This window comes from Rhinoderma darwinii, chromosome 2 (assembly GCF_050947455.1).
Source record: "Rhinoderma darwinii isolate aRhiDar2 chromosome 2, aRhiDar2.hap1, whole genome shotgun sequence".
NCBI classification, from domain to species: Eukaryota; Metazoa; Chordata; class Amphibia; order Anura; family Rhinodermatidae; genus Rhinoderma; species Rhinoderma darwinii.
In genome coordinates this window covers 275,987,003-276,131,181 of record NC_134688.1, presented here as the reverse complement: position 1 = coordinate 276,131,181, position 144,179 = coordinate 275,987,003, and the positions used below count along the sequence as shown (strand labels likewise).

Genomic DNA, 144,179 nt, shown 5'->3' with positions numbered 1-144,179 from the left:
CTGTAAAATAAAGTTTTTATTAATAAATAAAAAAAATAAAATAATTTAAAGTTTAAAAAACCCTCCTTTTCCCATTTTCCCTCAAGCACAATGTAAAAAAATAAAAAGCTAACATAACTGGTATCGACGCGTCCATAAATATATCCTTATTTAGTCCACACGGTAAACGCCGTAAAAAATTAAAAACATTAGAATTGCTGTTTTTTGGTCACTTCATGTCCCACACAAAATAAAATACAAAGTGATCAAAAAGTCTCATGTACCCGAAAATGGTACCATTTAACTACATATAAACAAACACATAAACCCTCATACCGCTAAATTGACAGAAAAATAAAAAAATTACGGATCTCACAATATGGCGACAAAACTCAAATTTTATTTTTTACTTTTTTTTTCATTTTAAATTTCATATCGCTGTAATCAAATTGACCTGCAAAATAAAGTTAAGATGCAGTTTTTACCGCACGGTGAACGCTGTAAAAACAAAACTACCCAAAATATTGAGGAATCACAGTTTTTCTCCTATTCCACCCCACATATATATTTTTTCACATTTCCCACTACATTATATGGTACAAAAAATGGTGCTATAAAAATCTACAACTCGTCCAGCAAAAAACACGCCCTCATACCGCAATATTGATCGAAAAATAAAAAAGTTATGGCTTTTCGAAGGTGGGGAGAAAAAACAAAAGTGAAAATCCGAAAAATGGCTGCGGAGGGAAGGGGTTAAAGCAGGTGATTCTGTTTTATCCTGGGTGGGAGCGTGTCAATAAATGATTCCCATAAGGAAAATAATTTTTTAACTCTCGCTTCATTGTGCAGCCTAGCCTCCACCCAGTCCATCCTGAAAACACGAGAAAGCTTTTCCAAAAATAATTTCAGGGGTGGGGCCTGAGACGAAAGCCATTCCTGTAGGATGGTCTTACGGGCTGAGTTAGAAACGATAAAAAGCAATTTTTTCACGTTTGAAACACACGGAGGCTCCTCCTGAGTCCAAAATATCAAAAATTGCCTAAGTAGGGGAGAGCGGTACAAAATTAACTAAGTGTTGTAATGCAAAGGCTTCAACTCTCCTCCAAAATTGGTGGATAATGGGACAGCTCCAAACACAATGATAGAGGTCAGCGTTCAATTCAAAACATTTTGGGCAAGCTGATGCGGGAATTCTGCCCATTAACAAGTTTCTAATTGGGGATATGTGGGCCTTATGGACAATTTTCATATCCATATCCCAGTAGGATGCTGTGTATAAACTTTCCATAATATCTTTGATGGATAGTGTGGGGAAATGTTGTAACCAGGAATGTGCACCTGTTGTGGGGGTAATGTAATCAATAGGAGATCTCAGGAAATTATAATAGAACAATATTATTCTCTTGGCATTTTTAGTTTTGAGAATTAGGTTAACCACTAGGTCTTGGGAGGGATCAGGAGAGATCTGGTGTATGATTTTTCTAACGTAACTAGAAGCCTGCAAGAATGGGAATAGCGCCTGTGACGAGAAATGGAATTTGTCTAGAAATTCCCTAAGCTTTAGTGGACGGGAGTCATCCATCAGAAATGGATCGGAGATGCATTCCAGCAGGATGTCCGTGTTGAAAATAAGTATTACCTACAAATGGTAATAATAGTGAAGCATGGGGAGTCAAGTCGGCTCTTAGGCGCACAAACTGCCATGTCTTGATAGCTGAGGAGAGGGTTAAGGCGCACATCGTCTGTCAGGCTATCAATAGGGGCATGCAAAATGTATAATAAAGACTGGGGTTTGGCAAATTGCGTCTCCACGAGAGGTTCGGAGTAATGCGAGTTGTGTGTCCAATCTGCCACAATTCTCAGATTAGCCGCCAGGTTATAATCGCGAATGTTTGGAAAGTTAATGCCTCCATTAAATTTTGTTTGCTGGAGCACTCTCATGGCTATCCTTGGTCAACCATTGTTTCAAATAAATTTTCTGTAGAGGGCCATGATTACCTTTTCATCTTTAGGTTTTAAATATATGGGGAGGGATTGCATCAAGTACAGGAGTTTTAGGAAGGCCACAGATTTTATTAGATTGGCTCTGCCTGAGAAGGAGAGAATGGAGGATTGCCAAATGTGTAATAGTTGTCTTAGATGTTCTATATGCGCGTTTGTTATCGGCGTACAATTTTTGCAGGTTTTCTCTAAGGGCTTATTCAGACGAACGGGATATACGTCCGTGCAACGCACGTGATTTTCACGCGCGTCGCACGGACCTATATTAGTCTATGGGGCCGTGCAGACAGTTGCGTGATTTTTACGCAGAGTGAGTCCGCTGCGAAAAACTCACGACATGTCCTTTCTTTGTGGGTATTTCGCGCATTGTCCCTAAATAGGTGATATGAGATCTCGACTATTTGAGTGGCAGTCTCGCAGCCATGCACATGACCGTAAAAACGCCCATAATTACGGCCCGTAATTATGGGCTCATAGACTTCTATTGGCCACAGGTATTTTCCTGTTTGCTTACGGGAAGGTGCCCGGGCCGTTGAAAAATATAGAACATGTCCTATTTCAGGCCGTAATTACGGCACGGGCAGGCCCATAGAAGTCTTCGGGGCTCCCGTAATTACGTAGTAATGTTAGGGTTTGTGTATGAGGCTGCACATAGTGATATATCTATATCGCTAGTGCAGTGTAAATGAATGGAGAGGAGTGCATGATGCCGATTGGTCAGCGTCATGCACTCCTCCGTACAACGCCCACTTGGTCGAAAGTAAAAGTACGCCCACTTGGGCATTAAGAAAGCTCATTAGCATAAACCAAAATCGCTCCAAACGTTGTGAAAAAAGATCGGTTTTTTAAATAAAAAGCATTACTGTCACCTACATTACAGCGCCGATCTCTTTATGTAGGAGATAGGGCACTTATAATGTGGTGACAGAGCCTCTTTAAGGGATCTAGTAGCGAGGGTCAGTCCTTTCCGCCTTTTGCAAGCTAAGCTGCGTTCTGTGTGTGCAGAAGTGCTGATTCTCAGGGCCCAGGTAATTTAAAATGGTGGGTAATGGATCGTATGTTTATTTATTTATTTTTTTGAACCACACAACCGTCCCTGCTGCACCCTAATGCCTTGCTGTAATTGTTTAATGACTTTTTTTCTCTGAACTTCCCATGCCGTCCATCGCAATGTGCTTTGCTGGCAGTGTTGGCCCTGCCTGGTTGGCAATAAGGCAGCAACAGAGCCAGCAAGGCACATAGCGATGGGCGGTATAGAAAAAAACCTGTCATTAACCTGGCAGTAATTACACCACCTTCAGCTCCCCTGATGTGCCTTGTGGGCAAGGAGGTGACCTTTCACCTGCCATAAACCTCCTCCCTGATGGGTCTGACCTTCAGTATTAATGAGACGCCTCACTTGTCCTGAATGTACCTTGCTTGCTGCCTTTGATGGAGCAGCACTTCCCCCCAGCATACACCTTGCTTATCCCTGCTTACCTTTTCTTTTTCCCCAGGTCAAAATTGCTATCTAAGGCCCTGTTCACACAAACTTCTTTTGCAAGCAGAAAAATTTTCCTCAAAATTTGCAGATTTTCACCTGCCTGCACTTTCGTGCCATGGCTTTTGCGGCGCTTTTCGGGGCAAAAAAACTGTGAAAAAAATGCTTTCTCTGCCTCTCAATAGGAGGTCAGAGATGGATCTGCAGCAAGAAAGACCATGACGCTTTTTTTTTTTTAACACGAGCGGGTAAAAGCCTCTCCAGGAAACAACTTTTTGGTACTGATTCCGACGCGTTTTCCATGTCCAAATCAGTGCCACAAAACTGTGAACTGGGCCTAAGGGTATGTGCACACAGTGTTTTTTGCAACCCATAAAAAAAAATCTGCTTCAAGATTACTTATGTTTATTTGAGGCAGAAATACAAAAGTTTTTTTTAAATAGTATTTAAAAAAAAGTAATTAAAACTAGTAGCGTTTACTGGAGGTATTACTTTTGGTCATCAGATCGCCCACCATTGATGGAGACTTTCCCTGCTCACTAACTGCCCCACTCAGGAGCTGCCAAGACTTAGGCCGGATTCACACGAGCATGTGCGTTTTGCGCACGCAAAAAACGCGGCGTTTTGCGTGCGCAAAAGGCACTTATCAGCTCCGTGTGTCAGCCCCGTATGATGCGCGGCTGCGTGATTTTCGCGCAGCCGCCATCATTATGACACTCCGTTTGGATGTTTGTAAACAGAAAAGCACGTGGTGCTTTTCTGTTTTCATTCATAGTTTTACAGCTGTTGCGCGAATCACGCGCGTCCCACGGAAGTGCTTCTGTGTGGTGCGCGTGATTTTCACGCACCCATTGACTTCAATGGGTGCGTGATGTGCGAAATACACACAAAGAACGGACATGTCGTGAGTTTTTCGCAGAGGACACACGCTGCGTAAAAATCACGCAACTGTCTGCACTGCCCCATAGACTAATATAGGTCCGTGCGACACGCGTGAAAATCACGCGCGTTACACGGACGTAAATCCCGTTCATCTGAATAAGCCCTTAGTGGGAACATTGCTGACGGGTCCCCCTATGAAGTCTCAGGGGGACAGTATTTAGTCTATTTAGGCCAGATTCATAAGAGCGTGTGCGTTTTGTGCGCGCAAAAGTTCCGTGTGGCATGAGTATTTGGTGCGTGGCTGCGTGATTTCCACGCATATGGCAGCGTGATGACACACTGTTTTTATGTTTACAAACATAAAAGCAGGAGGTGATTTTCTTTTATCATTCATTTATTTTACTACTGTAGCGCGAATCACGTGCGGCACGCGGAAGTGCTTCCGTGTGCCGTGCGTGTCTTTCACGCACCCATTGACTTCAATGGATGCGTGATGCGCGAAAAACGGGCAAGTATAGGACATGTCGTGAGTTTTACGCAGCGCACATATGCTGTGTTAAAATCACGGACTGTCTGAACGGCCCCATTCACTAACATAGGTCCGTGCGACGTGTGTGTGATTTTCACGGACGTAATACATATTCGTGTGAATAAGGCCTTACAGTGAAGGATGTGCATACATCAGTTGTACATAATTAGAGAAAATAGGCCAATTGCTAATCACTTTTAAACAATTTCCACATCAAATCTGCATGTGAATATACCCTAAGGCCCCCTCTGCAGATTACAGTACCAGCCACGTGGATGAGATATGAACAAATCTAATCCACATTTTGTGGCATATTTTCTACACGGAAATCAGAGCATGCTGTGGATTTTCAATAAAAAAATCGACAACAAATCCGCCATGACTGGACCAATCGAAAGCTATGTCCACATCTGCACTAGGTATTCTGTTTTTCGGTTCCATCATAGGAGCAGAGAAATGGAAATTATTGCTGTGACGGATCCGTCACATGACGGACACCAACGCGCCGAACGTACCCCATTGACTTTAATGTGGCTGTCAGGTTTTCCTTATGGTGCATGTAATCAGGCCAGGAGATAAGTTTATGCTGCATATGCAATTGTATCCACCTCCCAGTTGTAAGTGTAGTGGGTCTGTACAAGTTTTAAACCTTTGAATGTAAACAGCAGAAATCCTTAAATAAAATATTAAATTGTTAATACTTTAGTTCAGAAGTTACGTATTCAATACTTCAATACATTTGCCATATGTCTTAGCTAAAAAAAAAATATTTATAGTTGCAAACATCTCTTGCCAATAGATTATTTTACAGTATCAAAACTAGTGCAAAGCAAAAGTGGAGTAGATTCCCATACCAACCAATTAGGTTGCTGCTTTCATTTACCCAAGGATTTTTGAAAAATAAGAGCTAGAATCTGATTGGTTGCTATGGGCAACTCCCTTTGCACCAGTTTTAATAAATTGAACCTAGTCTCTTTGATAATACCCATGCACTATTGCTTATAGTATCCATTAGGTCATCCTTACCACCTCAACAGAAATCTAAGGGTATGTTCACACGGCGGGGGTCCGTAACGGCTGAAATTACGGGGATGTTTCAGCCTGAAAACATCCCCGTAATTTCAGCCGTACCGGCATGTGCAGGCGCTTGAACGCCGCGTCAATTACGGGCGTAATTAGCGCTGCTATTCATTGGAGTCAATGAATAGCGGCTCCAATTACGGCCAAAGAAGTGACAGGTCACTTCTTCTACGCGGGCGTCTATTTACGCGCCGTCATTTGACAGCGGCGCGTAAATATACGCCTCGTGTGAACAGACAAACGTCTGCCCATTGCTTTCAATGGGCAGATGTTTGTCAGCGCTATTGAGGCGCTATTTTCGGGCGTAATTCGGGGCAAAAACGCCCGATTTACGTCCGTAAATAGGCCGTGTGAACATACCCTAAAGGGTATGTTCACACGTAGTCAACAAAAACGTCTGAAAATCCAGAGCTGTTTTCAAGGGAAAACAGACCCTGCTTTTCAGACGTTTTTTTACCAACTCGCATTATTCGCGGCGTTTTCACGCCGTTTTCGCGGCGTTTTTTACGTCCGTTTTTGGAGCTGTTTTCATTGGAGTCTATGAGAAAACAGCTCCAAAAACGTCCAAAGAAGTGTCCTGCACTTCTTTTGACGAGGCTGTATTTTTACGCGTCGTCTTTTGACAGCTGTCAAACGACGATGCGTAAATAACAGGTCGTCTGCACAGTACGTCGGCAAACCCATTCAAATGAATGGGCAGATGTTTGCCGACGTATTGAAGCCGTATTTTCAGACGTAAAACGAGGCATAATACGCCTCGTATACGTCTGAAATTTGGCCGTGTGAACATACCCAAACATTATCGTTCATTCTGGCCCACATATTATCAAAATATTTTTCTGAGATACTAGATAAGTATAATTGGTCTAAAAAAACCTGAATATGTCTTATTAAATATCTGGCATATGAACAAAAAACACCATTGCTTCTGATTTGTATTAAATGCAGTATTTTTATCAGCTTTTAAAAAGTTAATAACCAGTAATTTGCAGGAAATTGTAAAAAAAATTATTCTGGTTCAGTGAGGGTATGTTCACACGGCCAAATTTCAGACGTATACGAGGCGTATTATGCCTCGTTTTACGTCTGAAAATACGGCTCCAATACGTCGGCAAACATCTGCCCATTCATTTAAATGGGTTTGCCGACGTACTGTGCAGACGACCTGTTATTTACGCGTCGTCGTTTGACAGCTGTCAAACGACGACTCGTAAAAATACAGCCTCGTCAAAAGAAGTGCAGGACACTTCTTTCAGACGTTTTTGGAGCTGTTTTCTCATAGACTCCAATGAAAACAGCTCCAAAAACGGACGTAAAAAACGCCGCGAAAACGGCGCGAAAAACGCCGCGAAAAATGCGAGTTGGTAAAAAACCGTCTGAAAAGCAGGGTCTGTTTTCCCTTGAAAACAGCTCTGGATTTTCAGACGTTTTGGTTGACTACGTGTGAACATACCCTGACTGTTTGATATCACAGTCCACATTAACATAGAAAATTTGCCAAAATGACAACGCACTCATTGCTGTGACTCACTGGTTGTTGTTCATTTTGTCTAATAGGTTTTACATGTTTACAATGGCAAGTAAATGTTTAGGCAGGAACATTTCCTAATTCATCTACAAATGAGTAAGAGAATCCTCAAATTGTCAAATTGTTTAAGAAATTGTTTAGTCATAGATTGGTGCATGCAAACTAGACTATACCTATATTAATACTTCTATATTAACCATTTAAAACAAATATACTGAAAATGCATCCTACAGGATAGAATACATTGAAATTGCCTGGGTGCTTGTTAATGATTCTATACGTGAAAAATATATTTTCCTTTTAGGGGTTGTCCACTTTGGACAATCCCTTGTTGTGTTACCCAATAGCATGCTCACTTTACGTTTGTGATGTACGTTTAGTGTATATGAGGGAAATCTCCTGGAGTACACGCTAAATGTGTCCACCTTAGCCCGAGGAAGGCCAAAACAGTTTCCTTTTGGCCTCCATCTGGTTGGTAAATGTCCTCTGTGGTATACATTTTTTTTAATAGGACCATAAGTGTCACTGTATGGCATCCATTGGAGGCCTCCGTTTAACGTATATGTCTGTAGCTGTTCCCGTCTAAAACGTTAAATGGAGGCAGAGAGGTGGTCAGAAAAACCATCTAAGTTCGGTACACCGATAAGCGGCAGCAGTTTGTAGTGGAAGGCAGAGATGTGGTAAGGAAATGATCCAAGTTCGGTATACAAATTGGCAGTAATAGTTTGTAGAGTAGGGCAGCAATGAACTAGACTAAAGGCAAAAAGCTCAATAGTCTGGCAAAGACAAAATGCAGGTGCCAGGCATATATAGGAACCGAAAATGATGAGATTAATTAGGCAATCAGGGCAAGGAATCTCAAGAGGCACTAACCAAGAGAACCTAAACAATAGATTCATCAGTGTTTGGCTTTTTCAGTAGTTCAATTAGAAGTTTAGTTTCTGGGTTTGAATCTTGACTCTGAGTAGAGTTAAGGGGGTTTTACACTGGACGATTATCGGGCAGAGGAGCGAACGGAGTAACGACCGCTCGTCCCCATCCATAGCTCCGTGTGTCAGGGGTAAACGAGCGCCGATCAACGATGTAAAAGGGTCTTTACAAGAGAGACTATTGTGGTATGCCCTCAGGCATCATGGCAGCATCTCTAATCACTGGTTGTCACAAAGGGTCTGTGGACCCACTGGGCCGTACCGCCTTGGCGGTAAGGCAGCTGGCCAACAGGGCTCAGGTCTGAGTCTATAGGATATAGGGTACCTGTGGCAGCACAGACAGTAGCTTGGCAGGAACTAGGCAGCAGGTGGATGTCAGGCGTGGGGAGGCAGACAAGCATGGTATCAAGCACAGCACGACAATAGCAAGCACGGCACTAGATCGGAATACAGGTCCAGGAACAGGAAACACTGGGAGCAGGAAACAATAGGGGACCATTTGCATAGACAGACTAAGGAAAACACAACAACGCTCAGGCATAGAACTAGGGGGCTGGACCCCTCTTATAGTCCAGAGTACTCACGGGTCAAAATTCGTCCATGAGGTCCGCTGCCCCTTTAAGAGCGGGCACGAGCGTGCGCGCGCACCCTACGGGATCCAGCAGAGGTGAGTGGACGCGAGCGCTGGCGTCTCCTGAGGAGGAGGATGGGGCCAGCGTTTGCCGACTCGTGGCTGAGGCTGTCAGGGGGAGGATGGAGCTGACAGCCCGCAGCCGCGGACATTACAGTATCCCCCCTCCTATGCCCCCTCTTTTTGGGGCCAGAGCGAGAGAAAAACTTCTTCAGAAGATTAGGGGCATTGAAGTTCTCCTCTGGCTCCCAGGACCTCTCTTCGGGACCGAATCCCCTCCAATCCACCAAATAAAAAGTCTTTCCCCTCACTCTCTTGGTGTCCAAGATCTCCTTGAACTCAAAGATGTCCGAGGCGCCGCTGGAGGCAACCGCAGGGCCGGGAGTCTTGAAATAGCAGTTTAGGATCACCGGCTTCAGGAGGGAGACATGAAAGGAGTTGGGAATCCTGAGGATAGGAGGCAGCCGAAGTTTGTAGGCGACAGGGTTTGTCTGTTGCAGGACCTCGAACGGTCCGAGGAACCTGGAGGCAAATTTACATGATGGCACCCTGAGTCTGATATTCCTAGACGACAGCCAGACCTTAGTGCCAGGAAGAAACCGAGGAGACTCTCTTCTCCTTGTGTCAGCCTTCCGTTTCATGCGGTCCACTGCTATTAGGATGGAGGATCGAGTCTGCTGCCAGATCTGCTAAAAGTCTCTAAACGTGGAGTCAGCTGCAGGTACCTCGGAAGTATCAGGCACTGGAACAAGAATTTGTGGATGCTGGCCGTAGACCATGCAGAAATGTGTATTCCTAGTAGACTCACTGGTGTGATTGTTGTAGGAGAACTCCGCCCATGGGAGCAGCTGCACCCAGTCATCATGCTGTTTGGAGATGAAGTGGCGTAGGTAGTTCTCCAAAATCTGGTTGATTCTCTCGACCTGACCATTAGACTGAGGATGGTAGGCAGAAGAAAAGTCCAACTTCACGCCAAGAAGTCCGCAGAGGGCTCTCCAGAACCTCGAGGTAAACTGAACCCCCCGATCGGACACAATATGTTGTGGCAAGCCGTGCAGGCGGAAGATGTGTTGAATAAATAATTTGGCCAACTGAGGAGCAGAAGGAAGACCGGTCAGAGGAACGAAGTGGGCCATCTTCAAAAATCGGTCCACCACCAGCCAGACAGCACTGCATCCAGCAGAGAGAGGCAGGTCCGTGATAAAGTCCATCGCTATATGCTGCCAAGGAGCATTGGGCACAGGCAGGAAGTGGCAAAGAAACACGTGGGTCAATACTGCCAAGAGGTGTAGACTGAGCATCCACATTGCCAGGAGGTGTAGTAGGAGCAACGGCAGCTTGTGCCTCCTGCCGACGTGCAAGAATGTTCAACGCCTGGAGGAGTTGGTCCTGTCGGGACCGGAGGTCCAGCATATCCGCTCGCATCTCTTGTGTCATCGTCATCGTTTTTAACCGGCCAGGGGGGTCCATGGCCTGAGCGTACTGTCACGAAGGATTTGTGGACCCACTGGGCCGTACCGCCTTGGCGGTAAGGTAGCTGGCCAACAGGGCGCAGGTCTGAGTCTTTAGGATATAGGGTACCTGTGGCAGCACGGACAGTAGCTTGGCAGGAACTAGGCAGCAGGTGGACGTCAGGCGTGGGGAGGCAGACAAGCGTGGTATCCAGCACAGCACGACAATAGCAAGCACGGCACTAGATCGGAATACAGGTACAGGAACAGGAACAGGAAACACTGGGAGCAGGAAACACTAGGGGACCATTTGCATAGACAGACTAAGGAAAACACAACAACGCTTAGGCATAGTACTAGGGGGCTGGACCCCTCTTATAGTCCAGGGTACTCACGGGTCAAAGTTGGTCCATGAGGTCCCGTGTGTGCGCTGCCCTTTTAAGAGCGGGCACGAGCGTGCGCGCGCACCCCACCGGATACGGCAGAGGTGAGTGGACGCGAGCGCTGGCGTCTCCTGAGGAGGAGGCTGGGGCCAGCACTTGCCGACTCGTGGCTGCGGCTGTCAGAGGAGGTTGGAGCTGCCACGGACATTACACTGGTGCAAGTGTATTGTTAAAACTGCTTCAAGTTATACTATTATAGATAACTACTGATGTCAATCTTTATGCCCTGTTCACACTGAGTTTTTTTTGCAGGCAGAAAAATCTGGCTCAAAATGCCTCAAAAACCGCGTGTGACTAAAAGCCCCTGCGAGAAAAAAATGCCTCTGCCTCCCATTGAAACCAATGACAGGCGGTTTCAGATGTTTTTCGCCGCTGATTCCGATGTGGTTTCCGCATGAAAATCAGCGTAATAAAACTCTGTTTGAACTGGACTTTAAATTGGTTTCAAGGTGGAGCATTATGTTCAAGTACTTGAACACCTTTCTAGTTTTTGTTTAATCAACCAAATTTAAATCTGTGCTGGTTCATTTTTTAATACCACTTTATAGCGGTCAGAACTTCATCTTTAACTTTCTGGCTATCTATTGTCCCCTCTAGAGGGAGCATAGGAGCTTATTGCAAGTTTTCCTCATGTATTTTAACCCCTTAAGGATGCAGCCTAGTTTTTGCCCTAAGGCTCAGAGCCCATTTTTCAAATCTGACATAGTTCACTTTATGTGGTAATAACTTTGGAAGGCCTATACCTATCTAAGTGATTCTGAGATTGTTTTCTCGTGGGACATTGGGCTGTATGGTAGTGGTAAAATTTGGTCAATATAGTGTTTATTTGTGAAAAACAGCAATTTTTAGCGAAAATTTGGAAAAAAAAATCATTTTTCTGAATTTAAATGCATCTGCTTTTAAGACAGAGGGTTATACCAAACAAAATAGTTACTAGTTCACATTTCCCATATGTCTACTATGTGTTGGCATTATTTTTTGAACATTCTTTATTTTTTCTAGGACGTTACAAGGCTTAGAACATAAGCAGCAATTTCTTATATTTTGAATATAATTTCAAAAGCCTCTTTTTTTTAAAATTTCAAAAGCCTCTCCCAGCTTAGTTCTGAAGTGGCTTTGAGAGGCCTGTATATTATAAACCCCCATCAAATGCCCCATTTTAGAAACTAGACCCCTCAAAGTATTCAAAGCAGCATTTAAAAAGTTTATTAACCCTTTAGGTGTGTCACAGGAATTTACATCAAAGTAGAGGTGAAATTTACAAAATAATTTTTTTTGTCAGAAAATCCTTTTTATTCCATTTTTTTTTTACAGAAAAACGCAACTCAATACTTATTGCCCAGATTTTTCAGTTTTGAGAAATATCCCACATGTGGCCCTAGTGTGGTAATGGACTGAAGCACCGGCCTCCGAAGCAAAGAGCACCTAGAAGATTTTGAGGCCTCCTTTTTATTAGGTACCATGTCCGGTTTGAAGAGGTCTTGTGGTGCCAAAACAGTGGTAACCCCGAAAAAGTGACCATATTTGGAAAACTAAACCCCTCAAGGAATTTTTCTAGAGGTATAGTGGGCATTTAGAAAATCACATTTTTGCGATAAAAGGTACAAATTTTTAATTTTGACAAGGAATAAAGGAGAAAAAGCACCCCAACATTTGTAAACCAATTTCTCCCGATTACGGCAATACCCCATATGTGGTCATAAACTGCTGGTTGGACAAACGGCAGGGCTGAGAAAGGCAGGAGCGCTATTTGACATGTAGATTTTACTGGATTGGTTTCTGGGCTCCATGTCACATTTGCAGAGCTTCTGAGGTACCAGGACAGGGGAAACCCCTTAAAAGTGACCCCATTTTGGAAACTAGACTCCTTGAGAAATTCATTGTAGCTTTCATGGGGTGCATGCGACTTTTTGATTAGTTTTCATTCTATTTTTAAGAGGCGTGGTGACTAAAAAACAACAATTCTACTATTTGTTTTTTATTCACCGTGCGCTATAAATGACATATTCACTTTATTCTGCGGGGCGATACGATTACGGCAATACCATATGTTTATAGTTTTTTTTTATGTTTTATGGCGTTTGCACAATAAAATACTTTTTATAAAAAGTAATTTTCTTTTTGTGTTGCCTTATTCTAAGGGTATGTGCACACACACTAATTACGTCCGTAATTGACGGACGTATTTCGGCCGCAAGTCCCGGACCGAACACAGTGCATGGAGCCGGGCTCCTAGCATCATACTTATGTACGATGCTAGGAGTCCCTGCCTCACTGCAGGACAACTGTCCCGTACTGTAATCATGTTTTCAGTACGGGACAGCAGTTCCACGGAGTAGCAGGGATTCCTAGCATCGTACATAAGTATGATGCTAGGAGCCCGGCTCCCTGCACTGTGGTCGGTCCGGTACTTGCGGTCGAAATACGTCCGTCAATTACGGACGTAATTAGTGTGTGTGCACATACCCTAAGAGCTATAACTTTTTTTATTTTTCCACCAAGAAAGCTGTGTGACAGATTTATTTTTTGCGTAATGAACTGTAGTTTCGATCAGAACCATTTTTAGGTACATGCGACTTTTTGATCTCTTTTTATTCAATTTTTTGAGAGGTGAAGTGACCAATCAATTGTGATTCTGGTATGGTTTATTATTATTTTCTTATGTTGTTCACCTCGCGGGATAGGTAACTAAATACTTTTGTAGTTCAGATCGTTACGGACGCGGCGATACCAACTATGTATAGTTTATTTATTTATTTTTATTAATAATAAAGGACTGATCAGGGAAAAAGGGGGATTTTGACATTTTATTACTTTTAAAACTTTAATTTTTTTATTTTTACACAACTTTTTTTAACTTTTTTACTTTGTCCCATTAGGGAACTTGAGGGGAGGAGGCCCTGATCGCAATTCTAATACACTGCACTACATGCGTAGTGCAGCGTGTTAGAGCTGTCAGCTACTCGCTGTCAGCAAGCATGGTGCTTCCGTAGATGGCATAGCCAGAGGCCATTATTAGGCTTCCGGTTGCCATAGTAACCATCGCAGCCCACTATCATGTAGCGGGCCGTTGATAGTGGTTTAACCCCTAAGAAGCCGTGATCGCTATTGAATGCGCCTTCTAAGAGGTTAATCAGCGGGGACACCGCGTTCCTCCCGTGACATACTATTCCGTCATGGAGCGTGAACGATGTGGTTACCATGACGGAATAGTACATCATGGAGCTTTTGTAAATTCTACACTTTTGCCTGATTCCATTCCTGTCACTGAAGTAAGCATCTTGCTTGGAAGCATCTTGCACAAATATGTATTGCTATATTATCTAAGGCAGTGTTTCCCAAACTGTGGGTTGCGACTCCCTGTCGGGTCGTGTAAAACCATCCGGGTTCCAGGTAATCTCATCTCCACGCTGCTCTATTTTTCGGGACGTAAATTGACCAGTGATTCTGCTTGCTAATTCTATCCCTGTAGTTCTACAGAAATACACAGCAAAACCGGCATGAAAACAGAGTGATTTACGCAGCAAAGCGTAAAAAACGCACTGAAAATCGCATCAAAAAACGCACTTCCGGGTACGTTTTTTCCTGCAAATTTCTTGCAGTTTTACTGTGGATTTTCAATAGCAATATACGCAACGTGTGCATATAGCCTTAAAGAAACAGATGATTCTTCAAAATACAAAATGGATACTCCATGCAAGATGGAGTAACATAGCCATACTTACAAAATGAAATCACATAAACACATTTTACTCACTTTCACAGTGCAGCTATAGGGTTATTATCCTGTGTAGGGGCAGCTTTAACTGCATTATATTGTGTGAGGGTCATTGTACTGTGTAAGGGGCCCACTGGTTTGGGGCCGACTCAGATGTGTTTCACCTTCCCCTCTGCTAAACGCCTAGCTACGCCTCTGATGGCCACTGATGGACGGGTCAGGTCACATGACCCACCAACAGCGGCCATAGTCGGGCTTGAGCAACACACAGCAACAGGATACCTTGCGCTCGCCCCCTCCATAGTTGTTTTCGATGTTGCAGGGACTTATTGTTTGAATGGAGTGAAGTACCGGCATCTACACTGTGTTCCAAATTATTATGCACATTGGATTTAAGTGTCATAAACATTTAATTATTATTTTTCAATTAAACTCATGGATTGTATTGTGTCTTAGGGCTCTTTGGATCATTGTAATCAATCTCAGACACCTGTGATAAATAGTTTGCCAGGTGTGCCCAGTCAAAGGAAAACTACTTAAGAAGGACGTTCCACATTATTAAGCAGGCCACAGGTTTCACGCAATATGGGAAAGAAAAAGGATCCTATGTTAACATGTAACTTGGCCTGTTAAGTTTTTTTTTATTGAAAGAGCTTTTGATTTCTGTAAGGCTGGATTCACACGAGCGTGGCGTTTGGGGCGTGCGCAAAAACCACGTGACAGCTCCATGTGTCATCAGTGTATGATGCACGGCTGCGCGATTTTCGCGCAGCCACCATCATAGAGATGAGGCTAGTCGACGTCAGTAAATAGTCACTGTCCAGGGTGCTGAAAGAGTTAACTGATCGGCAGTAACTCTTTCAGCACCCTCGACAGTGAATTCCGATCACAATATCGAGCAACCTGTTAAAAAAAAAAAACGTTCGTACTTACCGAGAACTTCCCTCCCGGCCGTTGCCTTGGTGACGCGTCCTTGGTGACGCGCCTCTCTTGACATCTGGCCCCACCTCCCTGGATGACGCGGCAGTCCATGTGACCGCTGCAGCCTGTGCTTGGCCTGTGATTGGCTGGAGCTGTCACTTGGACTGAATTGTCATCCCGGGAGGTCAGACTGGAGGAAGAAGCAGGGAGTTATCGGTAAGTCAGAACTTCTTTTTTTTTTTACACGTTCATGTATATTGTGATCGGAAGTCACTGTCCAGGGTGCTGAAACAGTTTAACTTTTTCAGCACCCTGGACAGTGACTATCTCCTGACGTCGCGCACCGGAAATTTTTTTGCCGGGTTCGGTCAAAACGAGTTCGGCCGAACCCAGTGAAGTTCGGTTCGGTTGTCCGGGTTCGCTCATCTCAAAGACACTCCGTTTGGATGTTTGTAAACAGAAAAGCACGTGGTGCTTTTCTGTTTACATTCAGAGTTTGACAGCTCTTGCGCGAATCACGCAGTTCGCACGGAAGTGCTTCCGTGCGGCATGCGTGGTTTTCACGCACCCATTGACTTCAATTGGTGCGTGATGCGCGAAAAACGCCGAAAGAACGGACATGTCGTGACTTTTTTTCAGCGTACTCACGCTGAGGAAAATTCACGGACATGTCAGCACGGCCCCATAGACACATATAGGTCCGTGCAACGCGCGTGCAAATCATGCGCGTTGCACAGACGTTTTTCCCGTTCATCTGAATAAAGCCTAAATATGATGCTGCAAATTCAACAAATTACCATTTTAGTTCTCTTTACAACCTTTAACACCTTCCCGACATTTGCCGTATGGGTACGCCATGGAAAGCATTGACTTCCCGCATTTTGCCGTACCCATACGCCAAATGTTTGGCACCGGCTCAGAAGCTGAGCCGGTGCTATCATCGTCGAAACTCAGCTGTATCTTACAGCTGACATCCGACTGTAACGGCGGGGTCGAAATTAGCTTCAATCCCCGCCATTAACCCCTTAAGTGCAGCGCTCAAACGCGAGTGCTGCACTTAAGGTGTTTGCAGCTCATCAGGACCCCAGCAATGAAATTGCCGGGGTTCCAGTGGCTGCGATGGCAACCGGAAGCCTAATACTGGCCTCCCGGTCTGCCTAGCACGGAAACCGGTCAAGATCCGCCCGGCGGCGGAGCCTGATCGGCTTCCGTAGCCGCCGGCAAGATGGCGCCGGGTCAGGAGCTGATCCGGCGTCATCAGAGGTGGAAGTCAGCTGTATGTTACAGCTGACATCCACATGTAACGGCAGGAACCGGAGCTAGCTCCGATCCCTGCCATTAACCCCTTCAATGCAGCAATCGAAAGCGATTGCTGCATCTTAGCGGTTACTAGCAGATCGCCAGCCCTGACAGGCAATCGGGACTGGCGACGGCTGCTATGGCAACAGGAGACACAATGGTCTCCTGCTCTGCCATTACGGAAGCCGATTAGGCCCCGCCGGGAGGCGAAGCCTAATCGGCTTGCTGTCAGTGAATAACTGACAAATCTAATACATTGCACTACGTAGGTAGTGCAATGTATTAGAAAAAAAAAATCTGACAGCTGGACCTTCAAGTCCCCTAGTGGGACTTGAGAAAAAGTGTAAAAAAAGTATAAAAAAAGTGTAAAAAAAAAAGGGAAAAAAATAAAAGTTTGAAAACAATAAAAGTTGCAAGTAATAAAATAAGAGTAAAAGGGGGATTGCGTTATATCAAGTCCTTTTATTATTGAAAAAAAATAATAAACCATACGTATTTGGTATCGCCACGACTGTAACGACCTGAGGTATCAAAATTTTATATTATTTATTGCACGCGGTGAACCGCATAAAAAATACGTAAAAAAACTATACCAGAGTTTCTGTTTTTTGGTCACTTTGACCTATAAATATTGGAATAAAAAATGATCAAAAAGTCGCACGTATCCAAAAATGGTACCTATAAAAACTATAGCTCGTCTCGCAAAAAACAAGCCCTCATACAGCTGCGTCGACAAAAACATTTAAAAGTTATGGTTCTCACAACTTGGCGACAGGAAAAATACATTATTTTTACAAAAGTCCTATAAAATAGGTATCGCCGGAATCGTACTGACCCGCAGAATAAAGTTAACATGTAATTTATAACGCTTGGTGAACGGTGTATAAAAAAATTTAATAAAACTATGCCAGAATTGCGGTTTTTTGTTTAACTGGCCTCCGAAAAAATAGGCTAAAAGGTGATCAAAAAGTCGCATGTACCCCAAAATGGTACCAATAATAACTACAGCTCGTCCCGCAAAAAAAAGCCCTCATACAACTATGTCTATGAAAAAATAAAATTTGTTATGGCTCCAATAAGTCAGGAAATAAAAAATATGCAGTTGTTTGAAAAGGCGATTTATCAAGGACCTAAAATTAGGGAACCAGGAAAGGGAGGGCCCAAACATGTCCGCTGGAAGCGAGGGTGCCCGTATTATACCAGGACAACACTTTCCCAGCAAAATTCCCCAAACTGCAAAGGTGCGAAGTGTGGACCAAAAGGGGGATAAGAAAGGACGCCATATATCAGTGAGACACCGGCCTGTGCAGAAAGGATTGCTTCACAGGGTAACACACATCTATGGATCATTTTATTGTTTTTTTTGCCCCATTATTATACCACCTGACTATGCCCTTGATGTACTCTGCCCAGCTTACATGTACCCCCACATTATAAACGGAAACACCAGCAATACTCAAACAAAACTACTACCAAGCAATATCTGCTCTCCAAAAGTCAAATGGCGCTCCCTCCGCTCTGAACCCTACAGCGTGCCCAAACAGCAGTTTCCTTCAACATATATGGCATCGCCATACCCGGGAGAACCCTTTTAACAATTTTTGGGGTGTGTGTCTCCAGTGGCATAAGCTGGGCATTACATATTTGCCACTGAAATGGCATATCTAGGGAAAAATATACATTTTTAATTTGCACCATCCGCAGCGCATTCATTTATGGAAAAGACCTGTGGAGTGAAATGCTCACTACACCCCTTAATAAATGCATTGAGGGGTGCAGTTTACAAATGGGGTCACTTCTCAAGGGTTTCTTTTTATTATTTCACATCAGAGCCTCTGCAATTGTGAACCAATACTTTGTAAATCGCCAAATTAGGCCTTAATTTTGCATGCAGTGGCGTAACTACTGCCGTAGCAGCCGTAGCAACTGCTACGGGGCCCGCGGCATGAGGGGGCCTGTGTCGCCCGCCGGCACGGGCCCCCACCATGGCCGCAGGCTCCGCTAGCAGCCGCTATGGCTGCTACAGCGGGACGCCACTGAACACTACGGCAGAGCAGGGAGGTATCTCCCTGCTCTGCCACTAAACAAAAGACATGTATCCCCTATCCACAGGACAGGGGATACATGTATGATCGCTGGCAGCGATAGGGAGAACGGGGGACTGAAAGTCCCCTGAAGTTCTCCATCACATTCTGTGTCGGCAGCTCCGTAAAAATGAATGGAGCGCCGGTCGCGCTTGTGCGCATGTGTGACCAGCGCTCCTTTCATTTTTATTGAGCTGCCGACACAGACGCCGGAAGTCCGAGGTTAGTCATGGAGAACTTCAGGGGAGGGGGCGCTGTATGGGGTTCCCTGCAGGGGGGGGGGGCTGTATGGCATTCCCTACAAGGGGGGGCTGTATGGCGTTCCCTACAGGGGGGGCTGTATGGCGTTCTCTACAGGGGGGGCTGTATGGCGTTCTCTACAGTGGGGGCTGTATGGCGTTAGCGCCATACAGCCCCCTCTGTAGATAACGCCATACAGTCCCCCTGTAGATAACGCCATACAGCCCCCCTGTAGATAACACCATACAACCCCCCTGTAGATAACGCCATACAGCCCCCCCCCTGTAGATAACGCCATACAGTCCCCCTGTAGATAACGCCATACAGCCCCCCCCTGTAGATAACGCCATACAGTGCTCCTGTAGATAACGCCATACAACCCCCTGTAGATAACACCACACAGCCCCTACTGTAGATAACGCCACACAGTCCCCCTGTAGATAACGCCACACAGTCCCCCCTGTAGAAAACGCCACACAGTCCCCCCTGTAGATAACGCCACACAGCCCCCCCTGTAGATAACGCCACACAGTCCCCCCTGTGGAAAACGCCACACAGTCCCCCCTGTAGATAACGCCACACAGCCCCCCTGTAGATAACGCCACACAGTCCCCCTCTGTAGATAACGCCATACAGCCCTCCCTGTAGATAACGCCACACAGCCCCCCCTGTAGATAACGCCACACAGTCCCCCTCTGTAGATAACGCCACACAGCCCCCCCTGTAGATAACGCCACACAGTCCCCCTCTGTAGATAACGCCACACAGCCCCCCCTGTAGATAACGCCACACAGCCGCCCCAGTAGATAACGCCACACAGTCCCCCTCTGTAGATAACACCATACAGTCCTCCGTGTAGATAACACCACACAGCCCCCCTGTAGATAACGCCACACAGTCCCCCTCTGTAGATAACGCCACACAGCCCCCCCTGTAGATAACGCCACACAGTCCCCCTCTGTAGATAACGCCATACAGTCTACAGGGGGGGGGCTGTATGGCGTTATCTACAGGGGCGCTGTATGGCGTTATCTACAGGGGGGCTGTAAAAAAGGCACTATCTACAAGGGGGGGGGTTGTGTGACACCCTGGGGAGGGGGGGCCCCAGTCAAAAGTTTGCTATGGGGCCCAGTCATTCCTAGTTACGCCCCTGTTTGCATGGTACTCTTTCACTCCTGAGCCTGGTCGAATGTCCAGGCAAAAGATTAGGGTCACATGTAGGGTGTTTCTAAAACTGGGAAACACCGCATAATAATAAGAGGGCTGTCTTGTTATGGTGGCACAAGCCGTTCACCACATATTGGCATATCTATTGAAAAAATCCCATTTTCACTCTGCAACATGGAGTGCACACTAATTTCTACAAAATACCTGCTGGGTTAACATGCTCACTACACCACTAGGTAAATGCATTGAGGGGTGTAGTTTCCAAAATGGGGTCACTTCTGGGGGGTTTCCACTGTTTTGGTCCCACAGGCGCCCAGAAACCAATCCAGCAAAATCTGCACTCCAAATGGCGTTCCTTCCCTTTTGAGCCCTGCCGTGTGCCCAAATAGCAGTTTCTGACCACATATGGGGTATTGCCTTACTCGGGAGAAATTGCTTTACAAATCTTGGGTTCTTTTTTTTCCTTTATTTGTTGAGAAAATGAAAAATTTTGCGCTAAAGCTACGTTTTATTGAAGAAAAAGGATTGTTTTTATTTTCACTGCCCAATTCTAAAAAATTCTATGAAACATCTATGGGGTCTAAATGCTTACTACACCCCTATATGAATTCCTCAAGGGTTGTAGTTTCCTAAATGGAATCAATTTTTGGGAATTTTCATTGTTTTGTCCCCTTAGGGGCTTTGCAAATGTGACATGGCCTCCGCAAACCATTCCTGCTAATGTGATCTCCAAAAGCCAAATAGCGCTCTTTCACTTCTAAGCCCCGCCGTGTGTCCAACCAGCAGTTTATGACCACATGTGAGGTATTGTTTTACTCAGTAGAAATTGTTTTACAAATTTTGCAGTGCTTTTTCTCCTTCAGTCCTTGTGGAAATGAGAAAAAATTAGCTAAACCTACATTTTCTTTGAAAAAATGTAGATTTTTATTTTCCAGGCCTAATTCCAATAATTTCTGCAAAAAACCTGTGGGGTCAAAACGCTCACTATACCCCTAGATAATTTCTGCAATGGGTGTAGTTTCCAGAATGAGGTCACTTGTGGGGGGTTTCCACTGTTTTGTCCCCTCAGGGGCTTTGTAAATGTGACATGGCCTCCGCAAACCATTCCTGCTAAATGTGAACTCCAAAAACCAAATGGTTCTCCATCCATTCTAAGCCCTTCCGTGTGTCCAAACAGCCGTTTATTACCACATGTGGGGTATTGTTTTACTCGGGAGAAATTGCTTTACAAATTTGGTGGTGCTTTTTCTCCTTTAGTCCTTGTGGAAATGAGAAAAAAAAATGCTATACCTACATTTTCTTTGAAAAAATTTAGATATTAATTTTCACGGCATACTTCCAATAATTTCTGTAAAAAACCTGTGCTGTCAAAATGCTCACTATACTCCTAGATAATTTCCTCAATGGATGTAGTTTCCAAAATGGGGTCACTTGTGGGGGGTTTCCACTGTTTTGTCCCCTCAGGGGCTTTGTAAATGTGACATGGCCTCCGCAAACCATTCCTGCTAAATGTGAACTCCAAAAACCAAATGGTGCTCCATGCCTTCTAAGCCCTGCCGTGTGTCCAAACAGCCGTTTATTACCACATGTGGGGTATTGTTTAAAAAACAAAAAGAAAAAAGAAAAGAAAAATATTCCAGAAATATGACTAGGCACTCTTGGGTTAATAGAAAATTATCAAAAGTATTTTATTTTGAACTCCAGATATAATCGGAAGTATAAATATACATATACACAAATTTTAAAAGAAAATCTCCTGGCCAGGAAAACCATACAATTAGAACTTCTGTACATAGATCAAGTTCCCTAGGATAAATAACATTCACAATGTATATATATTATTCCAAAAGAATTTCAGTAAAACCGCTGGGTTGTATTCACACTTGCGGTTTTTGGCAATATATATTTTTTATCCTTGGAATGGCCAGAGTTCCCATTACATGTGGTTGGAAATAATTTTTTTGAAAAGAATCTTGTTATAAAGTATGGTACTCGTCACAAGAGGATGACCCTCGTATATTGGGGAACCAGATTTTGCAGCAGGTTTTTTTCCCCTCCATTTCAATAAAGAGATCCTTGATTTTTGTAAGGATCTATAGTGGTAAGCAGTCTATTCATAGACCCATAGGTCAATATATAGCCTTCCAGATTTTATATTCGGCAAGCCCAATTTTTATTCCTTTATATAGGTTTTACCTCCAAACATTCAGCAAGCCCCAGGGAACCATGCGGGGAGGCAGCCAGCCAGGCAGGTGGAGTAGAGGGCCTTCAACAGGTAAGTACTGACATGTATGGCCATATATTTCCTTTAAAGCCTCCAAAACTTCCACCGTCACCTCAAATAGAGCTTTTCTTTCCAGTGTGCCTAGGCATTCCACATCGTACGCCGGAAAGTGCAAAATCCAAAAGGACAAGGGCGCATGCCGGCAACCAGGTAAGTTCCGAAAATGTATGATATCCTCTTTCCATGGAATCTGGAAGGCTATATATTGACCTATGGGTCTATGAATAGACTGCTTACCACTATAGATCCTTACAAAAATCAAGGATCTCTTTATTGAAATGGAGGGGAAAAAAACCTGCTGCAAAATCTGGTTCCCCAATATACGAGGGTCATCCTCTTGTGACGAGTACCATACTTTATAACAAGATTCTTTTCAAAAAAATTATTTCCAACCACATGTAATGGGAACTCTGGCCATTCCAAGGATAAAAAATATATATTGCCAAAAACCGCAAGTGTGAATACAACCCAGCGGTTTTACTGAAATTCTTTTGGAATAATATATATACATTGTGAATGTTATTATCCTAGGGAACTTGATCTATGTACAGAAGTTCTAATTGTATGGTTTTCCTGTCCAGGAGATTTTCTTTTAAAATTTGTGTATATGTATATTTATACTTCCGATTATATCTGGAGTTCAAAATAAAATACTTTTGATAATTTTCTATTAACCCAAGAGTGCTTAGTCATATTTCTGGAATATTTTTTCTTTTTGTTTTTCATAATTTCCTATCAGAAATGGCACCGTGCTATATTATCATTGCATTTTTGGGTTTTCATATTGGGTATGGTTTAGTTATAACCACATCTTTTTCTATATGTGGTATTGTTTTACTCAGGAGAAATTGCTTTACTAATTTGGTGGTGCTTTTTCTCCTTTAGTCCTTGTGGAAATGAGAAAAAAAAATGCTAAACCTACATTTTCTTTGAAATAATGTAGATATTAATTTTCACGGCCTACTTCCAATAATTTCTGTAAAAAACCTGTGCAGTCAAAATGCTCACTATACCCCTAGATAAGTTCCTTGAGGTTTGTAGTTTCCCAAATGGGGTCACTTTTGGGGGATTTCCACAGTTTTGGCACTGCAAGAGCCCTTCAAACCCGACATGGTGCCTAAAATATATTGTAATAAAAATAAGAACCCAAAATCCACTAGGTGCTCCTTTGCTTCTGAGGCCGGTGCTTCAGTCCAGTAGTACGCTACGGCCACATATGGGATATTTCCTAAAACTGCAGAACCTGGGCAATAAATATTGAGTTGCGTTTCTCTGGTAAAACTTTCTGTGTTATAAAGAAAATTGGATTAAAAAATGTATTTCTGCCAAAAAATATGAAATTTGTAAATTTCACCTCTACTTTGCTTTAATTCCTGTGAAAAGTGTAAAGGGTTAAGAAATTTTCTAAATGCTGTTTTGAATACTTTGAGGGGTGAAGTTTTTTAAATGGGGTAACTTTTTGGGGGTTTCTAATATATAAGGCCCTCAAAGCCACTTCACAACTGAACTGGCCCCTGTAAAAATAGCCTTTTGATATTTTCTTGAAAATGCGAGAAATTGCTGCTAAAGTTCAAAGCCTTGTAACGTCCTAGAAAAATTAAAGGATGTTCAAAAAACGATGCCAATCTAAAGTAAACATATGCGGGATGTTAATTAGCAACAATTTTGTGTGTTATAACTGCCTGTCTTACAAGCAGATACATTTAAATTGAGAAAAATGCTAATTTTTGAAATTTTTTGCAAAATTTTGGTGTTTTTCACAATTAAATACTGAACATATCGAGCAAATTTTGCCAGTAACATAAAGTCCAATGTGTCACGAGTAAACAGTCTCAGAATCGCTTGGATAGGTAAAAGCATTCCAACGTTATTACCACATAAAGTGAAAGATGTCCGATTTGAAAAATGAGGCTCTGTCAGGAAGGTCAAAAATGGCTAAAGAGGGAAGGGGTTAAAAATGTAAATCACGAGAAGGGAATCAATTGTAGACATGCCACACCTTGCTTACACAAGAGGAAAGAAATGTGTTGAGTTTAACCTCTACATCCAAATATTGGGTGAAAATAGTTGACTATTTATTATTACCTTTTAATTAGGGTTTGTTCTAGAGATGTCCTGACCCCAAGTGCTCTGTACAAACCTAATAACATAAATCCATTGTATCCATATGTCACCTCTCTACTAGCCAGTCTACCTTATCCTCTGAGAGAATATATTCTTATTACTATCTTATAATAAATTATGTATGCTATAGGACCAGTAAATATAGAAACATCCTGGAGAGAACAAAAATAGAAGGGAACAGTAAATTGTTTTCTTGCCAACTCTTCTCCACACAACTAAGCAAGTCTGATATATCCTGAGGAAAAATGCTCATGTATGCCCCTCCCCCATCAGAGATTGGAATAAGGGATGGGTACGTGTGGCACATGCAGAGTGCTGTGACTAGTGTTTTTGACTGTTATTTGTGACTTCTTGTGCTGTTGTATGTCTGTGTGGAGGAAGCACTCTATTACTGATCACTTTGGCTGGGACAGTGCAATGCATATTGTTGAGATAGATGCCATATCAGCAAAAATGCTGCCCAATGCAGTAGGGGAAGGGCTTCATCTAAGGGCATGTATGGCGTAATGTAAAGTGCTTGGAGGGAAGAATACCACAATAGTACAGCATGTGGTAGAGAACGCCACACTTTTTTGTGCCTTCCGTTGGCACCGTATGGGCACCGTTTTGCGGATCCGTACAACACAGATCCGTAATGCATGGGCCCTTAGGCAAAGTTATCACCTTGTGTAATGATAGGGGTAGGGAAACGGACAAGTGAGCCCTAATCTACCCGCCACTCTGTCCCTGCCTACTTGCAACGACCCGCCCTAGGCGACGGGGTACAACTGGGCGGCGGTCCCTACGCTCAGTAAGTGCAAGAGACAAACAGACAAGGGTACACAAAGCTAAGGGAAATGGGGCAGTTGCCCACGGCAACACCGTGAGATACAAGAGAGGTGAACGAGCCGAGGCAAACCAGGAGTGTACGAGGTACCAAACGCAGAGCAGGAGAGTAGTCAGTAAGCCAGGGTCAGTATGGAGCAGGATCAAATAGTTAGAAGCTGTAGCTGGGCCAGGAAACCGCACGAGAAGAATCACAAGCAAAGGAGGAACAGGTAAGGCAGGTATAAATAGACCGAGGGCGGGAGCTAGCTGAGTCTGGCCAGGCTGCGATAGGCTCTCCCACTCCTAAGCCTGCCAGCCTGAGTGGTGAAAGCTGGAGTCAGTCTCAGAGACATAGACTCAGGTGCCGACTGATTACCTATGGGCGTTAACCCCGAAGCTGTGCCTGGCAGATCCTTTACACCTTGCCTCATTGACAGTGTACTCCTGATCAGGTATGTTTTAGCATTATTTCTAGCATAAATACCACAATTTTAAAGAAAAGGATATTAAGTGCCTTGTGAAAGTATATGGTGTTTTTCCTGTTTGTCTGTTATGGACATATATGGACAGTGATCTCAGGAGCAGAACTGGAGTCCCAGTCAGAGTGTTAGAAGCGGCTCTGCTACGGGACTCCTGCTCTGAGGAAGCCCCTGACATCACTGTCCATATATAGAAAGTGAGGAGCAGTGATAGAGTCCCTGGCAGAGCGCTAGTAGTACTCTGCTGGAACTCCGGCTCCGGGGTTGCCCATGCCATTACTGTCCATATATGACAGGAGCAGAGCTGGAGTTCCAGGCAAAGCGCTAGTAGGGCTCTGCCAGGGAATCCGGTTTTGGGGTTGCCCCTTACATCACATATATGGACAGTGATGTCAAAAGCAGAGCTGGAGTCACAGGAAGAGTGCTACTAGTGCTCTACCCGGGACTCCGGCTCTGGAGTTGTCCCAACATCACTGTCCATATATGGACAGTGATGTCAGGGGCTTTCCCAGAGTTCCGGAGCAGAGCATATACTACTGCTCTGCTCTGGGGTTGCTCTTGACATCACATTCCGTCACGGTCTATGGACAGTGACGTCGGAGGCTCCTCCAGCAGAGGAATCCACGGTCTAAGCGTCTGCAACACTCTGGCTGGGTATTCCACTCCTAATGGGAGCCCCAATGGAGCTGTCTACGGGGGGGGGGGGGTGGCATTATCTACAGAGGGCACTGTGACATTATCTACAGAGGCACTGTGGCACTATCTAAAACGGGGCTGCCCAATCTTCATATTCTTGCGTCTGCCAAACGCTGCCAACTGACAAGCCAGACTGCATTTAGCGACACGTAAACTGGAAAACTGGATTGTTAAAATAGGCACATGGAGTAAACTCGCAAATTTCTGTTAAGTTTAAACCAAGCAGTATTATTATAGTAATGTAACTAATTGATTAACAATAATTTTGGATTGTATCAAATTTGAAAGTAATGCGGTCCATCAACTTCACATTTTTTCTATGTGCGGTCCATTTACCTGGCCGAGTTTGAGACCCCTGGACTAGACCATTTCAAAGTTTCCCCTTAAACCACTCCAGTTTCACTTTAGCAGTATGTTTAGGATCTTTGTCCTGCTCGAAGGGGAACCCCTGTCCCAGTCTCAAATCTCAGACAGGTTTTCCTCAAGAATTGTCCTGTATTTATTGCCATCCATCTTTTCCTCCCTGCTGATAATAAATGTCCCCACAACATGATGCTGCCACCACCATAATTCACTGTGGGAATGGTGTTCTTGGGGTGATGGGAAGTGTTAGGTTTGGGCCACAAATAGCGCTTCCCATGATGCCCGAAAATCCCAATTTTAGACTTATCTGACCAGAGAACCTTCTTTCAAGTGTTTGGGGAGTCTGTCACATGGTGTTTGGAAAAATCAAGTGGCAGATTCATGTTTAACTTTAAAGAGGCTCTGACACCCGATTATAAGTGCCCTATCTCCTACATAATCTGCTCGGCGCTGTAATGTAGATAACAACAGTGGTTTTTATTTTGAAAAACGATCATTTTTGAGCAAGTTATGAGCAATTTTAGATTTATGCTAATTCGTTTCTTAATGACCAACTGGGCGTGTTTTTACCAACTGGGCGTTGTACAGAGAAGTGTATGACGCTGACCAATCAGTGTCATATACTTCTCATTGTTCCAGCCCATTGTTACAGTGTGATTGTGCAGCGAAAGAAGCTGGGCTGGAACAATGAGAAGTCTATGACACTGATTGGGCAACGTCATACACTTCTCTGTACAACGCCCAGTTGGTAAAATGTAAAAACACGCCCAGTTGGTCATTAAGAAACGAATTAGCATAAATCTAAAATTGCTCATAGCTTGCTAAAAAATTATCGTTTTTCAAAATAAAAACCACTGCTGTTATCTACAGTACAGCGCCGATCAGATTATGTAGGAGATAGGTCACTTATAATCTGGTGACAGAGCCTCTTTAAGCAATGGATTTTTTCAGGCCACTCATTCAAAAAGTCCCTGTCTTTGGAGTTTACTTTATAGAGAGGTCCTATGGACAGATACTTCCATCTCCACAATGGATCTTCGGAGCGCCTTCAGTGTAGTCGTTAATGCACTCCTTGCCCGATCTGTGAGTTTTAGGTGGGTGTCTTTTCTTGTCAGATTTGTAATTATGCCCTGTGGCAAGCTATAGGGGTAGGGATAGTAGCAGTTGCGACCAGGCCCGCGACCCCCCGTACCACATCTGCGTGAAGTGACTCACGTGAAGATGCTGCACAAGCAGCAGCTCCACACCAGAGAGAGAGCCTGTCAACCATTCAGGTTCTTCTAAAGAGCCGGTCCCTGGAAGCCGGTGAGTACTCTTCCCCCCCGTCATCCTCCTTCACATGTCTCTCCTGATCTCTCTTGTAGAGTATGTTAATGTTTTTATACAGTTTCCGCGCATTCTTTTGGCCGCAATTTTCATAATCGTGCCAAAAATTGTGCAGTTTTCCTAGGATTATAAAAATCGAGGCAAAATAGCACTATTTGTGGCGTGATTATGAGAATTATGGCAAAGAACGTTACAAAACGGAAAATTTGGTGAAAATCATGGCAAAAAACACAATTTGAGTGCACTGTGTGAATATACCCTCATATCACAAGTAGCAAGAAAACCCACGTATGATGAGCGTTGCAGGATGATCCAGTACTCTTAAGAGTTATTGAAATAATACTATGCGTTATGGCCAGGGCCATAACGACACCCACCTGCTTAAATTAACTGTACCCGTCCGTGGTGCGCGGCGGCAGATTGCAGAGGAGCAGCGCGGAGGCCCCGCCTCTCACATCCATAACAACTTAGCGTTGGGGCGCAGATGACGTATTCATGTCACGCTGATTACTGTCTGCTGGGGCCCTGTATCTAAGCCTACCTTGTCGCTTAGATACATGGTCTAACAGGCAGTATCACACATTGGCCCTGTATCTAAGCCTAAGCCTACCACATGTTTTACTAATAGGGTTTTTTGTGTGTGTTTTGTTACAGGTTCGGTTGCTAGACTACGTCGGATTCGAGGACTACTTCGATGATGACTTTTTTTATTTTCAATAAAATGGTTAATGAGGGTTGTGTGTTTTGTTTCTATTTCAATAAAACATTTTTTCTCTGTCCTTGTATTTTCTTTTCAACTTTTATTACTACCGCTTTAGTAATGGCCACTGGCTGATTGACAGTGTCCATTACTGAGGCAGGGCTTAGTGTTAGCCGGTGCAGAGGCTAACACTAACCCCCCATTATTACCCCGGTACCCACCACCACCAGGGGTGCCGGGAAGAGCCGGGTACAATCCAGTACACGACCATCTGTAGCGACAGTCGGGCACTGGTGCGGCCGCAGGCTGGTATTATTAGGCTGGGAAAGGCAAGAAACAGTGGACCTTCCCACTATGGTAATGCCAGGCTGCTGCTGTGTTATATCTGGCTGGTTATGAAAAATGTGAGGGACCCCACGTAATTATTTTTTTTTAAATGGAAAAAACTACCCCCCATTTTTTATAACCAGCCAGATGCAACACAGCAGCAGCACCCTGACATTACCAGGGTGGGAAGGTCCACTGTTTCTTGCCTTTCCAAGCCTAATAATACCAGCCTGCGGCCGCCCCAGTGCCTGATCGTCACTGCAGATGGTCGTGTACTGGATTGTACCCGGCTATTCCCGTCACCCCTGGTGGTGGTGGGTACCGGGGTAATAATGGGGGTTAGTGTTAGCCTCTGCACTGGCTAACATTAAGGCTGGGTTCACACGACCTATTTTCAGGCGTAAACGAGGCGTTTTATGCCTCGAATTACGCCTGAAAACACGGCTCAAATACGTCGGTAAACATCTGCCCATTCATTTCAATGGGTTTGCCGACGTACTGTGCCGACGACCTGTAATTTTACGCGTCGCTGTCAAAAGACGGCACGTAAAATAACAGCGTCGTCAAAGAAGTGCAGGACACTTCTTGGGACGTAATTTGAGTCGTTTTTCATTGACTTCAATGAAGAACAGCTCCAAATTACTGCCGTAATGGACGCCTCGCAAAACGCGAGTACGAGCAATTACGTCTGAAATGCAGGAGCTGTTTTCTCCTGAAAACAGCTCCGTAATTTCAGCCGTAATTGTCGATATCGTGTGCACATACCCTAAGCCCTGCCTTAGTAATGGATGTTGTCAATCAGCCAGCAGCCATTACTAATGTGGTAGTAATAAAGTTTAAAAAAAATACAAGGACATAGAAAAAATATTTTATTGAAATAAAAAAAAAACACATCCCCCTTAACCATTTTATTGAGAATAAAAAAAAGCCGTCATCAAAGTAGTCCTCGAATCCGAAGTAGTCCAACAAGGTGTTTCATTTAAAGTTAAAGGGAATGTGTTGCGAGTTTTTTTTTTTTTTTTTTTTAATTGAACAGTTAGTGTAAAAATGATGAAACATTGTCCTAATTTTTTACTTTTTTTCACTAGTCAGGAAATATTATAAATTAGATTCTAATTTATAACACTTCCCAGTGCTGGTCACTAGATGGAGCAATTCCCAAAATTGCAGCATTGCATGTGGTAAAGCAACCACATTGCTTTATGCTGCAAAATTTGGGAAAACTCACTCGCTCTAGTGAGCTCTCAGAATCCCCCCCTCCTTTATCCTGGTAGTGCCGGGAGAAACGAGGGGATTGAACGGTCAAACCTCCTACACTGTGTGTCGCCATTTTTTTAGCTAACACACAGTGTAGTAGGTTAACATACACTAGTAAACACACAGTAAAACACGAACACACATAGAAATAACTTACCTGCTCCAGTCGCCGCCGCTCCCTCCGGTCCGTCCGCTCCGTCTGCTACCGCCGCTCCAAGTGCACAAGTCTGGAAGCCGCAACCGGAAGTAGTAATCTTACTGTCCGGCCGCGACTTCCGGGCTACAGGAAAATGGCGCCGGACGGCGCACAGTTCATCTTGGACTGTGTGGGAGCGGCGCATGTGCCGTTCCCACACAGACGGCGTACAGCATAGTGAATGGAACGGGCCCCGTTCACATTCACTTTGGGACTGTAGCTGCCGTATACCATGTCTGTATGTGTCGTTAATCGACACATACAGAAATGGAAAAAAAAATGGCAGCCCCCATAGGGAAGAAAAAGTTCAAAAATAAAAAAAAGTAAAACACAAACACACAAATAAATATAAAAGTTTTTAATAAAACACTAAAATCAAACTGATGTAAAAAATTTTTTTTTCGTGACACTGTTCCTTTAAAGGGGTTAGCCATCTTTTCAAACTTGAGGGCCAAGCCTTAATTATAGGTCTATTTTCAATCTCTGGTCTCCCGGAAATGTTTACATGCCAGGAGCCAGCTGATCTGGGGGAGTCCCGACAGTTGTACCACCAGAGATTGAAAATGGATGGCTTATCCTAAGGATAGGCCATCAATTTTGAAAGGGCGGATAACCCCTTAAAATCTTAGCGGGATTTTTGTCAATGATATGTTGTATTTTGGTAGTCCTATGCTATAGGGTTTTGTCAGTGGTATAAATTCATATTCACTGTCTAGTTTGTGCCTTTAAACCGCGGACGCTCGAGTTTCACCGCAAAGGGGCCCACTAAGGCTCTGTCGCCCAAGGGCCCCCTTAAACCTGGAGCCGGCCCTGGTTATGGCACCGGACTGTAACGCGTACGGTTTATCAATAAAGTAATCCATTAAATAAATCCAAGGACTACTGGCTTCATCCTGCAGCGCTTATCATATCTTGGTTTTCTTGCTCGTTGCCATATTATGCCATGGACGTACAAATATTACGGATCAGGCCAACAGGTGCAGCAGCAGCAGACGCCATCTATTGTACTCTTTACGGTAATGTGCACAATCATAAAAGGTGAGCATTTTGGGCATAGACACCACTGCTATCCACAGTGGAATATTTATAAGGATCTCAGTTGCGACCGGGCCCTGAAGACAGGGGGGCCCTTGGCCCCCTGCACCACGTCTGTTAACAGATACTGTAGTAACTGTGGCCTATGTAGTTTCCAATTGGTGAAACTACCCATGCCCCTATTACTACGTTAACTCCTCAGCATACTAACCCTCTTATGTTGTACCCACGGCGCACATAACTTCCTGGCGCTGTGCGGCGTCAGGAGCCAGTGCTGCGCCTGGAGCTGAAGAGGACCCGACTCGGGATCGAGGACTGTAAGTAAACGCTGCTGTCTACTGAAGACCTGTATCTAAGCCTCTCATCTGGGATACTGTTTGCTGAGGCCCTATTTCTAAGCCTATCATGTGTGATACTGTCTGTTAAGACGCTGTATCTAAGCCCCTCGAGTGATACTTTCTCATGAGCTGTTGTCATACGCCGGGTTCCCATGTTGCATAATCGCTGCAGAATTTCCACAATGTAATTCCTGCAAAGGAATTCTGTGCGGAACTTCCCCAGCATTTACAGTAGCAGCAAAGGGAATGGGATTTAGCAAATCTCAGCCACAAACTGCGGAAAAAAAACTGCAGAAAAGTGTGGAAAGTGCTATGCGACTTTCAATTCCACAACATGACAATTTATGCTGCGTATTTTGTGCGGAGATGCTAGAATTTTTGGGCCCATAGACTTGAATGGGGAGCATCTTCCATCTGGTGTTCTTCTAAGGGCTCGTCCACACGCTGCGGAATTGCCGCGTTTGTTTCGGCCAGCATTTCGGACGGAAAAAACGCAGCAAAATACGGTAGCGGCATAGTGGATGAGATTTAACAAATCTCATCCACCTGCTGTGTAAAAACTCTGAGCAGGAATTGACCTGCGGTGCGTATTTTTCGGACCGCAGCATGTCGATTCCTGCTTCGGAAAGTGTGCAGAATTGCTGCGTTTTTCAGAGATGTCTCCATCTCCTATCATTGTGAAAAACGCAGCAAAGTACCGCAGGAAATTGTGTGCTTTTGCCGTAGTAGAATTTCTGCGTTTTTAAACGGAATTGCTGCAGACATTTTCTGCAGCAATTCAGTTGTGTGTGAACAAGCCCTAGGTGTGGAAAAGTAACATTTCAATATTAGTCTTTAGTTATCAGCATATAACATGCTCTCTTTTGTGGCACCTTGAGGCCATTTAGTTGTACCCGCATTTGACAAATGCCCTAATTGCAATATGCCCGTTTTTATTTACTTAAAGGGAGACTGGGCAAAATTGATACATTTTGGGACATTTATTAAAGGGTAACTAAACTTTCAGAAGACGTCTGATAGGTCATATGACATGTCAGAAGCTTTGATCAGCGGGGGTCGGAGGACTGAGACCCCCACCAATCGCTAAAACTAAGCGTCAGCAGTGCTCGGTGATCGCTGAGCCGCTTGGATTCTGATCAGATTTTCTCGGAAAGTTGAGCAGTTGGTGTACAGGCTCAATAGAAACTGCTCGGCTTTCCGAGAAAGGCCAGTCAGAAACAAAGCGTTGGCGCCTCTTGCTAGACACTTTTCTCTTCCTTACACCACCTACTGGCTGGGGTACCTTACACCAAAATCTTGCACCAAAAGAACCGTGCACACCATTAGTAAATCTTTTTTCTAGACGCTGTCGAGTGAGGTGTGAGCGTCTTTTGGCGCAATATGACCGAGAATTTAGGTACAACACCATAAGTTGTTAAAATGTGTGCTAATAACCCCTAAAAAAACAACTGTTATAGCATTTATTTTATTGTAAATTAGGGTTATTATGTGAATGGGATCTTTAAAACTCTCATTCATAGTTATATAATCGCTGCGGTAACATTTCATCTCTTCAGACAGTATTTCGTTGTTCAGACTGGCGCGGACTTCGCCTCTGACAGGATGACCAGAAGCTCCCGCGTAATGTACTGCCTGCGATGATGAAACCCGGCGCATGACGTCAGCCTCCCGCTCTGAGCACATTCTCCAGCAGCCATCGCCTGCATCCTCTGCCCTGGGCTGGGTGTCTGAGGCCGCCTCAATGAGTCACCATCTGCGCTTCCCAATCCTAAAAGAATGCAACTTTCCTTAGATAGTCTCAACACGCTGCAGGGCGCAACCACATCACCCAAAAGGGGGGTCTACAACCTTACTTATTGATTTGTGCTATAGCCCAGCGATGAACCAGACTTAGTTACAGCAATGACCAGACTGTAAGAAGTTACAAGCTCGGCAGAAGACCTTTCTCCATGTGCGTGATAAAAACAGCGTGTTCTAGGGAGAGGAAGTGAGGCCACCCCTGCGCCGCACATGGTACAGTCCTATGTTAGAGGTTGCACAGTGTCTGTTACAATAGCATTTCCATCAGCTGCTCCACTAGATTTGTGCTTAGTGATTTTCTCATCTCAAGTTTCTGTTAGCACCAGGATCCACCGGGTGGAAAATCCCCATAGAGAAGCAGGGAGACTAGATCTCCCGTCAGCCTGTGATCCCATTCACAACAAATAGATCTCCACACAGCAGAGCCTGGCTTTCTGTTTGAGCAGGGAGGGGGCTGGACAATATTCTTCTTCCCTCCCTGGTGATGAAGGGGTTGTTTTTTCTCCCAAGTGTTAAACGGATCCTGTTGCCCTTAGGAATGAGACTGCACCAAAGAAGCAGAAGTAGACCCTGATATTTCCCACAACTGCAGAGGACCCCCCATCCCCCTGACTGGCACAACAATAAGAATACCAAGTACTGGATCTGCTCACTGTACCCACTAAGGACATGGACAAGAAAAGCGAGGAGCCCTCACAAGGGGGATGCACACAAGGTATGATGGACCTTCTGCATGTGTGTCTATGTGTAGCATGTTATTCCTGACCATAGGTTTAGGCATGGTTATTAGTATGTGTGATAGGCTGGCATTAGGGCACCCATCACTTGGCATATGCTCCACAGTCAGTGTGGGTGAGGTCAGGACTAGTGTACACTTCATGACGCTGCAGATTCCAGGACTGGGCACTAGATAGGTGCCTGTGCCACACAATGCTGCAGACCGTCATCATGGAGGAGCACAACACAATGGACTGATTCAGGAGGAGGGGGCACAGGCCCTCTCCCCCTCCCTCCTGGAGGCCAACAGGCTGTTTCTTTGAAAGATATATAGCATGCCAAGCCCTCCGCTGGCTATTTCCGTGCCCCTCAGTAAACTTCATGCTGCTCTTGCCTTGTGTTTGTTTTTTAGCAACATAAGTAGCAGAGTTTGTAAACAAGGCATTTTCTGTTCATAATATGTTTCTATTGCACAATAGACGATCGAGGGTTTTATTCTGCAGGGAAAGGGTGAATGTTCTAACCTTTACATCAACATGGAGACAATAGGAAGATTCTGAAAAGTTTCCTTCTCCAGCCCTCCAGGGAGTTCTATTTTTACTACTTTTCATGGAGTTAAAATCCAACTGTAACTTTTTCAAGTGATTTGTGATTGTATTTGTATTAGGTCATTTCTAGGTACCACTGCAAATTAAGAGTTGCCCCATTATAACAAGCCCCTTTCTTCTTCCGGAGAGCTAATTGTCAGGGTCTAGAGGCTGGAACCCCCGGTGATCACTTCCGCTGAGGGAAGCTGACAGGGTTTATTCATTGACTCCATGGGTGACCATAGAATTTATGTTTGCAAAGAGGCCTCTAAAGCAAAATCTACTCTTTGTAGCAGCTCTCCACACCTCTAATATAAGGGGATCCTAGTATCCCCACCCCCCATCTATGACATCCATGTACCCTATTAAGTTGTGTTGCTGGGACAACCTAATGCCAATTCCTTCCCTTCCCCAAAATCTAATAAACATTTGGGACAGTGATCGGGAGATCTCAGGGTTTATTCCGTCTTTCTTCCAGTTCACGGCAACCAAAGGGCTTTCACAGATCAGTGTCATGATCTGCCTCATCATCTGTATAAAGATATACTCCTCCTGCTAGATATCATCAGAACTTACAAAATGGGTATTTCTTTGTATAGAAGAGAGTTCTGGCCATGACATGGCTGTGTGCGGGTGCTGAAGATGTCATGTTTGGGAAGATAATGGTCATATATGGCCACACCCATAAATAGATCTTACCACGGCTGTTCTTTTGGTTGGATGATGACTACATACACCATGAGATATGATTGTTGTAGTCTCTAGGACACAGGTAGCCAATACAAATCTAGAAGTCTGCTGCAGGTGCAGTCTATGGAAGTTCTCCTTCATAGGCCACTAGAAAGTCAAATTGGTTATTGAAAAAAAGTAGAATTGGCTCCTTAAATTGGCAATATTTTGTCCATCTCTGTTGACCTGACTGACGTAGGCAGGGCTTTCCAGACAGCGCTATCTATAATTGCTGTTCTTGTATCATGTGTGGACACGTTTTAGAGCAGATAAAGGAGGAATTCACTGAACTGGTCAGAGATCTCGTCAATGGTGTCTGAATTTGTGGTTCAACCTTTGTTTTGTCTGCTTCATAGATGTGGACCAAAGAAAACACTGCTCTAATAAACAATGTAGGACATAAAACTATACTTACAAGCTCTCTAACGTATAGACCTGAGCTGCCTGTTGCATTGTGAACAACCACATAACTACACCCTGTAAGTGACCTGTGATTATTAGGGGCCATGGTCAGTAGGGCAGTGCATGGAGAGGAAGCCTTTCAGCTACATTCATATGTGTCTTGTACCTAATAATAGCCATAAACCAGTATAGATGGAGCCCACTTTTTGTGATGGAGAATACAGCATTGACCTGGATTGGATTTTATTCAGTCTTCACTGAATAGAAACTTTAGCTTCTGGCTTCCTTGTGGTTTTCTCTGCTGTTACCTTGTATGTCTTCGTGGAGGCTTGTTTATGTCTGTTGCCCTTGGATACTATGTATGGTATGCAATGGGACACAACATTAAGAGCGAACACTGTAAAGCTATGTCTTATCCACAGCTAGAATAAAAATCAGTGTCTGTGACTAATAATATGAGCACATATATGACTGGGAAAAAAACACCATATATACATTTAGCATGTACAGTGCTGTGAAAAAAGTATTTTCCCCTCACCCGATTTCTTCTATTTTTGCTAATTTGTTAGATTATCCAACTAATTTTAATATAAGGTAACCACAACATAAGTAAACACAAAAAAGCAGCTTTTAAATGATCCTCCCCTTTATTGAGGATGAAGATTTATTCAAAACCTGTATCAACTGTGTGAAAAAGTAATTGTCCCTCTAAACTTAATAACTGGTTGTGCCACCCTTGGAAGTAACAACTGCCATTAAACGTTTGCAATCATTAAATATCGCTGTGCAGAATTGTGGACCACTCTTCTTGGCAGAATTTTTTTAATTCTGCTACGTTTGAGGGTTTTCGAGCATGAACTGCCCGATGAAGATCTTGCCACAGCATCTCAATGAGATTCATAAAAGGACTTTGATTTGGCCGCTCCAAGACATACATTTTGTTTATTTTGTGCCATTTAGAGGTGACTTTCTTGTGTGCTTTGGATCATTGTCCAGCGGTATAACCCAACTGCTCTTGAGCTTTAGGTCACAAACCGATAGGCTGATGTTCTCCCTCAGGGACAGAGAGCAGAATTTATGGTTTCCTCAATCATGACAAATTGTCCAGGTCCTGCAAAATCGAAGCCACCCCAGACTATCACACTACCACCACCATGTTTGACTGTTGGTATGATGTTCTTATGGTGAAATGTGGTATTCGCTCTATACCAGATTTATCAAGATGCATGTCTTCCAAAAACCTTCATCTTTGACTCATCAGTCCACAGAATATTATCCCAAAAGTCTTGATGGGGCTATCTAGGTGTTTTTTGGCAAATGTGAGACAAGCCTTTGTGTTCAGTGGTTTGCACCTTGCAACGTTCCCATGTATTCCATGTTTTCCCAGTGTCTTTCTTATTGCAGAATCGTGTACATTGACCTTAACTGAGGGCTACAGTTTTTTTTATGTTAATCTGGGTTCTTCTGTGACCTCCTGGATGAGTCTTCGATATTCTCTTGGTAAAACTTTGTTAGGCAGGCCACTCCTGGGTAGGATCACCACTGTTCCAAGTCCCAGAGCCTAAGCAGTGGTTTTGTATCCCTTACCAAACTGGTAGATTTAAATGACTTTGTCTGGCATCTGTATTTAAATCTATTTAGAACGTAGCATGTGCTGCTTTTTTTTATACCTTCTAGCCAGCTTCACATTGCCAGACAAATAATAAATAAAGGGTGTATTCGGTGCGGTTTTTGCCGCGCGTCCGAAAACCGCACTGAGGAAACGCATTCTTTTTTTGGTGCGGTTTTTGTCTCTGTCAAAACCGCAATACACCCGTGAATACACCCTTAGGAATGTTTTGATAACACAGATCTGGCAGTAATTATGCCTGGTTATGGCTAGTAAATTTGAACCAAATTGTGAATTTGGGTGACTGGTTGATTTAGCAGCTAAAGGGGCAGATCGTTTTTCACGTAGGTCTGAACAACATTTTCCCTTCAATAAATTTAAATCATTATCTTTGAAAACTGCTTTTTGTGTTTTAGGGTGTATTCACACGGCATGTGTTTTTACCACCTTTTGGAAAATCGCATGCTCAGCACAAAACGTGGCAAAACGGCACCATGTGAATACACCCTTAGGGTCAGTTCACTTGGAGTTTTTTTGGTACTGATTTTGACGCGGAAACCGCATGGGAATCGGCACCAAAAGACGTCCGAAATCGCCCCCCATAGATTTCAATGGTAGGCAGAGGTGTTTTTTTTTTCTGGTCAACTTTTGGCTGCTTGCGGGAAAAAAAAACTCTGTGTGAACAGGGCCTACCTTGGGTTATCTTTATCTAATATTTAAAGTAGTTTGATCTGAAACATTTAAGTGGCACAAACATGAAGAAATTGGAAATTATTTTTCATAGCAATGTCAGGATATAAAGCTTTCCTAATGACAAAATCCTTTCAAGTAACATAATTCTTTGTAATAACTCTGGAAATTGACTTTATTACGCTTTATCCTTTCTTCCGGGTACCGATGCAGAAGCAAATGTTTTGCTTAGACACTCTGGCACATTCACTTTACATGGCACTGAAAATGCTGTTACCTCTTTGCTGAGTAATGAAAGTGGGAACTTTTATTCACATTACATAATCATTGAAATTTTGCCATATTCTCAAAAATGGATGGTTACTATTCTAGTCATTAACACTTACTGCCTGTGGCATTTATTGTTGACGTTTTAGGTCTCCTGCACACGTCACGGAAATGCAGTGAAAGTTCTAACCGGAATTTACGTGCGCCAATTCCACAACGTATTACATTGCGGCTACTCGATCTACAGCATGTCCATTTATCCTGTGTGAACGCTGCAGAATTTCCGCACAGCAATTCCGCAGCATTTTTTTCCCATGTGCAGGAGGCCTAAAGTGTTATTTTTTCAGCCTCTTTAGTAAGATGTGCAGATTGCATATTGGCAGTTCGGGCATAAATGCATAGCAGACTTTTGTGCCTATTGAATGAAGTATTCTGAAGCTGCAGGCTTAGTTTTTGTCTCCAGAGTGTACTGCATTAGCAAGGAAGCTGAACAGCACCTTAGTGACTTGTGGAAAACAATGATGTCACACCTTTTTATTGCTTCTTGCAGGAAACAGTCAGATTTGTAGGATCAGCTGTCTACTGAGGTTATATGAGATATGATAGGCCTACTCTTTTTGGTGTTTTCTTGACAAGATATTTTTTTTATTTGCTTAAATGCAAGAGTTTTGGTTTTTTTTTCCATTTACTTCTAGGGGTTTTCCACTTTCTGACGGTCATCAGTATATCAATGGTGCAGGTCTGACACCCGGACCCCCATTTGTGTATATGAAACATTTTTTATATCTAGAAACAGTTGGTATTCTAGAGAGGTTGTCCTACATATTTTCAGGGTATGTGCACACGAGAAATGGCTTTTACGTCTGAAAAGACAGACTGTTTTCAGGAGAAAACAGCTGCGTCGTTTCAGACGTAAAAGCTCCTCCTCGTATTATGCGAGGCGTCTTTGACGCTCGTAAATCTTGAGCTGCTCTTCATTGACTTCAATGAAGAACGGCTCAAATTACGTTGCAAAGAAGTGTCCTGCACTTCTTTGCCGAGGCAGTCATTTTACGCATTGTCGTTTGACAGCTGTCAAACGACGACGCGTAAATGACAGGTCGTCTGCACAGTACGTCGGCAAACCCATTCAAATGAATGGGCAGATGTTTGCCGACGTATTGTAGCCCTATTTTCAGACGTAAAACGAGGCATAATACGCCTCGTTTACGTCTGAAAATAGGTCGTGTGAACCCAGCCTCACCTGTATTGGCTCATGCCTTTCTTTTTTTTTGCCCATTTCATGTTAAACAGGGAGGAACTAACGTTTGTTTTTTCCCTTGCTTGGTCCACGTCACGCTACCGTGGTGGAACTTCAACTTCAATGTTTTTCAACTCTACCAATTATGTAACTAATATATGAAGTTAAAGGGGATCACAGGAATATATGGTTTGTATGTATGTGTGTATATGTATCTATGCACTTATCCCGTACATATGGGACACATATAAGTTCATTGTAGGCTCTGAGAGTCATCCAAGCCACTGCATTTGCTGGTTTGACTTTTTCAGTGACCCAATAATAAAATCTTTAGTCATCAATAGACGACTATCCAAAAGTAAAGAGCAAGTAGCATTTTCTAGGCACATTGGTGACAGGGCGCCTGGGATTTGCTCTGCCCACTTCTTGCAACCATGGTCTCCTAAAGGTGGTTTTACACGAGCAGATATCACTCACGTTTAGCCAACTTGAATGAACGCCGATTGACAATACTGCACATCGATCGGTGCTAATTAGTTCTTTTCGCAAGGATCAATGATTGGTTATGTATGGGGACAAGGGATTGCTACTACGATCATTCGTCGCCGTTTATTTGCATTATGTTCGGCAGCATAACTCCCTGTTTACACCGGAAGATGTGCTGCCGACTAGCGACTTTTTTATTGGCTGCATAAAAGATGCGATCAGCCGTTGAATGAGCGTTGGGGACGAGTGTTTGTATGAACACTCGTTTACTCAATCATTGGCCCGTGTAAAAGGTTTGTCCGGGCATGGGGCGGTTTTTCATACTGATGACCTATCCACAGTGAGGTCCCGCACTGATCAGCTGTTCCGGCTGCCTCCGGGCACCGGTGCCAGAAGCAGATGGCTTCTGTCACATTATAGCGGGCGTACTGCAGCTCTGCTCCTATTCAAGTGCATAGGAGCAGACTTGCAGAACTGCATGTACAGGCGCTATATAGTGTTCAGAGCTATCTGCTTCCGACAACGGCCACTGCAGATAAACGGTGTTGGGTCCGGGTGTCGGACCCCCACCAATTATATACTGATGACCTAACCTGTGGAGAGGTCATCAGTATGAAAAATTGCCCTGTGCCTGGACAACCCCTTTAATCTTGTCGTACACAATAGATAGCACTTGCGAATCCTGACGACATTCTAATATGTATGGTGGCAGACAAGCGATCCTCCAACATCTGCTGTCTTGGGCATGAATATTTTAACAAAGGTGTCTAGAACTGCTTATCTACTTCTCCTTATGATAGTAAACATGAATGCTTAGCTAAGAGTGCATGTTAAGTGTAGGGCAACATGAGGCGGCCGTCGGGTGGTCAAGAGCGGATGCAATGTTTTACAGCAAATTGGCAGTTTTTTTTAAAATAAACTGCTAAATAGCAATTTTTAACTGCAAAACCGCACGACCATTAACAATCAAACTGTGTTTTTCTTTGTTTTTTTTTTCTTCAAAATTGTGCAGCCATTAACAATCAGTTGGAAAACCTTGCCGGTTTGCAATAAAACTGCATGCCAGCACTGTTTATTGCCACGCCGCATCCACTCGGTGCTCCATGTGGCCGCTACTCCTATAGGGGAGACTGAAATCATAGCTGGTAGTCAAATGATGGTGCAGCTGACGGCATTCAAAGTGTGTTGTCCGCACTAGACTAGCGCTGATCAGATACATTTTAACATAGTATGTAAATGATTTAGTACTCTGTTAATTCAGATCATAAACACCAAAATTAGAGGAAATATAGCCCTGAACGCGTCATCTACCATGGAAGAGCTGTTACAGACAAAATAAACTTCCATATTTCAGTTTCATGTAGATGAGTCCTTCACCATTATGTACAGTATATGCTGAGTGTGCATAAAGGAAGTCATGGGGCAGGGAGAAGTTGGTGGTGTGATTTAGGAAAGCAGTCTGATGTGATTTTGTGCTACAATTATCAAAATTTCTTGAAAAAATGTCACTGGTTGCAAAATCGCCTCTAAACCAAAAAATGTTTTAAATGTAACATATCAAAATATTTTCTTACGCTTTAAATATATATTAGAGTATTGAGTATTAGAACTAAAATAACATTCTATTCTAATTTAGGAAATGTTGTAATAATGACACTCAAAGGTTATGTAACCTTTTTAAAAATGTTTTTTTTATTAAAAGGGTTAAGTTGGGACCGAAAAGTATTAGCACTGTACTCGCTGCAGTATGGGGGTACACTCGCTAATATACATACCTGTCACGCTGAATATGATTTAATATATTTTTCTTGCCGCTGGCGAGAGACCGGAAGTCTAGTTTGCACAGTCTTCCTTGATGACGAAACGACTCTTCGTTATGTAACCAGCCCCGCTGTACTCTATGTAATTGATGTAGCTTTAGAACAGCGATTACATAAAGTACTCCTGAGCCGGTCATATGATGAAGAGTCGTGACGTCAACATACTGCAGTGAGTACACTACTAATACTTTTTGGTCCCCACAACCCCTTTAAATTTATGTATTTCAAATATATTTTTCTTAAAAAATTTGGCTTTTATAGATGCAGCTTCTATGCATCCACTTTACTGCTTGGCTTACAGTGGCTACTGTGTGTTTGTGACCGCTTATCAAACCCGAAAACCGATGACATCTAAGTTGATCAACTTAAATGCGATCAGTATTCGGGTTTGATTCCTTAAGCTATTTTCACGCTGGCTTTCGATTATAAAGAAAGCTATGACACTGTACTGGATCCGCCATACGATGGATTCAGTGGCGCTTAACACACCCTATTGATCTGTTGATATTTGTCATTTTGACAGCAAGAAGAGTGCTGCTTACTTAGCTATTCTTGCCGTAATTACAGTACTGACATATTCCCCAACCCACGTGTGAACATGGTATACGATATATCTGCTTGGATATTATTTGGACTGAGAGGAACTATGTTGTTTGCGGGACCCAAAGATTCTGTCCTCCAACGTATAGGTGGTGGGGATGGATGTCACCTTCCTATACCAAGTTGGGACAAGAGAAAACTATTAACCTTGGCATCAGCCTCTATCTCCCACACTGATAGAATATAAATTCCTAATTTTCTTGTGAGTTTTATTCTGTAGTAACATAATTCTTTATTTTCTTATTCTATCTGTTGCCTGAGAGGAAGCAGCCTGAAACCAGCCTGTGAAGCATGAAGAGGCAAAGTATTGTATAGCAGATAGAACACCCTGTGACCACTTCAGTACATGTAGCTTTATGTACATAAATGGTGCTCACCCAGACAGGAATTTAAGTGGTTTCTATCAAATCTGAAGTAACACAGTTTAAGAAAAGACCTAAGCATACCTATAGCAGAAGTATATAATCCTTATTAAACTATAATGCTTCTGCTTTGACATTTCTCAGTGGAAAGCTGAAGATGGGCTACCATAAGCTTCTATCCTTTGTTTTATTGACAACACAGCAGTTTGCCATAGTTTACTGTATAATGACAGTACAATCAACAGTTCTTCATCTTCCTCCCCCCAGAGCTGTCCTAAGGATGAATGCTCTGCTGCTCACGGCTACCACTGCTGAATGTTTTATTATCAGACAGCTAGGCCTACTGTGCCAGAACACGCAATGTGCTGTAGATCTGCTGGCACAAACTGCTAGAAGTAGATCACTTACCAGCCTACACTGGCAATGGAACCCGGCCCTTGTATGGAAAGAGATCAGTTTATGTCTAGGAAAGATCAAATTCTAGGTTTGATCAGTGTAGTATTATTTCCTGTTGTGACAGGTTTACTTTATTACATGTTTTTCGTGTGTTTATTAAGGATATATTGACAGAGATCAGCTGTGAGATTTTCAGCAATGCCGGGAGAAGGTGACGCTATGCCAACAAAGAGTTCGATTAGGAATTGTATATTTGAAGTAGGGTTGTCCGGATACTAGAATTTGGATTTCAATACCGATACTTAGAGTAGTATTCCGATACTTGATACCAAAACGATACTTTGCCAACAATAAAAAACACACAAAAATGTGCTACCGCTTTCTGATGTGAGGCACATGGCGTTATCAATTTTGAACCTCCATGTGCGTGAGGCACATGGATTAATTGTCTTTATCCCCATTATGTACCTCATACCTTAACCCAATGTTGCCCGTTTTGACTGTGAGCGAGGTACTTTGGGTAATGTGTGAGGTACATACAGGTACTAAATACATAACACCATGTGCCTCACATTAATAATAAATGACTTAATCGTTTCCCTCACCTAATGGCAACATTGGGGTTAATATGGGTCACATTACCCCATTGTTCCTCAATTCTGGCTAAAAAAAAATACTAGTGCTTTTACTCTGCTCTAACTAATACCTGCCTATCTGTCACTACACAGCAGCGCGGTCCTGATTTCCACACTAGTGGCGCGAGCGACACAGGCACGTCATCCGGAACCTACTGCCTGTGCTGCTCGCAGAATTCCCCTCCCTCACCGTTCCACCCTCCTAATGTGACGCGGTTGGTGCTAATGACGAGCGCCCCGGCCATTGAAGGAAGAGAACATCGCGGCGTTGTACAGTGCGCGCACGCCATGTTCTCATTTATTTTAATACTAAGCTTGAGCGGCCGTACAGTATAATATCAAAATACATAAATTGACGGTATTGAACCGCACAGCATCGAAATGGTATCAAAATTTTGATGCATCGTGCATCTCTAATTTGAAGTGCTCCTCAGCATGTTTCAGGACTGGCCTGTTTTGTTCCTAAGGGACATGGCAGATGACCTTTAGAAAAATTAAGTTATCTTATGCAATTGGGTGGTACAAATCATTGCCAGCCTTAGGATAGATGGCGCCCCGTGCGAAATGATCTTTCGTCACCTCACCCCCATCATTTAAAAAATAATAATTTTGTCCTCTAATTGTGCCCACAGTATTATGCCACCTGTAGTACCCCTACAAAGTATAATGTCTGCTTAGTGACCCCCACACAGTATAGTGTTCCCCTGTAGATTTTGCCATACAGCCACCTTGTAGACAGTGCCATAATCCCACACCTCCTCCTTGTAGATTGTGCCATACAGTCCCCCACCTCCATCTTGTAGACATTGCCCCCAAACAAAAAACAAAATTGTACTCCACTCTCCCTCAAAATTCCTTCAGGGACTGACAGCGTTGCAAACGGCGCCACAGCCCGTCGCTCACAGTAAAATGCCCATTGGCACACCACTCACAGATTCCCCCTGGTAGGGAGCCCCACACAACCCCCTTGGAGATATTAACCCCCCTTCCTTTAGATAGCGCCACTGTAGCTCCCTGAACGAGCGGAATCCCTGTGTGGCCAAGGATTCCGCTTCTGGAGCGCTTCTTGATGTCTCTGTCCATATATGGATAGTGACATCAGGGGAATCTCCTGAAGCGGAATCCCCGTCCACAGCATTGCCGACGCTGTGACCGGGGATTTCACTCCAGGAGAAGCTCCTGTCGTCTGTGTCCATTTATGGATAATGACATCATTGGCTTCTCCTGGAGTTGAATCCCCGGTTACAGCGTCTGCAATGCTGTGGACGGGCATTCCGCTGCAGGAGTTTCCCCTGATGTCACTGTCCATATATGGACAGAGACATCAAGGAGCTCTCCAGGAGCGGAATCCCTGGCCACACAGGGATTCCGCTCCTTCAGGGAGCTACAGTGGCGCTAGTAGATAGCAGAGCAGGGAGATACCTCCTTGCTCTGCTATAGTGCCATCGCTACCGCTGTAGCAGCCGCAGCCACCGCCCTCATGCCCGTTGTCCGTGCTAGCGACAGCCACGAAGTGTGTGTGGCACGGTGTACGGCGAGTGGGCTGTGTGTGGCACGTGTACGGCGAGTGGGCTGTGTGTGGCACGGTCTACGGCGAGTGGGCTGTGTGTGGCACGGTCTACGGCGAGTGGGCTGTGTGTGGCACGGTCTACGGCGAGTGGGCTGTGTGTGGCACGGTCTACGGCGAGGGGGCTGTGTGTGGCACGGTCTACGGCGAGTGGGCTATGTGTGGCACGGTCTACGGCGAGGGGGCTGTGTGTGGCACGGTCTTACGCGAGGGGGATGTTTGTGGGGGTCTAACATTTATATGGGGGCACAAACTGCCACCGTGAGTTCCCCCCACAAAGGGGCCCACTAAGTCTGTCGCCCAAGGGCCCACATAAACCTGGAGCCGGCCCTGCTCTGCATTCCCTACTTGAGGGCTTCAGTTGGTTGTTGAGGAATAAGTGGATTTCATGTGGAAGGGACACGATCTGTTTAGTATTCGATTGTAAAAAGAACCTCACTTGCAGATATTTATGGAAATCTTCCTTGGGAAGAAGGTGTTTTTGCTGGAATTTCCTGTAGCTATGTATTAAGTGAGATTTTTGTAGAAGTATGAAATTTTGGTTATGCCTTTCTAACCATAATGAGAGATTAAGTTTAGGATCCAATCTGCCATCATCTTCAAGGGGCTTTAATTTTTTATAGGTTTAAAGTTATTTTGACTATCCAATGATTTTTCTCTGCTGGAAATTTTGGTGAATTGGGTTGTGGAAGCCCCATTTACATGCATGGGATGTGGATTGTCATCCGATTTAAAGCAGATCCGTGTGAAATTCAACAGGTATGCATGGGGATTTATACTGGCAGGCAGCCTATTAGGCCTTGCCTTAGACAGGGCCTAATAGACTAACGTCCATGGCAGACCTGGGGGCCTTTGTTAGGCCCCTGGCTGCCATGGAAACCCATTGGCAGACCGCAATCTTGTCACTGGAGCACCAATGGACTTGCGAAGCAAGCCTTCTCTCTCTGTAGAACCGCTAGGGTGCTGTGATCGCTATTGACCGCAGCATCGGAGGGTAAACTTGCGGGATGCCAGTTACCAATCCTGGTCATTGTAAGTTACAGCTCAAATGACATGGTATAAATGATATGTTAACTTTATCTTGCTGGCCGTTACAATTACAGCGATACCAAATTTTATGAAATTCTTTTTTTTGCTACTTTTACAATAAATTTATTTTTTAAACCATTAAGCAAGCAGCAATATAAGCGCCGATCCCCTTATCGCTTCTACAAAGACACGTGAGAGTAGTCAGGGAGGGCCGAAACGTCAATATATGTTGTTTATATGCTTTATTGGAAATTTTGATTTTCTAATCGCCTATAGAAACCCATTTTGTGGAATTAATAAAAATCCTACATGCATTAACTTGAGTGCTGAGTTATACTTTTGGATGTACTATATGCACACAATGTTAGTTACCTGGATGTTGTAACTTCCTGGACGCTGGATTTGTTTATATGTTTATCTTTACGTGACTTTCATACTATATGGGTTATTTATTAGTGCTAAACATTGTCTGCAAATTTTTTTCCCAGCTATTTCATTATGTGCCTGAGTTCTGTAACGAAAAGCGGAGTATACACCCCAGCTGTTACTACATGGGTTTATCCATCATCAGTCAGTTTGGGGCTATGTGGATGCTGCCCTGACTCAGAGCTTGCACAGGTGCGGTAGCCTCACAGGCATATTCCAGCATCGACGCACAATGAAATAATGTGTGCTGTGTGAGTGTAATAGATTAACCATTATGTCCCTGGAATAGCCTGCTATTCGTTTGGATCATAATAATACTACACAAAGGTTTATAATTTTGTTGATTCTAGTATTAAAATACATTGTTCTTAAGGCAGTGGTGGGTAACAAGTCTGATATTGAGTTACAGGTCACAATAAGCTATATAGAGTGTCCTACTAGAACCAGGCCAAATTCATCCCTATAGGGTACCCACAAACGTAGTGAATTTCACCCATTCTACATTGAAAAGGATGAAATCTGCTGTGAACATCAGAAAGACGGAGCATGCTGTAGTGTTGAAAATCCGCAGTTTGCTCTGATATCTGTGCGGTAAATGTTCCGTAGCATGTGGAATAGATGTTCAAATCTCATCCACATGGCTGGCACACTAATCTGCTGCAGATTTCCTCTAAAAAATATCCCCATTTCTGTCCTGTGTGGATCCGACCTTAGGCCGAATTCAGACGAACGTGGGGAAAAGTTTTTCACATCCGAGTTGCCTCTGTGGGGGGTCCCTTTTTCATGGCTCCCCATGGACTTGAGTCTATTGAGGGTTCCGTGAAAACGGAACACAATAGGACGTTCTATTTTTAAATGGACCCTTCACACGGTCCATTGAAACAACGGGTGTGTAAACCGCCCCATTGAAATAGATGCGTCCGTGCGACGGACGTTGTTTTAACGGGTGTCACACAGACGTATGTCACGGTCGTCCGAATTCGGCCTTAGTGTGTGAGAGTAAAGCTCTAGTTACATTTTCTACAATGCGGAGGAGTTCTGCTTCTAGCAATGTGAATTAGTCATTTAGATATCAGTTCTACAGCATGTGATCTCACAAGGATAATGTTAACGTGTCTCACAAAACTTTTTATTTTAAGATTGAGACAGTGGGAGAAAGTTACCAATCGTGTCACGGAATGCATTTGTTTAGTTGGTGAAAGTGGAGTAAATGGTGCCAATTTAATAAAATGGTTCAAGAAGCATGATAACATTGGGACAACTCGCTGTACATGTTGAACACCTTTTTTTCATTTATGTTTTTTCCTTATACCACCTTATGGCTGGTGTACATGTACACCAATATTTTTCTCCAACAAATGGCGCACATCTTTCATAATAACCCCCCCCCCCCCCCCCGTTTCTGGTTCTGTATGCTATCCGTATCTCTCTGAATAGTTATTCACAGTAAAATTCATACATTCATGGTCAGCTGAAAGTAGTTCTTTTTTCTAATTATTTTGAGGGAAAGAAGGTTCTTCATTGTTCTCTTATTTCTTGCTTTTTGTTGTTTTAAAGGGGTTCATCATAATCTCTGTAATGTTGCATTATACCATAGTATAGTAAAAGAAAACTCTGCGTTTTTAAGTAAAGAATACTTCTTCAATCTTGAGCAGTACTGTGTTGCTCTCGTGGTTTACAGTGCTCAGCAGTAATGGCTCTATTCTCACATCCTGTTATGCCCCAGTCATGTTTTGGGAGGTCACTGCCTAGAGACATCATATAATATTAATAATCTTTATTTATATAGCGCTAACATATTCCGCAGCACTTTACAATTCAGGAGGTACATTGTACAGACAATATCAGACATTACATACTGACAAAACTAATTTACAATTCAAGTAAGAGGAGTGAGGACCCTGCTCGCAAGAGCTTACAATCTTTGAGGAAATAAGGGAGAGAGAAAATGTGAATAATGCTTGTTAAGTACAATGATCCAGCCATCTTTTATACACATATGGTAGTAAACATAAAGCTGCATGAGCCGGTCACCAGCCAGTGTCTATGTATGACCAATATGAAGTGCATTAGGGTACAAGGAGTGTGGGGGATACTGCTGAATGAAGGGGTCGAGTTCTGAGGACTAATGTAAAAGGGGAACCAGGGAAAGTAGTCAGATTAGGGAATGTTATAGGCCGGTCTAAAAAGATTTGTTTTCAGGGCACATTTAAAACTCTGGATGTTGAAAATTAATCTGATTGTCTCTGGTAGCAAAAATCTTGGAGACGGGAGTGGAAGGTTCGGATTATGGTAGATTTTAATCTAAGGTCGTTGGCACAACATAGAGCACGGGTCAGGTGGTAGACAGAGATGAGGGAGGAAATGTAAGGGGGTGCAGAACCGTGGAGAGCTTTGTGGGGGAGAGTAATAAGTTTGTAATTAAAGAGGCTCTGTCACCAGATTTTGCAACCCCTATCTGCTATTGCAGCAGATCGGCGCTGCAATGTAGATTACAGTAACGTTTTTATTTTTAAAAAACGAGCATTTTTGGCCAAGTTATGACCATTTTTGTATTTATGCAAATGAGGCTTGCAAAAGTACAACTGGGCGTGTTGAAAAGTAAAAGTACAACTGGGCGTGTATTATGTGCGTACATCGGGGCGTGTTTACTACTTTTACTAGCTGGGCGTTGTGACGAGAAGTATCATCCACTTCTCTTCAGAACGCCCAGCTTCTGGCAGTGCAGATCTGTGACGTCACTCACAGGTCCTGCATCGTGTCGGCCACATCGGCACCAGAGGCTACAGTTGATTCTGCAGCAGCATCAGCGTTTGCAGGTAAGTAGCTACATCGATTTACCTGCAAACGACGATGCTGCTGCAGAATCATCTGTAGCCTCTGGTGCCGATGTGTCCTCGTTCGTCTGACACGATGCAGGACCTGGGGAAGTGACGTCACAGCGTGATCTCTCGAGAACACGGCTGTGTCTGCACTGCCAGAAGCTGGGCGTTCTGAAGAGAAGTGGATGATACTTCTCATCAGAACGCCCAGCTAGTAAAAGTCGTAAAAACGCCCCGATGTACGCACATAATACACGCCCACTTGGACTTTTACTTTTCAACACGCCCAGTTGTACTTTTGCAAGCCTCATTTGCATAACTACAAAAATGGTCATAACTTGGCCAAAAATGCTCGTTTTTTTAAAATAAAAACGTTACTGTAATCTACATTGCAGCGCCTATCTGCTGCAATAGCAGATAGGGGTTGCAAAATCTGGTCACAGAGCCTCTTTAATTTTGAAGTGTATGGGCAACCAGTGTAGTGACTGGCAGAGGGTAGAAGCGTTGGTGTAGCAGTTGGTCAGAAAAATGAGCCTGGCTGCTGCATTGAGGATAGATTGGAGAGGGGAGAGTTTAGTGACTGGAAGACCGATTAGTAATGAGTTACAGTAGTCAAGACGAGAGTGAATCCGAGCGACAATGAGAGTTTTGGCTGTTTCCACAGTAAGAAATGGGCAGATTCTGGAGATGTTTTTGAGGTGAAAGTGATTAGATGTGTGAAGTAAAGAAAAGATCGGAGTAAAAAATAACCCAGAGACAGCGGGCAGGCTGCCTGGGAGTTATGGTAGTGCCACACACTGAGATGGAGCCATATAAAACATAATTTACTCACATCTGTTGATGGCTATGTGTATGATATGTTTTACATAAATGTCCCCCTTGAATATCTGACAAAAACATTGTTCACATATAGCAGATCTGCCCAACCACTCTTAGGCGCCAGCAGAGGCAACTCTACATGCCTCTATGTGCAATGGTAGTAAATGGTAGTGTGATGTCATACCATCATCTGGTAACAAGTTAACAGATGTTATCACACTAGCAGCTATTACTGGTATATAAAGGTTCCAATTACAGCAATCCCAAATTTTATAGTATTTTTTTTTTCGCTACTTTTTTTTAAAAGGATAGGCCATTAATTTATTATGACTGGACAACCCCTTTAAGTGAGTGTTGATTGACATGCTGTATTGTCGAACATTGCTCATTTAATGGACAGAATATCTGCCCGTGTAAAAGGAGCTTTACTCTTGCATTTTATGAAGATTTTTCAGCAAGAAAAGATGTGGCTGTTATTCTTCTTGTCCTGTTTTTAGCAGGCTGCCGGAAAGAATATGCCTATCGCCCTGCTCAGGAATCTGACAATATAGCCATCCCAAAAATAGCATATTGTAAGACACAAAACTGTGTAATTAGTTTCGTAAGTCAATGTAATCATGTTAACGGCAAAGAAATGACTTGCTCATTTTAATGCAAATTGCATTTCTTAGGGGCCTGTGACTGATGGAGCTTTTGTTCTTACTAGAGACGCAATAACTGAGGGGCAGAATAGGAGAAAAATGAGACTGTGTGAACTATCCCTGAATACCGTGACATCAGATGGGAGGAAACAGGAACTCTCCCCCTCCCAAATCTTAGCTCATTTTATTTACAATTAAACCACTAAGGGATCGTAATGTGAGTCCTGAGGGAAAAGAAAAAAGTTGTCCAACCTGCCCAGTATTCTTTTGGATGGGGGGGGGGGAGATGGGTGGGATTAGTCGTGTGGGATCAGGACAACTCCATGCATATGGATAGTTGGATGGTCCCATCGTAATCTTTCTTCTGTGTAAGCCACCCATAGGTGTCAGACAGCAGCTATTTCCCCTCGCCACATCGAAAACACATTTAAATGTGTATGAGGGAGTTTGGAAGAGTAGTTTTGGCATGATGGCTATTGTATAGGTAAATTTACAGGTTGTGGAATTTTTGCTGATTTGCAGTGCGGAATACATTTTTAAAACCAAGGCAGAAATGGCTACTTCGCAAGAGCGATTTAAAGTTATTTGGTATAATGTTCTGTGGAAATTATTGGACAAAACAGGTCACAGTGTCTGGTGTGAAGCATATGCAACATTGGTAGGATTTGGGGGTTCTGTACTGCCTCAGGACCTGGGCTACTTCGCAAATTTAATGATTCTTCCAGAATGTCAATAATGCTATCTACTTAAAAAATAAATACTGCAGTTGAAGTTTGTCCTATGACTACAAATTGATGAACGTGCTGCTTGGTTGTTTAGTTAGTAGTTGAAGTATTTCCTATGTTGACTCAGAAGCTCATGATTGTACTGCCTGGTTGTCATTTGTCATGTTTAGAAAGCGTTCAATGCAATAATATGGGCAGTGTCAGACTGAAGTACCTTGGACCCAACATAGGAAATGATTCTAAGTTCGGGTTCCCACGTAGCGTAAACGCTGCGACATTTCTGCAACGGAATTCTGTGCGGAATTACAGTATTTACAGTAGCAGCAACGTGGATGAGATTTAGAAAATGTAAACGTTAACAAATTGACATGTAGTGCAGCATGTCCATTTATGCTGCGTTTTTGTTTATTTTCTATAGCGGGTTTTTCCCATTGAATTCAATGGGGATTCAAAACCTGCAACAGTATGTCAAGTGTTGCGACTTTTGCAGCGTAATCGCAGCGGAAAACAAACCCCATACTTGCCCAGAACGACTTCCTGGGATGATGTTTCATCTAATGTGACCGCTGTAGCGTCACATGGCCTGCAACATAATTGTAGGAGGACAGAGTGGACATAAAAGGAGGATGTATGTAAGTATGAGCCCTTTTTTACGCAGGGGAAACTCCATCCAAAAAAAACACACTGGAAGGTGCTGCGGGTTCCAGGTCGGATACGCTGCGTGATTGTTACGCAGCATATCCTACCTGTGGGAACCCGGCCTAAGGATGCAGTCACAAACTGCAGTTGTTGCAGAAATTTTCTGCGGCTGAAAATCCGTTCCAATCGTCTGTATGGGTTTATTTATGCACGTTCCGTTTAGAAAATTTATTTAACAAAATGGATTTCTGGTCTTCTGGTGTGAGCCACTGCATTCCTGAATAGGGGATGTCTGGAAAAGGGCAAATACTTTTTCGCAATGCTGCACTTGCTGTTAAAATTTTTCCCCCAAAAACTGCTGCTAAGAATGAGAATTGTTTGTTTACATGTCTCTTGTAGGTGCAACACTATTAGCCCAAATGGCACAAAACACAATGTGCCCTTTGGCTAATAGACCCTAACAAGGACTACAGCGGACTAATAGTTATGCCAAGACCACTTTCACATGACTGTATTTTGACCAATGTTTTTACTCTAGAATTTGCAAGCCAAAATCAGGAGTGGAACCTACATGAACTAAAAATGTAATGGACAAATTTGCACTGCCCTGTGAAAGTGGCCTATGCTCCTGGTCCGCTGTATTAGAAGAGTGCTCTCCCCACCCTCTCTGGTGTGAGAGGCAGGGGAGCGCTCCTCTCATTAAATGGGTGTTCCCAGAACCGACAATTATCACCAATCCACATGATAGATAATTGTCTGATATACTGCTGGACCTGTACCAATCGCGAGAACACGGGTCCAGAACCCCTGTTCCACCTCACTGCTTGACCGCAGTGAGGAGGGCATTGAATGGAGTGATGGTCAAGCATGCCGCTCTATTTAAAGTTTATAGGAATAATGGAAACCTCAGGGAACAACGCTTTAATGTTTCCGTCTGTCCCATAGACTTAGAATACAGCAATGGGCGCATGCTTGACTGCCACTTCACTCAAGCTCCTCCTCATTGCAAGTGGTGCAGTCAGGAGGATCTGGGGGTACAGGTCCCCGGTTCTTGTGATCGGTAGGGCTCCCAGCAGTGGGGCCCCAAAGGGATCAGACAACTATGATCTCTTCTGTTGATAGGTGATTTGTGTAGATTCTGGGATAACCCCTTTAGTACAGCAGCCATATAATTCAGTCTGCCGTATTGTTTGTTGGGATCAATTAGCCATATGACACAATATTTTTTATGCTTTTTGGCCTAATAATTCAGTAGACCTGCATGGTGTGATAACCGATCTGCTTTAATACAGAAAGCAATATGATTCCTTTATTTTTATTAAAAGAGAACAGTTTGCAGCATATGGATGCAATACGTTTGGCTACTTAGTTTAAACTTTAGTTCTAAGATCAACTAAAAATGAATCTGTAGTAGTACAATATGAAATCCGTATTTATAATGTAAATCACTAGTGTCCAGCAGATTATATTTCACGGTGACCACCACTCTGATATTTTACAACTTACATTCCAGTTGCAGAATCTTTTCTTGATTGCCAAAATATTTCTGGGGAAAAAAAAGAAACCGAATCAGAGTGAAATGATAATTAAGAACATGGCCTGGAAAGGGAGGGCATCTTTATTGAGATATATATATATAATGTATATGTATGTAAAGGTTATACTGCAATCTAGTTCAGAATTTGTTATATAATGTATCCTGGTGTAGCATGTTTCAGTGGAGACTGTAGAGATGTGGGTGGATATTTTGGGAAAGCTATGATCAGCTCCTGTTTTGCTCTTTCCGGAAACCCTGCTTTGTCCTGTAATGTCCTAGCCTTCGTTCAGTTTACTCTGTTGCCTGGTTCATTTCCCACAATGTATCACTTTTCCGCCTCAATGCCTGAGATCCTGCCTCTCCTGTAATCCCCCTGACACCAGTGCTGGTACAGACAATGATGTTGTTGTTGGAAGGTCAATAAGCAATTTTCAGACACTATTAAATGATTTTGATTGCCAGGAGCATCTACACAACCTTGTTAAAAATTGCTGCTCAACTGTCTTGATGGCCATATGGTTCTGTGACGTTCAGTCCATCATGTGTTCTCCTTGTTTAGTAGACATGCAAATGGACTTCTACGTATTGAAGCTAACCCAATGAAAAAATATTCTAGAAATAAACAATACACCGTCACAGGACTATGTAGACGTTGTGATGCTGTAATGCAGTGTGGACAACGTGCTTATTGATTTTTGGTTGTCCTTTCATATGCAGCTTATTCCCATTCACTTATGTTACACTATATTAAATGTCTTGCCCAATAGGAGTGGAATAAGGCCAGCGCTACATTGTTTCTTCTGTTGCCCGATGCAGCTTGACCACAGCAGCTTTGTGTCTACTTTGGTCAGCACACATTGGGCAGATTTACTAAGCCAAATGTGCCAGATTTAATATGTGTTTTTTTTTAGACACTTTTTGCCCCTTATTAGTAAGTTGTTTTTTGTTTTTTTTAGTGTCTACAATAGGGTGTGTGGCGACCGTATAGTTTTTCTAATGGGCCAGATTTATTAATGGTGTGCTCCACAATTTGGATGCAAAATATTCAGTAAAGTAAACCAGCCATGATGTGGCATGTAGAAGTCATAACATTTCTACAAAGATGAGCCAAATCTATCACACAGTACGCGCCACTGGTATAAATTTGGCGTATCTTCTGCCTGTCTGGTCTATTTTTATGCTTTCTGAATTTCAGATAGTAATAATAAATCTGCCCTATTGTGTAAATTAAATGGGTTATCCAGGAATTTTCACAATCGGCAGCAGGGAAGGGGGTGGCATAACATGGATAAACTAGCAGATACTCACTCACTACCTGAAGTGCCACCCGCTGCAGCGCTGAGGTCATGTTCGCGGCTGCTCCAATCCCTGAAGCTCATGCAGTTGTCAGGTGCCGTCCATCGCTTACATGGCGCTATAGCCATTTGCTGGCCTCATCGGTCACGTGCCGTTCATGGTCGCATCATGCGTCCCGGATAAGCCCTTCAGTGTGAACTATGGTGGAACTACTATACCACCGACACCTAACTTCAGATGCATGTTGAAATGGAGCTGTCATTCTCAGATCCCCAAGAGTAAGCAAACTAGATCTCCTGCCAGCACGCTCTGATGATTATCAAATACGTTTTTTCTGAAAAGTCATTATGCTCTACTCATTATTTCATCAATAATTTCTGAGGGGATCAGGAAAAGAGGTGAGACATGGTCATTCCTTTTTCCTTTTTATGATCCACTAAACATGCACATTTGCAATATGCTGCAATGAAGACTTTTTTTTTTTTTTTAGATAAGGTGTTAGATTTAAACATTTCCCAAGGGTTAAAACAATAACCGAAAACACAACATTGTAACTAAGGGTTAGCTCTTCCCTTTTTTTTTTTTTTTTCCTATTGGAAAACATGACCGTGTAGAATTTATATTCAGAACGTGTTTCACTTAACCTCTTCCGAAACCCTGAGAACATCTACACATTAGTATTATACCCAGTCTAGTTTAGATGTTGGAATAGGAGAGTATGTAAAGAGCTGTGGGAATAATCGGTTCTTTAAACTGGTTGTCATGACACAAGAGGAGAAGACGGCATGATCTCAGCCATGAGAAATTCTGAGTTGGTAGAGACAGTCTGTGTCAAGAGAGGGCTTAATGTGCTTTTAGGAAGGCTGTGTTTCTCATGTATTGGTAGAAAATGTTTCACAGCAAACCCTTTCTAAAATGGTAAAAAAAAGGTGTAATTTATAAAATGTGTGACCTGCCGGGCTGGATTTTAATAAGGCCAAAGGCCTCCATCACCCTCCTCCAGGATTATTCATAGCAGGGTCTCCCCACCAGTCATTGATGCCTGGCATGGAAGCCCAGATTCTGAGCATTATAGCTATGTTATTCAGCTATTGTATGGCAGTATTTGGACACTTTATTGTATTGTTGTTCATTGTAAGTTATTGAAACATTATTTTTGTGTTTTTTTTTTTTTTTTTTATACGGTTGGTAATTTTTTGAATATGTTGTAGCTCTATATTTTTCATCTTTTATCTGTAGCCTAGTTTTCACAGCTAGTCTCCCTTCTTCTTTCCTCCACAATTGGAAGGCCCCCCTCCCACATTATTTTGCCATGGGGCAGTGGATGAAGAATAAATCTCCACTGCTGGTATGGGAGAGGGAGAATAAACGCACACAGCATAAATTAAACATCCTGTAACTAATGCATATTTTATTCTGTGTTTTAATATTGTTATTTTCATGCAGATAGAAAGGCTTATCAAACTAAGTATTTTGCTTCTACGATTTGTAATGTGTATATATTATAGATTGTCATATATCTGCAGGAACCATGTGGCCGCTTGCGAGTCTCTTCATTACGGCTCCTAACTACCAATCAAACACTAAAGAAATGTCAAGGGTTCAGTAAGACTTTCTGCGTTCCTGATTCTGACCAGGAAAGTCTCTGACATTTAGGCTTGAGGCACACGATGCGTATTACGTGCAGATTTTCATGTGGCAAATCCGCAGCACAATACAGTACTAGCAAAGTAAATGAGATTTCAAGAAATCACATCTACGCGGTGCAGATTTTTTCTGCGCGTAAATCGCCTGCGGTACGTATTTTAAAATTCCCAGCATGTCAATATATGCTGCGTTTCCGCTTGCGCATTGACTAGTTTTAAAGAAAAATGCACCAAAATATGCATCATAAAACCACACCTATTTCCGCATCAAAATGTAAAACCACACCTAAAAACGCATCAAATAACGTACCATTAGGTGCGGTTTTAGCTGTGAAATTACGTGCGTACAAATGCAGATTTTCCGCATCAAATTACGCAACGTGTGCACATAGCTGTTATTCTCTGATAACAGAAAGGGCGAGAAAGCTACATTTAAATGGCTGCTGAATGGTTTCTCATGTTTGTTAGGGTATGTTAACACACAGTATATTCGTGTGAACATAAACTGAAAAATGTACTCCATTCACCCTCAAAAGGGTTGTTTCTGCAGCATGTGCATGCATTTCTGCAACAAATCGGCCATATGTGCAAACTGCTGATTTTTGCAAGGGAAGCTGCTGTTGGCTAAACATGCGTTATTAGAAATTCAGCAATACATGGTGACCACTTCAATGATAGGCCCTCTGTGTAATACATGGGGGCCCGAGACCGCCAGAGCAAGGGTCTCCACTCTGGCTTATAGTGAGCGGCCCTAGTGTGGGCACAGTCTGCTGTGAGCACTAGTATTTGGAACCATTCAGGCATGTCATTTGCTCCACTAGTTAAGCACTCAATTTGAGAACAAAAGATCGCCATAAAGTTATAAGTAAGATTGGGTTTAGAGGTGTTATTACCAGGGTAATAATGGTCGGGAGGGGGTGGTAAATCTGTCTGCGTTTTTCAACGGAATTGCTGCAGAAATTTTGTGTGTGTAGACAAGCCCTTATTGTGGTTCCCAAAAGGCAGTTAGCGGTCCACCCCCTTTATATAAGTGTGTGTATATGTGTGTATATATATATATATATATATATATAGCAAACAAGAAGGCAGCAGCACTCACACGGAATCAATCGATCAGGTGCCCAGCAAAACATCCCGATCCTCGGATGTGTATTGATATACAAAGAAAGTAGATTTGCAGCACTCCAATGTGAAAAAAGTGGTGGTTTATTCAATCCAAGAACAACAGCACAACTGCTGTTGTTCTTGTATTGAATAAACCACCACTTTTTTCACATTGGAGTGCTGCAAATCTTCTTTCTTTATATATATATATATATTATATGCACTAGTCATATATGTTTTTATATGTAAGATGCTTATGCCCTTTAAAAATGCTTCTAGAATGGATAGTAAAAATGAAAGGTGTTGGATGAACATGACAGATCTGTCTAAGGCTATCTTCGTATCTTATCTTTTTTTTTTCCTCTGAATGGATTTAAAATTGAAACCGATGCCATTCAAATGTACCATCATATATATTTATTTATTTATTTTTCTAAACATTATAGTCGTAAGGGCATTGAATGAATGAAGATAAAAAATTAAAAAAACAGTTGACAAAGACATCATCCAGCGCATATTCTAATGTAAAAAGCAAAGTAGCCAAGCATGTTGCTCCAATTTGCATTATTATTTAGAAATGCATACAGAAATGTGTAAAAAATTAAAAATCTGCACGAGAACATTCCTTTAGGCCAGAATCACACAAGTGTAATACGGACGCATTTCTGCAAGTAAGGCCCGCCCAAACTGACAGCATTATATGGATCTATAACGCTGTCTGTGGGGCTGGGACTGAACGTGCCCGTATTACACTCGTGTGGATCTGGTCTTATTGGCATGAATCATATAGGTAAACGACACCAGTCAAAAGGTAAGACAACCAGTAATAAATTTTAGCTGAACCGTTCTAAGCAAACCGTGAAAACGCCCCCACCCCCGTCCCTCCGCTCCAGTTTTCAGAATTTTTAGCAGCCTCTAGTTTTAACATTTTACATATTTTGTTATTAATCGATAAACTATATCAAACAGACACATACACACCAGGGCCAATTTAGGAAGTTTTTGAATGCACCAACACTTATCCAATATTATAGGCTATATAATATAAATCAAAAAAGTGGTAGGCACTTTGTATGCTACATAGTCTATAACACACCAGATTACATGTATCATATACGTCCTGGGCTAGTCACAGATAGAGGTGCTTTTTCTTTCATGAATCATTATTTCCTTTGCTGTATCCTAAACATTGCAGAACAATGTGTAGGAATCTGTGCATTCCTCTGGTATTTTGGGGAGGGACAGGAAATGGAATGACTACTACTCATGAGTCATGCGCAGGTAAGAAGATGGACATAAAAGATGACCGCATACAAGGTAAACTAAAAATCCCCCTAAAGGCAGTGTGTCATACTCGGTACACCTTCAGATCTTTCCTAGGAATGAAGTGTGTAAAAGTGAAATTTAATATATAGTCGCCTCATCCTAAAATGTGAACTGCTATGGACTACCAACGGTAGGGTGCACAAAGTTTTATTCACTTATTTAGGGTAGTACATCATGTTACGTACTTGGATAGATACTGAAATAAATATCTATGATTGAAAGAATATATTAAAGGAGAAAAAATTTAAAGTTCCACTGCCACCACATTATACAGGCTGATATGGTCATAAGACGCCACTGTCCTGCTGAATTCGCCTATTATTCGCACTATTAGAGTCCATTTCCGGATTTATTGCATTTTGTGAATTAAACGCACAGGATATTGGAAATAATTGATCTACTTCTAAAAAGGATGAACCCTTCAAATTTCATTTGAGGTCTTCTCGCTTATTTACTAAATATTTCTTCATAAAGCGAGATCTCTACTTACAATTTCCAAAATTACTTTGTGATCCGCGGCATTCAGTGACCTAGTTAAAGAGGCTCTGTCACCAGATTTTGCAGCCCCTATCTGCTATTGCAGCAGATAGGCGCTGCAATGTAGATTACAGTAACGTTTTTATTTTTAAAAAACGAGCATTTTTGGCCAAGTTATGACCATTTTCGTATTTATGCAAATGAGGCTTGCAAAAGTACAACTGGGCGTGTTGAAAAGTAAAAGTACAACTGGGCGTGTATTATGTGCGTACATCGGGGCGTGTTTACTACTTTTACTAGCTGGGCTTTCTGATGAGAAGTATCATCCACTTCTCTTCACAACGCCCAGCTTCTGGCAGTGCAGCACTGTGACGTCACTCACAGGTCCTGCATCGTGTCGGCACCAGAGGCTACACTTGATTCTGCAGCAGCATCAGCATTTGCAGGTAAGTAGCTACATCGACTTACCTGCAAACGCCGATGCTGCTGCAGAATCATCTGTAGCCTCTGGTGCCGACACGATGCAGGACCTGTGAGTGACGTCACAGTGCTGCACTGCCAGAAGCTGGGCGTTGTGAAGAGAAGTGGATGACACTTCTATACACAACGCCCAGCTAGTAAAAGTAGTAAACACGCCCCGATGTACGCACACAATACACGCCCAGTTGTACTTTTACTTTTCAACACGCCCAGTTGTACTTTTGCAAGCCTCATTTGCATAAATACGAAAATGGTCATAACTTGGCCAAAAATGCTAGTTTTTTAAAAATAAAAACGTTACTGTAATCTACATTGCAGCGCCTATCTGCTGCAATAGCAGATAGGGGCTGCAAAATCTGGTGACAGAGCCTCTTTAAATAATAACTTCTGGCATTTAGTTAAAAGCTATCTTTATGGTGTAGTTAACCACCGGCTTGTTTTCAGGATGGGTCCGGGTTCACACAAATCGCACATGATTTGCGTTTTAGTTTTTAAGCGGCACCAAGATTTGGCATCAGATATTTGTGACATAGTGGTGCTGCTCTCAACCGCACTACTGTTACCCATGTGTGAACCAGAACTGAAATTGGTCCCATTGTCCTTTACCTGAACTAACTCCTTGAATAGCGGCAGCTGGAGTCCATATGATGGTATGCCCTCTATAGCCGTATCTTGTTGGAGGAGGCACGGTCTCCAAGTTCAGTTCTATTATATTCTAGCACAATGCGTATTAGAAAGTTTGAGCACTACATGTGCCCTCGTCGCTTACATGAGCCATACTGCGTTTCAAATGTGGTTTTGGACATTTTTATTATGTTCTATAAACTTTAACCGGATGAAATATTCTGCAGTGCAATAGAGCATAATAATATACAAAAAAGATCATTGTATTTCTTCATGAATAGCACTGCCACGAAGAACTGATCGGAGTCAATGAATTGACTATATAGTCATTATTGGGTTCTTTACCCTTTCTATGTGATGACTGATTTATTAAGTGCACGTAAATAAAGGCATCATTGATAGTACGTTATAGAATATACTGGAGGTCACTGGTGCTTGGGCGGGTTGACCGCATGATTGCCCACAGGGGGGACGGTGGATAACTATCCAGCAGTGCAGCTTTATGCGACAACAATCTGAAAATAAGCAACTTACACTCTTGTTCGCTTGTTGCTTTATTCTTTGCTTCCGACATGTTTTGTATACTGCATATCATTTAACAAACTAGAACAGACCCTTTTTATTGAGAAAGTCCCCCTGTGAGCTTTTTACAATAACTTCATGTCATTAAACTTTATATTTGGGGAATGTATTAAGAAATGACATAAAAAGTGTTTATACAAGGACTGTACAGAAACGTGCTTGGCGATCTCTTGCACAGTAAAATGGCTGCTACTTGGGTAAGTGCTTTGTGACTGCATTCTTAAAGCATTCGCTAAGGTCCGTCTATAAAGCAGGGAGTGTGGGCAAAGAGATGTGACATGGTTGTCCTCATGGTCACATGATGAATGAAAATTCCAGGGGTGGTCTCTGTGTATTAATCTTCCTGCCGCTGTTCATCATTCTCTTACACAGAATCCCCCAGCTCTGCTTCTGTCTCTGTATGAGGAGAGAAGGCTTCTAGTGATGGCCCCAAAGGGGTCGAGACAATGAGTTTCCCTAAATGTGAAGCGTTCATGCTGTACCACAAATCTCCTTGTTTTGTTCTGTTTTTTTTTTGTTTTTTTTTTACTCCCTTAAATTCTTTTTGCTAAAATACTGTTGTTGTATTGTTTTCAGCTTTGCTGTGAAGCCACAGCTTCTCAAAATGTGTTTTCTATATGGTCAACATAGAAGAATATATAAATCTCCATACACCATAAAAAAGACTATCTAAATGTAAAATATAATTTGCTGCAATAAGAAAGCTGAAGTTGCGATTCTAAAATAAGAGTCAACCGAACACTGATATAAAAGCCTTATATTAGGTCTTTAGTGTCAATCCCTAAAATTGAAACACCGGTACGGATCATTCCGATTTCACACGTTCTTAGTACAGTGTTTAGCTATTCGAGGTCTTTTTCTTTGTGAAGCAGATCTACTATTTTTTTGAGTACAGTGAAGGACCTGTATAGATACCATCACGTGTACAATATCGAAACTACTTAAAATTTGTCCACACAAACGCAGAATCCCACCGAAAAAAGTGGCCTCAGGCGCTCCACTTAGCTAACTAATTTTCACAGACTCCAATAGACATCAGTATGACGTTAAAGGCTATATACATCTATGAACTTAAAGTGATCGGTAGCAGCTTGATCCTGCGTGTCAGAGACACGCAGGACCCGCTGACACTGTACCCATCAGACCCACTAACCTAACGGATACAGGTTTTGGCGCTAGATACGGATCCTCTGTAAACCGGTTACAAAGCAGCTTTATCTCAAAAAGTAAAAATTATTTTTAATAAAAAGGATTTAGAAAGTTGCTATCTACCCAAAATTCACAAGTCACTAACAGATCCCCCGGGACGTCCCATCATTTCTGGAATAGACTCACTCACTAGCAATCTCTCTCATTTCGTAGATCTTCACCTCCAACCACTTGTTCACACTTGTTCACACTTTACCATCCCACCTTAAGGACTCCACACAATTAATTAGAGACTTAAACAATCTCAAACTTGACCCTTCAACGGCCCCAGTCTGTTTTCTTACTGCAGACGTAACCACTCTTTATAGTAACATCCCTCATGATAAAGGTATTAAAGTAGCCCACACATTTTTATCCCAAATTAATAACATTTCCAAACCGCAGGTTGATTTTTTAGCCAATTGCATCGATTTTATTCTTAATCATAACATCTTTAGCTTTGATAGCAACTTCTACCACCAAATTAAGGGATGTGCGATGGGTAGTCGTTTTGCACCTTCTTACGCAAATCTCTATATGGGGTCTTTCGAAAATACATATATTTATGGCGAACACCCCTACAAAGACAATATACTACTCTATAAAAGATACATCGATGATCTGTTTCTAGTATGGAAGGGCACTGAGGAGGAAGCTGTACGTTTCATCAATACTCTCAATAAAAATAATTATGACCTAGCATTTACTTATACCTTTTCTCCCACTTCCATAGACTACCTTGACCTGACCATTAGTTATGACATTGTCAGCAAAGAATTCATAACAAAGACACATTTTAAACTAGTCGATGTCAATAGCTATATTGACTTCAGAAGCGCCCATCATCGTCCCTGGTTGAAAAACGTACCTTTTGGGCAATTCCGTAGGATAAGAAAAAACTGTAGTACTAACAACGACTTTGTCAAAGAATGCGGGGTCCTTGAAAAAAGGTTCAAAGATAAAGGTTTCCCTAAAAACCTCATAAAAGGTGCACGATTAAAAGCTTCTAAGCTAACACATATATCTTGCCTCAATCCCTCAGTTAAGATTCCTAAATTGAGTGCGACTAATCCCCATCTCAATTTCATCACCACCTTCAACAGGGGCAACAAAACAATCAGGAACATACTTTCCAAACATTGGCACATTCTCAGGACTGATCCGTATTTAAGAAACGCACTACGATGTAAACCAAATATTACTTTCCGACGGTCCCTATCCCTTAAAAACATTTTGGCCCCCAGCAGAATTAATAAACATCCTATTACCAACACAGACTTTCTTTCTAGTATAAAAGGGTCCTTCAGATGCGGACACTCACGTTGCCTTTGCTGTAAGTCCATTAGCCACAGAAAATTGGATTACACATCCACAGTCACCAATGAAACTTTCAGTATACAGTCTCTGCTGAATTGTGGCAGCTCTTTTGTCATCTATTTATTAGAGTGTCCATGTCCTTTGCAATACATTGGTAGAACCACTCAGTGTCTGAGAACCAGAATCAATAACCATCGTTTCAATATAAATAACGGATATCTCAAGCACAGTGTCTCTAGACATTTTTTCCGTACACATAACTGCGAATTCAATAAAATTAATATTACTCCAATAGAACACATCAGCAGTGACGTCCCAAACAGATTTAGCAAATTGAAACAGAGAGAAAACTATTGGATTTTTAAATTGAACACCCTTCACCCTTTGGGTCTGAATGATATTACAGAATCATCCTTAGATTAATTAAATCTTCTATCCTTCAGATCTTCCCAACATGACATGTTCTACTACATTAACTTATGTTCCAATTTTCCATACGGAGTCAAACATACCCTCCTGTTGTGGACACACGACCACTGCTTTTAAATACCCACAAGTAATAGATCTGCCCATTAATCTTAGTCCCTGCTACACATTGATATCTGGTAATCATCTTTCACTCACCCACCGTCTGATGCTCACACTCTGTCCCGGTCTGTCAGCCTCCGCCGGTCCTTCCTGAGTCTCCCTTCCTCCTCTCGCGCTTTGAGTTCCATCTTGCGTTCCACTTGGTTTTGGAGCGCTTCGGCTTCCGTTACCCTTCTGGTCTCCGTGGCGACATGTAAACTAAACATAACATACAATACCACTTCCTAACAATACATACAAACCCTTAGTCAAACAATGTTTACCCACCCCATTTTTCCCATGACACCTTATGCATTTTCCCTGTTAATAAAAATATGAATAAAACGATGACATTTATTTACACAATTTAGTTTTTAACTTGCTACGATCCTTTCGTTGAGTACACAGCCTCTTTTATTTGTTATTATCTTTATTTTTATCATCCATGTATTTATATTTATATTATGATTCGTCTGTTGATTGTATATACACATTTTTTGAACTTTGACCTGATGTTGTGTTTTCGCGGTTTTTCTGAGCAATTATCCAGTCTGAACTGGCGCTATATAAACCTGCCTCTTTCCTTCTGTAAACCTATGCCTGATGAAAGCGCCGGTTCGGTGCTGAAACGCGTTGCAATTAAAACAGTTTTTTACAAAACTATTACCCGATCTCAGGATTTCCATTTGTCCACTACAAACCAGCAGCGCCGTATAGATCCTTGTTTTTATCTGCAAATTTCGTACCCAAGCGGTCTCCTTTGGCGACCGGCCCGGATCTGGCAGCAGCTACCTCGTGGACCCCAGTGCTCAACTCTTCTAACCTACACGGTGAGCATTTATATTTCTTCACCACCTTACACCACCTTCTTGATCCATACCAAGTGGCGCCGTGGCTTTTTCTCTCCCCGTTCTGTTATAGTTCGGATTGTATCTGCCCTGCAAAGCTGATACTCCGACATCAGGAGCACCGCATCTATCACTACCGGAGTTTTTCGGTTTGCGACCGGTGACAAGTGTCTCCTGCACTGGCAGCCTAACCTTGGATCTACTATCTTGTAACTACCTCCCTAATCATAACGACAACCAAGGAACAGACTTGATCCATCACCCCTCCGTCGTCTGGTGACATTGTGTTCCCGTCTACAACCATCCTCCACGATGTTGGATTTCACTAACGAAAGGAACTTATTGCGGGAACGTCTCATCCTCGAATCCATTGGGACTGATACTTTACAAGGACATTCTCACATAGTGAGTAATATCTCATCCATTGAGGAGACCCTAAAAATGACAGACCTATACCTTTCTCTAGAGGACCTCCTTAAAAAAGAGGCTTTACAGAACATTGATTGTCAGTTTTTGCTGTTATATATCGCTGCCAACATCACCCCCAGAGGGTTAAGGCTATCCATCACTAACCCTTACCCTGCTGACACTTCTTTTAGCAACGATTGGAAGTCTCATATAGATGCATGCCATTTAGGCTTTCTTGAAAGATTGCTCACTAAACGTACATCACTTAGCAATGCTTTACTGTCAGATATCTCTATCATCAAAGAACAATTATTGCACTTCAGTGATCATTGTGATTTCCTCAAATTAGAAGAATCCACTAGCAGAAGACTCATTTCTTATGAAAAAGACCTTATTTTGAGAAAAGTTAAGAAATATAAAAGGGACCAACTCGACTATGCAATTGACCCTATTGGTGATTGGAAAACGAACACCTTTCCTTCCCTAGACCCCAAAAATACCATCATATCTGAACATGACACTGCCTCAAACAGAAACATGCCGATCAAACCCAATCCAATTACCACACGGGATAGGGTCTTGAATTACAGTAGATCCTTCAGGAACAGTACCAAATCTAGGAAATTGGACACTATGTTGATCCCTAACCACTCTCCCAGTATTAACACCGCAACTCTGGTTAACACTGCAAACGTGTGCCCTAATACAGCCACAAAACCCACCACAACTCAGTTCCCACAACCTCACATACCTTCTCGGTTTAGTCAATACAGCCCCAGAATACCGATGAATGCTTTTAAATCCTCTGATTTAGCAATCCATCTATCCCGGTTACCCCTTGTATCCGAACCAATGGAGGTACCCCCAATTATTGACCTTTCCCACACTTCACTGGTCAATGAGTCTATAGACGAGGAGGATGGTAACCATTTTCCATCCCTTCTTGAGCTTTCGATCCATGACACACCATATTTCTCTAATCCAACCTCCCCTGCTGACCATTTCTTCAATCATAACACCACCCAGGGGCTCATTAATCCTAATACTGATTTAGCCACGTCAGTTCTGGATATTACATATGCAGCGACGTCTTTTTTAGGCCTTCCGTCCCAGCTAGTCAGACCCCCTTTAACCCCCACTGTTGTGAGCAAGGACGTATTAATTCCATACATTATGAGCCCCAAAGCTCAAACCATCACCAATTTCTTTCCCACAATTCAAACAATTTCCACCAAAAGGAAACTAGGTATAGACCCAGAGGACGAAGAGGAGGTAAAAAACGCCACAAAACATCATTCATCTCTCAGCAAAAAGAGGAACCTGATCCAGCATCAATAAAAATATTCAATTTGTCATTATACTCTTTAAACACATATGAACTCAGCCTCTTGAATAAAGGTCTTTCATTCTGTCCCACATCCTCAACTAACAATTTTGAGCTTTTCATGGACCTCAACAGGTTCACTAGGAAGCTCACTCTCACCAGACATTTTGCCATGACCGAATCCATGACCAACACCGACACAGAACCATCTGGTAACCCTGCTGTACCGAGGGCCATCCCAGTAGAAGTTCATCCAAAATCTAATTTCTATCCAACCCACCACCAAGGTCCCATGATTGAAACTTTTTCGTCCCTAGTCAGCAATGAGTTCAGAACTCTCAATTTACCATCTACTTACTCTGACAATTTAACTTTACATGAAAGGAAGGCCATGAAAAGTCTCCAAAAAAATAATGACATCGTAATCCGCCCTGCTGACAAGGGAGGGGGAATAGTCATCCTAGACAGAGAAAACTACCTAAAAGAAACTACTAGGATTTTGAGTGACACCACTTTTTACAAAAAATTGACCACAAACCCGCTACCTGTGTACACACTCAAATATCAAAACCTAATTGAAACAGCGGCCTCATCGGGCTTGATTAATAAAAAAGAAAAAAGGTTCCTCTCTGTCACTTTTCCGAATATGCCGTTCATTTACTATCTACCCAAAATTCACAAGTCACTAACAGATCCCCCGGGACGTCCCATCATTTCTGGAATAGACTCACTCACTAGCAATCTCTCTCATTTCGTAGATCTTCACCTCCAACCACTTGTTCACACTTGTTCACACTTTACCATCCCACCTTAAGGACTCCACACAATTAATTAGAGACTTAAACAATCTCAAACTTGACCCTTCAACGGCCCCAGTCTGTTTTCTTACTGCAGACGTAACCACTCTTTATAGTAACATCCCTCATGATAAAGGTATTAAAGTAGCCCACACATTTTTATCCCAAATTAATAACATTTCCAAACCGCAGGTTGATTTTTTAGCCAATTGCATCGATTTTATTCTTAATCATAACATCTTTAGCTTTGATAGCAACTTCTACCACCAAATTAAGGGATGTGCGATGGGTAGTCGTTTTGCACCTTCTTACGCAAATCTCTATATGGGGTCTTTCGAAAATACATATATTTATGGCGAACACCCCTACAAAGACAATATACTACTCTATAAAAGATACATCGATGATCTGTTTCTAGTATGGAAGGGCACTGAGGAGGAAGCTGTACGTTTCATCAATACTCTCAATAAAAATAATTATGACCTAGCATTTACTTATACCTTTTCTCCCACTTCCATAGACTACCTTGACCTGACCATTAGTTATGACATTGTCAGCAAAGAATTCATAACAAAGACACATTTTAAACTAGTCGATGTCAATAGCTATATTGACTTCAGAAGCGCCCATCATCGTCCCTGGTTGAAAAACGTACCTTTTGGGCAATTCCGTAGGATAAGAAAAAACTGTAGTACTAACAACGACTTTGTCAAAGAATGCGGGGTCCTTGAAAAAAGGTTCAAAGATAAAGGTTTCCCTAAAAACCTCATAAAAGGTGCACGATTAAAAGCTTCTAAGCTAACACATATATCTTGCCTCAATCCCTCAGTTAAGATTCCTAAATTGAGTGCGACTAATCCCCATCTCAATTTCATCACCACCTTCAACAGGGGCAACAAAACAATCAGGAACATACTTTCCAAACATTGGCACATTCTCAGGACTGATCCGTATTTAAGAAACGCACTACGATGTAAACCAAATATTACTTTCCGACGGTCCCTATCCCTTAAAAACATTTTGGCCCCCAGCAGAATTAATAAACATCCTATTACCAACACAGACTTTCTTTCTAGTATAAAAGGGTCCTTCAGATGCGGACACTCACGTTGCCTTTGCTGTAAGTCCATTAGCCACAGAAAATTGGATTACACATCCACAGTCACCAATGAAACTTTCAGTATACAGTCTCTGCTGAATTGTGGCAGCTCTTTTGTCATCTATTTATTAGAGTGTCCATGTCCTTTGCAATACATTGGTAGAACCACTCAGTGTCTGAGAACCAGAATCAATAACCATCGTTTCAATATAAATAACGGATATCTCAAGCACAGTGTCTCTAGACATTTTTTCCGTACACATAACTGCGAATTCAATAAAATTAATATTACTCCAATAGAACACATCAGCAGTGACGTCCCAAACAGATTTAGCAAATTGAAACAGAGAGAAAACTATTGGATTTTTAAATTGAACACCCTTCACCCTTTGGGTCTGAATGATATTACAGAATCATCCTTAGATTAATTAAATCTTCTATCCTTCAGATCTTCCCAACATGACATGTTCTACTACATTAACTTATGTTCCAATTTTCCATACGGAGTCAAACATACCCTCCTGTTGTGGACACACGACCACTGCTTTTAAATACCCACAAGTAATAGATCTGCCCATTAATCTTAGTCCCTGCTACACATTGATATCTGGTAATCATCTTTCACTCACCCACCGTCTGATGCTCACACTCTGTCCCGGTCTGTCAGCCTCCGCCGGTCCTTCCTGAGTCTCCCTTCCTCCTCTCGCGCTTTGCGTTCCATCTTGCGTTCCACTTGGTTTTGGAGCGCTTCGGCTTCCGTTACCCTTCTGGTCTCCGTGGCGACATGTAAACTAAACATAACATACAATACCACTTCCTAACAATACATACAAACCCTTAGTCAAACAACGTTTACCCACCCCATTTTTCCCATGACACCTTATGCATTTTCCCTGTTAATAAAAATATGAATAAAACGATGACATTTATTTACACAATTTAGTTTTTAACTTGCTACGATCCTTTCGTTGAGTACACAGCCTCTTTTATTTGTTATTATCTTTATTTTTATCATCCATGTATTTATATTTATATTATGATTCGTCTGTTGATTGTATATACACATTTTTTGAACTTTGACCTGATGTTGTGTTTTCGCGGTTTTTCTGAGCAATTATCCAGTCTGAACTGGCGCTATATAAACCTGCCTCTTTCCTTCTGTAAACCTATGCCTGATGAAAGCGCCGGTTCGGTGCTGAAATGCGTTGCAATTAAAACAGTTTTTTACAAAACTATTACCCGATCTCAGGATTTCCATTTGTCCACTACAAACCAGCAGCGCCGTATAGATCCTTGTTTTTATCTGCAAATTTCGCACTTGAGCAACAAAGAAGGGATAAATAGTAATGTCATACAGTATATCAGATCTTCTGTACAAAGCAGATCTCTCATGAAAGTGGAAGATAGCAGAAGGACACCACATTGTTTCGCACAAGAAGTAATGCTGTTTGTGCACTTTAATGGGTCCCCTCAGTCTCTAGGCCTCCTAGTGGCATAAAAAAATAGACATGCACTGTCTAACCACACCCTTTATAACTTTAGAATCTGTGTGATAAATTCAGAAATCTTGCATATATGCTGACAGCAGTTCATGTAGTGCCAACACTAAATGCTGTGTGTCATCGTGTCTCCTCTGCTGTAAAAAAAAATAAAATGGAATTCGTGTCTGCAAATTATGATAATGGAAGATCAATGCATTGTGACTCCTATAGATGATGTTGGACATTCACTACTGTAGTCCTTCCAGTTTTCCATTTCTGAAAACAATTAAACTTTGATTTAAAAATGTTTACAATTTTACTCCCCCACCAATACTAAATGTATTAAATGGGTTTGGCATTACATATTTCTTATTTTAGTGATAACATTTCAGCTGCTTGTGTCCTATACAGTGTCTAGTGACTCGGTTTGCTTTGATTCAGTCCCTGAAAGTTTTTTGTTTTTTTTTCTTGGACCTCTTCATACTGATCATTTGTGCAGCAACTGTCAGCCTTCCTAGGTTTTGAGCTGGCAGCCACGTGGTGATCATAGTTATGGGCTGGCTCTACGAAGCCTTTCCTGTCTTTTGATGGCTGCTGGCAGCTGGAAGCTTTGAGAGATCAGATTGCCTGGGTTCTTATGTCATCTGACTCCAAGTACCATGGAGGCTGACTGGTGGGCAAAGAGTGTAAGATATATATATATATATATATCTGCAGACTATAAAAATCACTCAGAGTCTAGAGATAAAGGGTGGTCAAACAAAACAGAGTAAAAATAGTTTCTGCATAATATATTTCTAGATGGTTTGCGGTTTGTGCCATACTCTAGTCTATTTTCATGAAGGGTCATCCTATAAAACATAACCTGGAAGTGATTAAGTACTGAAATTTCTGAAACTTTACAATCTATAGATGTTGTAATTCAGCTGAGATTTCCGGGCTACGGCTATGCGTTTCTTTACATGTGCACCATCATCCCGCACTGTATATGACCATACAAACAAATGCTTAAAGAGGCTCTGTCACCAGATTTTGCAACCCCTATCTGCTATTGCAGCAGATCGGCGCTGCAATGTAGATTACAGTAACGTTTTTATTTTTAAAAAACGAGCATTTTTGGCCAAGTTATGACCATTTTTGTATTTATGCAAATGAGGCTTGCAAAAGTCCAAGTGGGTGTGTTCAAAGTAAAAGTCCAAGTGGGCGTGTATTATGTGCGTACATCGGGGCGTTTTTACTACTTTTACTAGCTGGGCGTTCTGACGAGAAGTATCATCCACTTCTCTTCAGAACGCCCAGCTTCTGGCAGTGCAGACACAGCCGTGTTCTCGAGAGATCACGCTGTGTCGTCACTCACTTCCTGCCCCAGGTCCTGAATCGTGTCGGCCACATCGGCACCAGAGGCTACTGTTGATTCTGCAGCAGCATCAGCGTTTGCAGGTAAGTAGCTACATTGACTTACCTGCAAACGCCGATGCTGCTTCAGAATCAACTGTAGCCTCTGGTGCCGATATGTCCTCGCTCGTCCGACACGATGCAGGACCTGTGAGTGACGTCACAGCGTGATCTCTCGAGAACACGGCTGTGTCTGCACTGCCAGAAGCTGGGCGTTCTGAAGAGAAGTGGATGATACTTCTCATCAGAACGCCCCGCTAGTAAAAGTAGTAAACACGCCCCGATGTACGCACATAATACACACCCAGTTGTACTTTTACTTTTAAACACGCCCAGTTGTACTTTTGCAAGCCTCATTTGCATAAATATAAAAATGGCCATAACTTGGCCAAAAATGCTCGTTTTTTAAAAATAAAAACGTTACTGTAATCTACATTGCAGCGCCGATCTGCTGCAATAGCAGATAGGGGTTGCAAAATCTTTTGACAGAGCCTCTTTAAAAGCTACGTTTTATCCAGATTTCCGGTGCCTTGGTTTTTTTTGGGAATAATTGTGCAAAGTGGAAGGTTGCTCCAAATGAAGCAATGGAAGAATTCACAAAGGGAAGCCTAGACACATGGGAGCTGAAAGAGAAGGGATGTGTTGATATTTTTAACCTGCAACATTTTCTGCAAATATGCAGCGTAAAAACAGCAAATTTTGCAAATAATGGCATTTGTTGGCAAATTCATCTTCCTCATTGAACTCAATGGGAAAATTCTGCAACAAATGTGCAGTGAATTTGCAACATAAATTGACAAGCTGCAGATTTATAATCTATACTCTATGTCAATTTATGCACATTTTCTGTGCCTAATTTTTCCGCAGTTAAAATCTCATCCACTTTGCTGCTACTGTAATACGCTGCGGATTATCCACCCGCATATCCGGACCGAAAATCCACAGGGCAAGTTCCGGTAGTATTCCAAGAGGAAAAGCTATTTGCGGCACTTATCACTTTAACCCCTTTAGGACATCCATCATACTAGTACGTTGTTATGTACTTAAAGAGACTCTGTCACCACATTATAAGTGCCCTATCTCCTACATAAGGAGCGCTGCAGCTATGGGGTTTACTAGAAGATTGGAACCCCGCAATCGCGGGGTTCTGATGCCTGCTCTGGCAGACCAAAGGCCTAACAATGGCCTCCTGTCTGCCAAGTATGGAAGCCTGTTAGGTCCCGCCTGGAGGTGAGGCCTAAAAGGCTTCAGGCCATAAAATCTAGCTCCGATCCCTATCATTAACCCCTTTAGATGCCGCGATCATCTAAGTGGTATTGTAACGATCGGCATCGCCGCGATGTGATCATGGGGATGACGATCGTTGGTATGGCAACCGGAGGCCTAACAATGGCCACCTGGTCTGCCATGTATGGAAGCTCATTAGGCCCCGTCCAGAGGCGGGACCTAATAAGCTTGCGGTCAGTGAATAACACTGCTCTAATGCAATGTATTTGGGTAGGAAAACAAACACACACACACACACACACACACACACACACACTGTAAACACTGCAGATTATCCGCAACGGATTCAGTGTATTACAGTAGCAGCAATGTGCGTGAGATTTAAACAGACCTCGTCCCCACATAGCGGGAAAAATAACGCACATAAATTGACGTGCGGTGCGGTTTCTTCAGCCGCAGCATGTCAATTAATGCTGCAGATTCTAGCTCTTCTGTTGCGTGTTTTCCCCACTGAATTCAGTTGGTTGCTTAAACCCGCAACAAAGTAGTGTGCGTTGCGACATTTGCGGCAGAATCACAGCGATCCGTCGCAAAAATCCAAAGTAAAAAAGGCTGCAGCGGTCACATGACTTGCAAAGTCATCCCAGCAGGCTGGACTATGAGCGGAGAAGTTTTTTGTTTTTTTCCAACGCTGCTTAACGCAGAGGAAATTCCGCCGGAAAAACGCACAATGTGGTGCAGTTTTTTGGACGCCATTCCTTGCCGTGTTCAGGGTGGATACACTGCGCAGCTTGACACAGCGTATCCATCCTGAACATGCTGTGTGTGTTCCTATCCTTCGAGTAAAGATCAGAAGTGAAGGCCTTCAAGTCCCTAGTGGGACAAAAAAAAAAGTTTATATAAATGTTGTATAAAAGTGTAAAAATAAAAGTTTGAAGTTAATAAAAACTGCCTTTTTTTCCTAAGGAATCTTTTATTATTGAAAAAATGTTAAATGATAAAGTACACATATCTGGCATCGCTGCGTCCGTAAGAACCCCAACTATAATACTATAATGTTGTTTTTCCTGCACGGTGAACACCACAAAAAAATAAAAATAAAAAACCATGCCAGAACCGCTATTTTTTTTGGTCACCACCCCTCCCAAAACATGGAATAAAAAGTGATCAAAAAGTCGCATGTACGCCAAAAATAGTACCAATAAAAACTACAACCTCACGCGCAATAAACAAACCCGTACACCGCTTTTTTGACTGAAAAAGAAGTTATGGCTGTCAGAATATGGTGACACAAAATATAAATTTAATTAAAAAAAAAAAGTGATTTTATTGTGCAAATGCTGCAAAACATAAAAAAACTATATACATATGGTATTGCCATAATCGTATCGACCCACAGAATAAAGGAAAATTGTCATATATAGCCCACGGTGAACACTGTTTTATTATTATTATTTTTTAATACATTGTCAGAATTGATGGTTTTTGGTCACCTTGCTTGCCAAAAAAATGGAATAAAAAGTGATTAAGAAATCGCGTGTACCCTAAACTATACCAATGAAAACTACAGATTGTCCTGCAACAAATAAGCCCTCACACAGCTCCGATGGAGAAAAAAAAAAAAAAAAATTCCAGATTTCAAAATATGGTGATGCGAAATGTGCAGATAAGATTTGAGCACCATTTATCAGTACGACACTGGCCACACATCTGCGGATTATTTATTTACAGCATTATTAGACCCTCTTATGTCATGATGTACTCCGCACAGCTTACATATGCCCCAACATTATAAACTGGTGTTTTGCTGGTATTTCAAATAGACTACCACCAAGCAAAATTGGCTCTCCAAATGGCGCTCCCTCCCTTCGGAACCCTACACTGTGCCTAAACAGCCGTTTACGTCCCGGGAGAACCCGCTTAACAGTTTGAGATATTTGTCTTCAGTGGCACAAGCTGGGCACAACATATGGGCACAACATATTGTGCACTAAAATAGCATATCAGTGGAAAATTGCAATTTTTACTTTGCACCATCTGCACACTAATTTCAAATGAAAATACACCTGTGGGGTCAAAATGCTCACTACACCCCTTAAAATGCCTCAAGGGGGTGTAGTTTCCAAAAAAGGGGTCACTACTTGGGGGTTTATTTTACGATTTGACCTCCAGAGCTCTGCAATTGTGGGCTTGTGAAAATCACCAATATAGGCCTCAATGGCGCATGGTGCTCTTCACTTCTGAGCCTTGTCATATGTCCATGCAAATGATAAAAACCTTGAGGGATGTAGTTTCTAAAATGGGGTCACTTCTTGGTGTCTTCCATTGTACTCTGGTCCCTCAGGGTTTTGCAAATGCAATATGGCGCCCAAAAACCAATCCACCAAAATCTACATGCCAAATAGCGCTCCTACCATTCTGAGCTTTGCCGTGTGTCCAAACAGCAGTTTATGACCCCATATGGGGTATTGCCGTAATCGGGAGAAATTGCTTTTCAAATGTTGGGGTGCTTTTTCTCCTTTACTCCTTGTAAGAATTTAAAATTTCCACGTTTAATCAGAAAAAAAAATTTAATTTGCAATTTCACTACATAATTCCACTAAGTTCAGCAAAAAGTCTGTGGGGTCAAAATGCTGACTATACCCCTTCAGGGGTGTAGTTCCCCAAATGTGGTCACTTTTGTGGGGTTTCCACTGATTTGATGCCACAGGGGTTTTGCAAATGCGACATGGCACCCAAAAACCATTCCAGCAAAATCTGCATGCCAAGTTGCTCTCCTGTCTTGTATCCAAACAGCAGTTTATGACCAGATGTGGGGTAGTGCCATACCCGGGAGAGATTGCCTTACTAATATTGGGGTGCTTTTTCTCCATTTAACCCTTGTAAAAAATGAAAACTGTCAACATTTTTGTGGAAAAAATGTTTATATTCATTTCCACGGCCTGATTCCACAAAATTCTACAAAAAACACGTGGGGTCTAAATGCCCACTATACCCCCCCCCCCCCGATAAATTTCTTGAGGGCTGTAGTTTCCAAAATAAGGTAAATTTGGTAGGTTTCCACTGTTTTGTTCCCTCGGAGGCTTATTCAAATGCGACATGGCACCCGACAACCATTCCAGCAAAACTTGAGCTCCAAAAGCCAAATGGCGCTCCTTCCCTTCTGAGCCCTGCCGTATGTCCAAACAGCAGTTGTTTACCACATATTGCTGTAATCCGGGGAAATTGCTTTTCAAATGTTGGGGTGCTTTTTTTCCTTTATGCCTTGTGAAAATTTCTACATTTTATTGGCAAATATTTAGATTTTTCATTTTTACGTCCTAATTCCACTAAATTCACCAAAAGAAACTATGGAGTTAAAATGCTCACTATACCCCTTGTTAAATTCCTTGAGAGGTGTAGTTTTCCAAATGGTCTCTTTTTTTTTTAAGGTGTTTCCACTGTTTTGGCACCACAAGACCTCTTCAAACCGGACATGGTGTCTAAAATATATTCTTATAAAAGAGGGCCCCAAAATACACTAGGTGCTCATTTGCTTCTGAGTCCTGTGCTTCAGTCCTTTACCACACTAGGGCCACATGTGTGAGATTTGTAAAAACGGCAGAATCTGGGCAAAAAATATAGAGTTTTTTTATGTTACAGAAAAAAAATATCAAAACAGATTTTCTACCCAAAAAATTTTGGTTTGTAAATTTCACCTCCACTTTGCTTTAAATTCATGTGAAACACCTAAAGGGTGAAGAAACTTTGAGGGTTGCCGTTTTTAAAATGTGGTGACTTTTTGGGGGTTTCTAATATATAAGGCCCTCGCAGCCACTTCAGAACTGAACTGGTTCATAAAAGAAAGGCTTTTGAAATTTTCTTGAAAATTTGAGAAATTGCTTCTAAAGTTCTAAGCCTTGTAACGTCCTGGAAAAATAAAAGAATATTCAAAAAACGATGTCAATCTAAAGTAGACATATTCAAAATATAAATGTATCTGCTTGTAAAACGGATAGTAATACCACACAAAATAGTTACTAGTTCACATATCCCATAATGCTAATTTTTGCACATTTTCTCTAAGTTTTGGTGTTTTTCACAAATAAACACTGCATGTATCGACCAAATCTTACCACTAACATAAAGTACAATATGTCACGAGAAAACAATCTCCGAATAGTTTGAAAGGCTTCTATTTTTCCAAAGTTATTACCGCATATCAGATTTAAAAAAAATTGCCTGGTCCATAAGGCGAAAACCGGCTGTGTCCTTTTAGGGGTTAAGCAAAAATATTAATTGTTTTATATGCAGGGTCACAGGATGTTGAAAAGACTGGTACAGCTACAGCCATTTTGTGTTTTATCACAATTTGTCAAGGCCCTAATGTATCCGTAACTCTGCCCCTTATATATAACAGTATACAAACAAAGCACATAAAATGCCATCGTACATTTACTACAAAGTCCACTGGTAGTAAATATAGCTTATATGCAGGTCATATTTTAACCCCTTCCCGACATTTGACGTACATGTACGTCATGGAAAGCATTGACTTCCCGCAAAATGCCGTACATGTACGTCAAATGTTTGGCACCGGCTCAGAAACTGAGTCGGTGCCATCATCACCGGATCTCAGCTGTATCTTACAGCTGACATCTGACTGTAACGGCGGGGACCGAAATTAGCTTCGATCCCCGCCATTAACCCCTTAAGTGCAGCGCTCAAACGCGATCGCTGCACTTAAGGTGTTTGCAGCTCATCGGAGCCCCAGCAATGAAATTGCCGGGGTTCCGGTGGCTGCAATGGCAACCGGAGGCCTAATACTGGCCTCCCGGTCTGCCTAGCACCGAAGCCGGTCAAGATCCGCCCGGCGGCGGAGCCTGATCGGCTTCCGTAGCTGCCGGCAAGATGGCGCCGGGTCAGGAGCTGATCCGGCGTCATCAGCGGTGGATGTCAGCTGTACTGTACAGCTGACATCCACCTGTAACGGCAGGAACCGGAGCTAGCTCCGATCCCTGCCATTAACCCCTTCGATGCAGCAATCGAAAGCGATTGCTGCATCGTAGCGGTTACTAGCAGATCGCCAGCCCTGACAGGCAATCGGGACTGGCGACTGCTGTTATGGCAATAGGAGACACAATGGTCTCCTGCTCTGCCATTACGGAAGCCTATTAGGCCCCGCCGGGAGGCGAAGCCTAATCGGCTTGCTGTCAGTGAATGACTGACAGATCTAATACATTGCACTACATAGGTAGTGCAATGTATTAGAAAAAAAAATATCTGACCGTTGGACCTTCAAGTCCCCTAGTGGGACTTGAAGAAAAGTGTAAAAAAAAAGTGCAAAAAATAAAAGTTTGAAAACAATAAAAGTTTCAAGTAATCAAATAAAACACAATCCCCCTTTTACTCTTATCAAGTCCTTTTATTATTGAAAAATAATAATAAACCATATGTATTTGGTATCGCCACGACCGTAACGACCTGAGGTATCAAAATATTGTATTATTTATTACACGCGGTGAACAGCGAAAAAAAAACGTAAAAAACGTTACCAGAGTTTCTGTTTTTTAGTCACTTTGCCCTACAAATATTAGAATAAAAAGTGATCAAAAAGTCGCACGTATCCAAAAATGGTACCTATAAAAACTATAGCTCGTCCCGCAAAAAACAAGCCCTCATACACCTCCGTCGACAAAAAAATTAAAACGTTATGGATCTCACAACTTTGCGACAGAAAAAAAATAAATTCTTTTTACAAAAGTAATTTTATTGTGAAAAAAGTTGTAAAACATAAAAAAATGCTATAAATTAGGTATCGCCAGAATCGTACTGACCCACAGAATAAAGGTAACATGTAGTTTATAACGCATGGTGAACGCTGTATAAAAAAAACGAAAAAAGCTGTGCCAGAATTGCATTTTTTTGTTTACCTGGCATCCCAAAAAATAGGATAAAAGGTGATCAAAAAGTCACATGTACCCCAAAATGGTACCAATAATAACTACAGCTCATCCCGCAACAAACCAGCCCTCATACCGCTACGTCTATGAAAAATAAAATTAGTTATGGCTCCAATAAGTCAGGAAATAAAAAAATATGCAGTTGTGCCCGAGGGAAACATTTCTTCTGTTTGAAGAGGCGATTTATCAAGGACCTAAAATTAGAGAACCAGGAAAGGGAGGGCCCAAACATATCCGCTGGAAGCGACGGTGCCCGTATTATACCAGGACAACACTTCCCAGCAAAATTCCTCAAACTACAAAGGTGCAGAGTGTGGACCAAAAGGGGGATAAGAAATTACACCATTTATCAGTGCGACACTGGCCTGTGCGAAAAGGATTGCTTCACAGCGTAACACACATCTATGGATTATTAATTTTTTTTCATACCACCTGACTATGCCCCTTATATACTCCGCCCCGCTTACATGTACCCCCACATTATAAAACACCAGCAATACTCAAATTTAGTACCAAGCAAAATCCGCTCTCCAAAAGCCAAATGGTGCTCCCTCGGCTCTGAACCCTACAGCGTGCCCAAACAGCAGTTTCCTTCAACATATATGGCATAGTCATACCCGGGAGAACCCTTTTAACAATTTTTGGGGTGTGTGTCTCCAGTGTCATAAGCTTGGCATGACATATTTGCCACTGAATGGCATATCTAGGGAAAAATATAAATTTTTAATTTGCACCATCCGCAGTGCATTCATTTATGGAAAAGACCTGTTGGGTGAAAATCCTCACTACACCTCTTAATAAATGCCTTGAGGGGTGCAGTTTCCATAATGGGGTCACTTCTCAGGGGTTTCTTTTTATTATTTCACATCTGAGCCTCTGCAGTTGTGAACCAATACTTTGTAAATCGCCAAATTAGGCCTCCACTCCGCATGGTACTCTTCACTCCTGAGCCCTATCATATGTCCAGGCAAAAGATTAGGGCCACATGTAGGGTGTTTCTAAAACCGGGAAACACCGCATAATAATTAGAGGGCTGTCTTGTTATGGTGGCACAAGCCGGGCACCACATATTGGCATATCTATGGAAGAAAATCCCATTTTCACTCTGCAACATCGAGTGAACACTAATTTCTACAAAACACCTGTAGGGTTAAAATGCTTACTACACCCCTTGGTAAATGCATTGAGGGGTGTCGTTTCCAAAATGGGGTCACTTCTGGGGGGTTTCCACTGTTTTGGGCCCACAGGCGCCCAGAAACCAATCCAGCAACATCTGCACTCCAAATGGCGGTCCTTTCCTTCTGAGCCCTGCCGTTTGCCCAAACAGCAGTTTATGACCACATATGGGGTATTGCCGTACTCGGGAGAAATTGCTTTACAAATTTTGGGTTCTTTTTTTTCCTTTATTTGTTGAGAAAATGAAACAATTTGCGCTAAAGCTACGTCTTATTGAAGAAAAAGGACTGTTTTTATTTTCACTTCCTAATTCTAATAAATTCTATGAAACGTCTCTGGGGTCAAAATGCTTACTACACCCCTAGATGAATTCCTCAAGAGGTGTAGTTTCCTAAATGGAGTCCCTTTTTGGGCGTTTTCATTGTTTTGTCCCCTCAGGGGCTTTGCAAATGTGACATGGCCTCCGCAAACCATTCCTGCTAAATGTGGATTCCAAAAGCCAAATGGCGCTCTTTCCCTTCTAAGCCCTGCCGTGTGTCCAAACAACCGTTTATTACCACATGTGGGGTATTGTTTTACTCGGGAGAAATTGCTTTACAAATTTTACGGTGCTTTTTCTCCTTCAGTCCTTGTGGAAATGAGAATAAATTAGCTAAACCTACATTTTCTTTGAAAAAATTTAGATTATCATTTTCACAGCCTACTTCCAATAATTTATGCAAAAAAACTGTGCGGTCAAATCGCTCACTATACCCCTAGATAATTTCCTCAATGGGTGTAGTCTCCAAAATGGGGTCACTTGTGGGGGGTTTCCACTGTTTTGTCCCCTCAGGGGCTTCGTAAATGTGACATGGCCTCCGCAAACCATTCCTGCTAAATGTGGACTCCAAAAGCCAAATGGCGCTCTTTCCCTTCTAAGCCCTGCCGTGTGTCCAAATATCCATTTATTACCACATGTGGGGTAGTGTTTTACTCGGGAGAAATTGCTTTACAAATTTTGCGATGCTTTTTCTCCTTTAGTCCTTGTGGAAATGAGAAAAAAAATCGCTAAACCTACATTTTCTTTGAAGAAATGTTGATTTTAATTTTCACGGCCTACTTCCAATAATTTCTGTAAAAAACCTGTGCGGTCAAAATGCTCACTACACCCCTAGATAATTTCCTTGAGGTGTCTAGTTTCCCAGATGGGGTCACTTTTGGGGGATTTTCACTGTTTTGGCACCGCAAGAGCCCTTCAAACCTGACATGGTGCCTAAAATATATTCTAACAAAAATAAGGCCCCAAAATCCACTAGGTGCTCCTTTGCTTCTGAGGCCGGTGCTTCAGTCCAGTAACACGCTACGGCCACATGTGGGATATTTCCTAAAACTGCAGAAACTGGGCAACAAATATTGAGTTGCATTTCTCTGGTAAAACCTTCTGTGTGTTAAAAAAAATTGTATTAAAAATTTATTTCTGCAAAAAAATATGAAATTTGTAAATTTCACCTCTACTTTGCTTTAATTCCTGTGAAATGTGTAAAGGGTTAAGACATTTTCTAAATGCTGTTTTGAATACTTTGAGGGGTGAAGTTTTTAAAATGGGGTGACTTTTTGGGGGTTTCTAATATATAAGGCCCTCAAAACCACTTCACAACTGAACTGGCCCCTGTAAAAATAGCCTTTTGAAATTTTCTTGAAAATGTGAGAAATTGCTGCTAAAGTTCTAAGCCTTGTGAGGTCATAGAAAAATAAAAGGATGTTCAAAAAACGATGCCAATCTAAAGTAGACATATGGGGGATGTTAATTAGCAACAATTTTGTGTGGTATTACTGCCTGTCTTACAAGCAGATACATTTAAATTGAGAAAAATGCTAATTTTTGCAATTTTTCACTATATTTTCGTGTTTTTCACAATTAAATACTGAATGTATCGACCAAATTTTACCACTATCTTAAAGTCCAATGTGTCACGAGAAAACAATCTCAGAATCGCCCGGATAGGTGAAAGCATTTCAACGTTATTACCACATAAAGTGAAACATGTCAGATTTGAAAAATGAGGCTCTGTCAGGAAGGTCAAAAGTGGCTAAAGAGGGAAGGGCTTAAGTTAAAAACTGACTTTGATCGTTGCAGTCATTAAGACCAAGCGGTTGTAGTGCCTCCGTTTTGAGAATTAACTCTGTCACCACCTGATGGGGTTGCTTCATACACATTATGCCGGCAAATCATAAATACTTCGGATTATCATCATGACATTCTTTCAAGCGTTCAATTAAACTAGGAGAACCCCCTGTGCTCAAAGAACTTACGTGGTCACCAAATCTCTAAAACATTGGTCTGATGGTCTCGGTAGGTTGACAGCTGGTACAAACTCAGTGGCCAGGGCTGAGCCCCAGACAGTCTTTCAGCTGACAGGTGCAGCATTACTGGCAGTCCTGGAGAAAGCAGCTGTAAAGGAGAATGCACAGAGGACAGCTGTGGAAATGAGGGGCACTTACCACAATAGTAGAGGCTGTGCTATGGGGGAGGGAAACCTGTATCGGTGAATATGCAGAGAAGGGGCACATCAACTTTTATACTTTATTTGTGTATGTAGTTGTTATTCCCCCAATAGTACACCCAGTTATCATTTTAAAGAGGAGATTTGTCCCATCTCCTAGCTAATCTAATAGGTTAGTGAAAATTGTGTCCCAAAACATTTATTATTTTGAAAGTTATGAGTTTTTCTTAATATGCTGTCCTGTCTTGAACAGTGAAGACGGTTATAACTGATCTATACCTGACCATATATTTTTAACAATGTTATTTTTATTTTATTCTTAATTTAAGTGCTATCTAGTTATTTAGGCTTACTTGTTTTGAATCCCTGGATCTGTTCTTTTAAAAATATATCTCCTCTGTATGCTATAAATGTGACCCCACTATGCTGGGCAGCAGAACAAAGTTTAACCCCTTAACAACATGTACGTGACAGCCGTTAAGGGGAAGTATGGCGTGAGCTCATGGGGTGGGTTCGCTCCATACTTAGAGATTGACGGCTGTGTAATACTGCCAACACATCACTGCAACAGGCGGAATCAAATATCACTTTAATTCCGACATGTTTAACCCCTTAGTTGACCCATCATGACCGCAAACCTTTAACCCCTTCCCGCTGCAGCCACTTTTGACCTTCCTGACAGAGCCTTATTTTTCAGATCTGACGTGTCACTTTATGTGCTAATAACTTTGGAGTGCTTTTACCTATACAAGCGATTCTGAGACTTTTCTCGTGACACATTACTTTGTTACTGGTAAAATTTGGTCGATATATTTAGTATTTAATTGTGGAAAAACACCAAAATGTAGCAAAAAAAATTATTTTTTTTTATAAATTTTAAGTATCTGCTTGTAAGACAGATAGTAATACCACACAAAATACTTACTAGTTAACATTTCCCATATGTATACTTTTGTATATGTATGGTTTTTTTAACATATACTTTTATTTTTCTAGGACTAATATAATGCAGTTTTAGCTCAGATTATTTAAATATTTGAAATGGATAAAGAAGAAAAAGAACCCCAGCATTTGTAAAGCAAGCTCTTCTGAGCACGGCAATACCCCATATGTAGTAATAAACTGCTCTTTGGACACATTGCATGGCTTAGATTGGCTTTTGGAGCTCAAATTGTGCTGGAATGGTATTTCGGGTGCCATGTCGTATTCGCAGAGCCCCTGGGACCAAAATAGTAGATAGAATTTATTGGAATTCGGCTGTGAAAATGAAAATAAAATTTTTTTTTCCCCATCAAATTGTAGAATTTCTTCATTTTGACAAGGAATAAAAGAGAATAATCACGCCAACATTTGTAAAGCAATTTCTCCCGAGTTCGGCAATACCTCACATGTGATTATAAACTGCTGTTTGGACACACGGCAGGGCTCGGGAAGGCAGGAGCGCTATTTGGCCTGCAGATTTTGCTGGATTGTTTTTTGGGCGCCATGTATCATTTTCAAAACCCCTGAGGTACCAGAGTACAGTGGAAGCCCCCAAGATGTGACTCCATTTTCTGAAACTACACCCCTCAAGGCATTTATCATTTGCATGGACATATGACAGGGCTCAGAAGTGAAGCGCAACATACTGCGATACTATATGTATATAGTTATTTTTACGTTTTGCAGCGTTTGCACAAATAAAATCGCTTATTTTTAAATAATTTCTTTGTCACCATATTCTGAAAGCCGTACTTTTTTTTTTTTTTTTTTTGCGTTGACAAGGCTGTGTAAGGGCTTTTTTTGCGGGACGGGTCGTAGTTTTTATTCATACTATATTGGGGTACTTTGATCACTTTTTATTCTATGTTTTGGAGGGGTAGTGACCAAAAAAATAGTGAATCTGGCAGTTTTTTTTTTTTATTGCAGTGCTCACCGTGGACAAAAAATAACATTATAGTTTGGGTCATTGCAGATGCTGTGATACCGAATATGTGTACTTTTTTAACGGTTTTATTTTTTCCCTATAATAAATGACTTTTATTATAGGAACAAAGGCATTTATTTATTTTTTTAACTTATAAAAATGTTGTACAAAAGTGTAAAAATAAGTTAGAACTAGTTTTCAACTTTTTCTTTTTTCTCCCACTAGGGGACTTGAACGCCTGCACCTCTGATCTTTATTCTAATACACTACCCACGTAGTGCAATGCATTAGAGCTGTCAGCTATTCACTGACAGCAGGCATATTATGCCTCCGCCTCCGGGCATCTTCTGAGCCCGCTGCCATCTTTCGTTTGCGGACGGAAGCCTTTTGGGCACCGCCTAGCAGGCCTACATACTTGGCAAACTGGCAACAACCGATCGCCTGACCAATCGCAGCGATCGTGGGCGGCGCTGCGCCGTGATTGGTTCCCTTGCCGCATCATAGGGACTGTGACAGCCAATATCACTGTTTTGTCGCCGTGTCTTTTGACATGGTGACTGAACAATACCCATGACGTAACTGTACCTCATGATGCCTTAAGGCAGGGCAAACCATGACATACAGTTGCGTATGGTGTGTTAAGGCTGTCAACGTTTTATATACGTAACAACTGCACGGGCATTGGCAGTTGGAACGTATATAGCCATATGGCAGTCGTGAAGGGGTTAATAAACGACATTATTTATTGCATCAACTGTAAGGTGTAAAGGTAATACCTTAATTTAGTCCCTTAGCATAAAGTGAATTTAACCTGTAGATCCACTTAGCCTCTGTTTTTAAAAGTAAATTATCGAGGTTTCCTCCACGTGGTCCCAAAGTCAAGCATTGTATTCCCCAAAACTGGATCTCTTTCAGATTGTTTTCATGAATAAACCTCATGTTTCGCAAGAGGGGTATCCTTCTTTGTTTTAATATTACTAATACCGTATATATCGGCGTACAAGACGACTTTTTACACCCTTAAAAAAATGTCAAAAGTGTGGGGTCGTCTTATATGCCGGATATTGTCTACATTAGGGATGCACGTTGCAGCCGCACAGCTCAGTATAGTAACACATGAATGTATGGGAGCGCGGCTGTGTAATTCAGCCACAGCCCCGCTCCTGAGTCATGATAAGTTCGCGGGGTCAGGATGATGCAATGCGGCCAGCGCTGCACTAATGAGCGGCGGCACTGGAGACAGAACATGGCGGGCGCGCTACAAAACACCCCCTTGTTCTGTCTTCAGTGCCTGAACTGCCGCTCATTAGTGCAGCGCCGGCCGCATCACCTCATGCTGACCGCGCGCGCACTTCCTGTCAGGAGCGTGGCAATGGCTGTATTACACAGCCGCAGCCCCGCTCTATAACGGCGGAGATCAGAGAAACCGCTCATCTCCGCCGTTATTCCCCTGAATGCTGCGATCACAGCTGACTGCAGCATTCAGGGGAAAGTGAGAAGGGGGGATGCCCCTGGATCGCGTCACAGGGAATTCCTGTGACGCGATCGAGGGCCATACCATATATGGGCAGACAGCCCAGGGTCTATTGACGGACCCCAGGGCTGTCTTACCATATTTCATGTTGTTAGGACATACCCAAGTATGTCCTAACAACTGCCTGTGTATTATCCGTCCACAGGTTAATGTACTGGCACATATCTGATATATGTCAGTACATTAAAGTTTAAAAATAAAGTAAAAACAAAGTATTGTTAAATTTTAAAAAAAATACACCTTCACCTTTTTTACAATAAACATTAAAATAAGTCTCAATACATAAAATACACACATTCAGTAATGGCGCGGACAACAATGTTTTTGCATCATTTATGATGTGTACGCTGTAAAAAAATGAAATAAACACGGCTTTCATTCACTTATTAATGTGAGGCGCGAGGTGCGATGAATTTACCCTCCATGTTCCTCACATTAATAGTAATTAACCCCATCATGTACCTCGCACATTAACCCAATATGACTGAGAAACATGATGGGATTAATTACTATAAATGTGAGGCGCGTTCAAAATTCATCACACGTCGCGCCTCACATCAGAAAACGTAAGAATTTTTTTTTTATTACTGTTGCCAAAAGTATCGAAATTGGTATCGAAATCGCAATACTAAACGAAGTATCGGTATCGAAGTCCAAATTCTGGTATCGTGACATCCCTAGTCTACATATTGTCTACACACAGGTTGTGTGTTACCTTGTGAGCCTGCAGTCCGGTACACAGGCTCCCGGGATGCACGGAATCCGCCACGGATCTGAGGGAAGCCGGTATTAGCCGCCAGGGAACATCTCTGTAAGATCCTCTGGCCCGCCCTTTCCTCTCATTCCCAGCCTCTCAGATCTCGCGCGATGAAGCAGCCTATCTGCGCATGCGCGAGTTCAAAGAGACAGAGAGTCCTGGGTCCTGCCGCCGATGGCCATAGTGAAGCGCTCCTGCACGAAATGGTGAGTATATCTTAAATTCTATATTTTAAGGGTAAAAGTTGGGGGTCGTCTTATACGCCCAGTCGTCTTATACGCCGACATATACGATATTGTAAAATTCTTCGTCTGAACTGTTGGATTGTCTTTCCGACGTTTAGAAGGGAACAAGAGCATTGTGCGGTATAGATAATTCCTTCTGTCTTAGGCCCCATGCACACGGCTGTGCCCGTAATCACGGCCTTCGATTGCGGCACGGCCGGCTGCCGACACCCACAGGCCGCATTTTCGTGCCGTGCTCCCATACAAAGCAAAGTACGGGAGCACAGCCCACAAAATCCGAAAAGTAGGACATGCTCCATATTTCCCGGCACGGTTCTACGGCACGGACACCTTTCCGTAGCGCTACAGAAAGGTCTCCGCGGCCAATAGAACCGAGCGGGTCCATAATTGCGGAGTTTTTTTACGGTCGTCTGCATGGGGCCTTAAGGTGTGTTTACATCAGCGTTCGGTTTCTGTTAATGGGTTCCGTCAGACCATTCCGTCTGAGGAACCCATCAACGGAAAGGCAGACGGAAACCACAGCCTCTGTTTGCATTACCATTGACCAGTCGACTGCGCTATTGATTCTGTCAAAAAAAAACAGAAACCTTACGGAATGGAGACAAAATGAAACCATTTGCAACGGAAGCATTACCATTAAAATCAATGGTAATGCAAGCGGAAATCTATGGTTTCAGTTTGTCTCCATTCCGTAAGGTTTCTTTTTTTTTTTACACAATCAATAGAACAGTCGACTGGTCAATGGTAATGCAAACAGAGGCTATGGTTTCCATCTGCCTTTCCGTTGATGGGTTCCTCAGACGGAAAGGTCTGACAGAACCCATCAACGGAAACTGAACGCTGATGTCAACAGGCCCTTACAGTAGATAAATTCTCTGTCATATATTTGTCTGTTCACTGGATTATCAAAAGTTTTCTTTTCGCCCATCAGATTTTGTTCACAGGCCTTACACTTGCCTAGGTCTAGTTGGGAGCCAATTTTGTCCAGGTTCTATTTCTTTTTGAATCCAGAGATGTCTATGCAATAAGGGAGTCTTTAACAGGTTCCCGACCGCTGGCCGTTTTTATACGGCCAGCGGTCAGGGTCTCTGAAGTCCGCCGTATAGACTATTTACGGCGCACTTCAGAGACTGTGCATGCGCGATCGCGTGCACACAGCTCTGTGCCCTGGCTGTTGCTAACAGCCATGGGCACTGGGCAGAATGTCAGGGGTCAATCTTTTGGCCCCTGAACATGTGATCGCTGTGACAACCAATCACAGCGATCACATGCATTTCTGCATAGAAAACAGTGTGCACGCGATCGCGTGCACACAGCCCTGTGCCCACGCTGTTACCAACAGCTCTGGGCACTGGGCAGAGTATCAGGGACCAATCCGATGGTCCCTGAACATGTGGTCGCTGTGAAAACCTATCACAGCGACCACATTTGTTTTATTTTGACTTTTCTGGCAGTAAATCTCCTGCCTCTTTTCTTCTCCTCAAACATTGTTTCAGTTTGAGGAGAAGAAGAGACTCGGGAGAATTGCTGCCAGAAGATTACAGTTACAGTTACACAAAAAATACAGTTACACTCTAAAACATTCTCTGTATAGATAGATTTCTATCTATCTATACAATCTATCCATCTATCTTTTTTTCTATATATCTACCTTTCTATCTTTTATTCTATTAGAATAGGCAGGTAGGGAGTATATAATTATATATATATCCACATATATATAATATATATAGCAATAGCGGTTTATTTTTTTGTTAGCGGTAGTGTAGCAGTTAGTTTGTGTGTTTTTATAAAAAAAAAAAAAAAAATTGGTTTAGTTAGTGTTAGTTACGTTATGGCGAGGAAGTTGTTTAGCGCCGAGGAGGCATACGCCATGCTGTGGTCTGAGTCGGAGACCGCATCAGAGATGGCGTCCGAGATGGAACCTGTTTTAGGTAGTGACGATGACAGCGTCACTTCAGGTTCATCTTCAGGGGACATTGTCCCTGATGCAGTTGAAACTGCAGAACTTGAAAGTGCAGGGCCAAGTTGCCCTGTAGCACGGGACAGCCTGGTCCCTTCAGTCCAGGCTCTTGTATGGGCACCTGCCCCATCTTTTGGGCCTAGAATCCACGGATTTACTGCCACTCCTGGCATAACCGTGGACAATACAAATTTTGTCCAAATGGATTACTTCCATTTATTTATAACGGACGACATCCTAAATCAGATTGTCCACGAAACAAATTTATATGCCACTCAATATATAAGGCAGAAACCTTCATCCACCCATGCCAGAGATTGGACGCCCACCAATTTGCTGGAATTAAAACATTTTTTGGGGCTCACCCTAAATATGGGTATTGTCAAAAAGCCCTCCATTAGGTCTTACTGGTCAACAAGACCCGCCCAAGCCACCCCAGTATATTCTGCAGTAATGCCCAGGTCTCGTTATGAGACAATAATGAGGTTCCTCCACTTCAATGACAACGCACAGGCCCCCCCAAGTACCGATGCAAACCGGGATCGGTTGTTCAAAATAAGACCGCTAATAAATTCCCTGAATAATTTATTTCTGCAACTCTACACCCCTGAGCAGAATGTAAGTGTGGACGAATCCCTCCTCAACTTTCATGGCAGACTTCGCTTTCGCCAATATCTACCTTCAAAAAGGGCAAGATATGGCGTTAAGCTCTACAAATTGTGTGAAAGCGGGTCAGGATATACCACCGCCTTCAGAATTTATGAAGGGCGGGACCGCACAATAAATGTTCCTGGATGCCCCCCTGATCTTTCCACCAGCAGTAAGATCGTGTGGGAGATAATGCAGCCTCTGCTTCACAAGGGGTACCACCTGTACTGTGATAATTTTTATTCCAGTGTGCCCCTGTTTAGGCATTTGCATGCTGCAAGGACTGGGGCATGTGGTACCATGCGCAAAAACAGAATTGGTTTTCCACAGCAATTAGTGGGGAAGCGCATGGTAAAGGGGGACTCCTGTGCTTATGCATCTGAAGAATTGCTGGCGGTCAAGTTCAGGGATTGCAAAGATGTGTATGTGCTAAGCACGATTCATACCGCAGGAACAGTGGCAGTGAGGGAAAGGGGGGCAACATCGGACAACCACAAACCAGTGAGTGTGTCCGAATATAACAAGTACATGGGGGGGGGGTGGATTTAAGCGACCAGGTTTTACAGCCCTATTTAGTAAAACGCAAAACTAAAACCTGGTACAAAAAAGTGGCCATTTATTTGTTACGGGTGGCCATCCACAACTCATTTGTGCTCTACAAAAAAAACAGAGGCAGAGACACATACCTGGATTTCCAGGAAAAAATTATTGAAGGCCTCATTTTTGATGTTCAGGACACCCGAGAATGCCCCCAGTCTGAGGATGTCACGCGACTGACTGAAAGACACTTCATCAGTCGGATTCCCCCAACACCAACCAGAAGCAACCCTCAGAAAAAGTGCCGCGTCTGCAGAAAAGACGGGCACCGCAAAGATTCCCGATATTTCTGTCCCTCATGTCCCTCACAACCAGGCCTGTGCATTGAGCCATGTTTTAAAAAATACCACACTGTTCTGAATTATTAGATTTTAGTTAATTCGTTGAAAATATATTTGCCCTACATTACGTTTTTATTTTTCCCCTGATTTTACTCCAAGGGTGAGGGAGGGAATGGGTGGGTGGGGGGTGGATGTCATGTTTGCATATTCTCTAAAGTTCATCTGCTGGAGAGCTCCATTTGCATAAACCTGCAATTTCTTATTTTAGAAAACCCAAAAAAATAAATTCCCATTATACCCCTAGATGAATATTTTGGGATTTCTGCTTCAAGAGCAGATATTTTGGAAGTGTTATAGAAACTCTGTTGAGTTTTGTAAAACCAGCTTTGAAAAAAAGCGATTTGTGAAATAAGCTTCTTCTATCGTCCGCCCTCCTACTTCTCTATGTGATAAATAAGACACACATATTTGGTATCCCCATGCTCAGGAGAAGTGGAAGAATGTGAAAGGAGATGAATTTTGGCCGTGGTCTATGCCGTGTGTGAAAAATGCTGGCATAAACTGACGCATTTGCTAAAAATTTATTTTGATCCATCTTATTCAAGAAACTTTCAGAAGAAAACTGGACTGTCTAAAAATATGATAAACCCCTTGAAGAAAACCTTGTGGGGTCTACTTGTGTGAATGAAGTAATTTATGGGGTGATTCTAATCTTTCAGCAGCATTAGGCCCCCCAGAAAACAGTATGCTGCTATAAAATCAAGTGCAGAATTCCTGTACCGAAAAGGCCAAAAAGCCTCCTTTTATGCCAAGCCCTGGCACATGCCCGTGAATAAAGCACACATATTTGGTATCCCCATGCACAGGAGAAGTCGAAGAATGTGAAATGCGATGAATTTTGTCCGTGGTCCATTTTGTGTGTGAAAAAGCTAGCATAAACTGACGCATTTGTTAAAAAAAAAGGTAATTTTATTTTGTTCCATCTTATTCAAGAAACTTTCAGAAGAAAACTGGACTGTCTAAAAATATGATAAACCCCTTGAAGGAAACCTTGTGGGGTCTACTTGTGTGAATGAAGTCATTTATGGAGTGATTCTAATGTTTCAGCAGCATTACGCCCCCCAGAAAACAGTATGCGGCTCTAAAATCAAATGCTAAATTCCTGGACCGAAAAGGCCAAAAAGCCTCCTTTTATGCCAAGCCCTGGCACATGTCCGCACAGCGAATAAGGCACACATATTTGGTATCCCCATGCACGGGAGAAGTGGAAGAATGTGAAAGGAGATAAATTTTGTCCGTGGTCTATACCGTGTGTGAAAAATACTAGCCTAAACTGCCGCATTTGCTAAAAAATAGCTGATTTTTTTTTGTTCCATCTTATTCAAGAAACTTTCAGAAGAAAACTTGACTTGCTAAAAATATGATAAACCCCTTGAAGGAAACCTTGTGGGGTCTACTTGTGTGAATGAAGTCATTTATGGGGTGATTCTAATGTTTCAGCAGCATTACGCCCCCCAGAATACAGTATGCTGCTATAAAATCAAGTGCAGAATTCCTGGACCGAAAAGCCTCCTTTTATGCCAAGCCCTGGCACATGTCCGCACAGTGAATAAGGCACACATATTTGGTATCCCCATGCACGGGAGAAGTGGAAGAATGTGAAAGGAGATTAATTTTGTCCGTGGTCCATACCGTGTGTGAAAAATGCTGGTATAAACTGACGCAATTGGTAAATTCTTGCATTTTTTTCCAATTTTGCCCACTTTAGAGAAAAAAATAAAAATGATATATACTGACAAATGCCACTAAAACAAAGCCCTATCTGTCCTTTAAAAAGAGTGTAAAATTCAAAGATGAACTTTATTCACCTGCAGAGTTATAGTCATCTAAAGAAGCGCATAGCAAAATTGTGACATTTGCTCTGGTCATTTAGCTGTAAAACAGCCTAGTCCTTAACCGGTTAAGACTTCTTCCTCTTCTGTACGTTATCAGTAGTTTCAGAGGCAAAACTTCACTTAGATCTTAGTTCTTCATCATTCCTTAGTACATCCCAATGTTTCAATAAGATTCTTTTTATCTCCCAGTTTTGTTTATAAAAGTCCCTATACATCTAATCATATTTTCTTGAGCCTGCCTGTCATCTCGTAATTTTCCCATTTCAAGGGTATTACGATCAATACTTTTTGCCTTTTATGATATGCCCTTTTTAAAGTTTTACACGAATAACCCCTTGTCCGAAATTTAGAGTATAGATCTCTGCTTGCTTATTCAAAATCCTAGAGCAGTTCCTCCTGCAGAGCTAGTTTTCCAGCATGAAGGGGACTAGATGCGACTACAGGCCTACTGGGTAAGTTTATTATAGAAGTGCTGTGTAATTGTGAAATGTGGAATATATTCCAGAATTGATAGATTTCAATTACCCAGTTTTATACGTGAATTCATATATGGAAACCTTTTTGAGTCATTCCTCCCTACCGTCTTCCAGTATGTTTCATGTGACTAGAGATAAGGGCCTAGCTCAGTATGATTTCTTGCACTGTGGCTAGGACTCTGTTTATAACACGTTTGTTCTTTTCCTGCTCTACAAGAACTAAAAATAATCTGCAGCTTGATCATTCCTGATGGGCTGGGTCACATGGAAATCTGGCTGATGAAAAGGACTTTAGAACATAAGGCCTGCTCAACTGTTTAACTCCTGCAGTAACTCAAATAGTCTCCCCTGGCTCTTGCTAGGGTGCGATCTAGATAGTACTGTATATTGTAATTTCACTTTAGGGAACAAAGCTGAGACACGTTGTAACAAAAGAACTTGAGATCATAACTTGTGTATAATTGTTTGTGATATTTGTAGTAAAAGTCAATTGCAGGTGTCTGCCATAGATGGTGGCACAAAAGCCTCGTTGCTTAACCCCTTCCTTACCACGTCATGTAAATATGCGGCAGCTGGCATTGTGCCAGTATTTCCGTTCCCCCTTCTCCCAACATTGCAGCTGTGCTGGCTGTGACTGCATCTGGTCCAGGAGCCGTCAATAGAACCTGGACTACAGGCTGTTAAATATTGTCAGACTTGGACACCCTTAAGGGGAGGTACACATTTAATTTTTTGGCGCCGGTTTTGATGCGGAAACCGCACCAAAAACTTTAGAAATCACCTCACGTTCTTCAAGTACCATTCAGATAAATGGAACTGATTTTCAGTCACAGAAATTTCTGCAACAAAATCTGCGGTGTCTGTATCCATCCTAAGGCTCCCTGCATGATTGCAAATTTTCTGTCCGGATTTGCGGATTGAAAATTCGAGGCGTGTTACCCTAGCAGCAAAGTGAATGGGACTTTAAAAATCTCATCCACACGCTGCTGAAAACTTCCACGCAGAAATTTGAAACCGCAGCATGTCAATGTATGCTGCGGAATGGTGGAATGCTTGCACATGTGTTGCAGACTTTAACCATTGAGTTCAGTGGGGAAGTGAAATTCCGCAACAAATAGCAAGTCTTGTGAAACAAAAACAAAAAAGACCACACAGTTTTTTTTTCTTGTTTTTTTTCTTTGCTGTTCCTGGCATTCCCATAGCGACGCCTCACTCCTCCACCATCTGGTCTCAGTGCTACCAGCCTCCTGAGATGAAGTTTCATGCCATGTGACTTCAGCAGCCAATCACACGAACATGTCATCTCAGGAGGCACGGATACGAACCCTGGGAGGAGTGATGAGTTTCTATGGGAGAGCCGGTGGGGGAGGTAAGTGTTGAATTATTTTTTTTCTTATCTGGTGTTCACAGCGGCAATTCTGTCCGAAAGTCCACACAAAACAAAACCCTGTTTGCTGCGGACTTTAAGCCTGAATTCCCTGCGGAATCTGGATCAGAGTTTTCAGCGGCAAGTCCGACCCGTGTCCAGGTCTGACAGTCACCGGGGACCTGAAGAAATAAATGTGACTAATAAATGTAACTAAATGAACGGTCAATGGATAAATATAGAAAAATATAATAAACACAATGAAATGGTAAAAAAAAGGCCCGCTTCGCTCTAATAAGTACATGCCGCTCACCAAATGCGTAAAATTAGATATCCTGCGTGACATAAACACATTTTGCATTTGATCAGGGAGTCACAATCCTGTCATGCAGAATGTACATTACCCCAAAAATATCATTAATGCCCCCTGCCACCAAATTTTGCCTGTTCTACCCCGCCTTTTCTGCTTTTGTGCCCTGATTTAAAAAAATGTCTGTACTTAATTTTTATCCATGTACAGACGCTGCGCCCAAAGTTAACGGGGAGGGGGGAGCATACATGTAAAGCTGATACGTGTAATATGTGTCTATAGCGACGTTATACAATGTACATATGTATGTGGGCTACACTATGCAGGAGAGAACTAGAGGATTCATTTCTGGGGTAAATATTGATCATACAAACTACCTTGAAACAAAACATGAAAAATAAATCTTTTCCCTTTTCTGACCATTTTCCCTAAATAAGACCTACAAAATGAAATCCTATCATCTCTCATTTTAAATAATAAGAAAGCCCTATGTGTCCCGCAAAAAATAATAATCTGGGTGTAGACCTAAGAAATAAAAACAAAAAATCACTTTTAGGCTATGTTCACACGGAGTATTTTGGGGGAGGAATATCTGCCTCAAAGCTCCAAACGGAATTTTGAGGCAGATATTCCTCCCCCAAAATACTCCGTGTGAATAGCAATGATCGCGCCGTTTTTCGCCCGCGGCCATTGAGCGCCGCGGGCAGAAAACACGCTTTCTCCTGCCTCCCATTGAAGTCAATGGGAGGTCGGAGGCGGAAGCGCCCGAAGATAGGGCATGTCGCTTCTTTTTCCCGCGAGGCAGTTTTACTGCTCGCGGGAAAAAGACGCCGACGCCTCCCATTGAAATCAATGGGAGGCGTTCTCGGGGAGTTTCTGCCGAGTTTTGCGACGCGGTTTCCGCGTCAATAAACTCGGCAAAAGACCCCGTGTGAACATAGCCTTAGAATACAGCTTTCCAAAATGTGAAATTCTGCTTTGAGCACCAAAGCCCAAAACACCCCCAGTACTAAATGGGTTAAGCTGGCTATATACTTCAGATGGATCTCTGCCACCAGACGTACGACACTTCTGCATGTTACACACGACAAACATTGCTGAACTGCATTGAATTATAAATTTGTCTTCGGTTTTCTCCCCCTAGCTGCACCCTTTGGCCGCCAGAGTTTTTGATGACCCCTCCCCACAAGCCTATGCCTGGGAATGATAGTAAATTACTTTAATTTGTCCACATTAGGGAGTGACTAAAAGTTTCTATAGTGGCAGATTATTTGTTAGTCTGGCATACATCTGTGACATTTTACACTAATTTCCTAGTGTGCAGGTGCAATATAGGACTGTTCATCTGTATTCTCATGATATTTCCTCCAGTTGCCCAGCCATAAAACTTGCTCAAACAGACCTCAATACAGATGAAAGAATCTTTTGTGGGTTTTTTTTTCTGGCTCTATTGACTTACACTATAGAGAATTTATAGCTCCGATATGGACAATGTGAGAACATGCTGCATATTTGAAATACGGACATAGACCGCATTGGATTACTGCTATCCCCGCTCTACACACAGCTCCTACCAAATACAGCTCTACTACAGACATAAAGTACACTTGTGTGAATGAGGCCTTCATTTGATATGCGTGATCTGTGTTCTTAATCTACATTTTTTTTTAATAAATAGTGGTCAGTGGTATCTCTAGACTACACCTTCTTCCAAAAGTAATGTCCCATAAAATGAAGATCAGATTGAGTAGTGTATGCAGTACAAAATAAAAGGAATGGTTACATGCCTATAAAGGGTATTGTAGCCCCTGTTACTTTTATGTGCGTCTTTGCCTTCTGTTTTATAGCCAGCCATTATCCGTATCGCAGTTACTTTGTAATTCTTCATTGAGAACCAGTAGTGCGTAGATTCTTTGTGCTTGTTTTATATTGTGTTGTTACTTGATCTACATGTACTTAGCTTTTCTATAATAGTATGCTGGAAATATACTAGGAAATTGCCATTATATTTTAAAATGTACTCATTAAAAAATGAATCCATAATGAGTTTCATGACCTGTTCCTTATCAGCCACAACTCAAACTAGACCATAGTTATTTTTTTGTAGTGATTATGATATTTCTGGGCCTTCTACAGATATATACTGAAAAAGTATACACCGTACATACAAGTAGTAGAGAAGGCTGTTTATTGTCCGAGCGGAGAATGAATAATAGTCCACAAGAGTTATAAGACCAAGTGATGGGTCTACTAAACACCAGTTACTTAGGGTTTCCTGGATAAACACCATTCAAATTGGCCAGCTCAGATATGGCGTATAAAATATGAAACCTTATGCATGTATTTCTAATTTTAATAACCTATTAAGTGAAATAAATAGCATGAGGATTATTCATTCAAGATTGCAATGTGGATCTCGAGTTAGCTGCACAGCCTTGGGGAAGAGAGAAAATACCTCTTACGCTGAATCCTGTACCCGTCAGGTCCGCGGGACTGAGGGCTTCAGTGTCACAGGTCATGGATCCTCCTGTAATTTATCACATCTAAGTTCAATTTCAGCGGGTCTTGCGTGTCTCTGACAGGCAGGATCCACCTGTTATCCATCATATCTAAGTTCATAACATTACAGATGGATCCTGCGTGTCCGAGACACGCAAGACCCGCTGATACTGAACCAGTCGGTCCTGCAGACCTGACGGGTTTAGGTCTTAGGGTATGTGCACACACACTAATTACGTCCGTAATTGACGGACGTATTTCGGCCGCAAGTACCGGATCGAACACACTGCAGGGAGCCGGGCTACTAGCATCATACTTATGTACGACACTAGGAGTCCCTGCCTCTCCGTGGAACTACTGTCCCATACTGAAAACATGATTACAGTACGGGACAGTTGTCTTTCAGCGAGGCAGGGACTCCTAGCATCGTACATAAGTATGATACTAGGAGCCCGGCTCCCTGCACTGTGTTCGGTCCGGTACTTGCGGCCGAAATACGTCCGTCAATTACGGACGTAATTAGTGTGTGTGCACATAGCCTTAGCGAACAATACAGCTGCTCTGTATACAGGATACAAAGCCACTGTATCTCAAAGTAAAAATAATTTTTAATAAAAACTAATTTGAAAGTTGCACCAAACACACTAAGGCTGGGTTCACACGTGGCGGAATTTCACTTAAATTCCGCTGCGGACACTCCGCAGCGTTAATCCGCAACGGAGCCGTTTGTCCATTGACTTACACTTTAATTTAGCAGTGTTCGTTTAGACGAGGCGTAAAATTCCGCTGCGGAGCATAGGCTGCGGAGCGGAATTTGGTGTCCGCAGCATGCTCTGTCTGTTGCGGAGCAGTGGCGGACTGGTTGCGGACTCATGGCGGAATTTCTCCATTGACTTCAATGGAGATTCTAATTTCCGCAATGAAGTCCGCAGCTGTCATGCACATGTTATGTGTGCTGCGGATCCGTCTTGCTTTTTTGACTTGACATTTCTTCATTCTGGCTGGACCTATGTATTTCTAGGTCTACAGCCAGACTGAGGAAGTCAATGGGGCTCCCGTAATGACGGGAGCGTTGCTAGGAGACGTCTGTAAATAGTCACTGTCCAGGGTGCTGAAAGAGTTAAGCGATCGGCAGTAACTGTTTCTGCACCCGGGACAGTGACTACCGATCCCAATATACATGTATCTGTAAAAAAAAATGAAGTTCATACTTACCGAGAACTCCCTGCTTCTGTCTCCAGTCCGGCCTCCCAGGATGACGTTTCAGTCTAAGTGACGGCTGCAGCCAATCACAGGCTAATAACAGGCTGCAGCGGTCACATGGACTGCCGCGTCATCCAGGGAGGTCGGGCTGGATGCCGAAGGAGGGACGCGTCACCAAGACAACGGGCGGTAAGTATGAATTTCTTTGACTTTCACAAGGGAAAGTGCTGTCCCTTCTCTCTATCCTGCACTGATAGGGAGAAGGGAAGTACTTTTACCGCAGTCCGCAGCAGCTAGTCCGCATCAATTTACTGCACATTTTGTGCAGATCCGCAGCAGAATCTGCAACGCAGATTCTGTGCGGCATTGATGCGGACAGTTGCGGAGGAAATCCGCCACGTGTGGTCATGCCCTAACTGACATTTTTTATTTTAAGCAAAACCCCTTTTAAAGGTGTAGATAGCCCTTAAAGAGGCTCTGTCACCAGATTTTGCAGCCCCTATCTGCTATTGCAGCAGATAGGCGCTGCAATGTAGATTACAGTAATGTTTTTATTTTTTAAAAAACGAGCATTTTTGGCCAAGTTATGACCATTTTTGTAGTTATGCAAATGAGGCTTGCAAAAGTCCAAGTGGGTGTGTTTAAAAGTCCAAGTGGGCGTGTATTATGTGCGTACATCGGGGCGTTTTTACTACTTTTACTAGCTGGGCGTTCTGACGAGAAGTATCATCCACTTCTCTTCAGAACGCCCAGCTTCTGGCAGTGCAGATCTGTGACGTCACTCACAGGTCCTGCATCGTGTCGGACACATCGGCACCAGAGGCTACAGTCGATTCTGCAGCAGCATCGGCGTTAGCAGGTAAGTCGATGTAGCTACTTACCTGCAAACGCCGATGCTGCTGCAGAATCATCTGTAGCCTCTGGTGCCGATGTGTCCCCGCTCGTCTGACACGATGCAGGACCTGTGAGTGACGACACAGCGTGATCTCTCGAGAACACGGCTGTGTCTGCACTGCCAGAAGCTGGGCGTTCTGAAGAGAAGTGGATGATACTTCTCATCAGAACGGCCAGCTAGTAAAAGTATTAAAAACGCCCCGATGTACGCACATAATACACGCCCACTTGGACTTTTGCAAGCCTCATTTGCATAAATACAAAAATGGTCATAACTTGGCCAAAAATGCTCGTTTTTTAAAAATAAAAACGTTACTGTAATCTACATTGCAGCGCCGATCTGCTGCAATAGCAGATAGGGGCTGCAAAATCTGGTGACAGAGCCTCTTTAAGTAAAACATATTAAACATAAAGAAACACAAAATCATGAAATTTCTATTTGCAGGTAAATATTTCTGTTTGAAATTTTACACACTAGTATTCCACCACCCAAATTGACACTTTTCTGGGGATAGGATATGTCTGTGATATTGTTAATGTGTATGTCATATTGTAGCAAAAACATATGGTTATAACTCCGGGTTCTTATGGCGAGCCGCACAGGGGTGCCACATGTGGAAAGCCAAGCCACTGGTTGGGTACCACTGTACTAGATGGTATATTTAAAGGGGTATTACAGTTGCAGTGAATAAAGGATATTCTTTGTGATGAAGCCTTATACAATTTGATGTCCTGTAATGATTACATGGGTATATTACTTGTTAGATACAACTCTTCAGCACATACTGTAACAAGCAATGCACCTGCTTGACCAGAATAATACATATTGTGATCCATCATACATTTGAAATTTTTTATTAGTATACTGCCTATTAAATTGAGCTGTCGTTTTTTTACAGAGACAAAGTTTTAAAGCTGTATACAATCCCATACGGAACCAGATGATTATTCCATGTTCGCATGCAAATATCCTCCATGTGAGTGGAGGTTTTCTGACTTGTAGGGGTGAGGTTTATGGTCACCTTTATGGTACATAGCTTGCCTGACTACTTCTTTATTCTTGGTACATGTCAGAAAGTCTTTACCTTCCGGATGATCTTTATTGCAAAAAATATTCTGCTGTATTTGAGTACACTTGGACAGCTAGGCCTTCATTTACATTTTTTTTTTTTAATTGTGTTCTAATGAGTTATTATGTAGTAATCATTTTGTATATTTTATAGATGTCGAAGCACCAACAAAAGAAAATGTACAGCCACCAGCAGAGTCCACACACCGCTCCGACTCTCGGTTAGCTACTGAACCGCGGAGCATAAAGACAGAAGCAGAAACTGCCAGCTCTAAGAGCCAACTCTCACAACAGACTTGTGGACTAGATACAGTACAATCAGCTGATGGACCTACTTTCTCTTCACAAACGGAAGGTTCTTGTGTTTCCGCTGAAGAGGGACCAATATTACCTAATGACCATCACAGTTCTTTACCACAGACTGAAAGACCAAGCACATCACACGTGGCCGAGAGTCCCAGCTCTCCAAAAGAACCGCAAATAGTAAAATGTAATGGGACTTCTCCCTCTGCTTCCCAATCTCCTACTCCAGCCGTTACACCCAAACAAAAACTAGGTGCGCCTCATAAACCTTCTCTATTGTCCAATGGCTGACGTATGAGTTGTTTAGAGTTAATATATTTTTACCGTCTGTGTTGAAAAAACAGGACTACTCAGAAATGACCGTTTTTGTTTTCATGATATACCCGTGTGGTTTGTTACTATGTTTATACAGCTGGTCTTGTTTCTCAGCTCATCTTTCTTACTGCTGTTTGTGATATTGATGAACTCGTCATTTATCATATTGATCAACCATTAATTAAAAATCTGCTGCAGACCTTGAGCTGACATACAGGCAAAATATCAGATCAAACAAAGATCTGCCATATACAAGTAGCAGATTTCTGGTGAAACACATTTGTCACCCTATTGATCTAAATGAGCCATTTCATAAATAAGGGCAATAAAACTGGACCTTAGACTTGGATGAGGAATGATATGGTTTGTCTGCAGCCAAGATGCTTTTATCGCTTATCTGCTGTCCGCATAGTGTCAATCTAGCTTTGAGCCAATCAGCTGAATCGTGTCTGGATGTTAAGGAGTGTATTCCCAGCAAACAGTCTTTTTGATGGATTTGTTTAGCATAGCATTCCTACAAGTCTGTCTCAGATTACTGAAGTCTTAACCCCTTAGTGACCACTAATACGCCTTTTTACGTCGGTCACTAATGGGCTTTAGGCTAGGCTGACGCCTTTTCACGTCAGCCTAGTCTAAGTCCTGCACGGGTCTCCCGTGCAGGCAGGAGCCGGGGCTCTGCTGTCTGGTGACAGCTGAGCTCCTGCTCCAACGCCCGCGATCGAAGTTTACTTAGATCGCGGCCGTTTAACCCGTTAAATGCCGCCGTCAATAGCGACCGCGGCATTTAACTTTGTTTACAGAGGGAGTGCGCTCCCTCTGTCACCCATCGGCGGCCCGCGAATGAAATCGCGGGTCTCCGATGGGGTGTCATGGCAGCCGGGGGCCTGATAAAAGCCCCCAGGTCTGCCCTGGACATATTCCTGTTAGGATGCGCCGGAGGCACGTCCTAACAGATTGCCTGTCAGATTTACACTGACAGGCAATAATGCTCTGGTATACGAAGTATACCAGAGCATTATAGCAGCGATCGGAATATCGCACAGTAAAGTCCCCTAGTGGGACTAATAAAATAAGTCATCAAAGTGAAATAAAGATTATTAATAAAAAGTACAGTAAAAAAATAAATCCATTTTTTTCCATAAAAAGTGGTTTTATTTAGTAAAAGTGTAAAAAAAAAAAAAAGTACACATATGTGGTATCGCCGCGACCGTAATGACTCCATTAATAAAGTTAATATGTAATTTAAACCGCAAAGTGAACACCGTAAAAAAAAAACACAAAAAAACATGGCGAAATTGCAATTTTTTTCCATTGCCCCCCAAAAAAGTCATAATAAAAATGAATCAATAAGTCCCATGTACCCCAAAACAGTACCATTCAAAACTACGTCTTGTCCTGCAGAAAACAAGCCCAAAAAAATTACTACATTGATAGAAAAATAAAAAAATTACGGCTCTTGGAAAGAGACGATGCAAAAACAAATAATTTTAGTTCAAAAGTGTTTTTATTGTGCAAAAGTCGTAAAACATAAAAAAACTCTACATATGTGGTATCGCCGTAATCGTACCGACCCATAGAATAAAGGTAACATGTTATTTACGCCGCACAGTGAACGACGTCAATTTAAAAACGCATAGAACAATGGCGGAATTTCAGTTTTTTTTATAATCCCCCCCAAAAAGGTTAATAAAAGTTAATATTAAAATTATATGTACCCAAAAATGGTGCTATTAAAAAGCACAACTAATCCCGCAAAAAACAAGTCCTCATACAGCTATGTAGACGAAAAAATAAAAACGTTATAGCTCTTTGAATGCGACTATAGAAAAACGAATAAAATAGCTTGGTCATTAGGGCCTAAAATGGGCTGGTCACTAAGGGGTTAAAGAGGCTCTGTCATCACTTTATAAGTGCCCTATCTCCTACATAAGGAGTTCGGCGCTATAACGTAGGTGACAGCAGTACTTTTTATTTAACAAATACTATCTATTTTTACCACTTTTTATTAGCGATTTTAGATTTATGCTAATGAGTTGCTTAATGCCCAAGTGGGCGTATTTTTACTTTAGACCAAGTGGGCGTTGTACAGAGGAGTGTATGACGCTAACCAATCAGCATCATTCACTCCTCTCCATTCATTTATTCAGCGCATAGGGATCCTGCTAGATCCTTATGTGCTGTCTTATACTAACACATTAACAATACTGAAGTGTTTAGACAGTGAATAGACATTCCACAGGATGTCTATTCACAATCCCAGCACTTTGTTACTGTTTCTGTGGTAGTTACAGCAGAGGAAGCGTGATCTCGTTGTAACCTGTCATTTACAGTGAGATCTTGCGAGATCACGCTTCCTCTGCTGTAACTACCACAGACAGAGTAACGAAGTGCAGAGATTGTGAATAGACATCCCGTGGAATGTCTATTCACTGTCTAAACACTTCAGTATTGTTAATGTGTTAGTATAAGACAGCACATAAGGATCTAGCAGGATCCCTATTAGCTGTGTAAATGAATGGAGAGGAGTGCATGATGCTGATTGGTCATACACTCCTCTATACAACGCCCACTTGGTCTGAAGTAAAAATACGCCCACTTGGGGATTAAGCAACTCATTAGCATAAATCTAAAATCGCTAATAAAGTGGTAAAAATAGATAGTTTTTGTTAAATAAAAAGCATTACTGTCACCTACATTATAGCGCCCATCTCCTTATGTAGGAGATACGGCACTTATAATGTGGTGACAGAGCCTCTTTAAAGAGGCTCTGTCACCAGATTTTGCAACCCCTATCTGCTATTGCAGCAGATAGGCGCTGCAATGTAGATTACGGTAACGTTTTTATTTTAAAAAAACAAGCATTTTTGGCCAAGTTATGACCATTTTTGTATTTATGCAAATGAGGCTTGCAAAAGTCCAAGTGGGTGTGTTCAAAGTAAAAGTCCAAGTGGGCGTGTATTATGTGCGTACATCGGGGCGTTTTTACTACTTTTACTAGCTGGGCGTTCTGACGAGAAGTATCATCCACTTCTCTTCAGAACGCCCAGCTTCTGGCAGTGCAGACACAGCCGTGTTCTCGAGAGATCACGCTGTGACGTCACTCACAGGTCCTGCATCGTGTCGGACGAGCGAGGACACATCGGCACCAGAGGTTACAGTTGATTCTGCAGCAGCATCGGCGTTTGCAGGTAAGCCGATGTAGCTACTTACCTGCAAACGCTGATGCTGCTGCAGAATCAACTGTAGCCTCTGGTGCTGATGTGTCCTCGCTCGTCCGACACGATGCAGGACCTGTGAGTGACGACACAGCGTGATCTCTCGAGAACACGGCTGTGTCTGCACTGCCAGAAGCTGGGCGATCTGAAGAGAAGTGGATGAGACTTCTCGTCAGAACGCCCAGCTAGTAAAAGTAGTAAAAACGCCCCGATGTACCCACATAATACACGCCCACTTGGACTTTTACTTTAAACACGCCCACTTGGACTTTTGCAAGCCTCATTTGCATAAATACAAAAATGGTCATAACTTGGCCAAAAATGCTCGTTTTTTAAAAATAAAAACGTTACTGTAATCTACATTGCAGCGCCTATCTGCTGCAATAGCAGATAGGGGTTGCAAAATCTGGTGACAGAGCCTCTTTAAGCTCAAGGCAGGTTTGTCAATAAACTAAGGGCAGAGAAGGGACTGCTACGTTAGTCATATAAGATGAATGTAGATGGGGAAGCTCTATAAACGACCAGTGACTGCATTGGTTGCCTTGTGGTGCATGTTAGAATATTGTAAAATTAAATTCTTAAGGATTTTAACACAAAACTTTAAAATTGCCATACATTAGTAATTCAATTGGAGATCTAGGTACAGGTTTTGTTACAGCAGCCATTTTGCAAAAGTGGCAAAATAATGCAGCCATATTGGTTATTGACACTTCGAAACTGATAAAATTGTAGCTTTGTTATAGATTGAACACTTTGGCTGCTGTATCTGTGCTACTAACAAAGTCATATGCAATTTGAATGGAAATCTTCTTTGCTCAATGAGAACATAACTGTTTGAATGATTTCGATATAATATTGGGTACAAGCACATCCTGTGTTTGATTTTATTATGGAGAATCTCTAAAATCTTGGTAGTAGACTTAAAATACTGCTTCAAAGGGAAGCTGTCATCCACATTATGCTGCACTCACTGAGGGCGGCATATTGAAGTGATAGATGCGCTGATTTCGGCGCTCTGTCACTTTAGTTATGATATGAACCCTTATGAGAATGTAAATTCAGAGCCTGAGCAGCGCTGCAAGTGATGAGTCTGGGGTATTTATCAGCTGCAGCTAGCTCCTCCCACTTTCTGCTGATTGACAGTTCTCTCCCTATTACTGTGCATAGGAAGACATCTGCTAATCAGAAAAGAGTGGGCGGTGCTAGCGGCAGCTCATGAATACCCTGTACTCCTCTCTGGTGGCTTTGTCCAGGCTCTGAATGAAAGTTTTTATAAAAGGATTCATATTCGCACATAAGGGACAGACTGATATGTGCCACCCACAGTGAGTAATGTAGATGACAGGTTCCCTTTTAATAGGCATCTTAAACCTGTTGAGAACGCATGACGTGTATCCTTGTCGTGAACGGCTGGACGAGCATAGATGTCCTGCTGATCGCACAGGCACAACAATTGTATGCGCATGATCAGGAGCGGGGCAACGGTTGTAATACACAGCCGCAGACCCGCTCCAATAGCGGCGATAAGAGAAACCACTTCTCTCCGCTGTTAACACCTTTAATGCCACGATCAAAGCTGAACGCGGCATTGAAAGGGAAAATGAGAAGGGGGGGGGGGGGGGGGGAACCACATCTGCAGGCAAGTGAATAGGGCTGAGCTACATACCAGCCACACAACCCATGAACTGGAATGGCACGATTTCTGGAAAAGATCTTTTCTTTTTTTTTTGTACTGTTTCCAATAACAATCAGCAGAATTGTAAATGCAATACTGGACTATAAATATCAGTTCACATGGCAGATTTTGCATGGTGAGTGGCCGTGGAATTTTTCCTGCCATCTGCAAGAAGATTCCTCCTATGGACTTCAATGGGAGGTTCGGGTGGAATCCGACCGAAGATCGGACAGATCACTTTTTCCTGCTAGCTGAAAAAAAAATCAGCTAGCAGGAAAAAGAAGCGTCCGACTCTCCTTGAAATGAATGGGAGGCAGAATTTTGCGCCGGGTTCCGCCGCAAAAAGTCTGCCGTGTGAGCAGGGCCTAATACAAACAGTAACTCAGGATCAGTACAAGATAAATAATACAATGTATTTATACAGTTACTTAACTTGTTAGGGTCAGTTCACATCGTTTTTTTGGCGCTGATTTTGATGCGGAAACCGCATTGGAATCTGCGGCAAAAACTGGCAAAAATAACCCCCCCCCCCCCCCCCCCCTATTGATTTCAATGGGAGGCAGATGAGTTTTTTTTTTGTTTTGGTTTTTCTTGTACGCCGCTCGTTCCTGACCGTTTTTTGCTGCAATTTTTGCCTGAGGTCCTTGCAATATATTCAACAGCCATAGTCCCAAAACGCCGTGGGAAAAAAAATCGATAAATCAACGCTGGCAGGAATTTTGAGGCAGATTTTTTTTCTTCCTACAAAAAACTCGTGTGAACAGGGCCTTATATAGATTATATCTATATATAAAATATTGTTAAATATATACGTTGGATCTGCAGGTAACAAATGGTTATCATCTTTTAAGGTGTGTTCACATCAACGTTCGGTTTCCAATGTTTTGGCGGAATCAATAGCGCAGTCGACTGCGCTATTGTTTCTGCAAAAAAAGCAGAAACCTTTACGAAACGGAGACAAATGGCAATCTTTAACAATGGAAGCATTACCATTGAAATCAATGGTAATGCAAACAGAAGCTATGGCTTCCGTTTGCCTTTCCGTTGATGGTTTCCCCTGACGGAAAGGTCTGAAGAAACCCATCAACGGAATCAAACGCTGAAGTGAACAGGCCATTATTTTGTTTGTACATATGTATATTTGGAGTAAGTGAAGGTTCAACTTAAGTGCATCTCAATTAATAGGAAAAAGCTTACACAGAAGTCGCCTCGTATGCGATCAGAATCGGCTTTCTTTATCATCAGGAGCCTGCTAATAATAGAACAGAAAAGTTGGACGGCATTCAAATTAAAAATGGCTTCTCTTTCAGCCGTGACAGCATTCTGCTCCATAGGCAGAATACAGGCTGCTATAAATCGCTACCTAGATTCTACAGATGCACTGTCCGGACAATGGCAGATAATGCAAGCTTATTAACAGGTTACTCCTCATAATGAAGGTAATTCCAATATATACTAGTGTGTATATATAAGGAAATCACTGTTGATACAGTTCATTAATATATTCATATAGTCTTGCCTTTAAAACTTACACTTTTAGCAATGCATGAGATGAGGAAAGCAGGTTTTCCACTTTGGTCCTTCATCTAATTTTTCAGTATTTTGTCCATTTTGAGCATAAATATTGTAATACATAACTGTTTTTAATCATCAAAATACTTTAAAAAAAATTAACTGCAAATGAATACTTCTATGGTTGGAAAAAAAGTTTTGACGCTTCTGATATTATATTGTATTATTACATTGTTCTGCTATGTTCTTCCTTGACGATACATTTAAGTATGCACAGATCATCTGAATGTATTAGAACCTATGTTTGAATTCCCTCAGACACCCAGAAAGCAGAGCAACGGCAGAAGCAAGCAAAGGAAAGAAGGGAAGAAAGGGCCAAGTATCTGGGTGAGTTTTTTTTGGGGTAAATGATGTCGATCTTTTAGTTGTCAAAGTATCTTACAGAGCAGTGCTTGAAATTTGCCCTTGCCAGGAAAGCTCACAAGTTAGATACATGAATATTTTATTTGTAGTGGAGGCTAAACCTCATAAATATTTCACTTTTTTTCCAGACACATTAGGAGCAAGGAACTCGTGTCTTTACCGTAGAGTCTTCTTTGGTTCGCCCTTCTCTCAACTATTTATGTAGCGCCAACATGCTCCGAGGCACTGACTGCAAACTGTTTTTGTTTTATACTTTTATCCAAATTGACAGTTTTAATGTGAAGGGTTGGGGTTTAGGAAATGCGGATTGGCAATAAATACATTGGAGTGAGTGTTCTAGTAAAGATAAGTCATATGTATAGATACTGCAGCACTTAGAGAAATCTATACAGCAATAGGCCATAACATTAAAACCGCTGAGGTGAAGTAAATAGCACGGATTATCTCGTGACAATGGCACCCTACAATGGGTGTGATGTATTAGGCAGCATCCGAGTAGTCCGTTCTTGGAGTTGATGTGTTGGAAGCAGAAAAAATGGGCAAGTTTAAGGATCTGTGACTTTCACAGGGGTCAAATTGTGATGGCTAGACAAAAAGCAGGTCTTGTGAGGTGTTGACAATAATCAATAATTAGTACCCCCCTAAAGTGGTCCAAGGCAGGTGAACTGGCCACAGGGTTATCGGTGACCAAGGCTCATTAATGAGAGTGGGTAGCAAAGGCTGACCCATCTGCTTTAATCCCCAGAAGAGCTACTGTAGTAAAAATTGCTGAAAAAGTTATTTCGGACTATGCTGCAAAACTGCATCACTGCTTGCTGTGTAGCCGAACAATGGTCTCCTGCTGATCCCTGTCCACGGCCGAAGGCGCCTATGATGAGCATTTAATCATCAGAACTGGACCATGGAGCAATGTAAGAAGGTGGCCTGGTCTGATGATCACGTTTTCTTTTATATCATGTGGACAGCAGTGTGCGTTGCCTACCTGGGTAAGAGATGGCACCAGTGGTATTGAGCAAGCCAGTAGAGGCAGTGTAAAGCTTTGGGAAACCTTGTGTCCTGGCATTTATGTGGATGTTAGTTTGACACGTACCACGTGCCTAAACGTTGTTGCAGACCAAGTACACCCCTTCATGGCAACGGTATTCCCTAATACAGCAGGATTATGTGCCCAGCTACACTGCACATGAATGGTTGTTCATGAATGGTTTGAGGAACATGACAAAGAATTCAAGGGGATGACTTGGCCTCCAAATTCCACAGATCTCAATCCAACCATCTTTGGGATATGCTGAAAAAACAAGTCCGATCCATGGAGGCCCCAACTTGCATCTTACAGAAATTAAATGATCTGCTGCTAACATGTTGGTGTCAGATACCACAGGACAACATCAGAGGTCTTGTTGAGTCCATGCTTCAATGGGTCGGAGCTTTTTTTGTAGTATGAGGATGACCTACACTTAGCCTTCACATTAAAGCCACCTGATAGGTGTATATGCCGGTTTATCGTCTATTTACTGAACTTTCAGGGTTAGTGCTCTATATATCTTTCCATTTGTTAGGGAACTATAGGTGCACATATATGCAGTTCCAAAAGCCCATCCACAGTTTTTCCTACATGTGGTCCATATGTTGTCTGATTATATATATATAGGAATCCCAGATTGAAGAGTCCCTTTACAGTGTGAGGCTGTCACTGTAGGTCTAACTCATGTTAGGAAAAATTAAAGCATTGAGCTGGTGTGGCCTGTCATAGCAACTTGTTATATCTCCCAGCTCAGTGAACTGCAATCTTAAGCGCTGCAAGGAAGACGATACTCCACTCATAAGCTGGTGCTATTCATCTTTGCACAATCTTTACTAAAATACCCTTTTTTGCCGAACTGCATTCCTGGTAGCATTCATTTTCTAGCATTAAATGTGTTCATTTATTCGCCTTAGCTAACGTGTTGCCTTCTACATGGCACAGCATGTGGTTGTTAATAAACAAGATCAAACATACGGTACTGGTTTGCTTGATTTGTAATACCAAGCAGTAGGCAGGGCAGTGTTTAAGTGAAGGGTGTATAGTCCAGCTCTCTGGCGTACCTCCAAAGCTTGTGAGATTGCCGGATTAGAGATATTGATCAGATTCTTTGTAATGTTTTTATGTCCGACCATAAGCATTGATCTAAACCTACTGCAGAACTTAAAAGGCGGTGTCACCTGCATCTCTGCAGTGCCCATTGTCACCCTGCAGACTCCAAAGGATGTAGGAATTAAAGAGACTCTTTGTATAGACATTTCTGCCCTATTCAATGCAAAGTGAATGATTCTTTTTTGCTTAAAGGCTATGTACACCTTTGACATCGTCGTTTTTTTTAATATTGTGCATCAGTGTGATTTGTGCAACTTCCTAAATAAATTTTATGAAAAACTCTCTTTACTTTTTGAGATACAGCTGCTTTGTATCCTGTATACAGATCATCTGTATCATTCGCTAAGACCTGAATCTGTCAGTTCTGCGGGACTGACTGGTTCAGTGACAGCGGGTCCTGCATGTCTCTCACACGCAGGATTCACCTGTATTCGATCACATCTAAGTTATGAACTTCGATGTATTATCGTTAGCCGTTCGATCCTGCGAGTCAGAGACATGTAGGACCCAATGTCACTGAACCCATCAGTGCTGCTGACCTGACGAATACAGGATTCAGTTCAAGATACAGCTGCTCTGTGTACAGGATACAAAGCAGCTGTATCTCAAAAAGTAAACAGAAATTTTTAATGAAACTTATTTAGGAAGTTAGTACAATTTTATAAATAAAACAAACATGTCAAAGGTGTACATAGCCTTTAATGTAGGGCAGTGTTACCCCTTTAACCAGTTTTTATTTTTGTTACATGTGTGTAGCAATAAAAATATATGTGAAAAAAAGATGACCCTTTATAGCACATCCTTCAACCAGTAATGTATTGAATCTGCGCACACATACTGGGAATTAAGGGCATAAAAACTGTGAAGTGAGTACAACATGTGAATATACCCCAATCACCTAATGTATTTAACTAGTCTTGAAATTACAATGTACAGCAGCTTCCGTTGCAACCCATCCGCTATATAGGTGGAAAACATGATGCTGTAAATAGAAGCCTGCATTCTGCTGTTGGATTTGCAGTAGAACAGAAATGTTGAATTCCCTGCAGTCTTTATTATTGGATCACACTCCCTTGAAAGAAGGCAATTTGAATATTACATTAGAAAACTGCTATTTATAATTTTATAAGTGTGTGTGTGTGCGCGCGCTCCACCGACAGCTATTCCTCCCAACTCCCCCATACACATGCACGCTCTGCTGAACATGCGTGTGTTTTCAAGAGGGAGAAGGCAACTGCCGGACTCCTCTGGCAGCAACTTATCTACTAATATACAAAACGATCAAGCATGTTGAAATTCAACTTTCCATCTCTCCCCCGACATCTGCCGTCAGGGGAAGAGTCTGAATGATGCGATGTACATTAGATGGTAGGCTGGTACCGCTGAAATCACCGGGTTAGGCCACCATGCATCTACTGTATATGGACAACTTTATCAGTGGTTTGCATCTTGAGGTAAACCCTCTGTATTTGTATTCATGAAGGCGTCTCTTGATTTGTAGATTTTTAACAATGATACGTCTGCCTCCTCGAGTGTTCTGGACTTAGCTGGATGTTGTGAAGAGGTCTTTCTTTACCAAGGAAATATTTCTGCTATCATCCACTTTAGTTGACTTCCATGCTCTTCCAGGCCTTTTGGTATTGCCGAGCTTGCCAGTGCATTTCTTTTTTTTAAGAATCTACCAGACTGTTGATTTGGCCACTCCTGAAGTTTCTGATGTCTCTGATAGGTCGTTTTTTTTTGTTTTTTTTTATCCTAATGATGGCCCCCTTCACTAGCATTGACGTATCTTTGGACCACATATTAAGAGTTGCCATGTACAGCTACCAAATGCAAATTTAGCACTTTTAAATCAAATTCAGACCTTTTTGACTGGCTTCACATTGTGTGTTTTTGTTGCGTTTTTAAAAATGCATGTCTTATTAATACCCAGGCGTTGTTACAAAGTGTTTTAGCTGTAAGCTTATGATGATTAAATTGAAAACCAAATTACAGCTATAACACTTCATAAAAACGCACAGGTATTTTGAAAATACATTATTTTTAGAAGCGTTCCAAAATGCAACAAAAATGCACGAGAGCCCATCGTTTTGTTCACTTAAAGAGACTCTTTCACCAAATAAGGAGATGGGTGCTATAATGTAGGTGACAGCAGTGCTTTTTATTTTAAAAAAATTATCTATTTTTACCACGTTAGGAGCGATGTAAAAGCACGCCCAGTTGGGCATTAAGAAAGTAATTAACATAAAGGTAAAATCGCTCCTAACGTGGTAAAAATAGATAATTTTTCTAAATAAAAAGTACTGCTGTCACCTACATTACAGCGCCCATCTCCTTATGTAGGAGATAGGGCACTTATAGTGTGACAGTCTCTTTAAAGGGGTTTTCCTATCAGAGACCTTTATGACATATCCATAGGATATGTCAGATAGATGCGGGTCCCACCTCTGGGACCCGCACTTATCTCTAGAACGGGCCCCCTCGGTGTCAGCGTGAGCACAAAAAGCTAGAACGGGTTTTAGGGGTTCTAGAGATAACTGCAAGTCCCAAAGGTGGGGCCTACGTCTATCCGACATGTATGACCTATTCAGGGGATATCTCATAAATGTCCCTCATGGACAAACCCCTTTAATTTGTTTAAAATCCATTGTGGTGGTGTATAGAGACTAAATATGAAAATTGTGTCACTGTCCATATACATTCTGGTCCTGATTTGTGTGTATGTATATATATGTGTATGTATGTATACATATATATATATATATATATATATATATATATATATAATACACTATTTATCCTCCTGCAGCTTTAGCAATATCTGTAACCAAGCTTTAAAATTACTTCTAGCTGCCAAGAAAAGTGTGTGGCTTGAGAAAGAGGAAAAGGCAAAGCAACTTAGGGAGAAACAATTACAAGACCGGAGAAAAAAGCTGGAAGAACAGAGGCTAAAGGCTGAGAGGAAAAGGATCGTACTGGAGGAACGGCAAAGGTTGAAGCATGAGAAAAATAAGGTACGCAAATATTGAATAAAAAGGCAATTTTTCTGCCTCATTCAACTCCTCCTAAAACAGTTGTTGAACTCTTTTTTTTTTTTATTTTTTTTTATTTTTTTTTTATTTTTTATTTTTTTTTCTCTTTCTTTCTTTCTCTCTCTCTTTCTCTCTTTCTCTCTTTCTCTCTTTCTCTCTCTCTCTTTCTCTCTTTCTCTCTTTCTCTCTTTCTCTCTTTCTCTCTTTCTCTCTTTCTCTCTTTCTCTCTTTCTCTCTTTCTCTCTTTCTCTCTTTCTGATCCAGGTAAAGTACTGAGACCAAGGCCCTATGATGTATATTATCCCTGAATTTCCTACTTGAATCACATTAACAGATGAATATAATGTTAAAATTAGAACATACCGGGGAGAATATATTAACAGGTTGACGCCAGTTTTGGCGCATCCCATAACTGCACTAGGCATGGTTTAGTAAGGGGTGGGGTATCTGACAGAATAACATATTTACCATAATTTACGCCAGAAACTGGCAGACGTTATGGTGAAAATCAACACCTGCTCATAGCGGCCTAGATTTGCGTTTCTGTCGCACAGATAGCCAAAGATGCGCCAAATTTAAATTTGGCACATTTCCCGCCAACAATAATTGGCTTAATACTGTTTTTAAAAACACCAGTCCTAATATATTCCCACCAGTCTGTTATAAAATCGACAAATTCATGAAATTACCATATAATATATAAGTAGATCTAGGTTATCATTATTCCTGATATCGATTAGTTTTCACAATAATGTTATCACTGAAAACACATTAGTTATGGGAGAGAAACACATTTAATGAATCGCTTCTAAGGGGATTTTGGATCCCACAGTTTCCCACAAAAACCATAATTTAACTATATACTGCAGTTTACGGCATTCTGTAGTCTGCAAATAGGATCACAGATTGTCATAAATCAGAACAGTTTGACATAGGGTCTGAATAATATTACTATATATGTATAATTTTAGGTCAAAGACCATTTTGTCTTGCATAATTACCATCTATCTAGTGCATATATCTGCCACTAATGACTAGAACAATTTGGGGATTATAGGAAGGGGCAGTGTTCACCTTTATTGGCGTATTTCTACAGTGTGTACGTAACCCTAACATTCAAGCTAGCCGATCATAAACCTGTAATTACACATAAGATAACAATGTTATTGCTCTGAAGAATCAGTAACAACTCCACAACATCCTTACCTGTAGGAAAGACATCCGTGTAGACTAGCATGTTCTACATGCTTTCCCTATAGCAAAGTGTTACTGAAAGTTTATCCTAGTTGGGAGTACAGGAAGTTTCTGACCTGTTTGATCAGAAGGAGAACATGATAAATAGTTTAAAGAATCAGACCTCATGATGACAAAAGTAAAGTGCCATACTTTAATGTATAATAACGCATACATAAAGGGTTAATCTTAGACAAATTTGTATTTTATTCAATTAGTATTATGGAATAATTTTTAGGATATATGAAAGTTTAGATAACCAAAGTGTTTGTATTTATTCCATATGTTCTAGAAGTTGTCATTGGAAAAGGTATCGAAATTATTTAGCAAATTTTTCTCAAAGCTGCTCCACGTTTTGCTTGGGTTTTTGACTTTATTATATTGTCAATTCTTAGGAGAAATATGAGGCGGTAGTCAACCGTACAGCAAAGAAGACCTGGGCAGAGATCCGCCAACAGCGATGGTCATGGGCAGGTGCTTTGAATCAGAACTCTCCAGGACATAAAGGGGGTAAATAGCACCATCTCTAATGCATTGTCTGTAACGGGTCCTTTATATTATATCTTTATCTCTGGCATAGACATTACATTTCTGTTGGCAGATCCTATCGTTTTGACAGAGCCCAACAACAATTTAGTGTCTGTGTAGACTCAGACATTTTCCCAAAGTATGATGTTAGGGAAAACTAACAAAAGGACAGGACAGGTTGGATTTTATTGTTTCTCCTGGAGATAATCAGCGCCAGAGCTGTCTGGAAGCGGCTTATCTCCACGCTTTATTAACAAATAACATTCGCCTTCAGTTGAGCCACACGTGCATGTTAATAGGGGCGGCCTGACTTTGCGAATGGTGATTTGGCTGGGGGCTAAGTAATGTCTACAGCCACCTAACCTACATGCTGTGATGTGCATGTCAATCTTGGGGCTAAAGTGTTATACATATAGTTGGTTCCCTTGCATATAGGTTAGAAGCTTTACATAATAATAAGATACTTATCGTACTGTGCTGTGTTTTTTTTTTTTGTTTTTTTTTAATTTTAGCTGTAAATAGATGCTCAGTGTCTGCAGTAAACCTTCCCAGACATGTAGACTCAATAATCAACAAGCGATTGTCTAAATCCTCTGCTACCTTGTGGAACTCACCAAACAGAAGTAAGTGTTGTGGAAGTTTTCTAATTCTATCCAGTGTCGGCTCACCCTCACCCGTGTAACGGAACTGCGCACAATTCTGACATCTTATACATCAGCATGCCCTGGAATTTACAGTGCGGTTTGAGTGAGCGGTTTCTTGCTTGGAGATCACAAAGAAATGGAGGTATTCCTGCAGGACAACATCTGCTTTAGGCTGGGCAGACGTTTTTGGGAGACGTCTCTTAATGCCCTGTTTAGGTATACGAATAAAAAAAGACAGTATATAAACTGCTGATCAAAGACACGTGAGACTGCAGATTACTTTCTGTTTCTGGGGAATGTAGCTAGTTACCAGATTTGGCCTCCCAAATATTTCCTGGGCGGATAGCAGAGGAGGAGGTTTGATCATTCTGGAACAGTGAAGTTGCTGGCCTGTCCTTTCTTTTGTAAACGTACAACTATACTTACCACTGATCCGTACTGATTTCATCATTGCTTTCACTGTTGCCGTTTCTTCCATTTATCTGTGGTGCTGACCTGTTTATCTCTTGGCAGAGCGGAGCTTACCACTGAGCCCCTGGGAGAGCAGTATTGTTGACCGTCTGATGACACCCACCTTGTCCTTCTTAGCACGGAGCCGCAGTGCAGCAACTCTCCCCGGTAACAGCAGAGACTGGAGTAAGAATTTGAGTGGTGTGTAGCTATACAGTGCTCAGTCCACTTCCTCTTGGTTCTAATTTGCACACCTTTTAACTTTACCAGGTTCTCTTGTGTGTCCCCGTTCTGCCTCTGCAAGCCCTCTTACACCATGTAACAATCACAAGCACCGCTGTTCCGAGCGTCGCAGGACCACAGTCGGCAGTCCTGACACAACGCCCAGGAAGAGGAGCGATTCGTCCCCAGTGAGTAACCTCTTCAAGTTGGACGCTTCATTTAATTTCAAATATTTTATATATGCCTGTCTTTGTATCTGCATCAGGCCATTTATCATCCAATTATAATCATAGGAATCATTTGCTCGACAAGCTGTAGAACTGAGGAATATTTAATACGTATTCCCTATAAATATTCATGGTTCAATAATAAAGACTGTCTTGTAATCCCTAGAAAAAGAAAGAAAAGAAGGAGAAAAATAGAGAAAATGAGCGTGAAAAAAGTGCTCTAAGTAGGGAACGTATCCTGAAGAAACGCCAATCGCTTCCAGCAACTAAGAGCCGTGCATCACCCACGCCTGACAAAAGGTTAGTTTAAGGGTATGAAATAAAAAGGACTATACTCCCCTTCCTGGTGGGCCCTTAGCAATGTGTCCCTTGACTCCGGACTGGTTTCTGTACAGCTGCTTTGTTGTGATGACGTTTCATCAGATATATCTATATAGAAGACCACAGCACTCAATCCATTGCATGTAAAATTCTATTTTTCTTTGAATTAGATATATTACATGTACTGTATGTATGTTTCAACAATTGCTTTTACTGTATTTGTCATATACCACAGTGTATATGGTGTGCCAACTTTCTGTCCTACCAGGACCCTTTTCAAGGCAGTGACCTATGGTATTGCATGCAAAAGTGAACAGAGTGTGGGACGGATAGCAATACCATAGATCACTGCCTTGAAAAAGGTCCTGGTAGGACCAAAACGTTGGCACACCTTATGTGCCAACAGCAATTCCTGTACATGAGTGTAGCGTAAAACTGATATAATGTGCACTTTTGTCCACTTGCCATATGTTTGTAATGGTGTCTGTTCTTATCAGCAGTATAAAGTCTAAAAACCGCCCATCCTCGCCATCTACCCCAACCAGGCGCCCAGTTTCACCCTTTCCAAGTCTATCAGCACCACTAACTCCAAAACTGCCTTCCCCAAAGGGTGCTCAGTTGACACCCAAGTCAAAAGGCAAGGCAGAGAAACAGAAAGAAGAGAAGACCCCTGGCAAAGTCAAAGAGAAGAAAGCAGAGCACAAGGTTGACAAAGAGAGACAACAGTCCCCTGCACCTCCGCTAGAGGAGACCACAACGACACAAGAAGTACCAGAAAATGCCTCTTCTAGCACAGTACTAAATATAGGTTTGTATACTTTAGTGGACATTTTAAAAAAATCTGTGGATTTCCTGTTTTCTGCTCATAGCACAATCATCATTATACATCAGCTATATACTATTTTTTTGCATGTGCTCTTATTATTTACAATGTTATAATAATAAAATGTACAGTAACTAGAATCTGTTTATACTGTAGGACATTAGAAGAAGAGTATAAGTATCCAGTATATTTTAAAGCAAGCTTTTATCGAGCCCTTCACATAAACTAAAATGTGGCATTATGGGTAATTTAAAAACTGCTTGCTTTTCAACATATTAGATGCCCTAACTTTTTTACTACTGTCCATAAATGTATTACCGTTTCTTGAGTGACAGTTTTTTGGACCTACTGATACTGTAGTCATTCCATTCGACATAGATAAACATACATTTTATATTTAGACTATCGATCTATCTAGCAGACAAAAAAATGGCGACCGCACACTGCGAACACTAATGTAACCTAAACCGCTAAATATAAATACATATGCATTACTGCTAAATCTACTTACAAAAGGGAGGTTCTTAGTGCACATTTTGATCAAAAAGTGTTTGCCGACCTGCCACGACAAGGCGACCTCTGTAAGGTGGGGACCTACTCTGCACATACACCCAGAACTGGGACTAAGCCTACATATATATCTGGGGATGGTAGGAACCAGCATTAAACTAATTAAAATCACCCAGCGTCTATCTATCGTGCTCTACTGAATTGTCCTTTTTGTATTTCAGACTCTTCAGTTACAGTTTCTACTCCTGCACAAGCTCTCACGCCTGTTTCTGCTGCAGTGAACGCTCCTTCCCCAGCCCCTTCCCCAAGCAAGCCAATGGCTGGCACAACTGATAGAGAGGAAGCTGCCCGTCTACTGACAGAGAAGAGGCGACAGGCCAGGGAGCAAAGGGAGAGAGAGGAACAGGAGAGGAGGGAGAGAGAACAACAACAAAGGTGGAAACTATGAATAATGAGCTCTTTTTGGAGGGGGGCAGCCAGTGACTACAGTGTCACATGTAAATACATGTAGTTGTTCTGTGGTTTGTGATATGCAGAGGAACTATTGCCCTTCTTTGTTAGAAAAGCATAAGGGAGTAGCGGTGCAATGGACTTTTATATCCATACATGGATATTCTGTATCTGTTCAGATCTATCCCCCCCACCAATCCAAGTGTGAACATGAAAATACATTACTTCATATAAATAGGCCTGTTTCCTAAATTGTTCGCTACTGATATCTACATATTCACACCTCTGTAAAGGTTTCTTGTTGCATATTACTGTTCTAGATATAAAGTGACGGCAACTCCTATATAGATATTTAACAGTGTACATATAGTAAAGCTCTAGCTTTGTTTATAGCTCTTGTGATACAATATTGTTAGAATTTCTCCAACAAAATCTTTAAAGGAGTTGTGCCATAAAACACATGTATCACCTTTCCACAGGAAACCTGTGTGATCACTGGGGGTCTGACTATTGGAACCCCCAGTGATAAGGAGAACTGGGGTTCTGTGTTTGGCAGCTCCAAAGAAACGAATCGAGAGCCGGTCATGCGTGCGCAAAAGAATCCCATTCATTTCTATGGAGCTGCCAAACACAGAACCCGGAAGTCCAAGCCTCTCGTGTAGCGCTCTGGGTGACTTTCGGTCCCCCGTTCTCCTTATCGCTGGGGGTCCCAGCGGTCGCACCCCCAGCAATCACACATGTATCCCCTATCCTGTGGACAGGGGATACATGTGTTCTATGGTACAACCCCCTTCCCGTCGCAGCCATTTTTCGGATTTTCACTTTTTTGTTTTTTCCTCCCCACCTTCCGAAAGCCGTAACTTTTTTTTATTTTTCCATCAATATTGCTGTATGAGGGCTTGTTTTTCGCGGGACGAGTTGTAGATTTTCACGGCACCAATTATTGTACCATATAATCTAGTGGGAAACTGGAAAAAAAAAATATTTGTTGGGTGGATTAGGGAAAAAACCTGTGATTCCTCAATCTTTTGGGCGTTTTTCGGCGTTCACCATGCGGTAAAATAGCATGTTAACTCTATTCTGCGGGTCGATTCGATTACAGCGATAGCAAATTTATATGGTTTTGTTTGTTTTACTACTTTTACAAAGAAAAAACTGTTACAAATAAAATTTGAGTTTTGTCACCGTATTCTGAGAGCCATAATTTTTATGCAGGGCTTATTTTTTGCAGGTCGAGCTGTAGCTTATAGTGGTACCATTTTGGGGTACATGAGATTTTTTGATCACTTTCTATTTTAATTTTTAGTGGGAGATGAAGTGACCACAAAACAGCACAAAACAGCAATTGTGACATTTACGTTATTTATGGCTCTCACCGTGCGGACTAAATGATGATATATTGTAACAGTTAAGACATTAAAGGACGTGTCGATACAAGTTATATTAATTTTTTATTTCTTTTACATTGTGCTTAAGGGAAAATGACAAAAGGGGGTTAATTTGAACTTTAATTTTTTTTTATTTAAAAAACAACAACTTTATTTTACTGTTTTTTACTTTGCTCTGCTGTAAAGAGGCTCTGTCACCAGATTTTGCAACCCCTACCTGCTATTGCAGCAGATCGGCGCTGCAATGTAGATTACAGTAACGTTTTTATTTTTAAAAAACGAGCATTTTTGGCCAAGTTATGGCCATTTTTGTATTTATGCAAATGAGGCTTGCAAAAGTACAACTGGGTGTGTTGAAAAGTAAAAGTACAACAGGGCGTGTATTATGTGCGTACATCGGGGCGTGTTTACTACTTTTACTAGCTGGGCGTTCTGACGAGAAGAATCATCCACTTCTCTTCAGAACGCCCAGCTTCTGACAGTGCAGATCTGTGACGTCACTCACAGGTCCTGCATCGTGTCGGCCACATCGGCACCAGAGGCTACAGTTGATTCTGCAGCAGCATCAGCGTTTGCAGGTAAGTAGCTACATCGATTTACCTGCAAACGCCAATGCTGCTGCAGAATCATCTGTAGCCTCTGGTGCCGATGTGTCCTCGCTCGTCTGACACGATGCAGGACCTGTGAGTGACGTCACAGCGTGATCTCTCGAGAACACGGCTGTGTCTGCACTGCCAGAAGCTGGGCGTTGTGAAGAGAAGTGGATGATACTTCTATACACAACGCCCAGCTAGTAAAAGTAGTAAATACGCCCCGATGTACGCACATAATACACGCCCAGTTGTACTTTTACTTTTCAACACGCCCAGTTGTACTTTTGCAAGCCTCATTTGCATAAATACAAAAATGGTCATAACTTGGCCAAAAATGCTCGTTTTTAAAAAATAAAAACGTTACTGTAATCTACATTGCAGCGCCGATCTGCTGCAATAGCAGATAGGGGTTGCAAAATCTGGTGACAGAGCCTCTCGTACCAAACAAACGTTAGCCAAGTGCAGGGATTGTGAATAGACATCCCGTCCTGGCTGGAAGGAATGTCTATTCACTGTCTAAACACTTCAGTAACGTTAATATGTCAGTATAAGACCGCACATAGCGAACAACGCAGTGTCACTATGCGCGGAGTAAATGAATGGAGAGAAGTGCTTGACGCTAATTAGTCACTGATTGGTCAACGTCATACACTCCTCTGTACAACGCCCACTTGGTCTAAAGTAAAAACACCTGGGCATTAAGAAACTAAATCGCTAAAATCGCTCCTAACGTGGTAAAAATAGATCGTTTTTCTAAATAAAAAGCACTGCTGTCACCTACATTATAGCGCCTCTTTAAAGGCTAACTAAACTTTCAGTAAACTTCTGACATGTCATAGTGACATGTCAGAAGTTTTGATCGGTGTGGGTCTGAGCGCTCGGGTGAGCACTGAGCCACTTTTTTTTTCTCATCGGCTTTTCTCAGAAAACCGAGCAATTTGCGAACGCACTCAATATAGAGTTTATGGGCCTGTACACCAACTGCTCGGTTTTCCTAAAAAAGCCGATCGGAAACTAAGCGGCTTAGCGCGCTTCTGCCACATCGTTTTACTGATCAAAACTTCTGACATGTCAGAAGTTTTTGAAAGTTTAGTTACCGTTTAAGTCTTTCCATGCTCTTCTTTTGCATGTTATCTGCTAAAGCAATTGTTTGCTGTTAGTTTTATTTTCAAGTATCACATGCGTTTAGACTTTTCCCCAAAATGTAACATTATTTTGTCATGCATCCCTGAAATAATCTGCATCTATTTATCTGCTTTATCTATTTAGTATTTCTATTGCTGAAGTTTTAAAACCTTTCCCATTCAAGGTGCCTATTATTTGTGTCAGTTTGTGTTTTGTAAACAATAGAGCTCCTTAAAGGAGTCTTCCTACCAGTCACATTTACGGGTGTTTGTGTAACTCCCTGTTCATATATAATGATGTGATATGATTTGTTTATTACATAATATTACATATTACATGTTCATTAACTGATAAATTCTGCCAACTGTAGACAAGAAAGCGAAGAGCGTGCACTTCGGGAGGCTGAGGAAAGACTCCAGAGAGAGGCAGAGGCCCAGCGACTGGAGAAACAGAGAAGGCTAGAGGAGGAGGAGAGACGTCAACAGGAAGAGGAAGAAGAGAGGAAAGCTGCAGATGTAAAAGCAAAGGCTGAGAGAGAGGAGATGGAGAGACTTCAGAAACAAGTGAGATTAAAGTAGAATCCTGTAGTATTGTACAAATGCAGGTTGTTAATAAAAATATTCACACACTAAATAGTTAAATGTAGATAATTATTATGCTGAGTCCTGCAGGGGCAGAAGAGTTATTGACACGGATGTCCTGTTCCCTGATCATATGACAGATCCATAACAGATCACACAATACACTGCTTATGCAGTACTAGTCTTTACAAACAAATATATTTTACTGTGCTAAGAGAAAATTGCATAAAAAAATAGGACAATACTGCCCCCTATGGCTTTCAGTGTGTGCAAATCATACTAGGTTATTTACCGCCTTGCTTGATAAATTAGATTGGTAGTAAAATATATATTGCATTATTATTTTTTTGCAGTTCAATTTAAAATATCTTGCATAGTGTGTTGTTTTTTTGTTGTTTTCTGCAGTTACGGAAAATTATTTTATCTTTAATTATGAGATAAATTTAGGCCTAGTTCACACAGTTTTTTTTGGCCAGAAAAAAAAATCTGCCTTCGATTCCTTCGGGAATGTTAAAGCAGATTTTAAACTGCCTGCACTTTTTTTCATTTTTTTTTACAAGGACCGCGGGCAAAAAATGCAGTGACACGCTGAGAAATTAGCAAATTAGAAATTAGAATTTTTTTTTTCTGCCTCCCGGGCATTCCATTTAAATCATTGGGGGATGATTTCGGCCATTTTTTGGAGCAGATTCCAACGGGTACTCCTGATACTCTGCCCAGGGACTGGGATAGTACCCAGTTACTGGAGCAGGAAGATGCACTATTTCTACATCATAGCTTGTAAATCCATTACGTTTTTGACAGGGTTTTACAGCGATTGCGGTTGTTTAAAACCATGACTACAATTGCGGTAAAACCGCATGTATTTACATGTGGTTTTGCTGTGGTGTAGTAAGAGTGCGGCTTTCTGCTGCATCATTCCATCCCATGTGAATGCATATTTGAGTTTGGTCGTACCAATGTTTTTGTCCGCTTTCTGTACACTGCATGGCTCAATGGATTACAGATTATTATTTACAATATATAGTCTGTCGTACACCGTGTAAAAAAAAAGAAAGCACGTCATGTGTCTTTTTTTAATCTGTTATACTTTGGTAGGCTTATTGACCTTAATTTTGTTACCTTATTCGTTTTACTGTGTGTTTTGTTGCAGCGAGTACTTGCCATTCTGTAAAACGACGAAAAACAAAAAGTTTTTGACCACACGTCACATCACCGCAGCAAAATGCACTGTAAAAGCATCCATATGGTTATTGCAGCCCGACCTGTGCAAATGATTCTAGTGCCCACAAATGAGATCGTTGTTCTAAGATTACACTCCTATCAAAACAATCCAGAAACTTCACCATGCTGTGATCACTCTGTAGTACAAAATTCATGATCATTATTATGGATGTCTTGTGGAGTCTTGCAGCTGTTATACAGAATGTTCTTGTAGTGTATTTACCTTTTGAAACAATTCATTTTACAGAAAGAAGAAGCAGAAGCTAAAGCTCGTGAAGAAGCAGAAAAACAGAGACTGGAGCGGGAACAGCACTTCCAGAGAGAAGAGCAGGAGCGTCTGGAGCGGAAGAAGGTACTGACCAATTCTTTTGCCTTGCAGGATATTCTATTTTGTTTGTGAGAAGTTTAACCGGTACCAATTTACTTTCAGATAGTGGATTTCTCCGAGCTCTTTTCTTAAAGCGGTATTCTCATCTCAGAGATTTATGGCGTATCTACAGAATATGGCATAAATATCCAATTGATGTGTGTTCTCCTGATCCCCTTCCTACCTTCTGTCGCTGCTCTCCGGCCATTGAGTTATGAGGTGGCTGGGAGTATGGAAACCGCAAAGTTGGCTACGCTACACTGTTTCCGTAACTCCCATAGAAGTGAACGGGAGTAATGGAAACTGCGTAGCGCAACAAGCTGTGCTGGTTTCTTAACTCCCATTCACTTTAGTGGGAGTTATAGAAATCGTGTAGCTCTGCTGTTTCCATACTCATGGCGACCTCTTAACCCAGTGACTGGAAGGCAGCAAAAGCAGGACAAGCTAGGACGGGGGTCTAGGGATTCCGTTCTAGAGATAGATTCGAGTCTCTGGAAACAGCACCTATCGGACATTTATGGCATATCCTGTGGATATGCCATAATGTCCGAGATGAGAATACCCCTTTAAGTCTGTCCTGTAGGATTGCCTGGACATAATGTGGAATCATTAATTAGGGTGCCGCCTTAATTTGTATAAAGGAGTGATCTCTGTTAGGGCAATAACGATTACAATGTAGGCTCTAGATGTGTAATATTTTACATATTTAAAAGGCATTTCATATAAATGGAAGTTTTTTTCTTTGTGCAAAATACGTTGCTTTTATATTTCCACATTCCAATGATTATTACAGAGATGGTTTACATTGGTCCATCTGAGTTGAATTGGAAACAATAAAGTGTTAAAATGGCTATGATCCGTAGAATTCTGTTAGTGTGACTGAAATAACAATGTCCTAACACATGGATCTATAACTAGTAGATTAAGCAGCAGTAACAGCTGTATCAAATGAAAGGAAACAAAAATGTTAATATTTCAATGTTAATGTTAGAATTTCTGATGTAGAACTCTATGGTGCCCATACACACTAGATGAATGTCAGCCAAACCGGGCGTGCTTGTATATGGGGAAGTCAGGAGGAATAGCTTTAAGCTGGTCAGACACATTAGATAGCTGTGACCGCTAACTCTCCCAAAGGCGTTGCCCTCATACACATTCGATTGGATGCTGACCTAATCTGTGTGGCAACGGAAGTCTTTTTTTTTTTTTTTTTTCTTTTGTCCGCTTTGTCTTCAACCCATAGCAAATCAAATTCTGTTGATGGTTAGCGCAGACCTTGGTTGCAGTGGTTTTTAAATTCTGTGGTTTGAAGTGTGAATACAGAATGTCACTCATAATTACACAATTGTAATGCTGGACTTTTTGCTTCTTGTGTGGTATTAAAACAGTTCTATTCTGATTCTAAATATTCACTGTTGGTCTTTTGCTTGCATCAGCGCCTTGACGAGATAATGAAAAGGACACGGAAATCAGACGTTCAAGTAAGTACAACACTTGTTTGGTAACTAACTGACCAATATATGAAAAACAATAGTTCAACAAAATGCATGTTTACGCGTTGTAATGGTTTGTAATGTGAACTTGTGGCTCCTTACAGAAAAAAGAAGATAAACAAGCCGTGAATGGAAAGGAGACCAAACAAGAATCTACACCCAGCAAAGGTAATTCATAAGAGGCCATTGGGGTTCAACATAATGAATTTTTTGTTTTCCGAGTTTCCTGACCAAGATTTAAATTTCCTATGGTGTTTTCAGAAGAAGCAGAATCATCAGAAGTGATCATGAAGATTGAGCTTCCAGGGAAGAAAGTGGTAAGGATACAGGACAATATGGCAACACCTGACTTACCTCAGGGGTAAGTGAAAGCACAACTGGCACTAGTTTATGGTTCAATGCATTGGTTTAAAATTTCATATTGTAATCATCTTGTAATCACGGTCTCCATACATTTATGTTTCTTGGGGGGGGGTGGACCAGAAAGTGTAAGGCCACGTTCACACATTCAGTATTCTCTCAGCATATGGACAGTGATGTCAGGAGCTTCCCAATACCGGATTCCTGGGCAGACTATCGGAAGAGGTCTGCCCACTGACGTTGGCCCTGGGGAAGCACCCGACGTCACTGTCTATATATGGACCGTGATGTCCGGGGTGGAATCCCTGGCCAGAGTGTTGCCAACAATCTGGTCAGTGACTCCGGCATCACAAAGCTCCTGACGTCACTGTCCATATTTGGACAGTGACATCAATGACAGAATCCCTGGCCAGAGTGCTTCTGACACTCTGGCCGGGGATACCAGCTTTGTAAAGTGCTTAACATTACTGTCCATTTATGGACCGTGATCTCAGGAGCTTTTCCAGGCATATCGCTTTAGGTAGTGCTCTGCCCGGATAGATCTGGCAACGTATCCCACTGTATGCCTATACAGTGGGATGTGTTGCTACCTTGGTGTAGTCAAGGACTTCCGACGTATAACTCTAACAGAGGGAAAAAAGTGATTTACTGTGTCACTCCAGTGCTGGATTCTAGTAAAACACTTACTAGAAACAGCAGCAGTGTCTTTGCAGTTGCTCCCCTCTTCTCTCCATAGACATCTATGGGCAGCAGCTGTAATTTGATCCCTCAGTGAGTTGTCTTTATCTCTGCCCCACTGAATAAGGATTTTACCAGTGAATCCAGAGTGAATATGGGAGGCGAGGGAGGGTGGTGTAGAGGGAGAGGCGTCTAACTTAATCCAGGCATTTTCTGTAATAAGATATATTACAAAGTTTCTATAAATTCGCTTGTACTTTTGATTTATGGGGAAAAAATATAAATAATGGTTGCACTTTAAAACTCCCCAGAGGACAATATTGTATGAAGTCTTCCCTTAAAAAGTTTATTTATAATTTTAGCTATTTTTTAAAGTACACCATTACCATGCAGTCTAATATATTCTGTTTTTTATTGAATTTAGGGTACCTGGACCCATAGTGAATGGGGTACAACCCTCAAAACAGGAAAATGGGTTTTCCTCTAAAGATTTATCCCCTGCATTTGATGAGGTGATAACATTGTCTGAACTTAGCAGTTCCAATGGAGATAAAGTTATTCCTCCTGGAGAGCCCATTATTGCTTTTGGAGGCAAAGATGCTTTCATCAAAAAATCAACTGTTCAGCCGCCTCAAATAACAGGTAAGGGACTAACATTCTGGGTTTATGTGCAAGAGAGTTAGATGTTAGTGCATGCATACAAGAACATGTATGAAACTCATCATAATGCACATGACATTTATTAGCAAGTCCCCTCTAATTCCTTTAATTCTGTAAACTTTTCTCCAGTTTATCTTGTGAGGCCCTTTTCACACCGTATTTATGGCTTTACAGTTGAAACATAGTTATTTATTTCTTCTGTTTCCCCAAGGAGAGCAAATTTTGTAAACTCTATAAAACAATGTAGTAAAAAATGATCAGAAAGTTGTGTATGTACCAAAAAATGGTACCGATAAAAACTACAGCTCGTCCTGCAAAAAATGAGCAGTGTGATGGCTTAATCTATGAAAAAATAAAAAAAGTTATGGCTCTCAGAATGCGGCGGCACAATTTTGTTTTCGTTTTCTAACTAAAAGTTTTTTTTCTTTAAAAGTAGTAAAATATTAAAAAAAAACTATATAAATGTACTTTTTACCGCACAGTGAAAGCTGTTTCCCAGTACATTATATGGTACTTTAAATGCTACCAATAGAAACTACAACTCCTCCCACAAAAAATAAGCCCTCACACCACTCTTTTGACGAAAAAATAAAAAAGTTATGGCTCTTGGAAGGCGGGGAGTGAAAAACAAAAATGAAAAATGGCTCAGTCCTCAAGGGGTTAAGGTCCTTTTACACCGGCCAATGATCGGGCTAATCAGTGTTCATATGAACGTGTAAACAGGGCAAAGATCAGCTGTTGAACGTGCAAACGCTTGTTCCTCGGCTGATCGTATCGTTTATGCAGCAGAAAACATGGTTATCGGCAGCACATCATCTGCGTAAACCGGGAGATGTACTGCCGACTTGATGGTAATTCATGGGGACGAGCGATCGTAGTAATGATCGCTCATCCCTATACATTACTGATCATAGCTCCTTGTGAAAGGAGCACACCAGCATCAATCAAAGGGCTGTCTCATTTATCGGCGCTCATTTTTACAGCCAAAATTGGCTGGTGTAAAAGGAGACTTACTCTGTTGGACCAGAAATATTACATTTGCATGTTGTCTAATGTCTTAAATTGCATTAATTCTCCCATGTGGTGGTTTTTATTCTTCCTTTTCAGAAGTCCTGTAACATTTTTCAACATTATGTCTGAGTTCCTGTTGACTGCAAGGACCTTGGGAAACTAGCAGAAACTTTGGGACAACTGTCAATGTGTTTTTAAGCTTTCTGCTGTTTGCATGAAAGCAAAAGGGTTTCCGCTGTTAATGGTTCTGTGAATTCAATGAGTCGCATTGAAAATGTTGACCACAACAAAGGTGGTTATAACTAGGAGAGATTATCAGTGCCATAATCTATCTACCATCGACAAATACTGGACACTTCTTAGTAATATTGTAATTTTGTGTTTTTTCTTTTTAACATGCACCTTATATTAAAACAAGACTGACAAGGTTTAGCTCACAAGACAAGAAGAGGAAACATGTTTAAAAAAAATAAAGTGGGATTTCCCAGCCATGGTTGAAAATGTGTGGATGAGCTTGCTAGTGTTCCTCATTATGTAGCTATTTAATAAGAGACTGCTGGGTACAATGATGTATCGATTCTGTAAATAAAACCTCACAGTGTTACATCGACAGTTGTGAATTATTGCTGGTCCCTTTGCACGACATCGAAACGTGTTTAACCTTAATTTTTTTTTAATTACTTAAAGCGAATATCCAGTCAAGTGGTAAATTGGTGGACTTACATATTATGTGCCTAAAATGTGACAATGTGTGATTGTCTTTACCTATGTGGCCTCCTCTATGTTCTTCGGATTACTCTCCCTACACACATCAAAGAAAAAATACACAAATGCTTTTTAAACAACCCCTGGAACAAAGCGTTGCAAGCAGCCTTTCAATTGTCTATTCATTGCCCCATCTGCAGTACATAATGTCATTTTCTGTAAAAATCTACTACTGTATCTGATACCGAACCCTTTGCTTTGCAGCAGTCCGCAACAAAATCCACATAAAAAACATGCAGATTAAACAACAGATTTGCTGCTGAATTTACCCTAAATCTTCTGCAATCATGTGAATAAAGGTACCCCTCAAGCACACGACCGTTGCGCCACTCGGGTCAGTTTCTAACGAGTGGCACACGATAGTTTTCATGGACACATTCACTGTAGCGGGTGAATCGGGTCCGTGGAAACTGACCCGATTCTCCGTTCCAAGGAATGGTAGGACATGTTGTATCTTTCCTCGGATTACTGACGGGACTAGGGCGGTGCACACGGTCGTGTGTGCTAGGCATTAGTCACTATCCAGCATGCCCTCTCTTTGATACACAAGTTGTGAATTTGGAGCTCAGCAACTACACAAACCCTGTATATAAATGAAGCAGCCCTCTTGGCTGAGAAGGAACATGTGCCAACATCCCTGCCTTCTTTCTTACTGATCTTCTAAGAAGGCTGCTCAATTCACATATAGGACACTGAGTAGCGGCACCCAAATTTTAAGGGTGTCTTTTCATGGTGACACACTCTCTTTAAACTTTTTATGCACATAAAACCCATTTAAAAAAGTAATCCTAGTTCAGCACAGTCTTGGCATATCAAACAGTAAAAGCAAACCTGACAAGTTTCAGAGATGAAAGAGGGCCAGCAATGTGCAAATTTTAAGACTTGCTCTAGTTACTACACTAGTAACGTTAATATATGAATATATAGGAGGAACGGAGAAGTAGCTGGGTTAATGTAGTTGGAGGCTGTAGATGGGGTTCCCAGAAAAGGAAGGCCACTCCTGTTTCTGTTCCAAGCAAAATTATCAAGTTGGATTTTGATGCGAGGTTGTCCGTCTCAGAAATGGCAGCCCTAGTAGATACTGCTTTTCCGAACAGCTGGGAGAACAGCCTGGCTAGTGGTCGGGGGATGGTAATGCAGGTAGGGCAAGACAGTTAGTGGGTGTATGGAATTTTTTAATCCAGAACACTGATAAAATAATTTGTCGCCAGGATCGCCTCAACTGGTTTGCTGCCTCCCTGGTCCTATAGTTCGGCGTGTGGTGGAACGGGTGGATAAATTACTAGGAGGGGCTGGTGATGATCCAGCTGTCCATGTGGAAACCAATGACCGAATACATGTTAGGTGGAGTACCCTAAATAATTATTTTAAAGAACTAGGCTACAAACTGAAGGGAAGGACCTCCAAGGTTGTATTCTCTGGAATACTGCTGGTGCCATGCGCATCACGGGAAAGACAGCGGGAACTCAGGGAGTTAAATGGCTTAACTTGATTTAAGGGAGAAGGCATTGGGTTCCTAGAGCACTGGGCTGACTTTTTATTGGGGTGCAAACTATTCTGATGATTTGCACCTGAATTGAAGGGGGTCTGCTGTTCAGGGGGGGGTGGGGATTCTAGCTGGGGTAGCGGAGTATTTAAAGAGGATCTGTCACTAGTTTAGCAATGCCAAATCTCCTAGCTAATCTAATAGGCGCTGTCACACTGATAATGCTAGTGAAAATTGTGTCACAAAAAGTTTATTATTTTAAAAGTTTTAGCTTTTTTTCTAAATATGCAAATGAGGCTATACTAGACAAGTGAATTCAACAGCGATTCTCCTGATGTGTAGCTCTGTCACAGGCTCTGACGCTGTCCTGTCAGCATGAAGCTGCTTCACACTGTGTGAGAGGCTGAAGGGAAGGGGGATCAATTCAAATAGCCATATCTCCGGCTGTGGACCACCTAAAACCGTGGCATATGAAAGATGAGATTCTAATCTTTCATATCGCACCAGGATCACAGTGAAACAAAAGGAGATATCACCAGTTGGGAATGGAAGCTGTATACTATGTGATCACACTGTGTTGCTGGGCTGGGAAGAGGAGAACTGTATGATGCCGAAAGGACCTTGTCATACAGAAAACATTACACCGTCCAGAGTGAAAAGAAAGCGTAACCTCCCATTTGGCAAGTATAGCCACATTAGCATATTTAAAAAAAAATGCACATAACTTTGTATATAATAAATATTTATATTTTTTTTAAATTACACTGTAGTTATCAGCATCATAGCGCCTATTGGATTAGTTAAGAGATAGGGAATTAGTAAACTAGTGCCAGATCCTCTTTAAGCTATGGATATGAAGGTGTAGATCAGTTAGAGAGGGGTCAGACTATATTGATGGGTAGAGAAATGGACTGTGGGGGTGCTTAGGCAATAGGAGATCCATTTGTTATAAAACAGCATTGAATATAAAGATGCCCAGAATTTTTTATTTTAAAAAAAAAAAATCACATTTCTGATACAAAATGTGAAAAATTGGAAGGCAAGTTAAAGTGTATGTTCACAAATGCAAGACATAGAGGAAGCAAAATGGGAGAGCTTGAGCCCTTGGTACTGGAGGAACATATTGATATACTAGTCCTTCTCAATGAATTAGAATATTATCAAAAAGTTAATTTGTCAGTAATTAAATTAAAAAAGTGAAACTCATATATTATATAGATTCATTACACACAGAGTGATCTATTTCCAGCATTTTTTTCTTTTTATGTTGAAGATTATGGCTAACCGTTAATGAAAACCCAAAATTTAGTCTCAGAAAATGTGAATATTGGGTAAAAGTAGATTGTAGACTCCTGGTGTGACACTCTAATCAGCTAATCAACACAAAACACCTGCAAAGGTTTCCTAAGCCTTTAAAAGTCTGCTGCTCAGTGGTCCAAAGTCCTTTTTTTCAGATAAAAGTAAATTTTGCATTTCATTCTGAAATCAAGGTCCCAGAGTCTGGAGGAAAAGTGGAGGGGTGTCAATCCAAGTTGCTTGTAGTCCAGTGTGAAGTTTTCACAGTCAATGATGGTTTGGGGAGCCATGTCACCTGCTTGTGTTGGTCCACTGTGTTATATGAAGTCCAGAGTCAGGTCAGAGTCTAGCAGGAAATTTTACAGCACTTCATGCTTCCCTCTGCTGACAAGCTTTATGGAGATGCAGATTTCATTTTCCAGCAGGACTTGGCACCTGCCCACACTGCCAAAAGTACCAATACCTAGTTTATTAACCACAGTATCACTGTGCTTGATTGGCCAGCAAACTCGCCTGACCTAAACCCCATAGAGAATCTATGGGGTATTGTCAAGAGGAAGATGAGACACCAGACCCAACAATGCAGACGAGCTGAAGGCCGGTATCAAAGCAACCTGGGCTTCCATAACACCTCAGCAGTGCCACAGACTGATCGCCTCCATGCCACGCCGCATTGATAACACCTCAGCAGTGCCACAGACTGATCGCCTCCATGCCACGCCACATTGATGCAGTAATTCACGCAAAAGGAGCTCCGACCAGGCACTGAGTGCATATACTGTACATACTTTGCAGTAGGCCTACATTTCGGTATTAACCAGTTCAGGACCGGGCTATTTTGAGCCTTCCGGACCAGACACCGTTTAGCCATTTTTAGCACGCGTTCGTTAAATAGCGATAACTTTTTTTTTTGTTGGTGGGCTAGCGATGTGATTTTTTGCAATGTTTTTTCCATAGACAATGCAGGTTTCTTTTTATTTTATCATTTTTATACACATCCTTTTTGCTATTTTAGAATTTTTATTCTTAAAGTTTGAAAATAATAGTAAAAAATTAAGCTTTTTTACTATTCAGCTATTTATTTATTTATTTTTTGCTATTAACATAGTTTTACCCTGAAATAGACCTTTTATTTGTGATCGTCATTGTCTACTGTAAATTTTTATATATTACATGTCTATATTCAGGTAATTGGGTCCGGGCTAGCGTTACAACAATGATTGGCGGGGGAACTTTTTTTGGGACGGGTATTTTATGTGTATTTATAAAATGTTTTGCACTTTACATTTATTTTTTTATTACTAGGTCGGTCCCTCAAAGGTCAAAAAAAGACTTTTGGGGAACATTATATAATTTTTTTCCTCTCTTTTACACCATGTTTTTCCACTGTAATTGGAGCTGCACAGCAGCCCCTGTTACAGGGGAAATTAGCCCTCTCATAGAGACGATTGTCACTAATAGGGCTGTGCTGGGTCTAGTAAGACCCAGCAGCAGTCTGTCAGTAACGGAACCCGGCGATCATGTGACCAGTCACATGAACACCGGGAGCATTAGAGACAGCGGCGCCGCCACTGCCTCTATTCCTATACACAGCGCTCATTGAGCGCTGTGTACAAGTGATCAGAAAAGACAGTAGCAGCGAAAGCTGCTTCTATCCTCTCCTCAGGGTCCCCGCCAGTCACTGACAGCCGGATTCCCGACATTCAGCTGCCCGATCGCTCGGGCAGCAATTTAAAACCCACGCCATAAAAAGGACCCTGACCGCTGGCCGTAAATACACAGCCAGCGGTCGGGAACCAGTTAAAAATCATTTTTGAAATTGGGTTTATTTAATATTCTAATTGTATTAGATACTAAAGTTTGGGTTTTCATTAACTGTTAGACATAATCATCATATGCTGGAAATAGATCACTCTGTGTATAATGAATCTATATTATAAATGAGTTTCACTTTTTTAATTCAATTATTGAAATAAATTAACTTTTTAATGATATTTCAATTCATTGAGAAGGACTAGTATTTAGTGTTGCTGAAACATGGATGGACACTTCACCTGACTAGGCTGTAAATCTTTAAGGTTTTACAATGTTTCGGACATACAGGGCAAATAGGAAAGGCGGTGCAGTATGTCTGTATGTGAGAAGTGATATCCAGGTAACTGTGAAAGAGGCAAAAGTTGGTGAAGATTGTGAGGAGGTTGAAACCTTGTGGGTGTAATTACAAAGGCTTTTTTTTTTTTTTTTTAGGCGTAGTGTATAGATGCCCCAAACTCGCTGAGGACGTGGAAGGTCGGCTATATAAACAAATGGAGTGAGCTGCACAGGCTGGTAGTCTGGTGATAATGGGAAGTTTTATTTCCCAGATACTGATTGGGGTCATGGTTACGCTTTAACTGCAAAGGGGAGAAACTTCCTCTACTTGTTGAAGGATAATTTTATAGCCCAGTATATGGAAGAGCAGACTAAAGGTGAAGCTCTTTTGGATCTGGTCATTTCTAACAATGCCGAGCTTGTTATGAATGTCACTGTTTGAGAAGTTAACACTGACCACAATATAATTTCATTTTACCTATACTGTAAAAAAGAAAAACAGGCTGGGAGGACAAAAGCACTTAAAGAGGCTCTGTCACCAGATTCTCAAATCCCTATCTCCTATTGCATGTGATCGGCGCTGCAATGTAGAGAACAGTAACTTTAAAAAAAAAAAAAAAAAAAAATTTAATTTTTGGCCAAGTTATGAGCTATTGTATATATATGCAAATGAGGTTTGAAATGGACAACTGGGCGTTTTTTTTTCGTTATGTCCAACTGGGCGTGTATTGTGTTTTTAACTGGGCGTGTTTACGGGTATGACGCTGACCAATCAGTGACCAGTCTCTCCATTCATTTACACAGCAGCGATATGCAGCCGCATACACAGAGATTAACGTTAATCAAGTGTCCTGATAATGAATACACATGAAATCCAGCCTGGACGTCATGTGTATTCAGAATCCTGACACTTCTGAATCTTTTCTTTTGAGATTTCTAGCAAGGGAAACGAAATCTCGTTTACCTCCGTAATCTCGCGAGATTTCGCTTCCCTTGCCGGAGTCTCACATAACGAAAAAACTGATTTTCAGTGGGATGTTGGTGACCGTCTTGCCACCATTGATGTGACAAGCCTGTATACCAGAATTCGCCACACTGAGGGCCTAGGTGCCATCAGATCTTTTTTGGAGAGGACAGGGAAAAGTGAGGAAAATTTGTCTGTGAGACATTGGATGACCCACAATGCTTTTCGTTTTGGGGATCAGTGGTTCAAACAGCGAACCGGTACAGCAATGGGGACCCCCGTTGCTCCAACGTATGCTAATCTGTTTTTGGCAATATGGGAAGAAAAAAATAAATAAAATAAAAATAAATATATATATATATATATATATATATATATTTATATATATATATATATATATATATATATATATATATATATATATATAGAGAGAGAGAGAGAGAATCCTTATATGAAATATATAAGACATTGGTCCAGATTTATTGACGACGTTAAAAATAGTGTGGTCAGGGACCCCAATACAGTTTGAGGATTTTGTCAGTTACATTAATACGAACGATCTTAATATAGAGTATAAAAGAGTATCCGGCACACCAATTTTTGAAACAAAAGGTATTTTTATTTTGTTTTTGTTTTTAATGCCAGTGGCAGAGTGCGATGTTTTGGTCAAAAGCGACCGTCATCAGGCACTGGAATAATTAAAGAACAATAGTCAAAATGAGAATGTATATCATACAACACATGATATAAGGGAAAGGGGGGGAGGTGACATGGATATAAAAAAAATAATTACATAAATACATGTTACGCTGAACAAGTGTATAAAGACGTTTAGGCTTATCAATTACACCAAAAGGCAGAGGAAACAATAAGTAAAATAACGAGTAAAAATAATAATAAACATAACCACAAACAGGAGTAGGTAGAGAACATCCAAATACAGGTATGGATAAAGCATTACATTGTCGCGACAAGAATTACATCGAAATGAATTGAACAAAGCAGTCCAATTGAGTGGTGGTATCTAAGGACACAGCTTGAGGAAAAATATTCTTATATATAGACATGAGTGTAATAATCCACTAGATGGCAGTGTAAGCTCAAATATCAAAGGATCCAGCTGTAGAAACAGTGAAACTATCACTTTGGATCATCACGATAGACTCAAAGACAGATTGAATCGAGAAGGTAAAGTGACAGGTGTATATACTGGAGTCATAGTGAGAGGAAGGCAGACATTGGAAATAGACTAAGGACCAAAGAAGGGACAGAGGTTAAAGGAACTCTGTCACCACATTATAAGTGCCCTATCTCCTATATAAGGAGATCGGCGCTGTAATGTAGGTGACAGTAATGCTTTTTATTTAAAAAAAACTATCTTTTTTCACAACGTTAGGAGCGATTTTGGTTTATGCTAATGAGCTTTCTTAATGCCCAAGTGGGCGTACTTTTACTTTCGACCAAGTGGGCGTTGTACAGAGGAGTGCATGACGCTGACCAATCTGCATCATGCACTCCTCTCCATTCATTTACACTGCACTAGCGATATAGATATATCGCTATGTGCAGCCTCATACACAAACCCTAACATTACTACAGTGTCCTGATAATGAATACACATGAAATCCAGCCTGGACGTCATGTGTACTCAGAATCCTGACACTTCTGACTCTTTTTTTGTGAGATTCCGGCAAGTGAAACCAAATCTCGCGAGATCACGGAGCTAAACGAGATTTGGTTTCACTTGCTGGAATCTCACAAAAAAAGATTCAGAAGTGTCAGGATTCTGAGTACACATGACGTCCAGGCTGGATGGTCATGTGTATTCATTATCAGGACACTGTAGTAATGTTAGGGTTTGTGTATGAGGCTGCACATAGCGATATAACTATATCGCTAGTGCAGTATAAATGAATGGAGAGGAGTGCATGATGCCGATTGGTCAGCGTCATGCACTCCTCTGTACAACGCCCACTTGGTCGAAAGTAAAAGTATGCCCACTTGGGCATTAAGAAAGCTCATTAGCATAAACCAAAATCGCTCCTAACGTTGTGAAAAAAGATCGTTTTTTTAAAATAAAAAGCATTACTGTCACCTACATTACCACATTACAGCGCCGATCTCCTTATGTAGGAGACAGGGCACTTATAATGTGGTGACAGAGTCTCTTTAAGTCTAACGTGAGTATGGAGTTGTGAGTAGATAATTACCTGAGCCGTGCTGGAAGACTGTATAGACGAGCGCTAGTGGTGCTGATAGCGGCTGGCCACTGTATCATGGCGCTGAATGTGAGCGTCCCATGCTCACTTTAAATATGGCGCCAAGGAGATTCCCTCTGACGTGGGTGCAGTGGGCGTGGCACTGATGTCATAGCTGACAGGTCAGCGTGACAGACGCCAGTGGGGCGTGACTCATGGAGAGCCATTATTAGGCCTCATTTACACGAGCGTATTATACGCGCGTGCTTTTCACGCGTGTCGTACGCACCTATAATAGTCTATGGGGCTGTTTAGACGATGCGTGAATTTTGCGCAGTGCGCGTGCGTTGCGTAAAACTCACGACATGTTCTAAAATCGTGCGTTTTTCGCGCATCACGCACCCATTGAAGTCAATGGGTGCGTGAAAACCACGCATGCCGCACGGAAGCACTTCCGTGCGAACTGCGTGATTCGCGCAAGAGCTGTCAAACTCCTGAATGTAAACAGAAAAGCACCACGTGCTTTTCTGTTTACAAACATCCAAACGGAGTGTCAAATTCGAGATGAGCGCACCGAACTTCACCGGGTTCGGCCAAACTCGTTTTGACCGAAACCGGTAAAAAATGTTCGGGTACGCGACGTCAGGAGACAGTCTCTGTCCACGGTGCTGAAAGCGTTAAACTGGTTCAGCACCATGGACAGTGACTTCCGCTCCGAAAATCCATGAACCTGTAAAAAAAAAAAGACGTTCTGACTTACCGATAACTCCGGTCCGACCTCCCGGGATGACAGTTAAGTCCAAGTGACAGCTGCAGCCAATCACAGGCCAAGCACAGGCTGCAGCCAATCACAGGCTGCAGCGGTCTCATGGACTGCGGCGTCATCCTGGGAGGTGGGGCCGGATGACGAGAGAGGGACGCGTCACCAAGGCAACGGCCGGGAGACCGGACTGGAGGAAGCAGGCAGTTCATGGTAAGTTTGAACATCTTTTTTTATTCACAGGTTGGTGTATATTGTGATCGGCATTCACTGTCGCGGGTGCTGAAAGAGTTACTGCCGATCAGTTAGCTCTTTCAGCACCTTGGACAGTGACGGGCGTCGACTAGCCTCATCTCTATGATGGCGGCTGCGCGAAAATCACGCAGCCGCGCATCATACACGGATGACACACGGAGCTGCCAAGTGCCTTTTGCGCGCGCAAAACGCAGCGTTTTTTGCGCGCGCAAAACGCACACGCTCGTGTAAATGAGGCCTTAGACACAGCGTCCTATGCTGCTCACACTGCAGTGAACAGGGAAGTAAATAGTAGCGATGCTAAATGGTTACTAGGTAACCGGTCGGGGAAGGAAGAGAATGTGTCAGCGGTACCAGTGAGGGTATGTTCACACGACCTTTTTTCGGGGCCGTAAACTGCCCGAAAAATCAAAAGGAGAACGCCTCCAAACATCTGCCCATTGATTTCAATGGGAAAACGGCGTTCTGTTCCGACGGAGCGTTTTTCGTATGCGTTTTTTTACGCGTAAGAAAACGGCTGCAAGATAGAAGTGCAGAAAACTTCTTGGGACGTTTTTGGAGCCGTTCAATAGACTCTATTGAAAAAGCTCCAAGAACGTCCGTGAAAAATGCAGCGAAAATCGTGAGTGGCACAAAAAACGTCTGAAAATCAGGAGCTGTTTTCTCTTGAAAACAGCTCCGTATTTTGAGACGTTTTTGACTCTGCGTGTGAACATACCCTAACAATGGGGCTAAGAGGACTCTGCAAAGGTAAGGATCGACATATGTGTGTCTTCTATGTGTCTGGGGTCTATTTAATATATCAATCTGGCGTAACATAGGGGAAATGTCTGAAGCTAGGTGGAGAAATAGTGTCTACACAAGTTACATGCTTAATGGCAGTCAATGAAACCTCAGTGATATTAGTAAGGTTGATGGGTACTGTCATAAGGGAGGTAAAAAAAAAAGAAGAAAAGGGAAGAAATATAGAAACAGGTAGACACAAGCTTGTTCCTATTATATCCGTAAAAGGGATACCGTGGTAGTTTAGTGGGTCTATGGTGTTTCTTGGTGGAACAGGGTAATTCAGTCAGCGTGTCTGGAGGAAAAGGAAATTGTATCGTCATGATTAAAGCCACATAACAGTTTAGAATACATAGCAGTTTAGAAAACATGTTAATGGTACATTGTAATTATATTTAGACCAGATATTTTTACGAATTCTTTAATATCATGAGATCTAACGTAAATATTGTTAAACAGTATCTGACTTTATAGGAAACTACTGAGTTCGTAGTCCCTATTAAGTCCCTTAGGTTCCAAAGTTTGTAGTTTGTGAATCCAGAACGCTTCCCTACTTTCACGAAGTGTGGTGTGGACCCACTGGGCCGTTCCGCGTAGCGGAATGGCAGATGGCCAAACAGGTAAAGTACAGAGTTCAATAGTTCAGCGAGGATACCTGAGGCAACGTAGACAGTAGCGAGGCAGCCATGTCCTGGACCAGGCGGCGGGAAGATGTCAGGTGAGGCGTAGCAAATCAAGCGTAGACTGTAGCACGGCAACAGCACGGCACGGCACTAGAACTGGGTAACACGGAAACAGGATACGGGTTACAGGAACAAGGTACACTGGGAAACCATTAGCACGACAAACTATGGGTAACAAACAACGCTCTGGCAAAGAGCAAGAGGGCAGACACCTTTTTATAGCCCAGGGCATCCTGGGCTAGATTGCAGATTTCCGGCAAAATGCGCGCACTGGCCCTTTAAGACGACGCGCGCCCGCCGGAGATAGTCTCGATGTCTGGAAGTGAGTGCCGGCGCCTCACAGGAGGACGACACTGCATGCAGGTAAGATGTCCATGGCCATGACCGTCGAGGTATAAGTCAGAACGACGGACTGTGGCCACAGACGTTACAGTATCCCCTCTCTTACGCCCCCTCTTCTTGGGACCAGAGCGGGAGAGAAACTTCCTCACGAGGACAGGAGCATCGATGTTTTCCTCTGGTTCGCAAGACCTCTCTTCTGGGCTGAACCTCCTCCAATCTCCTGAATAAAATGTCCTTCCTCCCACCTTGGTGGCCAGAATCTCCTTTACTTCGAAAGTCCCTGATGAGCCGCCAGGGACCACTGGGGAACTAGAAGTCATGGAGTAGCGGTCCAGGACCACGGGTTTCAGCAGGGAGACATGGAAGGAGCTAGGAATCCTGAGGGTAGGGGGGAGCCGCAGCTTGTGGGATACCGGGTTGATCTGTAGCAGGATTTCGAAGGGTCCGAGGAACCTAGGGGCAAATTTGCACGACGGCACCTTCAGCCGGATACTCCTAGAAGACAACCAGACTTGAGTCCCTGGAAGGAACTGCGTAGGCGCCCGTCTTCTTGTATCTGCCTTTCCCTTCATGCGGTCCACCACCAACCGGATAGAAGATTGGGTTTGTTGCCAAATCTGTAGAAAGTCCCTGAAGGTCGTGTCGGCTGCAGGAACCTGTGTCATAGTAGAAACAGGAAGAGGTATACGAGGATGCTGACCGTAGACGATGAAGAATGGACTGGAAGTGGTCGTCTCACTGGTGTTGTTGTTATAAGAGAACTCTGCCCATCGGAGCAACTGCACCCAATCATCATGGCGCCTGGAAACAAAGTGACGTAGATAGTTCTCCATAATCTAGTTAATTCTCTCGACTTGCCCATTGGACTCGCGATGATAGGCCGAAGAGAAGTCCAATTTTACACCGAGGAGACCGCAGAGTGCTCTCCAAAACTTCGAAGTGAACTCGACCCCTCGGTCCGAGACAATATGCAATATGATCCACCACCACCCAGATCACACTGCAACTCGCAGAAGAAGGAAGATCTGTGACAAAGTCCATAGCGACATGTTGCCAGGGGGCAATGGGCACAGGCAGTGGTTAGAGCAGGTCTGGAGTGAGCAACTTTATTTGCTGCGTATACCATGCATGAGGAGACAAAGTCCAAAACGTTTTTGGGTAGTGTGGGCCACGAGAACTGATGGGTGATTAGATCTTCGGTCTTACGAGCACCTATGTGACCTACCAGCTTAGAAATGTGACCCCGAGGGAAGAATTCTTCCTCGGTCAGCCAGACGTACAAAAGTCCTACCCGGAGGAATGTCTCTAACTTGCAGGGGATTCACAGAGAAGATGCAGGATGGGTCAATAATATTCTGTGGAGATTCCATGGCGTCCTGAGTTTCAAAAGATCTAGACAAGGCATCGGCCCTGACATTCTTGTCGGTAGTGGAGTTCGAACCGGAAACGAGCAAAGAACAACGGCCACCTGGCTTGACGAGGATTCAACCGCTGGGCTGTGTGTAGGTAGGTCAAATTGTTGTGATCCGTGAAGATCAGGATAGGATGAACCGCGCCCTCCAGTATATGTCTCCACTCCTGCAGAGCCAGCTTGATGGCCAGTAACTCCTGATCCCCAATCGAGTAGTTGCGCTCTGCGGAAGAAAACAGCTTAGAATAGTAGCCACATACCACAGCCTTGCCTTTCGATCCTCTCTGGAACAACAGTGCACCAGCACCAACCGATGAAGCATCCATCTCTAACGAAAACTGTAGGGATACATCAGGATGGTACAGAATGGAGGCAGACGTGAAGGCTTTTTTTAAGGATTCAAATGCAGCTTCAGTCTCCGGAGTCCACATCTTGGCATTCATACCCTTCTTAGTGAGGGTGGAGATAGGAGCAGTCAAAGATGAGAAGTTGGGGATGAACAGCCGGTAGAAGTTGGCGAATCCTATGAAGCGTTGTATGGCCCTTAAGCCTTGGGGGCGGGGCCACTCCAGGACAGCCTTTACCTTCTGGGGGTCCATCTTGAGGCCCTGATAGGAGAAAATATAGCCGAGGAAGGATAGAGACTTCTTCTCAAATACACACTTCTCCAGCTTGGCATAAAGGCCATTCTCTCTTAGGCCTCATTTACACGAGCGTATTATACGCGCGTGCGACGCGCGTGCTTTTCACGCGTGTCGTACGCACCTATAATAGTCTATGGGGCTGTTTAGACGATGCGTGAATTTTGCGCAGCGTGAGTGCGTTGCGTAAAACTCACGACATGTTCTATATTCTTGCGTTTTTCACGCAACACGCACCCATTGACTTCAATGGGTGCGTGAAAACAACGCATGCCACACTGACGGTCCTGCGTTGCATGCGCGAAAATCACGCAAGAGCTGTCAAACTCCTGAATGTAAACAGAAAAGCACCACGTGCTTTTCTGGTTACAAACATCCAAACGGAGTGTCAAATTAGAGATGAGCGCACCGAACTTCACCGGGTTCGGCAAAACTCGTTTTGACCGAAACCGGTAAAAAATGTTCGGGTACGCGACGTCAGGAGACAGTCTCTGTCCACGGTGCTGAAAGCGTTAAACTGGTTCAGCACCATGGACAGTGACTTCCGCTCCGAAAATCCATGAACCTGTAAAAAAAAAAAGACGTTCTGACTTACCGATAACTCCGGTCCGACCTCCCGGGCTGACAGTTAAGTCCAAGTGACAGCTGCAGCCAATCACAGGCCAAGCACAGGCTGCAGCCAATCACAGGCTGCAGCGGTCTCATGGACTGCGGCGTCATCCTGGGAGGTGGGGCCGGATGACGAGAGAGGGACGCGTCACCAAGGCAACGGCCGGGAGACCGGACTGGAGGAAGCAGGCAGTTCATGGTAAGTTTGAACATCTTTTTTTATTCACAGGTTGGTGTATATTGTGATCGGCATTCACTGTCGAGGGTGCTGAAAGAGTTACTGCCGATCAGTTAGCTCTTTCAGCACCTTGGACAGTGACGGGCGTCGACTAGCCTCATCTCTATGATGGCGGCTGCGCGAAAATCACGCAGCCGCGCATCATACACGGATGACACACGGAGCTGCCAAGTGCCTTTTGCGCGCGCAAAACGCAGCGTTTTTTGCGCGCGCAAAACGCACACGCTCGTGTAAATGAGGCCTTAGACGGAGCAACACCTGGCGGACATGACTTTGATGAGTCACTGGATCTGGGGAAAAAAATCAAAATGTCATCGAGATACACCACAACACAAACATAAAAGGAGATAACGAAAAATGTAATTGACAAATTCTTGAAATACTGCGGGGGCGTTACACAGGCCGAAGGGCATAACTAAGTATTCGTAGTGCCCATCACGAGTATTAAAGGCAGTCTTCCATTCGTCACCTCGACGGATCTGGATCATATTGTAGGCCCCCCACAGGTCAAGTTTAGACATTTTTTTCGCCCCCCCCCCCGTATGTGATTAAACAGTTCAGAAATCAAAAGCAGAGGGTACCATTTCTTCACCATGATCTGGTTTAGGCCTCGGTAGTCAATGCAAGGTCGTAGCAATCCATCTTTTTTCTTAACAAAGAAGAACCTCGCTCCGGCCGGGGATGAGGATTTATGAATGAAACCCCTCTCCAGGTTCTCCTTAACCCCTTCCCGCTCCTTGACGTACTATTACATCATGGCAGCTGTATCGTTCGCGCTCCATGACGTAATAGTACGTCACGGGAGTAACGGCCGTTTCGGCCGTCCTCCCGACACATACAGGAGATGTGACAGCTGCTGTCTTGTTCAGCAGCTGTCACAGCTCCTACAGC

General features: G+C 42.2%; 1 protein-coding gene across 5 annotated transcripts; it reads left to right on the top strand.

Annotated features, from left to right (window-relative positions):
* Nucleotides 1-33,974: 33,974 nt before the first annotated feature.
* On the top strand, nucleotides 33,975-129,378 carry MAP7D1 (MAP7 domain containing 1). 5 transcript variants are annotated; one of them, XM_075853286.1, is made up of 18 exons: nucleotides 33,975-34,809; nucleotides 101,424-101,825; nucleotides 108,608-108,676; nucleotides 113,697-113,860; nucleotides 115,507-115,621; nucleotides 116,152-116,262; nucleotides 116,797-116,919; nucleotides 117,004-117,143; nucleotides 117,349-117,482; nucleotides 118,004-118,311; nucleotides 119,058-119,271; nucleotides 122,763-122,955; nucleotides 124,445-124,549; nucleotides 126,001-126,045; nucleotides 126,162-126,225; nucleotides 126,319-126,418; nucleotides 127,520-127,737; nucleotides 128,863-129,378. In XM_075853286.1, the coding sequence occupies exons 1-18, from the start codon at nucleotides 34,764-34,766 to the stop codon at nucleotides 128,871-128,873; spliced, it is 2,562 nt and encodes an 853-aa protein (XP_075709401.1). In that variant the 5' UTR covers nucleotides 33,975-34,763; the 3' UTR covers nucleotides 128,874-129,378. The 5 variants fall into 5 exon arrangements, with proteins under 5 accessions (XP_075709401.1, XP_075709404.1, XP_075709403.1 ...); XM_075853287.1 differs by having other exon boundaries at nucleotides 33,976-34,809; nucleotides 116,797-116,901; nucleotides 118,001-118,311; XM_075853284.1 differs by having other exon boundaries at nucleotides 33,976-34,809; nucleotides 118,001-118,311.
* The last annotated feature ends 14,801 nt before the right edge of the window (nucleotides 129,379-144,179 follow it).

Coding starts and splice junctions, on each gene's coding strand:
- MAP7D1 (XM_075853284.1), top strand. CDS start 34,764: ATGGACAAGAAAAGCGAGGAGCCCTCACAAGGGGGATGCACACAAG. Junction 101,826..108,607: donor TACACCCAAACAAAAACTAG/GTGCGCCTCATA, acceptor GAATTCCCTCAG/ACACCCAGAAAGCAGAGCAA. Junction 126,419..127,519: donor ACACCTGACTTACCTCAGGG/GTAAGTGAAAGC, acceptor TATTGAATTTAG/GGTACCTGGACCCATAGTGA.